General features: G+C 39.9%; 2 protein-coding genes and 1 long non-coding RNA gene across 5 annotated transcripts; 1 reads left to right on the plus strand and 2 right to left on the minus strand.

The window, feature by feature from the left end:
- The first annotated feature begins 1,949 nt into the window (after window positions 1-1,949).
- Window positions 1,950-11,274, plus strand: LOC132341967 (cyclin-dependent kinase 4 inhibitor B-like). 2 transcript variants are annotated; one of them, XM_059874139.1, is made up of 2 exons: window positions 1,950-2,508; window positions 9,946-11,274. In XM_059874139.1, exons 1-2 carry the CDS (start codon window positions 2,245-2,247, stop codon window positions 10,240-10,242), a joined length of 561 nt encoding a protein of 186 aa, XP_059730122.1. In that variant the 5' UTR covers window positions 1,950-2,244; the 3' UTR covers window positions 10,243-11,274. The 2 variants fall into 2 exon arrangements, with proteins under 2 accessions (XP_059730122.1, XP_059730123.1); XM_059874140.1 differs by lacking the exon at window positions 1,950-2,508 and adding an exon at window positions 7,414-7,695.
- A 7,580-nt stretch (window positions 11,275-18,854) lies between these two features.
- On the minus strand, window positions 18,855-51,687 carry MTAP (methylthioadenosine phosphorylase). Its single transcript, XM_059873734.1, has 8 exons — window positions 51,613-51,687; window positions 45,918-46,004; window positions 38,609-38,667; window positions 36,161-36,328; window positions 30,946-31,048; window positions 25,985-26,224; window positions 25,327-25,449; window positions 18,855-19,737 (listed from the first exon to the last, which is right to left on the minus strand). Exons 1-8 carry the CDS (start codon window positions 51,649-51,651, stop codon window positions 19,699-19,701), a joined length of 858 nt encoding a protein of 285 aa, XP_059729717.1. The 5' UTR covers window positions 51,652-51,687; the 3' UTR covers window positions 18,855-19,698.
- A 10,056-nt stretch (window positions 51,688-61,743) lies between these two features.
- LOC132341753 (uncharacterized) lies at window positions 61,744-93,973 on the minus strand. Of its 2 annotated transcripts, none has more exons than XR_009490298.1 (3): window positions 93,836-93,973; window positions 80,567-80,803; window positions 61,744-61,847 (listed from the first exon to the last, which is right to left on the minus strand). It is a non-coding gene; the product is annotated as an uncharacterized LOC132341753 (long non-coding RNA). The 2 variants fall into 2 exon arrangements; XR_009490299.1 differs by lacking the exons at window positions 61,744-61,847; window positions 80,567-80,803 and adding exons at window positions 90,779-91,135; window positions 92,507-92,573.
- Window positions 93,974-103,951: the final 9,978 nt, after the last annotated feature.

A 103,951-nucleotide genomic window follows, 5' to 3' on the forward strand; every position in this document is an offset into this window, starting at 1 on the left:
CAGTAAGGTTCTACTAAACTGCACTTCCGTCCTCAATTGGACCAGTATTCTTGTTTTAAATCGTCATTTTCTCCAAGAACCAGATTCTACTTCAATTTTTTAGTATTTCCATTAAGGCTTATGAAACTACAGCAACAAAAATAGTAATATTATATTACTACAGTTATTGTCTATAAAGTTGGCTGGGAAACGACACAATTTGCTAGGCTGACTGCACCAAATAAGCAGAGTATGCCCTCAAAACTCAGCAAGGTTATATACCTAATTGTTATAAATCTGCCTCACAGAGTAGGTCTGGATCCCCTTCCCAGGACAGACCCATGGTGGGGACTACTCACTCCATGGAAGGATGGGGATCACCAGCACAGTCCCACTTGGCTGCGGGAGCTTCCACAGGCACATTTTCTTCTGGAAGCAGCAGTGGCTCCAGGGCTTGGAGTCCTCCTTGAAAAGAATAATAGTAACAATTAACAACAAACAGCAGCAGTACACTTTATCAAGAAAGCCCTTAAAGCATTATGTTTAAGGTGAGAGATTACTTGCAATTTTTATTTTTAATATTGCCGCTGTAACCGGGTACATGTGTGAGCACATGTGCACCCTTCTGCAGCAGGGTTTGCACCCTGTGCACGACGAGCCCCGGATCGGCCATGCATTCAGCATTGGTGGGTGTTCGGTTTCTATTGCCAAAGCTGTTGGTCCATCCTCTCACCGCTGCTCCGGCACCATAGCCAGGTAGGCATTCATTTCTCTGAATTTTGGCTTGCCGGTGGGGAAGCAGTAGTCAGCGCAGAGGAGAAGAGGAGGAAAAAATAATGGGGGAGAGGAAAAAAAAAAAAGCTTATCTCGAAAGGTACTTTCATTTCGAAATGGCCGATTTTGCTCATCCAGTTTCTAAGGCTTGAAATCGGTCTTGAAAATAAACGATTACAGGCTTTTCTTATCAGCATTTTTCTTAGGGTTACTCTGTGCCGAGGCAGGAGAAACCTTCTGTTGACATTTCGACTTTTTGCCCATCCGAGAGGAGGCGTTTGTTGTGGGAAGGTGTTGCACACGCTTATGTTCACCATCCCTCCCAGGCACTGCCACTCTGCGTCCCCACCCGGCGCCTTTCCCGCCGCTTCCCGCAGTCCCGGAGCTGCCCCCATGCCTCTCCTAGCCCCCTCTAGCCGAGCCGGGCCCCGTCGCGCCTGGGGAGGGGAAGATGCGCCAGCAGAAATGTCGCTCTCCCTGCCCATCGCTCTTCTCACGCCTCGCACGGAGGTACCCCGCACCCGGGAGAGGGGCAGCGCAGGCAGAAGGATTCTTGGGGTGGGAGTGGGACGGGGAGGTAGCAGTAACCCCCTCCACCGCCCAGGGCGGCAGAGCTGACTCAGTATCAGCTGTCGCGGGTCTCGGCTGCTCACCGGTGCTTCCTGGAGCCGGGTGGGCAGGGGAGCGCCAGCAGGTGGACTGGGGCTTCTGGGCGACCCTCCGCTGCTCCCCCGAGCCCCGCTCCAAAACCTCGCCCTTCAAAAGGAAAGGGAAGAGGTCCGACACCGCGGAGCACGGCTGCGGAGAGGACCCGGGGCTGGGCGGGAATCGTTCATTACCCGTTTCGGTGACCGGCGCAGGGAAATAGAGATCCTCTTTTCTTTTCTCTCTCCCCTCCCGGCGGCCCCCCTCCCCCGCTTCGCTACGCAACGCTCCCGCGTCGCGTTCAAATGGCCATGTGACGAGGAAATAGCTACTCGCCCGGGCCAACACTGGCCCGCGCTTTCAAAGCGGCGGTGATCCGCTAGCCGGCTCTCACGAGTGCCAGCGCGGCGCTCCGAGCCGCCGCAGGCCTCCTTTCCCGTCGGGGTTTTCCTGGGGGGAGCGCGGTCCGGGAGCAACTGAACAGCAAGAAAAAATCCCAAACCGAGCGGGAGGCGGTGTGTTTGGAGGGACAGAACGGGGGGAGGGCAAGGAGATGTCGTCAAGGCTTTATTTGAAAGCCTCGGAGCGCCCTGCGATTGGCCGGTCCCCATGCCTGTCTGGTGGCGGTGCTCTTCCCCGGCGATCTTCCCCCTCCCCATCCCCCGCTACCAATCTTCCTTCGCCCGCTTTTCGCCATCATCGTGGGAGGAGTTTAGAGCGGGGTGTAGGGGAGGGGGGGGGAGCGGAGGGGGTGTGAAGTGAAATGGAGAGTCGAAATTAGTTAAACGGAAAAGGAAAAAAAAAAAATGAACAGAAAAAAGAGAGAAATAAAATCTTCTCCAATGAATGGAGGCTGAGAGGGCCGATTCACCAGTGGGGCCCCGCTGGGGAGGTATTTGTAGCGTGACGCGCCCGCGGCTTCCCCGCACCCATGACCCCGCGGATAAGGTGCACCATCCACTTTCGCCGCGCCCGCAGCCTGCCCCGGGCCTGGGCGCTGGGCTGGCGCATCCTCCGCCGCGTTTTCGGGGCGCTGGGGCGGCGCTGGCGGCGGCGCCTTGCCCTGCAGCTGGTCCTGCGGCGGAGGCGCCGCGGGAGCCCCCGGCCCAGGTAGGACACCGGGAGCGGGGGCGGCGCGGGCGGCCCGACGGGGCAGCGGGAGCGGGAGGCGGCGGCCCAGCGCCGGTGGCAGCGCCGAGGGGACCCCTCCGCGCCACATGCTCAGATGGCACCGGGAAACACGTTAGGTTTCCACAGGCCAGGTGCTTCTCTCCGGGTGGGTTTTTTTCGTTTGTTTGTTTGTTTTTTTAACGCAGTAGAAAATGTCTGGTTGAAAAGTTACTCTAACTTATTTCTGCCTTACTTCCCACTTTTTGAGACGTTTTCTGCATGTTTACTACGAAAATATAAACCCACCACCCCTTCCCATCCTTTTCAGACAGTTTCTTGCAAACAAGGAACATAGCTATTGCTCTGAAGAGAGAAAATGGCCACTGTTTTCCGACCGTGTATTACTTTCCACCCTTGTAAGCGACAGTGAAATACAGTGGCCTACTTTTCCTTCCCTTGCTGTTACAAAAATACGGGAAATAAGGGTCAGAGCAGCCGAGCAGCGTCAGAAAGAGTAATTAAAATACACTCGTATGAAGGACCTTAAGAGACATCCGAGGCTCAGGCAGGTTTAGAGACTTTTTCCTTATTGCAGAGTGCAAAATCGGATTGTTATGGCATTGATTATCACACATAAAAACCAACAATAATAATTAGACATACAGTGAAACTAAAGAGAATATTAATTTTGCTGCAAATGTGAGGATTGTTCTGCAAAATCCTCATAAAAAGTTTTTAGAGCATTCCACAACCTTTAATACACAGCACAGCCTGGAAAGAAAAGAGGCGGAAGAGAACTAGAAATATTTGCCTCAAAATTACTTCAAAAATAGACACTATTTATTTTATACATGTATAAATAGATGTTTTAAATTTTTCACCTTTCAAGCTATAGGGTGGAGATAAAATGTGGAGTAGAGATAAAGTAAATCAGAGTTTCCCAGCTCCACTCTCTGTTTAGATTGCTTCCAATGCTATTTGAATTAAAGTGTGGGGCCATACACACAGATACACACACATGACTTATGCATATATTTATAAATATATAAATCAGAAAATACAGACAGTTTTCCTTCTTGCCTTCAAATTGCCTCATTTTTTGCATTTGTAGTAGGCCTAATTTCTTCATTCTACACTAAATGGGGGGAAAAGAAGCTATAAACTCTGTCTGACCTGAAAAGCTTAAATTTCAAATGCAAGCATAAGTATGAGAGTGCTAATCACCTCGAAGTAAACTCTCTGTAGCAAGGACAAAAGCCCCCCTGGATCCGAAAGTGTGGCTATTATTTTCTCACCCTATTTCCACACTTTCCATAAATATTTCTTTTTTTTTTTTTTTTTTTTATTCCCTTCCCCTGAACTTTTAATCAGTGAGAATAAGTTTTTCTAAAATGCCAGTTAGCTCTAAACTGCAAATCACATTTTGAAGGTCCTGGGACAGAGTGAGATACATGTGTGTGTTAAATTTAATTTTAAAAAATGAAACCACAAAATGAAACCAAAAAACCCTACAAAAATACAGTATCTATGGATAGTTTTGTAACTATAAGGGTAACACATAATGGAGTTGTGGCTGCCCCATCTCTGGAAGTGTCTGAGACCAGGCTGGATGAGGCAAGGTGGGTGGGTGGGACTGGAAGTACTATCTCTGAAGTCCTTTTCCACCCTAAATAATCTCTGATTGTAAGATATACTCGGTGAAGTATTTATTCATTATTATCGCAGTTTCTCTGAGTTATGTTTGAGCTTTTGTGTGCAGTTTGGTTCCGGCTTTGTTTGTTCAGGATAATTTTTTGATCATTTTTAAGTTCAATACAAACCCCCACGGCACAGCTTCTGAACGACTAAAATTAAGGTGATAGATTTTCCTAGTTTTAACCAATATGTTCATCAGAATAAATATCTTTACAAATATTCTGACATTTTAAACTGAAGAGAAGAATGATAATGTTAAATTATTTCTGTAAACGGGTATTGCTTCATTTTTAGTGTAACTTGGAACAACTGTTTCCCCCACTCCCCTTAGATATAAAACAGGTTTCTTCCAAGCAACCTCTCCATTGCACCTCCTACCCCTTCCACTCTTGTGCTCTTTTTACCTATTTACAAGCTAGGAAATCCCAATATTATGTTCTTTATAATTTATCTCTTTATAGTATTTAGTTAACCCCTGAATCTATTATCCAAATACTTGTTAGATAAAATGTAAATATTTTGGTTTTTGTTGTTGTTGTTGCTGAAAGGGCGATACTTGCTAAGCCTTAAACAGGGCATAAGATGGCTGCTTTTATAACTGAAAGTTACCTCTTCATTCCTTTATGCTCTTATCAAAACATCTCAGAACAATTTGCAGGATTGATGTACTGTAGTATTAAAATGGATCTGTTTTCAGTGCCAAAGATCTGCACGGTTGAATAATGATTCTAAACTAAAATAAGAGCAGAAATGTAGGATAGCGACACTGCTTAACATGATTCTTTATATATATATTTTTTTTACTCCTTCTCTTAACTCTTTGCTTTTTTTATTCTTAACATTGGGGTGTTTTTTTTTACTTTTATACTGCAAAGATACTATTAATGAAAATGTCTTTGCAGTAAGGTTTGCTGGGGGGGAAAGGTGGATTCCCCTCCCTCCCCCGAGATACAAGTGCAATACAAGGTTCTTTTTCAAAACACACTATCATAGGCTGCATTGTTATTACCCTAACTTCAGATATTACTCTGTATTGTTATGTTTTGATTAATTTGAGGTCCTTTGTTGGTACTAGAATTGTATAATATAAGATTTTTTTTTAGAGGGGGAAGAAATCACATTATTTCAATAATGTAATTTAAAATGTTGCGAGTTAAAAATGTTCTAGTAGTTTGATATGTGATTTGGAGGGTCAATAATGTTGGGACATAATAATGGAACAGTATTTGTTATTTTACACTATTAGCTTTTAGCATAATACAGTGGAGATGGAGATGGAGATGCAGACAGGCCCTCTGACTTGAAGTGATTGGAAAAGACCTTTAAGGTCATTGAGTGCCACTTATTTTTATGCTTATATACTTAGAAAAAGATATGTATTCCTAAATTTATATGTACAGATGCATAAAATCCACTATCAATACTACTGCACAGAAAACAAGCTAGGCAGTGATACCTGCAACCCTGCCATGCATCACTACTGATTTGGAATTTTAAGACACCTGACAGACATAGCCAACGAGGTTTTCTCTTTGGATTTATCTCTATGCGGCTATCATTAATGTCAGAGAGCATAAGAAGAACTGGAAGATACTTTACCTTTTGGGTGGGGGATCATCTTCCTTTCTTAGACTTTACAGACTTCTAAAAATCCACTCTTTAAAACACTATTTATTAATTTTTGATTTTTAAAAATTATTTATTTCTTTTAAACTGCCTATCTGTCCCAAGGGCTGTTTTGCACCGTGCATTGTAGAAAAACACAATGTGGTGGGAGTTCACCACCAGTTCCTGGCAAGCGAGGCTCTTGCCTCAAATTTTGGACCCTGACCTTGCAATGCCACTTGCCCCAGACACTTCGCAAGGGAAGCTCTAAAAGCCACTAAACAAAGACATCTTAGTGAACCTCTGACTTGTCTATTCAGGGATAAATCTGTGTTTATTTCTCCTCATCCGAGGATGTCTCTGCTTTCGGCTAACAGCAAATAGACATAAAATCACCGTTTCTCTTCTAGCTCTGCAGAGCTCTTCGGGGGTTGTATCTGCACAACAGATACTTCTGCGGCGTCGCACCGGTCTCCTGCAAATAAAAAAAAAGGAGATTAGGGAACTGACATTGTGTGTGGGGGGGGGTGGTTGGGGGGGAGGGAAAAAAAAGACAAAAAAAGGGAAAAGAAAACAGCCCTTATTTCCCCTGCCTTCTTCGTAAGAGGTAGGAACTTCGAGGTAGCGGAATAGGGCTTCACGGAGCGGGTCGTGGGTGCCGACCACCCGCTCCCACTCGACGGCCGCGGGAGGGGTCGCTTGGGGCGGGGGTATGTGGTACAGGCTTGTGTCTGGCCCTGCAGCGGGGAGACGCTGGGCGGAAAGCCAAGGCGAGGAGCTAGATGTTTGGATTTTGAGGATTTTTCATAGCTGCAAGGCGAGATTCTTCTGCCTAACCTCCGGCTGCGCGGCTGGAGCTGCACCTTACCTCGGTGAGCTCTCGCCGCGGTCTTCCTGCTCCAGGGAGGTTCTGGCAGGCTGAAGCCATCCTCTTCAATCCGCTGCCAATAGGCTGGTCGCAGGCTTGCTGCGGGCACGGCTCCCTTCCTCATCCGGTCTGCCAGCTCTTGGCAGGCACAGGACGGAAGGATGGACCCCCCGACCCACCGCTCGGATGGGCTCGGGCAGGGCAGGACCCCTTTCGGAGACAGAAACCAGAGGCATCACTCGCACAAAGAGTCCCTCTCTTTGAAAGTTCAGGAAAGTTCAGGTCCCCCGTCCCTTCGTCATGTCGTTGACCCGCCTGCGTTAGAGATTCTCGTGGCGCGTCCCACCTGCCCCGCCCGAGGCAGCTGCCGTGGAAGATGTTTGCCCGTGGGTCTGCGCCCCGCTCCCCTGCCTTCGCAGCCCGCCCCAGTATGGGCAGAGGTTGGGGGCGCAAGGCCGCCGCCCCCATCCCCTCTCCCCGGTGAGAGAAAAACCCCGCTGGACCCGCCCCTGCTTGAGGTCGGGATGAAACCGGGCTGCCTTCCGAGGTGCCGTGCTTGATGAGCAGGCTGCCGCCATCCTGCGGTCCTTCGCCGCCCTGCCGGTGCCCCTCGCCCCGGGCGGGTGCTCGCATTTTTCCTCTGCTGCAGGGAGCCGGGGGAGAGCGAGAGCGGACACGGCAGCCTCCGCTAAGGGAGGAGGAGCCGGAGCGGGGAGGGACGGGAGGGGCAGGAGGGGGAGTGGGTGCCAGGGGCGGCCGCTGCCCCCAGGAAAGAAAAAGCTGAGTGACAGCGACGAGCTGGGTAGAAGCGACGGGCGAGATCGCAGCCAGGGGAGAGGGAAAGCCAGCGGCGGCCGTGAGGCTCAGGTCGGTGGGAGGCAATGGAGGGGTCCCCCCGGAGGGACGGCGACGGCCTGTGCAGCGCCGCCGCCCGCGGGGACCACGAAGAAGTGAGGAGGCTGCTGCAAGCAGGCGTGGATCCCAACGGGACCAACCGCTTTGGGAGAACCCCGCTCCAGGTACGGAGTACGCTGGGTGCGGGGGGGGGCAGGGGGAAGCTGTGCTCTGCCACGCCGGCGGGGAAGGGTGGGCATTTCGTGTTTAGACTGAATTCTTATTGTTATGATCGGAACCGTACTCCAGCAGCAGTGAATAAAAATGTGACCTTTACTTTTTACTAAGTCCAGACGTTCTGTAACACAAGATGGAGACTAGGGGGGAAACCGCTGGCAGAAAACGAATTTTGCTAGGAGATACTATAAAGGAGAAGCTGGACTGCAAAATCCACTTCCAGATAACCTATCCAGATAGGTTTGGGGAATGATCTGCACTTCGAGCAAATTTCTTGATTTTTTAAATATAGCCCGAGCAGGTCTTTTTTTCCCTAAGGAAATCGAAGTGAGGTCCCTTTCTAGCATATTCACGAGCAAAGAACCTAGCAATTGTGCTGATAAAAATTGTAACTTGAAACTAGGTATGTATTAGTACTCACCTATTTTTTTCTTTTAGTAGTAGTAATTTTAACATTCTCTCTCCATCAATAGTGGCAATATTTATTGATAGACGTTAGAAGTGTCAGTATGTAGAGTTGCTTTCCGGGCAATCTGGGAGTTAAAAATCTGTTATATTAATCGACATACTTAAGTAGACACTTTTTAAATGTTCATTGAACAATTAATATTCTTTGATTTAAATTAGATTTGTGTATCTCGTGAAGATTTTTCGAGTTGTTATTTGAAGAGGTATATTTGATGATTCATCAAACAGCTATTTTAGTCCTTGCACTTTAAATGAAAAATGAAATATTTTCTGCATTACCGAGAAAGTCTCTCAGAAAGTTATTCGTTTTACTTCTGTTTTATGTTCAAATTGCAGATTAAAAGAATCTCCTAACTCTTATAAATTATCTCTTTCCTTTCCCTATTTCAGACTAAGTTCTCTTTCTCTTGTCAGCAACTTGCAAAATGGCTGACACTCGAATATGTCGACCCTCGTTTTCTTTCTGGAAACGATTAATAACGGGAATTTAGATATTATGACATTCATAAGTGTTTTCACAAATGTATTATAAAGAAGCCCAATTATTTGAAGTGGACAAACCAAAGTTAAGACATAGAAATTGATCGAAAAACCTATTGTCCTAAGATATTTTTCAAAGTATTAAGTTGCAATTTATGGCAGTTAAAATTCCACTGAAAATGACCAGAACAGTAAGGGAAGTAAAACCCCATGTACAAATTTATTTTGGTTTTTTGTTGATTGGGGGTTTTTGTGGGTTTTGTTCAGTTGTGTATGATCAAATATTGCCAAAAGTTTCTGCAAAAGTTCCTACTGGGAGAAAAGCAGACTGTCATGAGGAATTTGCCATTTAGACACTATCATTTGGAATTTTCCGTCAGTTCAGTTTTGTGCATTGCTTGTGAGAACTCAGCAGCCGCTCTCACACCTCTGAGAAGAAGCCAAAATGAGAGAGAAATAAAAAGAAAAAAAAAAAAAGAAAAAACATCTTGGTCTGAAACTCAGGAGGGGAAAATTTTAAATATCCACACCGAATGCCAAAAGGAGCCACACTCAGCTGCATTTTCCCATTGCTGTGCTGACTGTTGATAAATCGATAATACATTCTAAGTGACAGCAACCTTAATGAAAGATCCCTCAGGTCCTTTGCTGCCACAAAATACATGGTGTGTATATATAGCATAGAAATATTTACAAACTCTTAATGTGTATAAATATATTTAATATATGTTTAATATATGTGTATATCTAAATATGTTTATAATATAGATACATACACTATATAATATAGATATATTTATTATATAATTACATAAACGGTGTTTGTATTGTGTGTATATATCTGTACATACACAGAGCTGGTCTGTATCTGGATATAAACGTGTGTGTACATATATGTGCTTATACACACACCACAGGTACCATTTATACCATGATGTATATAAATTATATAAATGTGAAGCAGAACACACACATGTGTTGTACCTAGTCTGGAAACCACTAGCTAATATTTTTAATTTATCATCTAATCATAGACTATCTCGAGGTTGGAAGGGATCCGTACGGATAATCTCAAACGATTTTCACAATGGATGCAGGTCACGACTACAAGTAGCTGATACAGCAGAATTATCCCCCAAAGGAGAGGCCGGTCCGCCCGCTGCCAGCCCCGGCTGCCCCCCGGGCTCTCAGCGGAGGCGGCCCCCGGCGGTGCTCGGGTGGGCGGGCGCTGATGCTCTCTCTCCCCGCAGGTGATGATGCTGGGCAGCCCGCGGGTGGCCGAGCTGCTGCTGCGGCACGGAGCGGACCCCAACCGCCCCGACCCGCGCACCGGCTGCCTCCCGGTGCACGACGCGGCCCGCGCCGGCTTTCTGGAGACGCTGGCGGCGCTGCACCGGGCCGGAGCGCGCCTCGACCTCCCCGACGGCCGCGGCCGCCTCCCCCTCGACGTGGCGGCGGGGGGCCCACACGGAGCGGTGGGGCGGTACCTGCGCGACCCTCCGCCCCTTCCGGGAGCCGCGGGGGCCGCCGAGAAGGCTGCGCGCTGACCCGCCCCCGGCCGTCCCGCCGAGTCCTTGTCCCCGTGTCCCCTGCAGCCCGCCTCCCCCGGGAGTATCCCCGCCGCCGGGTCATCAGCGAGCCATCGCGGGTGGCGGCGCTCCCGATGTCCGTCTGAGGCTGGGGAGAGTGCTCCTTTGTCCTGTCATCTCCAGGGCTTCTCCTGTGCCGCTTCTTCCTCGAGAAGACACGAGATTTTCTCTGTTTCCTGAGAAAAAGAGGAAAAAAAAATCCAAAACACAATCAAGACTAGAGCTCCTGTTTATCCCTCTCACACTCTTCGGCGGGCAGAGCACAAGCGCCAGACGGTCCTTTTGTGCTCTAGTGGGGGGAAAAAAAAATGTAAATGTTCACCTTTTCCTTTTTTTTTTTTTTTTTTTTTTTTTTTTTAATTTTACAATAAAGCTGGTTAGAGAAGTGGGAACGCTATGTTTCCCTTACTGGCTTGCTCACTGCCCTGCAAAGCTTTGTATTTCAGTTATTCCTTGAGATCCTTTTGTGTTGTTACACTCCAAAATAGTGAACACTTTAGCCATATCCTTTATAAATTTAATTAATCCCCACAGCTTCTCTCCTCACCAACCCACTCAACATACAGTTTTAACATCAAGGTGTAACAGTGATTGAATGGTAAAAATTTTAATGCTGATGAGCATTACAGTTTGGGAACTACAAACATTTTGTGTAGCTGTATTTATCGAAAATCGTGGGAGAAAACAATCGGCAGTCAGTTAGTTACTGCATAGTTTTTCGCATTTGGAGACCCCATTTGCTCAGAAGATATAGACAACAAGCTTCTTATTTTTAAGACAGCTTTCTGGGTCTCTAAACCAGATATTTGGCAATAACAACAAATGACCGAGTTTGGTTATAAATCTGGATTTTTGTACACTTTTTGGTTTCTGTTTTCTGTTTTTCCTGTGTAATTTCTATAATCTACCCGATGTTCATACCCCTTATGTGTGATTAAACACCTGCTATTATTCAGTAATAAAAGACAAAAAAGATTGGCTTAAAAATAATTCACTCCTTGTGTTTGAGTGTTTAATGGCTTGCATGCAGCACTACTAATTTGAGTGGTGTTCAACCTTGTTCCTTGCTTTCAGTTTTTGTGTGTGTGTCTGCATAAATAAATATGGATACACACAGCATAGTCACACAGGTCAGATACCAGGACTTTTTGTAGATATACATTATTAAAGCACATACATGCACAGAGTTTAAAATAGCCAAATTGTTTATTTCTTACCTCTTTGGGGAACAAATGGAGGGCAAGCCCCATCACAGAGGATGTTTGGCGTCTGGGAGCAAACTCATCTGGGGCAGGGCGGGTGGGGCAAGTCGGACCCAATAACGCTGGTGCTTCCCTTTCCAGCTCAGAATAATTCTGAGAAGGAGCTTTTCGTTTTCTCTTCCGACCCTCCAGGCGGGCCAGTTCACTGGAGCCCAGTTCAGCCTCTCGAGCTGGGGCTTGAGGACAGGTGTTTTGTAGAGCTCGGCTGGGGCGGCGGCAGCGCATCCGTTCACACATCATCCATGCCAGTCTCTGGACTCGCTGTCCCGGTCCCTGCCGCCGGCCCTCCGGCTTGCAGGCTGCCCATCCCGCGGGAAGGAGGGCCAGAGCTCCGGGAAGTCCCCTCCGAAACATGGCAGGGGGAGTGGCATTCACACCGGGAAGCCCACGGGGTTTTTGCCAGCCTCTCCCCACTCGGGAAAGCCATGCCAAAAGAGTGTAACCTTCCCAGAGGCTTTGGCCTCAGAGCTGCCAAAGCCCAAAACTTCCTTGGGAAGTTGCCTGAAGAGGATGGAAAGTTCAAGGCATTGAGTTATGTATGGTGATTTCAGAGATGGTGAAAATGTGGCTCATTCTTTGGACAAGGAGCCAGCAGTGCTGTGAGCTACAAAAACCACACCTCAATTGCATGCAAATGCCAGCATCTGAATAACCTGACAATATATTTTTCAATTGTGGTGACCTCTGTCAAACTTTAATAAAATATTTTCAGGTGTAATGGCACTTAGAAAAACAGAGTTTGCTATTATACACTACAAAAAAATTACTCTTTTAGAACATGACTCCCAAGCTTTAAAACAGGCAACATTCCTCCAAATTCACCCAGGTTTATTGTGTCTAAGAGTACACAGGCTTTAAATCCCGTGTTCAGTCTTTTAAAGCTTCGGGGGAAAAAGGTAAAGGTGTGTCATCTCTTCTCTTCTTGAAGGGAAGAGATGGCACACCTAGTCATTCTATTTTTATTATTTTTATATCAGATTTCAACCAATCCTTAACTGACACTCACTGAAGTAATTAAACATTTCTTCATTGTGGTTTTTTTTTTTCCCTCAAACTCACAGGAAAAAAATCAGAAGTAGTTTAAAAGTTCAAAATACAGTATGAACAGAAGACAGAACAATATTTTTCTTTGCGGAAATGTCCCCAGAGGACCAATATCTCCACACTCCTACCTCTTACTACCTGTTTGTAAGCATCTTTATGCTTTTGGTAGAAACACTTGCAAACAAAGTATTTCTGTGCTGGAAAAAGTCTAAGAAGGCGTAGTTAAAGAAGAGGTGGTCTTTAGGAGTTGAAAACTAAGAATCTTGCAACTAAAGGCGTCAGGCTGCCTCCCAGAAAGGTACACCGATGACTGCCGCTGGATCTGGCATTGCTCTTGTTATTGAGTGTTAGCTCAGGATTGAGAATGGGCTGTGAGAAGCCCTGTTTACACCTACAGCTTCAGGCAAATAATAAGGTTTAGCTACACCATCGGCAGAGGTCATCGTATTAGACATACCCTACTTCCTACAACTGAACTAGGGAGCTTTTGCTACCATTGATGTAACAAAAAAAACCAAACCAAACCAACAAACAAACAAAAATCCCAAACCCAACAACAACCAAAAGAGCAAAACCAAACCAACCAATCACCACAAACAACAAACGAAAAACCTCACTAGCCGGAGGAAACCTGCAACCCTGCCTGCTAACCCTGCCTGCGCGAACTGCCGTACAAACTGCCGCGCCATGCCCGTTTGTCCGCTCCGGGTCGCGGCTTCCTTACAGCCCTCCTTTAATCATCCCGCCGCTCGCCGGAGGAAAAAACCCCGCCCTGAGCCTGGGTGGCTAACAAGAACCAGTCACTTCTTTTAGGAAGCAGCCTCCCTCTTGATTTCTAAATAGACAGAAACATTCTTACTTGAGGAGTTGAGTGGCAATCTAGAATATGAGAGTTTGACCTCCCAGGTGGGGAAAGTGCCAGCATCAGCACCTTTTTCTCACCATGGTGCTGGTTGTTGACTAGTAAGAAAACAGGGTATCCAGAGCAGGGGAGAAAAGACGCAGGTCCAGCTCAAGAAAGAGGTGCCTGGGGAAAGCAGACACAAACGTGGCTGCCTGTGCCTGAAAGGATGCACCAGGGACATACAACCCTATCCCACTCCATGTCAGCCTGGGCCAATGGTTTTGACTGGCTTCTTAACACTCATCCTTGCAGAAATCCAATGCATGTGGCTGATGAGGAGTGGCACTTAAAATCAGACAGCAGACCCTGCTTGGTGGCATGGGTGAGAGGGGCATTCCTTGCCTATACAGAACAAGCACTTGAACACTACTGGTTTTATAGGGTTTTGTTTGTTTGTTGTTTTTTACATTTCTTTTCTCTTTAGATGGTGAGCAGCCTAAGGGCCAGAGAAGAAAATGAAAGCCAACCCAAGGTACCAGTAACACCACAGAGTGCAGAATTTGTACTAAACTGATCCAAGGACAGAGATTATTTCACTGTCCTCACATGCAATTAAGGGGAAAGAAACTCCTACCACCACCATCCTCCTTATAACTTATCTTGCTGGTTTACCTTGAGGCAGATGCAGAAGAATGATTTTAATGTTTTACTGTGTTATGAAAACACAAAAAAATGTGTTTCAGAACCTTCTTATACAGTTGATAAAAGCCCATACAAAAGTTTCTCTCTATAAAGCACTAACTATTAAGATTCTAAGGTCAAATTAAAAGACTTCAGATGAAATGTCTTCCTTCTTGTGATAGAGGAACCACATTGTAGGAAACCAAACAATGGGACAGCATATGTTTCACTTACAACAGGCACTATTCTTAGTTCCAGCTGGGTCTAATCTATGACACCCTGATGTTAAGACTGAAAACATACTTTCAAGCATGCCTAATCACACAGGCCTTAGCACAACAAATTGCCTGAGCCAAGCCATAGCAAAGCTGGTGGAGAAATTGACAATAATAATAAAATAAAATAAAAATAAACAACAGCAAATTTCTGCAAAATTGTGATCAAATGTTAATTTCAATTCTTTTGCACTGTCCTGCTTCAGTCAACACTGCAATGACAGTGGGGAAAAGAAGCTGTTGTTAAAACAGTTGAGCCAGAATTTCCGTCTTAGAAGGCTGATCCTGCCCAGCACCTCCTGAATTAATTTCTCCTCTTACTGATACTCAGCTGGTTTCAATAGACAAAATACTCCCTTGCTGGTTCATTCTGGGAACACCAACTGCTCTCAGATCTGTTTTGAATACTAATACAAAAACTCAATTCTGATGTCATATGCCACCTATGCAAATTCTCCAAATGCTTTGGATATTAGCATGAAAGAGTTTTAAGTCTTAGATAAGTGAAAATGAGATATGAGTGGGCAATCTCATGTTAGCAAGATAGATCAATGTTAGGCCACAAAGAATGCTTTACAGAAAACAAAAAAAGGAGAAAATGAGTAAATCTAATGGCTTGCCTCCTGGTCTAGTTTGTGCCATATTTGAACCCACAGTATTGTATTGCCATCAGTACATTATACTGCCAATATGCACACTGGAGGATTCTCTGAGCAAAATAAATGGAGATCTTATCCAAGATAAAAGGACTTCAAAAGCCATGGATAGCTGGGCTAAGCAAAATGCAATATCCAAACAATCAGTGAAGAGTGGGGTAGGAGATAATAGCAGGACAATACACACTCAGAGAGCAAGTGCTCATGATACAAGTAAGTGTGGGCTTGGAATATAGACAGGGAACTGAATCCTTCTGGGTCCAAACAGAGAAGTATCTTCACTCAAAGCAGAAGGAGTTCTGTTGCCTGGGACACCTGTGCCAAGATGAAGCCGAACTCCTAAAGAACATCACTGAAGAATCAGTTGGACAAAAGCTCCTGTGAGTGGGTATATGTCTTCTCTTGCATGTCATTTGCGTGTTGAACTTACCCTGCTGTGACTTTTCTGCCTGTGGTCTGCGTAGATCTGGATGTTTAAAAAGTTCCGATCTTTGCCTTTGGATGCCAGCTGAAAATCCAGTAAGAAATCAGTTGGCTATTTACTGTGTTTCCTGGTCCTTGCCTAATATTGACATGCCTTTTGCTTTGTGTATCTGTGCTATTTGCAAGCACTCAGGTCCACTCAGTCTCCCCTCTACGTAAGTGGGAAAGAAAATTAGGCTTTGAGCATTTATTTCTAACATACCCACTGCTTCCCAGCTGCATTTCTCTATGACCCCAAAGCATATCCTGCAGAGAAGGATATGCTTTGAGGTCATAGAGAGATTGATATGTTCTTCAGCAGTTCCTGCAAGGTCTAGGTGTGTTCTCTTCAACCCAAAGTCGAGGCAGCATTCAGGCCATACAAATTAGTAGATTTAGGACAATTCTGCTGGAGAACAAGAAGCAGACCTGGAAAACTTACAGTAAAGTTCCACTAGCTAATACTTTATTAAGCTTTCCATGGTTCTAATCCATGTAATTTATGCACAGAGAAGCTACTTCATTTGCTTCAGTGCTATTTATGTACCTGTCTTGAAGTGAATGAATTTAGATGAGGTTTTAAGAGGTCTGTGAAACATACACATAGAAAGGAGACAGGTTTCCTGCCAAAAGCTTTGTTAATTTTTCTAGGAGACAGCATTTGGTGTAAGACATGTTAGTGTAAAACCGGAAGTGTCTTACTAAACAACTCAAAACCATGAAGTCTCAGTAAGATGTGCAATAGCAGTCAAGCTTGGAGGCCACACTATGGAAGCTGGGATGTTTGAAAGCTAGGCAACAGTTTACCACCCTATATCCTGATAAGCTATTTACCAGACCAAGATGCAATTTTCTAAGAGCCTCAAAATGGTACTTGCTAATACTGATTCTGATGTTATGATCTAGGAGCAACATCAATACTCTGCACCAGAAGGCAGCAGTCCAAATCCTTCACATCAAAGGGACAGAAAAAGTGGCCAAAAAAAAAAAAAAAAAAGAAAAAAGAAAGAAAAAAAAAAAGAAAAAAAAAAAAAGAAAAAAAAATGTCATGGAGAGACTCTCAAAGTGAAGTGTGGCAACTTTTATCAGTGAAGCCCTCTGCCCATCACTGTCTCATTCTTGTGAAACCAGACACATTCTGAGTCCAAGAAAGGGCCGTGATTCTTTGTTAGAATGTTTACTTGGTTTTAGTAATGCAATACAAACAATTTGTATCTTTGTCCTATTACACCTGCAGATCTGCCTACAATAAACACATTTCTTAAAACTGTTTAGAAAGACAATTAAAATCACTTATATTTGGTCCTATCTTTACATAATTAAATAGTACCCTATGCTTTTCTTGCCAGTTGCCATTTCTGTCTGTAGTCCTATGGATAGGACTGCAACACATTTCAGACTATAAAATGTACACTGATCTTTGCAAAAAACACACCACACACTACTAGAGTTTCATAGACTTTATATACAAATTCTGCATGAGATACCGTTAGGTACCAAGCCTATGTTGACATAGCAAGTAAATATGATGGAAAGGTCTCTTCTAGCCCAAACCATCAATGACATACAGCCCGATCCTCCCACCATGGGCAGGGACACCTTCCACTAGTCTTAGCTGAACTCTGTCTATCTGATTCTGAATACTTCTAAAGAAATCTACAACTTCTCTGAGCAACTTGTTTCATTGTCTCAGTAGCCCTGTCATAAAAACCGTTTTTACATCCAATCTAAAAATACCCACTTAAAACTGCTGCCCTTTGTCCTGTCACTACAGGCTGCGGTGAAATGTCTCCCTCTACCTCATAAGTCCCCTCTATGTTCTGAAGGTCACTCTAAAGTCTCCCTAGAGCCTTTTCCTCTCCAGTCTGAAAAACCCCAACTCTCCCAGCCTGTCCTCTTCAGAGAGGTGCTTCACCCCTCTCATCATCTCTGCGGTGCTCTGCTGGACTTGCTCCAACACATCTTTCTTACAAAGTACCCCAAAACTGGATGCAATACTACAGGTAGGGTCTCATGAGAGCAGAGGGGTAAAATCACCACCCTCAATCTGCTTTTGATGCAGGCCAGGATGCAGTTGGACTTCTGAGGTGTGAGTGCAGACTGTTGGCCCATGTTCAATTTTTCATCCACTAGCACACCAAAGTCCATCTCCACTAGGCTGATCTCAACCATCTTCAACTCAAATGTAGCACCTTCTGCTTGGCCTTGTTGAACTTGGACCCCACACCTTGAGCCATCAAGGTCCCTTAGGATGACATTCCTTCCCTCACTCACCACTCAGCTTAGTGCTTTTGCCTTCCACAAACTCAATTCCACTATCTTACTTAGTTCATGAAAATATTACATAGAACTGGTCCCAGATCTCCGATGGAAACCATCTGTTCCTGGTTTCCACTTGGACACTGAGCTATTGATTCTAACTCCTTGGGTGCAGCCATTCTTATCTATGTTCTCACCAAGCCTCACATATGAACAATATGTAACAGAAATGCATAACAGAACCCACTACCTATGGACCTGCTCTGTGCCACTCTCCTGTGACACTAAGTACCCAGTATATAAACAAAAAGAATTAGCATAACAATTACCATTATATGTCACTACCAAATGCAAAAAGATAAACCCAAGGGGATTGAAAATGGGACACCCAGAAAAAACTTTCTCTTAGAATACTCAGATATGAATTTCCTGGCTCTAATCCATTTCACCAAAAGTGCCAGTGGAAGAAAGATAAAAATGGAAACCATTCTTAAGGCCAGATATATGATTTGGCTTAGTGGAAGGCAATGAAAGGTATGTTCAAGCTCTGGCTCCTGCAATCCGAATTTTTTAAAAACCGACACAAATATAGAAAATTGGTTAAGCTATTTTCCCCAATACCTGAAAAGCACCTCTACTGGTTTTGCTAGAAAGAATGCATCCAGATCTAAAGGCTTTCACAACAGGAGACTGGGTGTCCAACAGAAAAAGACTAGGAAGCTAAAATGCTTGTGCACCTGCTTTCTTCTGTTTTCTTTTGGATTAGTTTTTTTTACAGTACTATGAGGATCCTTACTGTTCATGTTTGATTTTTTTCCCTGCACTCTGAACTACTTCTGCCTCAGCAATCCCTGCTGTTCTGGGACTTAGAAGCTGAAGTTCTGAGCAGCACAGTATTTTCTAAAAAGCGTCTTTCTGAAAGTGTTTTTTACAAGGTATCATCACCAACCTGTTTCATGAATAGCAAAAATCACTGTGATATGTAATGACTAGAAGTAAATAACGCCCCCTGCCCCACCCTGATTTCCACACATCTTGGAGAAGCACACATTTCATTCATTTTATTTACTAGACAAGAAGTAGCAGGTTATTTTATTAAAATAAAACTGTATTAAAAAATTGAAATGCATACATTCAAACCACTCGAGCACATTCATCACTTAATACAGGAACTAAAATTGGGGCTGTTCAATAAAGCAGAAAATGGCTGTGTTTGGGACACTGTCAGCAAAGTATTTTTTCTATATAGTTCTGTAAGTCATGTAAGTACATCTTCAGGCACGAATTTGGTTTAGGCATTACTTCAGTCTCCAACACTAACTCATTACACACCTGCTGCTGTGAAAGAACCACCACAGTTATTGAACCAGGTCTTCTAGCACACAAAACAAATACACTGCTTAAAAAAAAATCACTGGAATAAAAAATATGGATAATGTACAAAAATAGTATAATTTTAATTTGAAATTGTTTGTTCAGTTTTTCTGTTATGTTTCTGAAGTGATTTGTAACCATGTGCTTTGTTGAAGGAAAAGATGGAGGTAGAAACAGCAACACAAATAACCTGTGAATCTGCTTTCTTGGACCTTATTTTATGAAACTGCAACAACAATGTACCTTAGACTTTCCTTTCTACCATCAGTTAAAAGGTATCACTGAATAGAGGATACTGACTTTTTTTTCTCTGTCAGATACAGTTTGTCAGTAGGGCTATTTATAGCTGAAAACATACTCAAAATCTAATTTTAACCATCTTATATGTGATCAAACTGGCAAAGATTTTAACAGCAGCCTTACACATGATCATTGGTCAAGGTTTAGTCCATTCTTTAAAGCTTGTAACAATTTTTGAAGATATTATAACCTCTGAAAGCTTGAAAGTGATCCACTCTTCCTTGAAAGCACTGAAACTTCAAGGTTCATCCAGGTTGTTACTGCTTTGGCAGGATAACCGAACACTGCACCGTTGCCTGAAATACAAAGTCACAGGAGATAAGTGCTTCTTTTGGCAATGCAGAGAGAATTACTTTTCATTGAAAAGGTAGATTATGTAGCTTCCCTTTGGGTACAAATGTGTAAATCCTTTCATATGCATAGGATCTCAATTTTTTTCCAACACCACAGAAGTCAATATTATTACAAGGAGGTCATGCACACACAATAAATTTTCATTACAACTTTTGCAAAGCTACATGATACGATTATTGGTACGGAGAAGAACAACTGTATTGCAAAACCACTAATTTATGAACTTTGGGCTTACAGTCTGCAAATGAAAAATTGTGCAGCATGCTTTCTGTGACTTTTACATGACTATTATCAATTCTGAAGTACAGCTATCAAGAACAGAAACCAGCCAGATGGCACTGACTGTGAGTGAATGCAATACTCAAGTTATGCAGGGACAGGCAATTTTGACATTAGCCACATTCAAGGGCAGGGTCTAAGAAACATTTTAATCTCAGCTTTTGTGAGAAATTCTTGGCCTACAAGTACCCCTGTACCAATTACAGTTGAAGTGAAGCCTTGATGAATTTTCCTCCTCCACTTTACTCACCTGTGCCAATATATTGTGATCACATATGTACATTCACTGACCAGTATCACCGATGAGATTTTGAGGAAGAAAATTACTCAAAGATATTTACAAAATTAGAGTTCTAAATACAGAACTTAGGAATGTAAGTTTCAATTTGAGATAGACTAGAAAAAATTACTGAAAAAATATTAATCTTTATGCCCTTCAACTTGTTACTTGTCAAATCACGTAAATGCCCAAGTGACTCCCTGATGAAGTGTATTGAAATACATCTACAGCTACCTTACCCAATCTAAACTATCCCAGAGTACTCACTTACCACATGTCTCAAAATACAGCATTATTCCTTGTATCAGAGATCTGACAAATACATTTCTCACAGGCTAGTACGGAAGCTCAAGAAAAAGGCAGGTAGTACCAGTAGGTTTCCCCAAACAGTCAAGAAATTTACCTAAGGAGCACTCACAAAAGCTCTGACACCTTACCACAAGCTGATCTTTTTACAGCCACACTGTAAAAAATAATCAGTTCTAACAGACCATTCCTTTTACCATTATAGTACAGATTCTCTTCTGATACTCATGGAGTTGACCCTTATTGTAATGTAATAAAGGTACCGAGTTCAATTCCCAGTTATGATGAGCTAAAATTCTTTTCAACAGAACAGTTTTTTTTCTAACTCATACTTTTCTTAGCAAAGATTAAAAAAAAAGTCTTGAAACATATGAAATTGTCTGCTGCCACCAATTTATTTACTTTATGGACAATGAGCCCATGTTTTACATGATAAGTTTTTGTTATCAGTGCTTTGGCTGCAGTTCTTGCTGCCTTTGACATCTCTTCCAACTTTGACATCTTGTCAACTATAGACAAGATCCCATTGTCCTGAAAGCATCCCTAACATACCTGCACTTCCATCTGGGCTCTCTCTTTGCAGCTTGTTTCTGCTTCCAACCCTTGATTGCTGCATTTTTGCACTAGAGCTGTTTCCTGTTCAGTCAAAGTCTTTCTGTGGGCTGGAATGCTGCCCTTAAAGACCAGCCAACTTTCTGGAACTCCTTGACTCTTCAGAGCAGTCTCCTATGAGATTATACATACTAATTCATTGATTGAAAACAAGTATGCTCGCCTGAACTCCAGCCCTGCTCATCTGAACCTGTACTGTTAATTGCCTTACTTGCTCCTCATAGGATATTGATTGCCACAATTTCATGAAGATTACAGCAACAACTGTCAGTAATTATCACCTCACTAAACAACTCTCCTCAGTTAACAGCATATCCAGCTGTATATCACCCATGACTGAACAGCCTATCCAGAAATTTCTTTGACACCAACCAGAAATCACTTGGACAACTGTCATCAAAAGCATTATCTGTGTTTCCTGACGTGACATAAATAGCACATGGTCATATCCTGTACTGAAAGAGTGAGGGCATAAACCTGACACTGGAAAATTATCTCTTTACAGCAAGAAAGCCATGAAATACTGGCCTAAATTCATCTTAGACAGTTAAAAAATAATAACTTTCAAAGTACCTTACACACACTGACATATCAAAGATTAAATGATACAGTAAACAGAAGGGCTAGCAAGCAGCCTATCCTTTATCCAAAAAACAGTCCTTGGACATTTTGTTTCAACACTGAAGTCTCTCCTTGAAATTACAGTGAGATTCAGAGGTGACACCACTGGCATGTGCGTTGATCTGGGATTAATAATTAATACTTCCAAACAAGGAGACAGAAAAATAACGGTGGGCAGAGACTGACAGCACATTTTCTCCTGCCAGGTAAAGTTCCTCCTGTCAAGCAGACAGATTACAGATCTTGGAGAAGAAAAACTGTGTCTATGTAGAGCTTTACTGTTCCACAAGCTTCCCCAACATTAAACCAGACATTTGCCCATTTGATACACACAGCTATGGCTTGGATATATTCTGTCACTGATAGGAGTGTACAAGCTGCAGTCTTACTAGCTCCTTGTCTTTCTTACTCAGCCTTCTCCTTGTCTGTGCTCCTTAACACATTTCCACAGCGCATACAAGAGCTGCTGCCTTCAAGCTCTAGAAAAAGAGCTCCAAAAGAGTTCAAAAACTTCATCATCTGGCCTTCAAAACTCACACTATAAAATATACTGTAGTACAATACAAGACAATAGATTTTAAAAACTCTTTTTCGTTCAATTACATACTTGTACAGAGGCACATATATGTATCTTTCTCTTTGCTTCCCTGCAAAATTGCCTCTCTCATTCATTAACACAAATCCTTCTTCTGCTTTATCACCACTGAATTCCCCAAATAGGAACATTTGTAGCCTTTCCTGATGTTCCTATGTAAAATTAAAGGAAGCCTCCAAGGCCTTTGGAGCTTCAGAATTTCTCACTATTCCAGAGTTCTGTTCTTTCAAGTCATTAACTCTTGTGGCTCCTACTTTCTTGCTATAAAATTTCAATCCCCACTGCCTGTTTCCAACTCTTCCAGTGCCTTCAGATCAACTCTCTTTCTCAGTACACTATCACTCAAACCTGTCTGCAAAGAACATAAACACCTAAGAATTGTAAGTGAAACTATTTCATTATTCATCACTGATATGAGGCAGTAGATATTTAAGAGAAAAAGAATTAAGAAGTGACATTAGGACCTGATGCATCATGATGCACCTTCCTCTGGGGCATCACATTTTCTTCTTTCAGTATTTAGGGGACTGAGCTGGAAGAAGCACTTGACAATGAACTGGAAGAACAGCTGGCGTTCATTAAAGAAGAATAGTGCAAATGTAGTGCCAGCTCTCTTTCACTCCCAATTCAAGAAGATTCAAGACAATCACAAAAAGGAACACAGGAGGACACTGCTCACCGAAGTATACCGGCCAGAAACCAAGGCAGATTCATCAGTACATAAGCAGCATAATATACTTGGGAACAACTTCCTTTCATGCTGTATGAAAAAAAAGTGCCTGAGGAATATCTAGCACACTTAATATTATTTGTTAAAACTCTTGAGTTTGCTGTATAGCTAGGCATCTGCATTAAAAAATGCAGTCCCACTCTGAAAATGTTTTCAGTGGATTAGAGAAAAGAAGCAATAGTGATTTTGGTGCCTCCCTTATCCATTCAATGATACAATTTCCTAACAAATGCAAAAGGGAAAGGAAAAAGTCAGTTACCTCCCTCATATGTACAGAGGGAATATTAAAATAACTGTTTCAGATAACCAGGTGAGGAAGATTCATAAAGATAATTCAGGCACTCCTAAAGAAAAGTAGGTTTTTCAGTAAAGAATTAGCAAAAGAATAATTTCAAGAATTTGAGTTAGAATTCTACAAACCTGACCCGGTCATTTATGCTTAAGAAGTGGCTGAGGTGCATTTTACTGACTATGCCCTCCCTTCATGACATTGACTAAACTGGAGATGAAAATCACTGATATGACGTATTGGGTTTGCATGGCCTGGATTTGGTAGCAAGGGTCTACGGGGTGGCATGGCAAAAGAAACTCCCCTCCCTAAGCAAACTGAAGATTTTTAGAAGTGACAAACTCTAAAACTAAAACCCCATGTTTTGTCTCTCTTTGCTGTTGGTGGGAAGGAAAGAAAGGCTGGGGGAGAGGAGGAAAGCTTTTCTAAAGGTTTTAGTTCTCGCTATCTTCTTTAATTCTGTTAATAATTTTTTCTTTATACTTTTTAAAGTTTTGAGTCTGTCTTGCCCTTAGAGTGTTTTCTCCCAATCCTTATCTCACCCCATGAGCCTTTTAATTTCTTTTTCTTTCTCCCTTCTCTGCTCAACTATAGCAGAGAAGCATGAGTGAATGATTTTTCATGGGTGCACTGGCATTTGGCCAGTGTCAAAATTGCAACATTTTTGGTGGAGAATGCAGGAAAACATGAGGACTTTGAGATAAGGATATTAATTGGGAGAAATAATAGACAAAACAAGTATTAAATCACAAAATAAAGTAGAATGATAGTGGGAAATTTGTATTGTAATTGTAGTGAAAATCTAGAGGTGGGTTTTTTGTGTAATTTGTCTTTTTGGTTCTGTGTAATGACTGTACCTTAGATTAAGTGTAGAGTTTTTCTTCTGTTTAGTTAAGTAGTTTTTCGTTGTTCTAACTGTTATATGTTGAGTGCATTTTTGATAATAATTCTTAAATATTCATAGAAGCCAGGTGTGGAATTATCCTGCTCTGATTTTGTTAGTAATAAATTCAATTAATATCTCTAAGCTGAGTCTGTTTTGCTCATGACAGTATTTGATGAGTGACTCCTCCTGGCCCTTATCTCAACCCAGCCAAAAAAAGCTTGTTGAGAAGCTGGATAGACTCCCCAGCTGTTTTAACATTGTTTTTCCCCTCTTTGTTATATCTGCAAATGAATCTCAAGTATGCCTGTGAAATACAGATGATAAAAAACATAAGTAAACCTCTTCTAAGAAAAATTATCCTTAAGAACTCCCTCCCCAATATATTTTGAAATATTTTTCTTTTTCCAATTTTTTTCATGCACCTTAGACTTAAAACCTATGGAGAACACAATTCTAGTAATTTCAAGTTGGTTATTACCCATACCTTTTAAGACTCTTCCTGTTCTACATATTAAAGTGAACATAATATTTTTGGTTTGGTTCAGTCTCTTCGACTTGATTCTTCTTTGTGCTAAGATGCAAGATCACGGTTTCATTTGGATACTCCATATATTTGTATCTTATTTTGTATCTCATTTATTTGTATCTTATGAACATCTTATGGTTGATGTCTCACTTCATCAACCATATATAGCTATCTGGTTTTTTCAACCTTTTCCAAGACTTCTTGTAAAACTGAAGCTAGATCTTGGCAACAAAACTTGCAAGAATCGTGTAGAATCCGTCCACCCTTCTTGAATGAATTTGGTTTCTTGAAATATTTACTCTGAAACATTTTGATTCAAACAAAAACATCCTGTAACATACCCCTGTGTTGTGTGTGCACACACATAGACTGTCCCTGGTACTCGTCATCTTCATTTGCGTACTTACTTTCAGAGTGTGCAGGGTGCTGGTCCATTCCATGGAGCCTATCTGAGGTATGGCAGTAAGGAGTATGCTTGTAGCCTTATTTGCATTCCCCTTCAGCGTCTTTAAAACTTTATCCACTGAAACCTAGAAATACAGTACAACTGAGTGGTGTCTCTCAATTTTGATGGCACACATTTTAAACACCCAAATAAATTTAACTCAGAAATGTAAAAGTGAAGCCTTAGAATATCAGTCTTTTTAGATAGTGCAAACGTTTTATCCTCTGTGTGTTTATGGTTTATACTTGTGTATTGTAAACAAATAGGAGAACTAAAGCATATATACTGTTTTGCACAGAGCTGCAAAAGGAAAATCATCAGACCAATCACAGTCACAAAGAAGACAAGTCACACAGAATTCATGAGCCTCATACTCACAGACCCCCTGATTCAGACAACAGGAAACAAAAGGTTTGCTAGTAGTGAGGCAAGTTCATGAAAATGAACGTAATAGCAACAACTGACTCTATTTTTACTTTCACAATAATTCATCAAGAATAACTCAGGGATTCTAATGTAATTAAGAACAGACTTAGTGCAAGATGTCATCTCTGATCAAAACCTACACATTCTCATTCAAATTCCTCAGGGCAACACCAGAGGAAAAAAGTTTCACTCACAGCTTCTTCATGCTCCTTCCAGCAGTCATAATCTGTTGCCATGGCAATACTAGCATAACTCATTCCAGCCTCCTTTGCAAGAATCACTTCAGGCACTGTAGTCATGTTGATAACATCAGCTCCCCAACTGCGAAACATACAGCTTTCTGCTCGAGAGCTGAAACGTGGGCCTTCAATTGTGATCATTGTCCCCTTGGAGTGACACTGGAGGCCCTGCTTCTTGGCAGTCTCAATAAGAACCTGCAAAACATGCCAATATTGAAGAAAGGAAATTATTCCCTTCGTGCACTGCCTTTGCATTCCATCATAAACTTGCACAGAAAATAAGTTAGCTTTATACAGAGCAGTCATATTTCATATGATTACAGCTGTCCAAAACCAAAGATGAGTTTTGTTTTCCTCACCCAACAAGGAAAATTAATAGTCTACCAACAGGGATGAACTTGAACTCATCTGATTTTATTAGTATCAGTTGGATTACTGCTTTCAATTCAGACCAAGAAGACCGGGAAACAGAATTTTTTGCACATTTAGACCATGCCTACATTGCAGGCAGAACTGCAGGTAAAAGCATTCCACTGAGCACTACATTATCACATGGTGGGGCTGAGCCAGTGAAAACAGTAGTAAGAAATTTATATTTTGAAAGTAAAACTTTACAAGCACATACTTCAAAGAGTACCCTGGGAATCTGTGCAGAAATTATTACCGCATTTTCCCACGCCAGTGGCTGAGCTGTATACCGGACATACATCATGTATTCTGTTGGGGGTTAGGTTTCCTTCCTTTTGCTCCTTTTTACTTACAGAATTTTTCTCCTAAGTTGCTAGGAAATTTTAACAACTGAGAACTTAGGGAAAAAACAGGGTACTGAAGAAAAACTAAAGACCTGGCCAGGCTCAGGGGAGTGGGGCAGGTAAAGGAGGCCTGGGGCAGCTGCTAGCTCTCCGGCTCTGCGACTTTGCTCTGCGGCTTCAGAGGAGGACGGTCCGAACTGCTGCTTCGGGAAGGCAATTCACTGCTGCCGTCAGAGCCCAGCTCGGTCCTGCTTCTTCTGCTGTGGGCTCCATGCTCCTGAGAGTCCTGCTGGGGTACCGGGATGGGCTGTCCCAGGGTTGTGAAGTGAAGCCTCTCCCCCATGCCGTGCCGCCCGGTCCGAGCCGCCATCGCGGCGCGCTCCCCGAGCCCGCGCCACAGCGCCCCCTGCAGGCGGGGGGAGTCACCGCACCTGCCCCGCCCGCCGGGAGCAGCAGCGCCCCTGCCGGCCGGGCCCGGAACTGCAGCAGGGGGAAAGCGCCGCGGCCGAGAAGGCCGGGCCTGGGTTCTGTTTGGTGTTAATGCCGTAGGCACTGCGGTTTGTTTGGTGTATTACACATAGCAGGAATGAACTGTTATCCCTATTCCCATACCCTTTTGCCTGAGAGCCCCTTAATTTCAAAATTATAATAATTCAGAGGGAAAGGGTTTACATTCTCCATTCCAAGAGAGGCTCCTGCCTTCCCTAGTCTTTCAAACCAAGACAACTTCCTATCAGCTTTTTTAGTTCTAACAAGAACCTCATATATGTCAGAATAATCCTGAGTTTCTCTCTTGGTAATCACCCTGGATAATGCCAGTTGATACAGTTGGAATAAGTGGATACTGGCCTAGATAAATGGGACTAGGATGCCCATCACTGTCCTGAATAGGAAAGTGAAAGGAACCATGGTGCCACCTATTTAAAATGGCCATCAACAAAAAAATAAAAGACAGAAAAGAAAGCAAAAGCACTTCCAAAAATTGTGGTAGGCCAGGAGAGACCTTCATAACACAGCAGCAGTGAAAAACCTAGTCTGACACCACCAGGAGCAACTTAGTGTCATGACTTATACCCTGTGGAGCAGCTTCCCTGCAAAACACTGTGAGAAGCCTACACTCAACACAAACAGATGCAACAAGCAGCAAGAGCTCAAGTGTGTTACATGACCTTGTAGGGTGCCTTGTCCCTGGCATGTAGATCAGCGGATTGTGTGTGGATTTTGTGGAGCAGCACAACAAAATAGAGCTGGACCACCCGCATCTGCCACCGCAGATGTGTGTAAACAGGTAAGTCTGCACTGTACCTGGGTGGCAACACCTGACACACCTACAGGTTGGATGAAGTGACTGAGAGCAGCCCTGCCGGGAAGGACTTGGGGGTGATGGCTGATGAAAAACTCAACATGACCCAGCCATGAGCACTCCAAGACCAGAAAGGCAATGGGATCCTGGGCTGAATACAAAGCAGGGTGGGTAGCAGGGTGATGGAGGGGATTCTGCCCCTCTGCTCTGCTCTGGTGACCCTACCGAAACACTGCATCCAGCTCTGGGGTCCTTACTGTAAGAAAGACATGGAACTGTTGGAACAAATCCAGAGAAGGGCCTCGAAATTGATAAGAGCAGTGGAGCACCTCCCCTATGAAGACAGGCTGAGAAAGTTGGGGCTGTTCAGCCTGAAGAAGAGAAGGCTATGGGGAAACCTCATAGCAACCTTCCAGTATCTGAAGGGTTCTACAGGGAAGGTGGAGAGGCACTCCTTGTCAGGAACTGTAGTGATAAAACAAGGAATAACAGCCACAAATTGAAAGAGGGGAAATTCAAGTTAGATATTAGGAAGACATTTTTTTAATGTGAGAGTGGTAAGACACTGGGACAGGCTGCCCAAGGAGGCTGTGGATACCTCAACACTAGGAGTGTTCAAGGCATGGTTGGATGAGGCTTTGAGCAACTTGTTCTAGTGGAAGGTACCCTTGCACATGGCAGTGGCAGCTGTAAAGAACATCTTCAAGGCCCTTTACAACCCCTTAATATTCTGTGAATCATTCTTGCTGTAATTTGATCTAGTATTAATCACACTTAATATTTTGGTTTATTGATGCTATTAATTCTGAATATATGTTTAGAAGAATGCCAGTTAATTACATTATTAATAAATCAACAGACCAACTGACATGACATAACCACAGGTGAGCATTATCTTTCTGAAACTCTTTATGAAGTTCCAGCTTTACTGCCTATAGGTTGCTGTGTTGAGCCTCTGTTTCTAAAAGCAGCAACATCCAAGATACTCTATATTACTCAAAACTTCTGTGAGAAAAAGATACAACTCCATTTAGATTATCATCTAACTTACAGTGCATAAACCAACTAAACCAGATAATTTTCATGTATTTGCCCAAGTGCAATATAATATGAAGGTTTCAGATGTTTTGTTGCAAAATTCCTTAAATATGTTACAATCACAATTTTGTTTTTTTAATTATTATTATTATTGCACTTATGTATGAAATTCCTCTGAACTGGGATAAACTGGGTTGAAATTATCCCAACAAGTTTCAGACATAGTTTCAGGAAAAAATTTAAATAACTTTTATCTGGTATTTTCTAATGAAGTGAAATACTCCTTCTCAGTCTCACAAAGAGCTTAAACCCACACATTCTTTAAAACATCTCTCAGGCTGATTAGAATGCACAAACTAATGAGATAATGATCGCATGTGAGACTGGGAAGTACCTAAATGTTTTTTCTCAGTTTGAAAAGGCACATTTCTCTGCTGGCTTTTCAAAAAATGAAAAACTCAAATAACATCTCTAGCTATTTAACAATCAAAAGAAAACTGCCTCCTGCAGTCTCAGGAAATGTCTTATGTATGAGTACTTACTTTTTAAAAAAAAAAGTACTGCCAATCACCAAAGTAATAACACTTTTTAATCCATTTTGTAATAAACTCCTTGCATCTCCTGCGACATGACATCATGCTCACAGTAGAAAGCAACTAAATACCAACTAATCTTTGGTAAGAGCATGCAGCTAGGCTCTTTTTGCAAGAAAAATGCAAAGTATTTGGCATAATTTGCTGCTAATTGAAAGAAGGGCAAAAGCATGCACATGTATAATACGCAATGGTTTGTTTCTTCATAAGACTTAGAATATCTTTAGGTCATTGTAAAACACCCTGATTCCCAATGCAGATATCTCTAAACTACTGTGAGGCCAATTAACAAAAACAGCACATAATGACACTGAAGCGAATTGGTGACAAGAGCAGAATATCTCAGTAGTCCAAATGTTTGTACATGCTCTGGTTATTTGTGCCACCTGCTTCACAATTAGTTTTGTCTTGATTGCAGAGAGCAGATCTCTTAGATGACTATGACTGATTCTGTAAGTACTCCTGTTCCTCTGAAGAATGTACCTCCTTGCAGCTACTGATCAGAGCATTCCAAAACACCACAAAATATGCAGTTCAATCTTCACCTTCCTTTTTCCTCAACTCTAGGAATACTCTAAGGTGACATATTTAATCAGATACATTCCTCCCAGAAGCTTATAAAGGTGCTGAAAAATAGAGAAGTGTTTCACACTCTGCAGTCTGAGAAGCCTGAAAATCTTGAAGAGATGCAAATGAGAGCAACAACTAAAAATAAATGGCAAATATAATTTGGCTTGTTTCAATGCTTAACATCCTAAGCCTTGACTCTCCACCATCACCCACCTTTACAATACACAAAAGGGCAAATGCAATACTGCTATTTTTGTGAATGTGAAAGCACTACTTGTTTAAGTATCTGAGTATGTAGAGTGCCTCTACCATAGGTGCAGCTTTATTCAGAAAAAAATTGAACTAATTTCTAATTCTAACTGCTTTGTTTACTTCATTGCTTTCTTGGCTGGTTACTTGATTAAAATAAAGATTTTTTGTTCTGTTATTAAGATTCTAGGAAAATATGTTGCCAACTGACTTAGGAAGACAGACACAAGATCTTTTACTTTCCATGCTTTCTAAATGTTACATTCGTCCTCAATACCATGATGTATCTGAGAAACAGGATAAAGAGGTGCATATTGCCTCTGTATTCTAAGAATACAGAATTAGACTAATATGTCACCAATAAGTGCCATAAAAACAACATTTATTAATAGTATTACAGAATTCACTAACCTCTCTGGTTTTGGTGCAGAAAGGCTCAGCCATTGGAATATGACATACTCCTGAGAGAGTGGAATGTTGTCCATCATATAAAGTACAATGTCTTTTAGTTGTCCTAGAAAAGCAGAAAACTTGCTTAGAGAAAACAAAAAGAGAAAGCAACAAATTGATACAAACTAAAAAAACCACAGCATTCCTGGGAGCAGAAGAAAAAACGAGGATGATATTATGACCACCTGTAATCCTATTCTGCCTCTGTACAAACCTTTGAGAATTGAGCTGGAGACTATAAAACTGTTACTCCACTAGTCCATTGTCAATTCATTATGAAAATCTTTTGTTAACCAAGACAGTGAAACTCTGATTTGTTCATAAATGACACAAACAGCCCAATTGTGATGTGATTCTACTGCAAAACAACCAGCTAATTTATTAGTCAGGCACGTAACCTCTGGATAAACATATAAGTAATCTTTAAGAAAGGGAAGGAATAAAATCTCAACTACCAGGCTAGTCAAAATAGAACTTGTTTGTATCACTGCATTCCTACATCCCAAAGGATAGGAGTTTACAGAAACAGCTTCTAGCATGAAAGAAGTGTGAATTCAACTAGAAAAAACCTTGGAACAGGATGTTCTGAGAACTTCATGTTCTCAGAATGATCACACACACCTGCAGTGCCAGCTTCCAAGTAAAAGAATCCTTTTTCTCTCTTCTTTTAATGGATGGAAATGGTCAAATGTTGAAATTACCATTCAGCATACCCTTTTGGAACACATGGAACTGCTACCCACTACCACTTTACTCTCAAAAGCACTGCCTCAACCTAATCCACAAAATTGGATGGTGCAAACCATCTGGAATAATGTTCTCAGACACTCCCTTCTTCCCTGAAGTGTGTCACATACTGTGCTTTAGAGGAGAAAATAAAGCAATAGCCAAATTCAAACTGGAGTTGAAATACAAAGTATCTGCTGGTAATACTTTTTATAAGAGCTCCCCAGTAAAGTCACAAGGAAATATTTACAAGAAGGTTTCAAATACAATTTATATGTTAAGAGTAGGTTTGGACAAAAAAAAAAAAAAAGCATCAAAAATGCATCAATAGGATGCATTAAGAATGAGAAGTACTGCCAATCACCAATTCTTAAGAATGAGATTATTAAACAGGAAAGAGATGGACAAATTAAAAACATCTGGAAAATGTACAGCCGTTAAAATCAGTTGAAACACTGAAATTAATTCTTCCTTTATGGGATACTGAAAAGCTGCAAATAGAAAACATGCAAATTTTCCCACTTTTCTATTTTGTCTGCTAATTAATTATTTAGAGTTGGAGGAAATGGTAAAAGCCACAATCCATTTCCTGCATTATGGTATTTCAGATGCTGGTAGCCAGGCACTTTCAGAAGTCAGAAAAGCCCAAGTAAAGATCTCATATGCATAAATATTAATATCTGACTTTCAGATACTCTGTGGTCTTTGAAGAGAATGGCCACATCATTACATGGCCTCATAAAGAAATCACACTACATTTAGCATCATTCATACAAACTGCATGGGACTAAGTAAGAACTTTGCTTTGAGCAATAGACCGCATGTGTTCACACTTAGATAATTTCTCTTCTCCATCTGTTGTAGTTTAAACTGACCTGGAAGTTAAACCCCATTAAGCCCCTGTACCTGCCGCAACAGTTAACACTTTTAATCTGACAATATGGTGGCTTTTGCTCCTTCATTTTGGTTTTATCACAGTAACACAGGACTTTCTGGCAATTTTGACTGTGACTGATACTAGGAAGCAAAACACAACTCAAACAAATGAACAAACCAGTCATTTTCATCTGTGACAAAGAGCCCTCTACCATTTCCATCATCACCTTCATTCTTCTTCCAGTTGTGTTGAATTATCAAACTACTGGTAATTAAAGAACAAAATGTAAATTCAGACTGGCATAAGCATATAAAAAGCAATGTCAGTAGGCTCTGCATCTTCAGGGACACTGAAAGAAAATTCTACAAAATAAATTTACAAGGTGTGACAATATTGCAGCAATTGTAGTTGTGTTTGTGACACAGAGAACTGAAACAATAAAACTGGCAGCTGTTACAGGAAACTATTTTCTGCATGTCCCCAACTGAGCTCAGTCATTCAAGTATTTACTGTCTTGCTCTTCTCTTCCTAGCAAATATCAGCAGCAAACCAAACAGAAAGTATTGTTAAAGCCCTAAATTAGCCTGATGTAGTCAACTGACTAATAGTACTGCAATTAACTAACAGGAGACAAAGGTGGAAAAATATTATCCTATATTTTTAAAGTGCCTTTTTAAAGAAGAAAACAGCTTTTGCAGCCTATGGTAGCAAGTGGTTATTCTTGGATTTGGAAGCAAGGAGAACACAATATATGTATTTTTGTATTTATTTAATGAAATGCATATTTTATTGTTTAAATACATAAAATAATAGCATAAAGAAAGCAGAGATTACATATGGAATCAAACACTAGGTGTGGTAATGACCTGCAGAATTAGGCTCTCAAAAGTTTGGAAATCTTATACAGTTCTAATTACACATATTCAGTGTTTCACGCTGAAAATCAAACCTAGGCTAGGCAGAAGTCCTACACAACTCCTCCTATATTGCAATCCTGTCATTAATTTCACAGTGCACATGCCCAAGGAAAGCAAATTACAATAGCTGCCAACAGTTTTTTGCTGAGTTCTAGCTCTTCTCCAATTCCTATTCACTATTCCTTCTTTTTGCTTCACACCCATAAGGAGAATTGAGAATAGGAATTCTACCTATTGAGAATATATACAGAGAGAGACCAAATATTAAAAGGTACCTGGACACCAGAAAGCACTGTTTTAATGGTGGCCTGAGTAAAGCCTTGCCACCTAGAACACAACTTCTTTCCTATGTACTGCCTGACATGGGAATAACCACTATATAGAAGCCAGAATTCCTTTTAAGAGAATGACTGTTTTTGCAAATTTAACCAGTATCATCCTGCCAAGACTATTAACATTGTTTGGAAGATCATGACCCTAAAAATCCGTTAGAAGGTATTTCAGAAAAATTACATATTTTCAGACTTTGGTGGACAACTAAAATACTCTGTCCCATGAAAATATCTTCCAATCGGTAGCACTGTTGGCATAGTGCCAACATAGTTATATAAAGCAATCACTGTTAGACTGCTGTGAAGGGCTAAATGCAGACCCTATCTCCAAAGACCTGGCAGTCTAACACTCCCTGGCATAGAACATTGTTTTATAGAAATTCAGCTGTCAAAAGAGACAGACTATTACAATGTATCAGTTTTCTGAATTAAAGTGCATGTTAGGGATAATTTAAAAATTCATATTACATAGAAATTTCCGCACTGAAACATTTTCACATGCTTTTCTGAGAAGCTTTTTGGTTTCCTGATGTCATTAAACAAGTCACAACAAGTTTCCACTTGCCTACATCAAAACGGAAACTTACTTGCCCAAACAACACACTGCTCATAAATAGGCTACAGCATTACTACTGGTGACCATCTGAATAAACTCTAAATGAAAACAGAGCTCACAGAACAATTGAAGGTAGAAGTGGCCTCTGGAGGTCCACCTAGAATGGGCTGTCCTGTTCCAGACGGCTTTGAGTATCTCCAAGGGTGGAGACTGCCTTCCCTCTGGGCAACCTGTGCCAGCACTCAGTCACCTTCAGTAAAAAGTGTTCACTGATGCTCAGAGGGAATCTCCTGTGTTTCAGTCTGTTCCTACTGCCTCTCATCCTGGGCACTGCAGAGCTTGGCTTCTTCTATGCACCCTCCCTTCAGGTATTTCTACACATCAGTGATATTCCCCTTGAATAGTCTTCTCCAGGCTGAACAGTCCCACTGCCTCAGCCTCTTCTCTTAGGAGAGATGCTCCAGTCCTTTAGCATTTTCATAGTCTGCTGTTGGGCTCTCTCTACAATGCCCATGTCCAAATTGCATTGTAGAGCCCTGAACTGGATACATTACTCCAGGTGTGGTTCACCAATGGCAAATAGAGGCTCCTGTCACGTACTCAGGAGTCTGCCAGGTGATAATGCAGTCAGAATAACTGGTGCTTGACTCACAATCATCCAAACTATGTCCGCACGTCTGTTTAATATCTTTCCTACATAAATCAGTATCGATACTAAACAAAAAAAAAAAGAGTATTGTCAGCAATATAGCTCATATTCACCCATAAATCAACTCCAGTATAAGAGGAAGCATTTTATATGAGGCTTGCCCCTGCAGGGTACATAGTAATTTAGATACACTGTACCTAAAACCTACTCTTACAAGAAAAAAAGCATTTCAGTTACACATGCAAAAAAAAGCAAGTCAAAATTTTAATAGCACTGCAGTGCAGGGAACAAATCTAGGTTTACATATTCAGTTGGCAATAAAATACTACCAGCAGCACGACAAATGCCCAATGAAGCTGCATAAGCCATTTTAAATACTTAAAATTATGTGGAATACCAAAATAAGACTTCAAGATATAATACTCCTCCAAGTATTAAAAGTAAATTTACCTTTTAAATGTGCAACCAGATATTTGAATTATTGGTGTTGCTGGTGATCTTTACATGTAGCTTTATTTTGCCCCCAGCTTTGCTTGAATTTTTCTAGTCAGATGATCAAGGAGGATAGGACTGGCCGGTGTACAGAGACTTTGGAAACAAATTTACTTCCTTATGTTCCTTAATAAGATACGTAAGCATCTATTCTGGTTTTAAAACAACCTCCTCTCTTTTGCTATTGTGCTGCATTTATCTCTTTTCTGCAGGATCTCACTATTATGACATATATTTACCTAGCTGACTCCTACTATGCTTTCTTGTACCACTCCATCTTATATCTTATTTCAGATCCTTTATAAAGCTTGGAATGGCCTGTGCTTTTATTCATGTTTCTCTCCCACATCTGAGAACGGAAGATTTCGTTTACTTCTGAACAGTCTTCCCATGGAGCTACACTTTAGCTCATTTAAGGCCATTTTTCAAAGCCTAGTACTTCTGTGTCTTTAGAATGGAACTTTTTATATTCACATTCCCATTTCCTATCACATTTTCTTGTACGAATCTTACTTTTTGACAGAAGAACTGAGGCTATCATCTTATTTTACAAAAACTTAATTTAAGATGAACATGCTATTATATGGTGTAACCCCGTTTCTCCTCTTTTTCCTTCTTCTTACTCACCTGTCAATGAATTGGTCAATTATGACAAGGTCACCAGGTTGTATTTCCTCTCGTAATGAACCACAGGCAGTGGTCACTAATACATGGGAACAATTTTCTTCTTTCAATGCCCAGATATTGGCACGGTAATTGACGTTTGATGGCATAATTGTATGATGCCTTCCATGTCTGCAAAGATACATGAAGCAAGAGAGTAAAATAAATCAGACCCAAATTGCCTTCCCTCTCCCAGGTAAGGGGAATTTCAGGAAACATATTTCCCCTAACAATATCGGAATTGGAACAGACCATTTCTGCTACTTCTGCTATATTTTGTTTTCCTAAATGTATTGAGCTTCTCCTGGAATTCAATTTAGGAAGCAGTGATGTAATTTTCTTTTTAAATGCAAAATTTTAAGTTCAAGATTGTAATGAAAAGAATCTTAAAGATACAATTCAAATATATTTCAACAGCCTTAAGATTAAAATGAGCATTTTTCTCTGAATCTTCTAAGTCAGTTCCATAGATTCTGAAACCCCTTTTCCAAACACTACGGAGAAGATTTATTTACACCTCCACGAATTTTCTGCCCAGAAGCATTGCTTGTATTCTCCTACACGAAGAGCGGCACATCACAGAACATCGTGTTCTAATCTGTCATCTTTCCAAAGAAAACAGTAGAATCATCGCATTTTTCTCTTTGATCTTTAAGTGATCTGACAGCTTTCATAAATTAAAAGTATGACTTCACACTGCTGCAGTATTCTTTTTCACCAAGACAGGAAATATTTGGTCTTATAAGCACAAGCTTTTGTGCTATCTCTGTCTTTGGTACAGAAGCACATCATACACATGATTAAACACATTAGAAAATAATTTTCAATCATGTAAGAGAAAAGAAGGGACTTAATTTCTCAACTGATTTTTTTCAGAGGCCAAAAAGCCCTAAGAATTTGATCATTCAGGAACTACACACAACATGATCAAGCACTGTCAGTGAGGATTCCCATGCTGTCATTAGCATTTCTGACAAGCTATTAGGCACACAGATCTACTGCTTTATTGCAGTAGTTGTCATAATCTTTGTATGGAATATACATGCCTTTTCTTTTCCAATCTGATTCAGAAGCCAAAACACAAAGGAAAATTTGCAGGTACCTTAGGCCTAAAAGTAAACTCAGGAGGTTGCAATATGAATGGTCATAAATCCCAGTGAGAAGGTAAACCACAGCCAAGTTGTTCAGACATCTGTCATCCAAGGTCTAACTTGAAACAGTACAGCAATGAGAACTTGACTTAGTTCATTTGAGAAAATGAGAAAAATGTTGTCCAGGTGTAATAAAATACATGAGCAAAATCCATGAAAGATAAGAAAAAAACACAGACAGAAGTGTTGTAGAGATGGTTAGCAGTCAGCAGCTTTAATGGAAAAACAGTGGAATGAAAAGAATCAGGGCCCTGAGTGCACTACTGGGTCCTAAGTGCCCTGGCCAGTCACACCCTGGGCCTCCACAGAAACTCCTGATCCCTGTGAGCTTGGGTGCTCCTGCCTCCAAGTTCAGGCCCCAGTCTTCACCCCTGGCCTGAGCTATGTCACAGTGTGCCAGTCACCAAGTGAGTCTCCCCCAAAGCCTTCAGACCTATCTGTAGTTTGTCTCCAGAGCAGGATGGACTTTAGACACACACTACAGCCTCGTCTCTTACCTCCTAAGGTTCCTGCCTGGATTCCCTGTATGGATTCTGTGCTTGACTAATTACCTTGACTTGGCCTTCTGAGAGATGCTGTCATCAGCACTTGCTCTGTCCATTCTGCTCAGGTGCCACAAACTATGTTAGTATTCTTACATTTAATCCAGTAGTATGTTGGTCCTAGACATCCATGGTTAGTTACACCAGTGGGAAATTTCCACACATTCACCTGCAGATCCTGCTTCCAGAGTATCTTCAAGTATAGTAAAAATATCTGAGTAAAAATTATATAGGGAGGGAGAACTGCAGGGGATGCAGGCCCCTAAGCAATAATTGTAACAGCAAGAGGATTCAATAATCTAAGGGAATGATTTTGAGAGTTTAAAGTGGTACCAGAGACATAGTTCATCTGGAAGCAAATATTTTCTCTATTTCACAAAGGAAATTTGCAAACATAGTGAGCAGATTAATTAATTAGTAAGGTTGTCAGCATCACTCATCCATCATCAGAGCAGGTGGCCCTGCAGGCTGCCATTCTTACTAGGGCAATACATCCCACTAGATTTTTTTACATAACCTAGACAGCATTTTTAATACTCTCAGTCCTTGCAGCATCAAACTTGCTTATGAAAAAACCCAAACTTGTGCTGCACTTTGCTAGCAACAATACAGAGTAAGATCATGCCACAGCAGAAGTTCAGTTCACCTAATGAAAAGAGAAAAAATTCTTAGGAGACTTTAAGATGTTTAATGCAAACCCCCTTAAAATGCTCATTTACCTTGCCAAGAGCACACAGTCCACATTTTTGATCTTTCCCAAAATCAGAGCATCTGATGGCTGCAAAACAAGCACATAAGAACAAGTTACTGTCTGACAATCACATTACAAACCTTTACTACTACCTAAAAATAACCCCAATAGTTACAGAAGAAAATACTGGTTACCATTATACTCTCACATTTTCTTGAGCTCAGCCCTGTATTTTGATTTGGCTGGTTAGTAAAACAGTCTGGAACAGGAAGATCAAACTTGAAACAGGAAGGATTGCTACAAATTTTCTGTGTTCACACAAAAATTAGCATTGCAACTCTTTACTTAGGGGTTTGAAACTGTAATACTTTCTAATATATCACAAGAGTATTTCAAACACAAAAATAGTAGCATGCACATGTTACCATCAAATTGGTTACGTGACTCACTCTTTCCTGTAAACTTCAGTTTCTTTTTGCTAAATAGGTGCCATTCTCTACGAAAGCCCTCTTCCAACATAAAAACCATTTAATCTGTGCTTTTCCATTAACACTCGCCATTCTCTTCTCTGTCCCCTTTCTAACTTGGGCTTGCAGTAAGATTCCTCCAACCCATCCCTCACTCAACCCCAGCTTCCTGAAAAACTCTCTCCCCTGCTGCTGGGAGTCCTGCTTTTGGGAAATGAAATGTGATACAACAGAGAAATTCTGGTACATAAGTGGCAGAAGCAGTGTTGTATTTGCTCAGCCCAGGGATTTCTCTTACAGCTACACAACAAGAAAATACAATCTTCCTGACTACCAACCAGCCAGAACAATAGAGCATTTTGATTTTAGCTGTCCAGCTGGAACGTGTACCTTGCCACAGAGACAGGTCATTGTGCCCATGAGAGGCAGCCTCCAAGGCATCAATCATCATTACAACAAATTAACTGCTCTGTGGGCTGTGTTCTGCTCCTGGCCTTCAGGGATCTGAAATACACTATGCCGTAGCTTTCCTTTTTGTTAAAACAGCTACTAACAAAACTATGGTTTATTTACTGATCACAAGTTTGCAAGTGTCGTGAATCACACATTTGTATTTATAAATGTTCTACTGCCAGCTACTTCATAGAAAAGAATAATAAATAAAATAAAATTCTATTGCTAGATGCAAGATTTCAATTAGTATTTATTTTACAGCTGTTGATTTTATTATACACTTGAAAATTTAATTTGCAGAGGTTGACAGTAAAGTGATATGGGAGCCCCATATTAAAGACACCCATCTCTAAAAAACCATCACCTTTTACTTCCTATTGCACTGCTCTTTTTGGTAATTATTCATTTGAAAGCTCTCTAAAGCACCATAACTTACTCAATCACCAAGGCTGAAATTCTGGCAGACACTTACTACTTCTTTTTAAAAAAACAGAACATTCCAGAAAATTTATGTTTAGAACACTAGTTATTCTGACTTCTTTTTTTTTTTTTTTTCAGGTATCCATTTAATATTAAACTATTGATATTTAAGTGTTTAATCTTTACCTTATATACAGTCTTCTCAAAAAAATATGGCATTAAGAGTGAAATTTCACAAAGGGCAGAAGTCTTGCTGTCTAGTGACCACAGCAACTTGCCATTGAACATTCCATAATAAGGAAGGTTCACAAAAATTAGCACTTGGGATTTTGTTTCTTTTATACACATTTGCTGTGTTAAGTAATAAGCACTTATTAAAATTGGGGACTTAAATCCCCGAAAGACGACAAAAATACTCTTAAAAACTAAAGAGGATTTCCAGCAAAAGTTCTTGCTTCCTAATAAAAAGGTCAACGTTTTGATTTTAGCTGGGCTCTTTGCTTTATAAGTAACAGATTAAAGTTTATTCCACGAGGTAGATTTAAATTTACTATACCCATTTTCAAAAGACTTGGGGTAGTTTGATATTCATTCCCATTACAGAACTCCACTGAATTCTGGCATACATTGACAATGCAGAAAGAACATGACAGCTTTGAAATTCACAGGCTTCAAAATTTAGTTGCTGTAGCCAGGGTTTCCTTCCCTATCTGCTCATTTCCTAGCACTGCAAAAGGCTTCAGGATGGCTGTGTAACAGTCTGGCCAACACATCTGCATGGATTTCCACAAAATGCATTCTGCGCATTTTCCGTGTGATATACTGAGTATCTTTCTGGCACATGATTTCTAGAAAAATGGAAGAGAAAAAGAAAAACTTGGAACAAAGACAGCACTGCTAAATGATGACTGGACAGTTTAAGAAAAGAATTGCAGATGACTGCATCATGCTTCATTAAAAGACATTAAATAAAGACCACACAATCACAGAATTGTTTGGGTTGGAAAAGACCTGTGGAGGTCTGCTAGTCCAGCCTTCTGGTCAAGGCAGGCTTGCCTAGAGCAGATTACACAGGGATACATCCAGGTGTTTTGAGTGTCTTCAGCAAGGGAGGCTCCAGGACCTCATTGGCCAGCCTGTTCCTGTGCTCTGCCACCCTCAATGTAAAGAAATTCTTACTCATATTGTGTTTTAGTTTATGGCCATTACTGCTTATCCTGTCACTGTGCACCACTGAAGTGTCTGGTATCATCTGCTGGGCACCCACCTTTAAAATATTTATATGTACTGACAAGACCCCCATCTCAGTCTTCTCTTTTCTGGACTAAGAAGGCCCAGCTTCCACAGTCTCTCCCTGTAAGAGAGACGGTCCAGACCCTGAATCACCTCTATGGCTCTGCCAGACCCTTTCCAGCAGCTCCTTGTATTTCTTACACTGAGGAGCCCAGAACTCAACACAGCACTGCAGATGTAGCCTCACCAGGGCCAGGTAGAGGGAGAATCACAGCCCTTAACCTGCTGGCCACACTCTAGCTGCTGAACGCCAGGACAGCACTGGCCCTCCTGACTGCAAGGGTGAATTTGTCATCCACCACTCCAGGTTCCTCTCCACACTAAGGTCTCTCTGAGTGGCAGCAAAGCCTTCCGGTGTGTCAGCCACTCCCCCCAGTTTTGTATCATCTGCAAACTGGCTCAGTGTTCATTCTATCCCTTCATCCAGTTTGCTTGTAAAGAGATTGAATAGCTGGACCAACTATTGATATGTGCATAAAGTTACAGAAACAGACATTTCAGACGACGTGTTAACCACGTAACATAGCTAATGTATACTTCCATTCTGCTTTCTTTCTCCCACTACTTTTTTCCAAGTGCTGTACCTCTCTACTACTATCTTAGTCATAGCCAAGAGTGATGATAAAATAATAAAAACTTTCAAGGGTACAATTTGAAATCAAAGCTCTAATACTGTATTTTTAAAGGGTGATTTAATAAAAGGTCCACTAAAAAGTTCTCAAACACAAAAATTAATAAAAGTCTTTAACTACTTCCCTCCTTTCACAAAATACAAGCATGATATATATTACTCATTGTTGCAAAACAGAAAAGAAATACTAGAACCCTGGGCAATTAACCCCAAACTATTACAATAACAAACAATGAGAATAAATCCCCTTTGTCTATAATGTTAATATGCATAAACTACCGTTCATGTGTTGTCTACAGAATTAATTTTTCCTTTGGTCTCACCTCAGAGGCTAGTTGGAACAGAAAACAGAATGAATACGGAAGACTCATGATGAAAAAGTACTTCAGAGGTTCTGCAAGCCTCCATTCAACCTGTGAGCTAGTTTAGGAACCAAACAATGTACATTGTTCTGGGGAGGTAGAAGAGGAGCTTAAGTGTTATGTTACATGGTCAGGTTTTCCTGATGCAAACAAAAACCACTCAACTGAAAGGTGAAACTACCCCCTGCTTTGTTTGCCAGACATATTTATAACCAGAAAAAAACCACAGAGCCTCTAGAATAATTTTCTAGAGTGGGAAGATCTCTTGCCTACCAGGGAAGGTGATTCAGAATCAAGATCCATCTTTCAGAAAGGAAGAGAATCTAACTGAAAATATATTCTGAACAAAGCTTTTTAGGAGCTTCAAAATTCAATGATGAAGATAAAATTGCTTGGAACAGCAACTAATATCCTGTAGGAGACTAATATTTTCCATATCTGAAAATAGAATCTCAAAAGGTTTTGGGATATTTTCCATAGAATATCAAATTTTTGATGTACTGATAATGGTGGAAGCCAAGGAGAAAAGACAGCTTGGATATTAAGAGCTTTAAGTATACTTATTTTTTTTTAAATTATTGTTCCGCATTTTCACTATTACTAATGTAACTTGCTAGATCATAGAGAACCAATGTCAACACAGAGAACAGCAAAAAATTGTCATAATAGTTTCATTAAAAATTTTCCATATTCCCCACATTCCCTAGTGCTAAATTTTGTAGTTAAATGATTCTTAGGATTCAAGAAGGCCAAAGCAGAAGATAATTCAAGGACTCTGTATGAAGAAAAAGTTAGCTATTAGTCATCTTTTAAAGGAAAAGAAAAAAGCATTTTTCATTAAAGAAAAATCTATTTTGCTGCTGTCAAATGTCCAAGGTGCCAAGGAACATTTACCCCAGAAAGCTTTTGAGTCAAAAATCTTTTGACACAAGTTTTCTTGTCTAGAAACTTAAGAATTAAAGATTTAAGTGAAGTGGAATTGTACGCTTTTCATTTTTATATGACAGAAGGAAATGGACATACATTCTAATAACTATGCCTTGCAATTTCCTTTTGACATTCATTTGTTCATTCTCATTCTTCCTAGTTTTGCTTGAACTAAATAGGTTGATGTTTCATCTCTGTTTCTCGCAGGAAATCAAAGACCATAGTGTTCCAAAGGTAATTTAAATTAAGCTGTTTACTTCTTAAAATTTCAGGCAGATTATCTCTCCACTGATTTCACAGCTCTATAAAAAAGTATCTTTATGGCAGAAAAGTCGCAATTTGGTTTTACAGAAACAATCAAGAACAAAATATAACTTTAGGAAAAAATAGTAACAAACCATAAACCTCTAAACTTTCCCAGGCATATTTAAATAAAAATAAAACTGCCCTCTTGCATTCAGCAATAGCTGTTCCTCTCAACTATGTAGCTCTAAAATGAGTGGCAGGTTGTGCAACATTTCCTTCCTGAATACTAAATAGTCTCAGCAGAAAAGTAAGTGAATATTGATCCACCTTCTTATAATTAAAAATACTAATTGAAATGGAGGCTTTTTTCTGCTTCAATCAAAATCCATTGCACTTTGTGCAACTGCAACTTGTGGACTAAGTTCTGCACATCTTACACTAAGGCTGATCCATCAGCTGCTGAACTGGAAATTGCGTTCAGTCACTGAAGTTAATGTGAATTTATACAGGAAGAAATCTACATGAAACAACCATCAGGTCAATGGCCTGATTATCAGAAGTTCAGATGTACAGAGAAAAAGAAGGAAGACAGGCCATTACAGGTAAAAGGATAAAAGCTTCCAGTTTGGCTGTGCTGTCTTTCTTTGATTGTGTCCTGACTCCATTTAGGTCAACTTAACAGTCCCAGTTCAACTCAGGACATTATCTTAAATTCAGGCTTGGATTCATACCATGGTGTCTCAGCTCTATTCTCATCCCCCTCAATCAAAGAAAAAATATTCATGAGCTCTTATTTTTTAAGTTCAGTCAATGCTAAATGTGTAACATGCAGGCTCTGACACAGGCAGTCCATTGATCAAGTCCATCACAATCCACAATAGACACCAACATCAATTTTCTGCTATTTATGTTGCATTCTGTGAAGAACACAATAAAAAAACCAAACCACTAGATAAGCTACTTACTAGTTAAAAAAAAATATATATAGTAAAAAAGCCTTCTGCACTGACCAAAGCTGCATGGCTGATGAAGATTATTTCACTCCTTTGTGCAGGAGCCATCCTGCAAATATTCCTACTCTTCTCAGGAATACAGAACCCTACCGTAGGCCACTTAGTGCACTGCAGAATTTGCATTCCCCAAATCCTCAATGCTGTGACAGAACAGACCTTTCTAATGCTGTGCTGCCATTGTGCCCTTAACTCTGGTCTGAACAGAACCCTGTGAGGCAGAAGCGTTGCATCTGTCCTAGATAGGAAAGCTTCAGTTAATATCTGCTACAAGCACAGTATTACCTCTGCTTTGTAAGCAGTCTCCAAACACATTCACGCTGTGATGAACATCCATGATTCTCAAGAAACAGGGAATGCAATGGCAATTGGTTTGGCTTAGCCAGCAGATTCTCCTTCAGACCAAAGCTGGCTACTTTTGGAAACCAGAGTAAAGAAAACAGAGGAGGTAAGTTCCCCTCATTCTACTACAATCTGTTAACTAATTATGAAAGAGGACAGAAAAGTCAAATGCATTATTCTCATTATGTTTTCACTTCCTTTAATATACTTCCATTTCCTAATGGTGTGGTATAAACTCCTCTTGGTCTTTACACTCCATTTTAAACTATTTTTGAATGGAGGCATGGATTTGGTTTGCAATCACACACCATACCACTGAGTTTTCTGCCAAGCTTCCAGTCACAAAATAGCACTTGCTACCAGATACCAGATTTTTTTGTATGTATACCAGCATACACTGGTAGACTGCATAATATATAATTCCAATGGCAATTATAAAGCATGCAGACTCCCCATGTCCTATGACATGATTACCTATGATCCAATTCTTCTATGAGCTTCACGTGACAACCAGAACCTCCCTTGACTTCCTGCCTATAAAACTCCCTCATCCTCTGTCTTGCCTGTTTGTGCTATAAACGCTTTGTGCCAGGAATTGTCCTTCAAAACATACCCAATGCTGTGTATAGAGTAACAGCCCCAGCCACCACTCCCTTCTGCTGAGGAAAAGGGCCAAAGCAAAGTAAAGGAGAATTGTTCAGGTGTACCAGTCTCACACAGTTTCAGAGCTTAATTTTTAAATAATTTTCAAATTATGTGGCTATAAGCATGAGCTTACATTGGCATGTAAAACATAAATCATTAGTTACTGGGAAAATAGTGCCTCATATATCTCAAAGGAGAGTTTTCTGCAATTCAGAAAGGTTCCTGGACCAATCTGATGGATAATACAGGTCATGTACCAGTACAAAATCGAAAGAGAGGGTTTATCCCTCGATTGCAAATTCAGCAGTGAGTTTCTAGATTCATTCAATCTACAAATGAGAAGAGGTATAGTCTTCTTTGCACATCATCTTTGCACTAATACTTTGTGTTTACAAACTAAGAATCCCACAATACATAGCAACTAAAAACAGTTGTGCACCTCCTTTATACATTCATTTACCAGTCTGAAAATTCTTACAGCATACAAACATCTTGAGAATTGGCAAAAACTTTCATTAATAAATGAAAAGGTTATACAGACCTTGCCATAAGGAGTGTCAACATATTTTTCTGTTCTTCCCTCTAAGATATCCGGATCATCCAGGCCAGTTCCACCGATAATTCCAATCTTACACAGAAAGTACATATTAGTCTTGCAATTCACATTTAACAGCGTGCTTGAAAAACTAACCAAGAAGCTACAAAATGTATCTTCTTCTCAAGATGAGGACAGATAACAGATTAACAAAGCATAATGCCCACCACACTTTCCCAGAACACAAATTTCAAATACCTGATTTTAAACAACTGTATTTAGCTTGCCAATTTCTTACCCCACGGTTCTCCTCTTTAAGATACTAAATTTAAAAAAGCCATGAAAAAAATGCACAAAGATGCGCCATTAAACATTTATTTCCAATATATAAGTTAAGACTATTTGGGAATGCCTGTAATGAGTGAGAAATGCATGTAGAAAGCCCATTAAAACAAAGAGTTTTTGTTTATACAGACAAAAAGTCTTACATATAACCACCATACTGAATATCAGGCTGTCACGGTTTTAAGCCCAGCTGGAAGTTAAGCCCCACACAGCCACTTGCTCAAACCCCCCTTCTTTTCCTTCCACTTTTCCTTCCACTTTCCCCCTTCCACTCTGGTGGAACAGGGAGTGGAATCAAAGTAAAACTTGTAGGCTAATATGAGAAAAGCTTAATAACTGAAAATAAAGTAAAACATTATAATAAGGGTAAATGATAGTAATAATAATAAAAAAGGAAAAACTAGCAATGCACAATACAATTGCTCTGCACTCATTGACTAATGTTAGACCCCACTCCCAAATCCAGAATGGCCACACTATGGGTAACTCCCTCAGTTTATATAGTGGGCATGACGTTCCATGGCATGGAATATCCCTTCAATCAGTTTAGGTCACCTGTCCCAGTTATGCTCCCTCCCAGTTTTGTTTGCATACCCACCCCTCCACTCCCTCCCTGGCACAGCATGATACAGGGAAAAAAGAAGTCCTTGATTTAAGATTAACATGACTCAGCAAAACCCAAAACATCAGTGTGTTATCAACACCAATCTCATTCTGAACCCAAAACACAACATTGGAGCAGCTACTGAGGGGAAATTAACTTTACTACAGCCATAACCAGGACACAGGCATTTCTATTTGGTATTGTACCTCCAACAGAAAGAAAAATTTGTGGGGAAAAAAAAATATAGTTTTTTGTGCTGACTCGAGCACAAAAAATCTAAGAGTTTTCCCAAGTAAAATCTATGCTGTGTTTTGATTTGCCTGTGATTGCATATTTCAGCTGAGAAAAATGCATCTGATTTTTCTTGTTTCTAGTTCATCATTGAAAAGTAACTTGTTTTTTGTCTCTCTAGGGATAATTAGATTTTCAATCAAGTGAAGATTTTTCTGGAGTTCAGAACACTTGTAACTCTTTGGATGGAATTGTTATTGTCAAGCTTTTCACAACTGAAAGCTTAGTAATGGTACTTAAAAATTATGTCACCATTTATCACACATAGAGAAAATGAGTGCCTCTTTCTTGTTGCAAAGTTCGTATCACTTTCAAGCTGAATACATATCATGACTGATTTGCTCCAAAATCTGAACCTTTGTGACTTATTTATCACCATAAAGGCTGAAAACTTCACGAGTAAAACCTCCAGACTCCGACATACAACACCCTCGTTCCACAACACTCAGAGAGCTGCCTCTCACTCCAGCTTTTTCTTACTTTCACATTCATAGAGACCCCATCTGTTCAGCCACTCTATTAGATGGCTCATTAAGCACTTCTTTTCAACAATGAGAGGCTCTGTGGACTTGGTTACAAATAAACACCTCTTTAACAAAGCTTTCCACAGCCACCGATGCAAACACTGATACATTAGATGGTTTCACCCGGCCTCCTACTTCCTTCTGCTACCCCCCTGTGGAGCACGAGAAGAAATGCAAAGGAAAACAGTAGTGCTAACCCACATACTCCGACCCGGAATACACACACGAGCTTTAGGGACAAGCTAGACCACTGTTTGCAGTAATATTGATGTGTCTGTTCCCGTGTTACTCGTGCTGCTTAGCTATCACAAAGGTTCTGACTTGGATTGCTCATGAAAATCCTGAAAACTACGTACACTTTATGATGAATAACAAATTGCCTTAAGAATTGTGAAAGGAACAACCACAAAACTCAAAATCAAGAGAAGACAATCTTTAACATTGTTCGTGCATATATTCAGTAAAAACTGATGATTGCTACATTGCCAGAGGGCAGGACCAAAATGGTGCCTTTTTTATTTTTTCAATCTAGGGAAAAACAAAAAAGGTTCCTTCAGTCACTTTACTGGTTTTAGCTGGATATAACACTAGTGGCCTATGACTTAGGATACAAAAGGGAACTGAACTTTTACATTTAGCAAAGTGAAAGTTGTTGGGACTGAGGAAAAAAGCACAATGCTGGAGACAGCAGCTACAGATGCAGGACATAAAAGTTACTTTGGCACTTTGGAACCGCAGTGTTTTAAGGTTATTATAAACACACAGATCCATCACAGTAACAGACTGTTCCTGTACAGAAAGCAACACGCCTGGCCTGTGGCAGCATACACCTGGTGTGGTTGCTCTCAAATTTGCTCTCAGGCTCCATAACCCAGGGGCTGCAGCAGCATCAATACATACTTTGGCTGCACTGTTCAGTTACTGCACAGGATTTTACACCAATAGCCACGCTGTCAGAAAGAGCTTGCAAAATATTCACAGCTCCCAGGGTGCAGAACCCAAAGCACAGAAGACCTAGACTATGTTGAGTTTGTTCTGCTTTCTTACCCACTGCAAACCTACCACAGTGCCAGTCTGGACAGCCCTCAGGCCACCTGAGGCAACCCTGGCTAGAGAAATGCTGGGCTCACTTATAATTCACTGGAGAGCTACTTCAGTGGAAGGAAATTTAGGCAGCAGAGATTTCTGAACTAGCTACTTCTCCAACCATGTAAGGTCAATTTGGAGCTGGCAGCTCTAATCCTAAAATTAATTTTACCTGACAATTATTTTTCCTCCATGTTATGAGTAAAAAGAGTTACCCCTTTTTTTTAAGAAAAGGGTTGCAGAGTTTAAAGTTCAGCTGGGAACTGATCTCTGGCCAAAAGTTCTTTTGTTGGTTAATGTTGTAATCACCTGTTGAGTATCGTTGTTAATCCTCTATTGTTGAGAATTCTTTTTTTCAGTACCACCCTTGCCTGCTGCCAAGAGGATGACAACCCCCCCAGAGGTGGGAAGGGAGGAGACATGCAAATTTATCTCAAAACCCAGGCTGCAACGGGAGGGGACCGCCACCAAATCCTGGAAAATATCCTAAAAGAGATGAGCCAAAGCAGAATTGAGAGGTCAGGGTGATGTTTGGACAGCAGGGGCGAGGTCCGAAGCCGGCAGAGACGCTGAAAACCTTGGTCGCCCCCAGCCCCGGCTGAAAGTCAGTCGGGTCCAGGACTCCTGGACCGGCAAGCCCAAGTGAACCTGGGGTATTCCCCCACTGCCCTCGCGAGGACGAGACTCCCGGCTCTGCCCCTAGGGGACAGAGCTGCACTTTCCTCCTCCTCCGAGTCACTGCTGGGAGGGGCTGCAGGGAACCGCGGACCTGTCCACCCCCCTATCCTAAGCTGATCACTTTTAATAAAGGCATTACAAGGAGAAAGATCTCCTGCCCTGTTAATTTCACTCCAGGTTATACGATCTCCAGAAATACTATTTGTATCTAGGAACTAGACAGAAAAATCTGATTCTATACTAAATTCTGTTTTCCAAACCTCCGAGTGAATTATCAAAACGAATATAAATACTTTAGGCTCAGTGGGAGAGATACCTTACATCCTGGCTCCAGTCAGGACAGGATTAATCTTTGCAGTAGTCTGGGAGGGCCATGTCTAGGACCTGGAGGTTATTCTACATGACTTCTTATCATTTTCCAAAAACCGGGGAAGGGGCTCGGGGTCAGGGTAGCATGACAATTGGGTATTTTTGGGCTGTGCACAGTGCACAGTGGTGAGCAGTTGCATATTAGCTGCTCACCTCTCTCAATTATACACTTGTTGTTAGTGTTTTTCTTATCTCGTTGTTTCCAGTAAATTGCTCTTATCTCAACCCATGATCTGCACCTTTTGTGCCTCCAACTCTCCTCTCATTCTGCAGCCGGGGATGGGGAGATGTGTGGTTTGGAGTGGCTTCAGTGGGAACACTAAACTGGAGAGCGTCATGTCTAAACCACAACATCCCGGTCAGGGGCACTAACTTCTATTCCCAGCTAAAAGCCCAGGAGCTGAACACATGGGAAAGCAGAGAGGATGTGACCAAGGAAGAACAGTTTCACCTTTTCTCAAAAGCCAGAGAACTGACCTCACACCTAGGAATGACTTCAAGAATGAAAAGATGTAAGACTGTATTCTCCATTTGAGACTTTACATCCTACAAAGGAACAGAAAGGATGTAACTCGTAAAACTTAACAGAGCCTGTATTGAAGGTTATCTGGAATTAAATCTCAAGTAAAATGGCATTACAGTACAGTGAATCTCAAACAGTGGGATGAAGAGCAACAGAAGTGAAACCTAACAAAAAGTTATCACAACAGTAACTAGAAAAATCAAACCCATTTCTCATCAAAGTCCAAGTAACAATCACACTGAAGTGCATGCCTTTCTTCATATGGTGCTTGGTGAACTTCTCCAAGGTTTAAGTGAAAGGCATAGAGGTATCTGTGTAGTAACAGCCTACACTTGTTCATCTGTGGGTCTTAAACACTAGGACATATCATGATCACCTATGGGTCTTTTCGACAATCACACAAAAATCCTTCTGTATTCCTCTCTTCTCTTTTGGGGATACTGAGAAAGGGATGAGGATGGTATTACAAATAGTTTTGCTTAAAAGGAGACAAACATCGAGCTGCATATAAGTTACACTTAAGAGAATAAATCTGTACACTGAAGACAGGTTAAAGGACTGGAATTTTTCACTTCATGGCAGAAAAATATTGCACAGTTTGTGAAAACTCATATTTCAGCCTGAGTAGTGGCCTGCTTGCCCCTGGTGCCATCACCGCTCTAAGCAGCTCTTCAAACACACAAGAAATGAGTCTTAAGAGTTTTACACTCTTACTTCTGCCAAAGCTTAGAGTTCCGTGCACGTTTAAAAACAGAGCCCAGAGCTACAGACCGCCACGATCCCTCCCAGTGACAAATACAACACACCGCACACGGGTCAGATAACCGGAAAAGGAGAATTCTCCGAATTAAAAAAAAAAAAAAAAAAAAAAAAAAAAAAAAAAAAAAAAAAAAAAAATTCCTCTCTTCCGGGCCGGCCGCGGGCGCCCCTGCACGGGCCCCGGCGAGGGGGCTCTCGGGCGGGCGGGCGCCGCCCGCCACAGCGGCACCGCCGCGCTCCCGGGCCCGCTCCCTACAGGCGGCGCAGCCGGAGGGTGGGAAGGCGGCAGGAAGCTGGGAAAGACGCAGCGGGCAGGAGGGAGGGAAGGAGGAAGCAAGCAAGCAAGCAAGCAAAGAAGGCAGCGCCTGTCGGCACGCGCTCAGCAGCGCCGGGAGGGCAGCGGCACGGCCCCCGCCATCTGGCTCCCGCAGCCGCCCCGAGACGGCGGCGGGGAGGGTTTGCCGGCCACGATGGACGCCACTCCCTCCCGCTTGAGGCGTCGCTGGGCGGAAGCACGCTTACCTTCACAGGCACGGAGGCGGCAGCGGCGGCGGCAGCCATGCTGGAGGGAGGGCGGGGCGGTGCCGCGGGCGCCGCGCTCAGCCCGCCGCGGAAGGGCGCTCCCGCCGCCAGGGGGCAGCACCCGCCCGCGCGGCGGCTCGCGGGGGGCGCGGCGGGCTCGGGAGTGCCGGGCCGTGAGGGGAGCGGGAGCCCCGCCGTGCCTAACGCCGCCAGCCCGTCTTCTTTGCTCCTCAATCCTTCCCACCTGCACGCTCCAAGGCGACGCCGCCAGCCCGTCTTCTTTGCTCCTCAATCCTTCCCACCTGCACGCTCCAAGGCGACTCTGGGAGCCTCCGCTGCGTGGAGCCGGAGTGGTGCTGCGGGGGGTGTGGTGGAAATAGTTTGTCGACTTTAAGGTGCAACTGTGTGCTCAGATTGCCAAGCTCGGTCTCTCTGAAAACGTAGTTAGCAGAGGGTCTGTATTTCAGTCGGACCAACTTTCCATGTTCCTGGAAACACGGCGGTTTGTTTGACTTCGCCCCCCCCCAATTAAAATTATTGAATTTGCTAAGAGAGGTGGAGCTAAACAGAGCCACAAAATCCCTGAAGTAAAAAAATCCAGTATCACGAAGCGAAAAAGTGCTAATTAGCCGTGGAGTGCCAGAACGGCAAAATGACGCCTAAATTCTAGCTCTAACCTACATGAAAATAACTAATTTAGAATATTTTTAATTAAGTAAAAGAGGTTTGTTTTAAATAAAAAAATCGAATCAATTTAGAGTTTTAATGTACTCCGAATTAAGGGTTGTCTTTTCAATATCCAAAAAGATGTCTGAGAACAAACTGGAGCATATTTTGCAAAAAAGAAAAATAGTTATTTTTGAAGAACAGACAGAAAATTTACACATGTTTAGCTCTCCAAGCTAAAAAGAGCTTCAAGTGATAGAAAAAAGGAAACACTCTTATTTTGTATTAATAATTAAGATTTTCCTGTCTGTGGTATTTTTCTTGTTGCTACCAGTCCATACATTTAGGAGGAACATTTGTTTTACCATACCATAATCCTACATTTTGAGACGCATCAGTAATTTTTATGTATTTATGCATTTTATTTCTATAGGTATTACAAATTTTTATATATATATTTTTATTAAATGTATACCTTTCAAAAATAGCCACCGTCTTGTTAATTGGAAGTACGGGCTTGTAAAAGTGTTTAAGATTTTCTTTGAAGCAACTTTGTTGACCGGAGACGCCTTGGCCCCCCAGGCATGCTATTCTCACACGCCACTTAACCTGCCTGTTAAAAAACTGTCACACATCTGCTAGTAAACAAACGCAGGCTCATGTTCGTCACTGGACATATGTCCTACCTTTTAACTGCTAAGATCTTGGGGTAGTTCCTTGTATACTGAAAGAAATGGATACTCCCAATAACTTAAGGCAGAGGGAGCTAGTGCTGAACTCACGCTTCGGCTGGAATGCGCCCTCTGTGCAGCTTTAAACACTTTTAAGCACTTTTTTTGTATAAAAAACTTTTTTTTTTTTTTTTTTTAAACACAGTCTCCGGTGTGTGCTAGCGATCTTCGTACACTGCTGGGATGTTTGTTACAAAGGCTGAAACTTTCTTACTGCAGGTCAAAATGTATACCAGCATACTGGTAACAAATTTACTTTGGAAAATTGTGTCGTAAAGAGAGAAAGAAGGACATGAGTGATGCTACATCTTAACTTCTTAAATTGAAGTTGCAGTTTTTCAGGTGAATTTGTAGCTAACTTCTTTTATGGCTTCAGTGTGTAGCCATAATGCCACAATATCACTGAAATTTACCATGTCTTTCTTGTTCTGTTGAAGGCATATATTCTGCTTTTAGTGTACAGAATCTTTTAATGAATAATTCTTGGCAATTCTTTCTGTTTAATCCTACAATTCTCCTCTGCTGAATTGCTTATAAAAAGCTTGTTACAGGATTACAAGAGAGGTTGCAATTTCAGTTTACAATTCCATTTATGGCATTACAGAAAAGAGCACCTAAAAATAAAGTGATAGCTTTGTATTTTCCCTGAGATTGCATTTTGTACTTCATATTCTAAATGATGAACTGTAAATCCATTTATCTGAATAAAAAGGAACAGTTAAATGATGTTTCATTTTTTCAAAAATAAAATAAATGCACAATTACTTGGAATCTCTCTGCTTTGGTTTTGCAGTATTTCTGTTGGCTTTATCTCATGGACAGTGTTTCTTTAGCTGAAGTTAAAACAATGTGTAAAAATAATTTACACATTACACCATACAAAAAATACTAAAGAACCTTTAGATGAAAATAGGTAGTTAATATATCAGATTAATGCCTTTCAAACTTATATGTAAAGTAATTTTTCTATGTCTCAAGAAAATTTTTGTGGAAGTCTACATGTAGTCAATACCTGAAAACTCTGAAAGTCCTTAAAAGTCTGGGAAGACCTGACAATATAAGTCCCCCACAACTATTCTAACAGTTTTGGTCATAGGGCTGACAGAGCTTGGAAACCTTGATCACATGAACAGAAACATGACTGTTAGTGTAAGAAACACCTTAATTACAAAAAAATAGTACATTACTTAGGTAAATATAGAAAGCAGTTTGTTAATAAGAAAATAGTTCTTCACCATACAAATCAAAGCTGAAAAAATGTCTGTTGTGGGCAATTAGGATGTAGTGACCCTTGAGTTTTAATCCCTCTTCAGACATCAAATACTTTCATCCATATAAGTAATTTAAACCCTGTCCCTCCTGAAGTCAGAATTGTGATAGTTATCAACCTCAGCTGTGTTAAGGGGTGTTCAGATTAGCTAGAATGTATCCGTGAGAATGCTTTGAAGATTAAAAGCTCTGTATCAAGGTAAAAGGTCTAACTTTTTTTATTACAACAAGTTTCTGTAAAGAAATAACAGTGCTGTGTACACATAGCTGAGCTTTGAATTGCTTTTGCTAATGTTACTTCAAAGAAACAGTATTTGCATGGAAGAAGGGAAAATAAAGCCTCAGTCAAGTCCAGTTTACCTTCTCCATTCATTCTTGTAGATCTCTCTGTCAAGAGTTCCCATTATGCTGTACTGCTTGTAGACTTTGTTGTTTCTGTCCTAAAAGTTCACAGAAAGTTTTAAATAGTGATGGAATATTGCACACCTTAAAAGAAGAGTATTCTGTGTCAGACAAAATTTGACCCAAAAGGGAAGCCCACATTTGCCGTTTGCTCTTACTATGAAACTGGCTTTCTCTTTCACATTCCATGTTGCTTTCATCTTTGCTCCTGTATACTGGAAACAATTTTCTGGCCCCTGTCCCCAAAATACTGATTTATGATTTCAACTGACTTCAAAGAAAAAATAATTTCTGTGTTTGGTGTTAGGAAAAATAACTTTTAAAGCATAAATAAGCTTAAGGACTAGTGTATGTAAGCATCTGAGTCAGGTTCAGGAATATTTGAAAACTTAAGATTCCAACTCTTTATTGTGACCCACTCCCTAAACTGCTTGCTATTGTTTCTACAGATGTCATGTGGAGCAGAGGGGTTTGTGAACCCTCAAAAGCATGCCAGCAAAAGGCTAACTGAGGAAGTTCAATAGACCTTTAGCAGGAGCTGAAAACATGTCTTTACACTGACTCTGCTATGGGACTGTAACACTTTACATCCATCCATTCATTTGTAAAATGAGCAGGTGGGTTTTCCCTAATTTGAAACAAGTGGAAGTGTCTTGAAGGGACCATTTTAGCAAAACAAACACCAGAAAATTCCTTCTCTAGCATGATTTTTTTCACAAGGAGGAACCATGAAGAAGATGACCTCTTCATCTTCAAAGAGAGAGATGTGCTTCTTGTGCTCTAAATAACCCTAATTCAATGAAGATTTCACAGTCCACAGACAGAGCAACTCTGGCATTTACAAAAGAGAATTTTTCATCTTACAGATAATTTACTTATGTAATAATTCTGAAAGCGTCCATGCAAAGAAACACGCAGTGTGAGCCCAGGTATGTCAAATCCACAAGATAAGATAGTGGAGTTCAGAAACTTGACTTTTGACATTACTGACATAAGCTAGTTCAAAAAATAAAATCCAAGCTGCAATTATATGGACATACTTTTCTTCCTGATTATAAGGACTCAAAATCCCCATTATCTTCAGTGATGCTACAGAGAAAAGGGAACTTCAGATCGTGTAGGAAATGGTTACAGAATACGAGCATTTTTTAAATTAATAGCTGCATTGGTCTGTTAGTGTTAAGATGTGAGTGATTCTCTCTAATTTTGTCCACATGCCAGTTAATTAGTTTTTGTTCATGAAATGTGTGAGTGCATCCATGTCACCTGTGCATAGAAGTGCTTATAAAACTAATGTAGGTAGCTACAGTAAAAGCTGCCTTCCCATGTGGCTTAGCTGGAACTTGCTCCTCTACCACATGCTTCTACTTTCAGTGTTTTTTTTAACATACATATCAGCTTAGCTCTCACCACATGGGTATTAAAAGGAGAAGAGTGAAAAAGAGTGGCCTAAGAATTTCATTGGTTAATGCTGAGGTATGGTTATTCAAATCCCAGCTAGATTTTGCTTTCCCATAACCCTCTTTGACTGCATCTTGACTTCAGGTGCCTTCCTTGGCTCTGCTCAGGCATCACTTCTGAATGGTCTTGATGACTAAAATTTAGGTCCTGGCCCAGGAGGCACAGTGACTCAGAGGCTGCTTCCCTGCTTCTTCCTGGCTGTGGGCATGTGAGTACTCACTGCTGACCTAATGAATCCTTCTGTTATTGCATGCCCATCCCACACAGCTGTGCTCTGGATGGGACCAGATCTTCACCTTTTTGATGCCTCTGCCTGCTTCCATTTAGTGGGCTTGCAGTACCATTTCCCTGTGGTTAGATCCCTGGTCCAGCAGGTCCTTTGTGGGGGTGAATAGGTTCTGAGCATTTAATGCTTTGTTCTGAGGCTTGCCAGTGCTTCTAGCCAACATGTAGTGGTTCTGTGCCAAATAAAACCCACAAGACTCATACATGTGTGTCCATTGTAGGTACAGATTATGTCCTTCAGCAGCATGATTTACATCTACCAGCAGAATAGCTCCTTCTTATTGTGTGGGTGGCTTCTTTGCTAATGTAGCCTGTGTAGCAATGCTAGCTAAACCATGGTGTAAGCCACCTTCTAGCTCATCATTAAGGATAAATAGCAATTAAATATTAGTTCTATGAATGTAAAATGAAAAAAGAGGCTTTTTAAATGTCTACTTTATATTGCCATCTTCAAAGGAAGCTTGAGATGAGAAAGTGTCAACTTAAAATACAATTTAATTCACTAACTATTGTAAAATATTTGGAGGGAAGCTAAAAAGGTATTTAAAATTTTATACCTAGTATTTTAGTTGATCTATGTTGATCTAGTGTCATAAGAGGAATAACATAAATCCCCTGATCAGAGAACATATGCTTTCTAGCTGAGTAAAGGGGTAATGCTTTGAATAATGAGTTGGTGTCTCCTGGTATCTATTGTATATGGCATTCATCTTATTGTATAGAAATATACAATATTTTAAAAACTCATATCCTAACAACACCCAAATGAGGTGGTAAAACTACTTATGAATGATAGGCTAAAGGGTTGATAAAAAAAAAATAGGTCAGTGTGTCAAAATACTGAAGATCTCAGCTGGTGCTCATGTCTCTGAATAGGTGATCAGTTAATGGAGAGAGCTGCATGCCTTGTAGTGAGATCAAAGTACCCCAGGTGTCAAGAGAGACATCAGGAGTAACTTTCATGCTGTCCCTCTTATAGTGTGAGTTTTGCAATCCTGAGCAGGAGAGCTGTGGTATCACACCAAGTAGTTCTGGCATGGCCTGCACATCTGTGAAGACAAGGGAAAGAATTTACCAAGATTGCTTTTCAGGAGAATTCTCTGATTCTCAATCAATCACCGAGGTGCATCCTGAGACGTCACTGCCCAGGCATGAGTCTCATTCAGTTTCAGGGCTCAAGGAAAAAACTCTTTGACTGTAACAAGAAATCTCTATGCTAAGGAAGCTTCCCTGTCAAACCACCCAGGAACCACTCTGGCAGTCACATTTGCACCACCTGAGCTGGGACTCTTTTGCAGCTACATACCCCCACTCACAGTCAGACCAGGACTCCTCACCGGCTCAACCCCAAGTTTCCTATAACAGAGTCTCACATGTCAAAATCTTTAAAATAGTTTAATCTTGGTGTGATAACTAAATAACAAGGTAACAGCCTGAACTGGAGCCTCTGAGGAGGGGCCCTGACCAAAGGAACCCCTGGGCTTTTGTACCTTCATAGTCTAAGCACGCCAAAGTCTCCTTTTTCATCCAGAGCCCTCGGCTCCTGCTGTGTCTCAGTGTCCCATCACCTGGCCAGGCCACAGGTCCCTGTGCCCTCTGACATGCAAAGGGTGGGCAGTCCACGGCCTCTTGCCTCGTGCTTAGGCCCAGGCTCATGTCCTGGAAGAGCTCAGTCTGCAGCCTGCACTGCAGCTTGCACACTGAGCTGTCTGCACTGAGTATATTTAATATCCAGTCAGATGCTCATGTGACAGTAGTTTTCAGCAGATAAAATTTTGTCTATGAAGAAAATCCACCTAATTTTCACTATTTGACTTTGAGCAAGTTTTAAGAGACAGATATAAGGTAAAAGTCAGGGTTTTGGCATCAACATTTTCTGTTTCTGTTTTAGCTGCTAAACAAATTGAACATGATTAACAAGAGTATTGATGTGCATGATGTTTCTCTTCTGAAAGTATGCTGTGCTGTAGCCCCTAGTGTACGTTTGAAAGGGAAAATCTTCACTGTAGATGAGCAGAAGTGTTAAGACAGTGATTTGTAACTGCACAGAATGTGTTGAGATGATCTCTGCTTCAAAGAGCTTGCTGTTTATGGCGATACAAATGGGCAGGGAGGAGAGACAGAAGGAATTGAAGATACTTGAGCAATGAAAATGTGGAAACAAAATCCCATGTCTCATCTCTCCCAATCCCATAATTCTTCCACTGAGCCAGACTAAGTTACAGACTCTGAGCTTCCTTAAGCAATGACAAGTAGTAGTCATCCAAATCCTAGTTTTGAACTAATTTTAAATTTAGGATTCACCCTGATGCTGCTGTGCACTCATTACACTCCTCTCCCCCCCACCCCAACCAGCTCAACCATCCGCACTCCTCCCTTCGTAAGAGAATTTTGCCAAACCTTCCCTAACTGTCCCTGGGACAATGTATAAGACAAATTTAAATTTCAATTACTTCAGAGAATTGCCAAACAACTCTGGAAAGCAGAAGGGAAGCAGCAGAAGACTGGTTATCTCTAGAGCTGATCTGCTTGAATGAAACAGGAGCCTAAAAACCCCCATGATGAATTGTTTAACAGGTTAACAGGTTTCTGAGCCCTGTGGAATTACCACCATGCTTCTAAAAATGTCTTTTTACCTATTTTCTCGTTTAATACGAGTAGATTTATTTAAGAAGATCAATTTGCTTTTCTAAGCACTCAATTGAAATCTTTAGGTATAGAAAGGGGCAGAGTTATGCTGTGGTGATTGATGTGTCTTGTTCCTGTAATGAATGACCATTTGAGTTTAACAAGCTTTAGCAAACTGAATAGCTGTTACCTGTGTACAACTCAGCAGCTGTAAAGAAGATTTGTGCGTTAAGTCCTGTCATGAGGAAAAAGCAGAGTTCTAGAAGGAAACAATGCAGAAACATGTTGCAGACCTCTTTAGGTATGTTCACAGGAGGCCTGTGATTAGAATTTGTGCAAAATTAAATTTGTGGTGGGTTGACCCTGGCTGGATGCTAGGTGCCTACCAAGGCAATTTGTTACTTCCTTCCTTGGGAGGACTGGAGGATGAGAGAAAGTAAGATGGAAAAAACACGTGGGTCAAGAATAAGGCAGTTTAATAAAGTAAAAATAATGGCTGCATGTGGAAACAGAGGAAAACAATAGATTTATTCTCTACTTCCTATCAGCGGGTAATGTCCAGCCACCTCTTGGAAAGTAAAGCTTCTGTATGTGCAATTGCTCTGGAAGATAAACATCATAACAACAAATCTTCTCCCCCCACCCCGCACTTTCTCCTCCTTTCCCTTAGCTTGTATTACTGTATTGCTGACCAGACATATTATGATATGAAATATTCTTTCAGCTAGTTTGGGTCAGCTGTCCTGTCTCTGTCCCCTCCCAAGATCTTACTCATCCCAGCCTAATGGTGAAAAGAGAGGCTGGTGCTATGCCAGCACTGCTCAGCAGCAGCCAAGGCGCTCTGTTTTCAGCACCTTTCCAGCTAATAATACAAAACATGGCACTGTGAGGACTGCTGTGGCAAAATTAACTCCATCTCAGCCAGACCAAGTAGAGAGCTTTACAGTCTAAGGGACCACAGTTGAAAAGCATTTGTCCCAGACCTGAAATAGGATATGCCATATTTTATCAATTGAGGTAGGAGCTAAAATTCCCAAAAAATATTGTTGGGGAATATATTACGGAGCTAGGGTACTTCAGCTGCTAAATGAAGACATATTTACAGAAATAATTTTCAAGATCTTATTTAGAAAGCACCTAAAGTCACTGCTTGTATTGAGGCTCTCAGGAAACCATTTTCAACAAGAATGTAGGAAAACTTCTTATGCTACAACAGGTTGAAGGATTCCATGACTCATTTGAATTGCAAAAAGGAAGGATGACTGGTAGAATTAAGAAAGGTTGGCAGAATAACAAAGTAAATGTAAATTGATGTATGAGCAGGACATGGTGTGTGGGTGTACATACTGAGGGTCTGAATGTGCTGCTTACTATTGTGAAAAAGGCACAAGTTCAAATGGCAAAGTGGAAGATTTCAAAAGCTCTTGGCAAAGAGCTCCTGACTCAGTGGGAACAGAATAACTTAAAACCCAGCAGTAAGTGCTCCTTTATCTTTAGTATTATTAATAGCTGAGTCAGACTTTTGAGTGACGTTAGCCTAATAATTATAGCTTGTTATATAAGACAAAAGGTATTGGCTACGGAAGGGAAGAAAACCAACAAATTAGAATACACAGCAAATATGATGAGCTACTTTGAGCTAATTGTCTAATTACTTTTTTCAGCTGATCTTCTTGTTAGGGGAAACTTCTGCTATCTCTCTAAGCCAGTAAGAAATTGAAAAAGAAGCAAAGTGTTCTTGCTATGAATTCATGCTCTGCATCGCATGTGCTCTGATGTCCTGGACCATAAGTAAGATGACAAGACATATGGAAACAAAGCACATGCTCACTTCATGTGAAAGGATCTTTGCATTTTGTGCAGAAAGAGGAAAGAGTCTTGTGATCTTTACAGACAAATGTAGCTATGCAATAATTTTTTGTCTCTACATTTCTCTACAAAGTAGAGCAAGAAGGCTTATGGCAATAGGAAACTATTGCTCCACGTATTTATTTTAGGGGATTTTCCTGGAGACAACTGGACATATTGGACAATTATGCCTCTTTGTTTCTACACCCATCTTTCTCACCTCCTCCTATTGACTTTTTACATTACTGTTCAATGCTATTCCAATCCAAATGGACAGAAGTCTCAAAGAAAACATGTGAAAAAGTGGCTGAGTAGAATAGGGAGAGACAGTTAATAAACAATTCTTTCCAACATCTTCTTTCAAAGGAGAAGGCTAAAGCACTGTCATTTTATCGTTAAAGAAAAAAAAAAATGTACTGAAAACCAGTCTTCAGGTTTCTTTTCATTAGTTATATTCTGGCCAAAGAAGCAACTGGTACCCTTTCTGAACAGTGATAATATTTTTCATCTCTGCGGGATGTAATGACTGGACAACATAAAATAAAATGCTAAGTCTGGAAAAAAATTTCTTATTGATTTAACCCACAAGATAAAAGGAGGAAAAATGTATCCTTGGGCAGTAGGAGTACAAATTTACCACACTACTTTTTTATCTTCTGTTAGCACATATCATTACTTTTTGTACTTTTTCCCTTCACTTTCATTGTAAAGCTCAGATCATATATTCCTGTCTTACAAAATCGTATCATCATTAGGATTGAAAAAGACCTTTGATATCATCAAGTCCAACCATCAACATAGCATCGTCATGGTATGATGACCATCAAACACTGCCACCATTAAGCCATTCTTCCCATTTTCCTTTATTTTAGTCTTCTGTTTCGCTCATCTCATTTTGTCTTTCCAGCTTGCCTCGTGAATTCTTCCACATGTATTTTGGGTTTTCTGGAAAAACAACAATAACAACAACAAGAAAGTAAATTCCAAAGAAAACTGGAAAACACCCAGATTTCCTGATAATAATTTGATGCACAATGCCTTACTCTGTTTCCAGTACTGTGGCAAATACATTTGTGCAACAAGATTTTTCCAAGAAATTATGCACTGGAATAAATTTTAATTTGTAGAGCTTCTGTGACTTCATGATTCTGTGTTAACATTGTGCAGGTATTTGATCATACTGACTCCAAATACACTACTTGCTGCCTGACAAATTTTCCGCAAATTTATCTGGCAATCATTTCATAATTGCAGAGCAACTTTTCTGAAAAAGTTCTTCAGCAACTAGGCTGAAGAAATGTATTTGATATTTAAATATTCTGTCCATCTCTCCAATTAGCTGTCAGCTGCATGCCAACACCATAATAATGCAAAACAGAATGAGTAGTTGCTGTTTGGTTGATTAATTAGTATTTCCTGATAAAAGATTGTAAAATGTAAGACATTACTATTATTCATAAATGTGTGTAATTTCACTTTGTGCATGAGGAGAAAAACAATTTTTAAGGAAAACTTTTTTTAAAGTAAACTGTTCCATAAAAGGAAATTGAATTAGATATTTTGATTTTGGTCAGTTCATCACCCAAGGCTTCTCCCACTGCTCAGGAAGAGGAGTTGTTCCCCTGCTGCACAACGGGGACTCTCCCATAGGAGACAGTTTTCCATCAACTTCTCCAACGTGGTTCCATCTCAGGAGCAACAACTCCCTGTGAACTGCTGTAATGTGAGTCCATCTCATGGGCACCAGTCCCCCTCAAACTGCTGCAGCGTGGGTCACTCTTCCACAGGGTGCAGTCCTTCAAGGACAGGCTGCTCCAGCCTGGGGGCAGGGCCCCTCTCTCCACAGGTCTCCCACAGGATCACAGCCTCCTCCAGACATTCACTTGTTCCAGCATGGGCCCCTCCGTGGGCTGTGGGTGGATCTCTGCATCCCCCATGGATCCCCATGGGCTGCAGGGGCACAGCTGCATCACCATGGGCTGCACCACAGGCTGCAGAGGAATCTCATCTCCAGTGCCTGGAGCAGCTCCTGCCCCTCCTTTACCACTGACCTTGGTGTCTGCAGAGTTGTTCTTCTCACATGTTCCCTCTCTGATCTTCTCTAGTCAAAATTACAACTCTGCAATCCCTTTTGGTTTTGAATTCTTCTTAAATATATTATCACAGAAGTGTTATCATCATTTCTAATTAGACTAGCAGCATGTCCATCTTTGGAGTCACCAGGGATTTTCCAGGCACATGGAAGAAGCTTCCAGCAGTTTCTCATAGAAGACATCTCTGTAGCCCCTCTGCTACCAAAAACCAGACTGTGCAAACCTAATAAATTTACTTAATACATTCACCTCATAATTGCCAGTTGATACTCTGATTACTTTTGTATACAAATCTGGAATGACATTTCTGGGCAGAAAATATTTCATTTCATTGATGGAGCTTGAGAACTGTGAAGGAAGAATATAATCATAATTGAATGGTAAGACTACTACAAGCAAAATGTTAAATTAATATAAGCTACCTCCATATTAATGCATAAAGCTCAAGAAAATGTGGAGGATCTGGAACTCTTCCTACATGACTCAGATATATGGTTGTTACAAGATTTGTTAGCAAGACTTCAATGATTAAATGTTGAAATTCTTGGTGGAGACCTATTCACAAACTGGTAAAAGAAGATTAGTAATGGTATAATGCTGATTTTAGCCAGTTTGTTGACAGCTTAGTTATTGAGGTTATTGAGTCTTGTAAATGATAAAGTACTGGATATAATTTTTAAAAAATAAAACCCAAACAAATAAATTCAGATTTAAGAGCCAGTGCATTGAAGGGTCTAGAGTACAAGGGTTATGAGGAACAGCTAAGTGAGCTGAAGTTGTTTAGCCTGGAGAAAAAGAGGCTCAGGGGACAGCTTATCTCTCTCTACAACAACATGAAAGGAGGTTGTAGGGAGATGAGTGCTGGTCTATTCTCACAAGTAACAAATGACAGGATGAGAGGAAATGGCCCCAGGTTTTACCTGGGGATGTTTAGGTTAAATATTAGGAAAAATCTCTCTGCTTACGGGTGGTCAGGCACTTGAACAGGCTAGAGCAGGGAAAGTGGTTGAGTCACCATCCCTTGAGGTATTTGAAAGACGTGTAGGCCCGCCACCACTGCTAATAGAGGTTTGGATAGTTCCCAGAAGCTCTACTTCCTCGGTCACCAATGTAAGGCAAAAAAAAATGACTAATGCTGTGTGACAGCTCATTCTAGTAAGGCTGGCATAAATTCAATCACCAAACTAGCAGTAAATGTACGCAAATGATTAACGATCTGCTAATGTCTTCTCTGAAAATTGTGCACATACATACCTTAATGAATGTACTCAATAATATGCAAATGCCAGTGTTCCCAAGAAGAAATTATCATTGTAGGGAGATATTTCTACAAAAGTGTAATTTAAACACAGTAAAGCCACAATACTCTGTAACTGAAAATTGGAAAAAAAAAAGTTCAAAATCCTCATACTGAAAAAATGACTCCTTCCATCATATGTACCTTATTAAGCCAACAAGTGTTTGAAGCATATGTGTGGTTTAAAATCTAATCAAGAATACAGGGGTAGGGGATAGGCCTTTCCACTCTGCTGTATGTTAACATACCTTACCATTTTAACTAAATTTATGTTTAATTTGATGATTTTTTGGACCAAAATTTTTTAGAGTCAGGGAATTTTTTTTTTTCCCCAGGGAAAAAAGAGTTTTTTGCGATGTGGGATAAGAGACAACATTACTTAAAAGACAGCTAGGCAATAGCAGGAGTCAATCATGCAAGCTGTAGTACCCTCTGGGAATGTGACTCAAAGGTGATGGGAGCCATGGAACAGCTAAGTTACAGGTTCTGCCTGGACTAAACATTAGATTTCTGCAGAAACGGAAAAGAAAAAAAAAGGTTTGGGGAAAATTTTCTGTTCTTTATTTTACAGTTTTGTTAAAAATACTAGCAAGAAAAACTCCAAATGTCTTTATAAACACACACCTGGAAAAAGATACCATGTATTATATTAAGTGCAATATATTGTACAATACAATATATGATACAATATATTGTAGTAAGTACAATATATTGTATGGTACAACATAATGCATAATGCATAATGCACAATTAGATTGTATTATATAATGCAATGTGTTAGATATAAGATATGGCATATGTTTTACTAGGCAGTAGATATTCAACTGCTCTTCTAGAAATTGTATTTAGCTTCACAGAGGGATCATTACTAATTACAGCTTGGAATGTAACTCATTCCCAGAGCCTTGGAAGAACAAGAAAATCAATATGTGAATGCTGAAAGGTCATATAAAGGGAAACTGTTGTTTAAGTATTGTCTCCTGGTAAGATCATCTGGAGGATATTTTCCATTCAAATAAGGGTGAGGTTTTTTGTTAGAAAATATCGAAAAGTTCATACAAAGCACAACCTAAAAGTAGGTGAAATCAGCCTTAAAGTGTTCTTGGCCTCACTGGGTTCTGGTTGGGTGAGAGGAAAACCATTTTTGAACTCAGTCAGCTGTGTCCTGTAGGAGTGACAGGGATAGAGGTCCTGCATCCTGAGTCCACCTTCTCAGAACCTTCAACAATAACCATCTCCTGTCCTAGCAAAACCAACCTGATGAGTTATACACTCTGTTGTAGCTGTCTTGCCCTGCTCAGCCCCAGCTCTGCAACCACTTAAATAGGATAAGATTTCTTATCAATACTTAGTAAAAAAAAAACAACTTGGCCCACTTTAAATGGTCCATGCTGTGTCACATAGCTCAAAAGGTGACATACTTTGTAAATTGCAAAGGATATCAGGAAGAATCAAAAAAAGAAAAAATCTTTCTATAAATATGGAAGAGAAAACACAATGTCTATAGGGGTCTAACAGGGGAGAGCACCACTGACACACTATAAAATCTTAATGTAACTTCATGTTAACGTAAGAAACAGATTTAGAATTGCCTGTGATGAAAGACTAGTATACTAATGTATCATTGTCCCAGCCTAACCATAAAGCCTTAACATTGATACAGAAATTGGCCAGATAAAAACTTTCTAGCACATGTTTGAGTATTAAAAAGCAGCATTCTTTATTGCAGTGTGCTGGTCACTCAGAGTATCCTTCCTCTAACTGAGTGCCCTGAGCATTGCAAATGCTCAGTAATGAGAGTAAATGCTCAAAACTGAGAGTTTTATCATACACACTGATGACATAACTCTTAGGCTACCCCTGATTACTTGATGGACATGTATTTCTTTATTTTACGTAGTCACACCCTCTTTTTGGAAGTCCTTATATGGTTCTTTGGGGTTTGTCTTCCATGTCCAGCGTCATTTTTAGGTGCCTGTTCCTCAGCTCTAATTTTGAGTAAGTGCAATATCATTGCTTTGCATACCTTCTGCTTTGTCAACCTTGCAAAGCTAAGCTGGCATCCTGTTGTGTTTTGCATGACTTCTGTTTGCATAAGTTACATGCTTTGTTTCTCCAAAGCTGTGCTATTTTGTTCTGTCCTCGTCAGAGTAAAATTTTTTCTGTTCTACTGTTCTTATCACTGTATTTGTAAGACAACAATTAAACTGTTGATATTGCCATGAAAAGATTTGTTCTCTTGCTCATTTAACATGATTTGTAGAACTTAGGACAGAAAGTGCAAAAATGGCATGTTTAGGATGCATAGAGCAATGAAAGCAGAGATCACATCTGACCTCTGAGTGGTTTCAGGGAATGGTCTCCCCTGGGGAAGAGTTGCAAGATGAAGACATAGTAATAGGAAGATGTTATGATTTGTCACTTTTGGATCAGCTCAGCAAGTGACTCAGTAATGATGAATCTGTCCAGAAAATGGAGTGAATGAAGGCCAGAGAGCCATAGGTCATGTTGTCTAAGCAGCTAAATGGCAAAATCAAGGATGACAAGGGTGGGGTCAGCAGAATAGGGCCAGCATTGTTACCACCAGGTCGTAAGCATCAGCTGCTATGGTGGCTGTGCCTTTTAGCAGATTACCCTGGCCATATGCAACATCCTGAGGCCTTAAGCCATCAACAGGGATGCTCAGGAACAAAAGCAGACTTTTTAGCACTAAGAAAAGTCCAGGAATTTGGGTGCAGCAATCATAACCATAGTGGGGTACTGCTAACTCTTCCATGAGTGCATGCTGCAAAGGCTGTTGTAGACACCCACTGCCATCATCAAAGTAATCTCTTAGTTATCTTAGAATTGAACAGGGCTACACCATAACTGTAAACACTGTTGTCATGCTTGCATTATAGTCATATATTGCAGTTGCACAAACTGTCACACTGCACCTGCTATTAAACATCATCATACAGACCTGGCATATTAATAGCTCCTTTTTCCTTTTCTGGGCAATACCTCTTCATGCTCATGCCTCCCCATCTCCAGAGCTTATCTTGCTACCTCTGCATGAGTTCTCTAAAAATTTCTGCCTGTTCTCCCTCCACCCATCCCCAGAGGCACCTGTAATTATACCTCTAATACCGTGTTAGCACACACAGTGACATTCAACATGCTAGAATGGGCAAACAGTTTGTAGCAAGGTCCACCTCTCTAAAATGCTCCAGGTGGCCTAAAAATAGAGATGTAAATTAATAGAATTAAATATTTTTTTTAAATTATGAAGCAAAAGGAGTAATAGAAGATGTGCTGTGATTACTAGTGATGGTTCTACTGTTCTGTCTTGTGGCATGCTAAATTTAGCAACTAATTATAAGTAACTAAAGAAACCTGTTCTGATGGAGGAATTGCAATTAGTGGCATGAACACAATATTCAAATGCTTCTTCTCTGGACTAGTGTGTTATTTTCTCTAGCCCATAAAGAAGGACTTGATGCACAAAGACAATAAAAATTTGCAATAACATGGAAAATTTTCTCCTTGTCAAGTAGAAGTTTCAACAGCCATTTAATTAAATGACTCTTGGCCCAACTATTTTCTGGCATAGCAGTCTGGGGGCAAATACATTGGTCGTGTAGCACAGCTCACTGAGTAGCAAACTGAGATTTTTAAGCAAATATACAGTTCTTAGTCTAGGAACAAAGTGGTCTTCACTGAGTTCCTGCTGTCTGAGAGAGACAATAAAACCCAAGGACATGTGGATGAAATTTCTATTCCAGTACTGACACAGATCAGATGGCAGGGATGAGGAAAGGTAACCACAGACTGTTTCATGAGGTAAGGCCAATGTTTGAGTTGTTCCCCAGCCAAATCTCTGACCCTTGTCATGAAATCTTGGCTTCATCATGATAATGGAGCAATAAGGTGCTGAAAATATGAGAAACTCCACATTCTCTGCCTTTCATAGACAAGAGACAAGTAAATGGTTGGGGATGCTCTCTTCAATGACAAAATAAAGGGGAACAAAATTTCCTGACAGTTTTGAGTGCTTGTGAAAGTTCATCTCATGACAAACATGCAAAAGTCTTGACCTAGAAAATGTTCATTTGCAATTCTCCTGGATATATAAGGTGTCCTATTAACAGTTAAGCAGTTTCTCCATTGTGTCAGAGAACACCACGAGTTGTTAATATTGAGTTTATCTCTTCAGTGTTCAAACTATTAGACAGTGTACTCTTCACAAAACATACATGACATAAAATGCAATACATGACTTCACATTTACCAAGTGTTTAGTTCAATTTATATCTGAATTTTTGTGATCTTTATTTTTGCAGCTGTTGAACACAGAATATCAGAAATTAAAAGCACCACTAGTTGGGGTTATCAGCTGGACCAGATGTAGTAAGTGGAATAAACCAAAATTCCCTATCCTGCTAACCTGTGTTTCCATTTCAGAGAAAGCATTTGGGCTGTATTGGAGTGAATTAATAGCATGATGACTACACATAAGTAGAGTTGGTATCTGCAGCAGACCCCAAAATACACACCTTAGTTTGTTTGGTAAATTTGCCCCACGGCCATTGTAAAAGTACCCGATGGTCACATGTAAGCACACATCATTGTATGTGTTTGTGTCAATGCATACACACCAAAAGGATCATCTGTAACTGGGGGATTATCATGGGTTCAAAAATATCATGTCATGATCTGTTGGATTGCAATATCATACATGTCACATTGTCTTGACTTGGCACAGCCTGGTTTTCAGTAGCCCGGGAGGGCCTGTGAGAAGGCCCTCTGTGAGAAGCTGCTGGAAGCTTCCTCCATGTCCGACAGAGCCAAACCCTGATGGCCCTGAAGATGGACATGCTTCTGAGCCAAATAGAGAGGTTGGTAATGCCTCTGTTTTGACATTTAAGAAGAAAATCAAAACAGTGCAAGCACAGTTTTTTCCAGGGATGGTGAGGCGCCACTGCCAGCACCACCCTGGCACAGCCTGAGGCAATGTACCACTGTGGCTGCCACTATCTTGGCACAGCCTCTGGCAGGCCTGGCCTGCCTGGCCACTCCTGGACAGCAGTGCCGCAGGTGGTAGGGCAGGGGTGGCGGCTGTGGCTTCTCCTTCCTGACACCCCGTGTGAAGAGAGGCATTGCATAGCGCCAGCACCGCTCTGGCTGCCACTGCACGGGCAGCAGGGACACATGGCCGATAGTGTAAAGGTGGCAGACAACTCCCTAGGGCAGAGCCTAGATGAGATGGACCTCTTGGCTCTGCAGGATTCTGCAGGAATCTTTGAATTGGTGAAACTTGTTGGCAATGGTACCTACGAGCAGCAGTTTTTCTTCTGGTCAGAGAAAAGGAGGAAGTTAAGACATGTGAGAGAAAACATGGTGACACTGAGGTCAGTGGGGAAAAAAAGAGAGGGAGAAGGTGCTCCAGGCAGAGTCAAGATTCCTCTGCAAGCTGTAGTGAGGACTATGACAAAACAAATTGTCCCTTTGTAATACATGAAGTTCATGCAGAGATCCACTTGCAGTCCATAGGAAAAGTGCTCATGCTGGAGCAGGTGGATGCTCGAGAAAGCTGTGAGCCAGTGGGAGACCTGAATAGAGAGAGAAAGGCCCCTGCTTCCAGAGATAAGGAGAGGGCCCTTGCTTCCCAACTAGAGCAGCCTATCCTCAAAAGACTGAATCCAGTGGACAAGTGACTCATGGCACAACAGTTGTGGCATGACTGTTTGGTCCTGTCCCTGTGGAAGGGACCCCTTGGCATAGCAGAGGAAAGATTCCTCTCCTGAGCGAGCAGAAAAAGATCTTGAATAACAAACTGACCAAAACCCCCATGCCCTGTCTCTCTGCACTCTTGGTGGGATGGGAAGAAGGGAGGAGTTGGGGGGAAAAAAGGTGTTTTAAAGGCCTCTTTTACTTCTCATTATTCTCATCTGACTCTGTTAATAATATATTTACCTTGTACCTTCAAATCTGAAACTTTTTTTGCCCTTAGAGTGTTTTTCTCACAGTACTTATTGTGGCCTTTGTTTTTTTTTCCCCCCCTCTCCTCTGTACAACTGTAGCAGAAGAGGGTGAGTGAATGGCTTTCACAGATGCCTGGTGTTTGGCCATTATTAAACCACAAAACACACCTTTGGGTATTTTTTCCTGTAAACCACATGTTCCCCAGTAACCCATGCCTCACCTATGGCATAGCCTAGGGCATGAGCCAGAAATTGAAGTATATTGCTTTCCTTTTCTTCTCTAATACTGGACCTTCTTAACACTATCTTATCAGAAAGAAAGGGCTAGACACCCTTCTTGAAGCTGCCCATGCTACAGGCGTGCAGCTTGTGCTGTGTTTTACTGTCTACTAAAAACTCTGCTGATGTCATCTGACTTCTCCAGCTTGTGAAAGGCAGTCCTTCTCTGCCTTCTTGCCTGCCTGTGTTTACGAGCTGTCTTGAGAGAAAGTCCTTCCTGAAAGAGAAGGAGAAGTGTTAGATTTTCTGTTCTGAAGAACGACTATTACAAGCTCATGTACGGACTCCCATTGCTTCTGCCTCTCTTTATTTACCTTTCTCATCACCAGCTGTGTATCGGTATGTGTCTATTAAAAAACAGGTACAAGATGCAATTTAGTGAGTGTGAAGGGGGCATGGCTTTCCAGAGGGACACTGGACACAGGGCTGACCTTTAAAATCTGTGTGAATTTGATCAATAATTATGTTTAAATTTTTAAAAAGTTGTATCAGTTTCCCCATGGCTTTTTGTCTGAGGTAAAAAAACCTGAATTCTCCAGCTGGAGGGTGGAGGGGAGAGCAGGAGCCAGAAGTAAACACCACTTTCTGAACCAAAGGAGTTGTGCTCAGCATGGAGCTTGGCTTAGACTTCTGAGCCAGTCTCTCCTGCGTTTCTGGTGCCAATAATCTAAAAATACTCCATCTTCCAAAGCCACAAGCAACCATGACATGAGCACAGCTGCTACACAGAGCAAAAAAACGGGAGGCACTAATGAGCTGAAAATGTCCACTTTCCAAGCATGTGTTTGTAAGCCAAGCTGATGCATGTTTGACTGCAAAAATTTTTTGTACATTTCACTAGTGATTTCAACATCATGATGATTGCAGAGAAAGCGAAGCTGATGACAGGAATTAAGTCTGGGACAAAGATGTGTATCTGTTTAAGAGGGAACACTTGGCAGAACATAAAGGTGTGCAAATGGAGAGGGTGAAAGATGAAAAGATTGTAAGAAAACTGTTCCTCCTCTTCCAGAAGCACTGGATACTGTGTGGCTATTTTTTCTGAGAGCTAACTGAAGACCCCACAGACGGAGTCATAGCTCTGAAGCTGAGCCCCTGGAGATCCTTGCCCTGAGCTGTAAAGCTGCAGCTGTGGAGCAGTTGCCCTGTGAGGGGCACAGCTAATAAAAGCCAGTTTTATGTGGTGCAATGGTGCTACATCCCCTTTGCCCCTTCCCATCAGATCACATCCTCTTCCAGAGAGGAAACCCCTAGCCCTGATGGAAGCTCTGCTCTCAGCTTGGGCAGAGGACAATGCACGGCCAGGAGGTCTCCTGAGCATTACGTTCATGACTGCAAGTGATGGCTGGTGCCCCTCTCTGCAGCCTCACTGTCAGCCTGCATGAAACACATCTCTGAACTCTGCTGCATTGACTCAGATTTCATAACAGGTTATTAAGGAATGGGAAAAGAGAGGAACTAACACCATTGTTACACTTGAAACAGTATGGTTTCAGTTCAGTTTCCCAAGGGAAACCAGGCTATGTATACAGAAGCAGTGCCTGTGCAGCTAAAATGAGAGGCTGTGCAAGGAGAGGTCAGAGAGCTGTCATGTCCCTGTGAGGCTATCCACTGCTCACAGGGCAGGCATGGCCCCCTGTGAGCAGGACAGAATGTAATTCTCCATCTCCACTACCATTTTGACCATGTCTTTTGTTAAGTGTTTTTGCTTCCAGTAACATTCAGGTTAATTTTCTCCTGGTTAAAATATCACTGAGCACTTGACACTTGTCATCACTGGTTTCTTGTATTCACACACTTTCACACACTTTTCACATGAGTAAAAAAATTACTTTGTCTGATTAGCTGATAGAGGAGTATAAATTCACTTACCAGATAGAAATCTGTGATTTCTTTTTAATGTTATATGAGATATTCCTATTTAATCCTCAAAGTTACAAGAAGATAAGGCTACATGAGAGAAACAAGGCAACCACAGACTGCTCTAGGCAAATTTTATTCTCAAAAAAAAAAAAAAAAAAAAAAAAAAAAAAAATCTTGTCCTGTTTCTCTTACATCTCTTCAGGAGGTTTTGAGCCTCTGTTTTGGCAGACTTTCCCTACTTTCCCTTCTTTATACTTACCTGCCTCGCAGATACTTGATCTGTAATATTGAACTGATCATCTTATTGTCTGTTTTCTCTTTCTTGGGGATGTGGCTGTTCCAAACAACACATTTGATTTTTTCAGCTCTTAAAATCCCACATGTTCATCACAACATTATTATCTGTGACTGGTAAGCAGGAATTTAGAGCATTCCGGCTTTGCTGCTGCAAAATACTATGTTCTCATATTGTAGCTTAGATGAGTTCAGGTTTTGTGATATCACACCTCTTCTTTCTTTCCCCGTCTTTCTTACCAAATATAGGTAACTTCTTGTCACTGTCAAGGTTTTTCACATACCAGTCTCTACTTCTCCCTTATCAATAAGGTGATTGATACTGCAGAGGAGTTCACAGTGCCAGAATTTCCTCCACCTCATTTTCAGGTGAACATCTTCAGACTTTCTTTCTGGTTGCCCCTTACACTCAGAGGAGAACAATAAATTACATTAGTGAGATTTACTATCAGCTGGTTCACACAACAGATGCATCTCTGTCACTGCCTTATTGTGTTCTCTATCAGGTCTCAAAAAAACCTCCATGTTTGCATGGAGTACAGCATAACTAAGCACTCTTGGACTTCCCAACAATACAAATGTAGCTCGAAACAGAAGGAAATTACACGTCCTGAAGCCACTGGTGCCCACAAACACTGGTGCTTTCATGTTTACTGTGGGAAGAACAAAACTGAGCATTTTCAACTTCTGGGTGTGAATTATTATCTCATGAATTCAGGTCTGCACTGAGACAGCACATTACTCAAATCATTAATCTTCAGGTTCTAAGGCATTTGACGCAGGCTTAAAGCTGAGTGTCTTTTTAAAAGGTTTCAGGAATGTGCCTGTGGTCTTTAAAATTGTCATTTTACTTCAGTGTTCATTAAACTTGTGCACACCGAAAAAACTCTCACTTCCTAGACTTAATTCCAACAGTAGATGATGTCTTTTCAAATATTACTGCAAATAATATTAGGACCAGTGAAAATTGAACCAAGAGTATATGTGAAAAGGAAGCAAGTTACTTTTTTCAACAAGAGAAAAGAAAAGGTTTTTTTCATCTGGTTGAGCTTTTACATAGTTTTGTTTTAATAAAAGCCTTTATGTGCATGTCGTCTCTTCATTGGGGAAAAAAAGCATGAGGATTCCTTGTGATGTAAGTTAGGAGGGGGCAATGAATATAAAAATGAATCTGCTCTATATAAGCAGATAAAGCTGAATCTGCTCTACTGAATCTGCTCTACTTCTCTAGATGTCAACTTCTCCCATCAGAAAAATTCAACACTTTTGGGGCACCATGGTCAAGAAAGAATGACCTGCTGCAGGAGCACCAGGTAGTATTACTGTTAAGAAGTTTCTGACAAATCAGAACCTCTAAGGGGGCATTAAAAAAAAAGGTGAACATACCACCATTACATTCATAACAAAGCTATGATTTAATGGACAGCCCTGTGGGAGGAAAGAGAGACTACCAGATAACTGGCAAAGGGGGTAAAGAAAATAAGGAAAAACAATGCATATGTACTTTTTGCATGTGTTGCCATTGGAACACTTAGCAACAAACTCCAAACAATCTTTTGGACTTTTCAACAACATTATGTCAACTTTTCCATCTCCCACCACACGGTGCCTCTTGCTCCTATGTGGTGTCTTTCCTCCTCCATAATGCATCAGAAACACATATTCACCATCAGTATAATCTTTTGTCAACTATGGTATTAGATCAGTTCAATCAAATGCAGATAGTGACGTCAGCATGAAGCATTCAAATGATGACAGAAGCATTTTGCTATGCATAAAGGGGTTGGTTATTATATCACTTTTAAATTTGTAGGTTCAGTTCATCTTAAGCTAAATACCTAGTTATTTAACAGCTGTTATGAGTCAGCCAGAGAGAGGATTACTTTAAAAAATGTTGCAACAAATGCTTTAATCTTGAGCTACAATAGAAGAACAAGTCTGGTCAGGTCATGTCTAATAAAGGTTGTGCTCCAGTAGTACTTAGGAGTATATCACTGTTCATACAAAACAGGAGATAGTTTGATATCGTAAATCTTGCCACTTCATATTAACCCCAGAAATTTCAGAGATAGATGGGATAGATTTTTTTTCAGGGCATAGGACCATGCTTAGACAGTTTCAGACAAGAAAATTTTACAAACGGATACTTAAGTAGTTTATCCTATGCAGAAGCCATGTATACTTATAATTCTGTTGTGACTCAAAGTTCTTGGGATTTTCCATGATGGTAATATGTTTTTGTGCCTTCATGTCACCTCTCTTGTAAAAGTAATAGAGACATTGAGATATAAAGTCAGTAGGTTTTGTCTGTGTCTTTACATCTAACTAAGAAGAATAAAGAGAATGCAAAGCTGTAAAGCAGTCAGAATGTCAGTTTGGGAGATATTCCAGTTCCATGGATTTCTAGTCTAATACACTGTCCTAGGGTATGCTTAATTCAGCTTCACAAAGACCTGTGTAGACTGCCAGAAGAATAGGCATGGAGGAGAGGCATATCCAGGCATCATTATCCTATTACTCCCAATCTTCAGGAGGTTACTGATGTCACCAAGACATGATAGAGCAGTCAGAGAAGAGTAGCCACAGCACACAAAAACACAGGTACAAAAATGGTGATTTTAGCTACTCTCCAGGCAAGGATTAATAACAGAGGCTGAACAAAGTTGTGATGGGTAGGTGCTAAATGTCTCTGAGTTATGGTGCAGCATGTGAAATCAGCATGCCACCCAAACTGCTGCAAGGCTGAGTATTGGTCATGAATATGTGAATATCTGCAGCCCATGGCAGTATTGCCTCTGGAAAACTTTTCCGAAAACTGGAAAATCCACAGAACCCTCCTCACATGGAATTGAAGCTCCGCTGCTAGGAAATGGTTAACTCACTGATACCAGCTGGAAGCTAGATAACTACAACTGAATTACTAGTCACATTTCTAAGAATGAGCTAATCTCAAGCTGTGGCTACCTAAGCAATTTCTGAAACTAATAGTGTACAACTAGTAAATCACAAATCAGAAAAAGTAAATATTAATACAGGCCACTAAAACAAAGAGAAAGTTTCTGGGAAAGTACAGAAACTGCAGTCTCTGTGCTACTTGTTCTTAGCTTTTCCATTTGACGACTGAGAAACAGGGTGGTAGGAACTGGATAAATGGAAAAATGGTTTGCATTTGGGCAATTTGTAAAAAAATTCTATAATAAAGATTCAACTTTAGTTAAATAGGAGTGCAATTGATTTTTTCCCCCCTCTTCTTATTAGTATCCCAGTGGTGTCATAAAGACATTTCACATCAGACCTGTCAGATTTCTGTAATGACAGTAATGCTAGAAACATGAAAAAAAAAAAAACAAAGCAAACCAGACAAGCAGAAGAACAGTGAATGGACTGCAGGAAACATATACTCCTTAAGCAAGAAATCTAGGTCTGTTATTGAGTGAACTAGAAAACCTTCTTGAATAAATCAGAAATTTTATGTATGCCCCTTAAAAATTTATAATAATAGGATTGTGGGATTTTTTTACCAGAATGGATGATTTCTAATGATTTCTTATCATTAAGAATTATGCACTGCATTCAGCCTTATTTGCAGTTTTGAAGAAAAATTGTATCCGTCTATGAAAAGATGTTAAACATTCTGAATTTTTAAAAAATCAAGTTATCATCTTGATGATGGAGCTTCTCAAAGATAGACAGTAGTTGCTTCCATTCACAGCAGCATGCAATACAAAATAATATTTAATTCTTTACATGGTCGCAGAAATTATCTGCATCAGGAAGGAGCAGTGAAAACATCTAAACTGAACCTTCACTAATTTTTAAAACATTAGTTTGCACATAAAAGCAAGGAGGAAAGAGGAGGAAAACAAAATTTAAGTAGTTGTGCAAAATTGCAGATACACCCTTCACAGAGAATATGTGTTTTTGTCCTTCCATGGACAGGGACAGAAATGAGTGTGCAGTTAAGTCTATTGCAGCACTTAAACTAAAGACCCACTTACTCCTGAAAGAATCTCACACATACAAAACTTTAAGCACATCCAATCTCTATATACTCCAAATTCTAAGTCTTTCCTGCTTTTAGTCAGTTCTTTTTTAAGACAGTACAGAAAAAGACATTATCAACATTTAAAATGAGAAGATAGTTTAAAGAATTAATAAAAAAAATTAATAAAAATTGAGGTACATCCTCAATTCTCATGGAAATTTCCATGATTTCTTCAAGAAGAGAAAAACACCATGCAATTACGTGCCTGAAACATTGATTTGGATCATACGATTTAATTAGCAAATTGCACCTTTGTAGAACTTTTCACAGAATGATAGAGGAAAAGAAAGTAGGTCTTCAATTCGTCATTCTTAATTATCTCTTTATCAGAATTGTTATTTAATGAATGCCTCTGATTAAGTTTGTTTCATTAAATTATGAGATCTGAATCATACTATAAGACCTGTATAGACTTATGAATTTAAAGAGGAAAGGAAGCTGGTCCAGTATGTGTCAGCTTGACATCTAAATTATTCATATTTTTTCTAATGTGCTTATGAGTTGCTGGTTTGCTACCTTAATAAGAACTGTACAATTGTACTATTGCAGTCTTGTCTTTGTCTTTAGCCTGGCATTATGAAATAACAGTTATTCATACGACCCTAATTTTTAATTACTTAGGTTTACTAACGACCCTTAAGACCAAGTGATTTTCATGAAGAAGGGTTTGAAATATTTACTCTGCTTTAATTGGCGTAGTGTTTGGGGTGATTTTTTGTTGTTGTTATTTTTCTGCATTCTTGTTTTGTTTTGGTTTTGATCGCATCTGTTTTGAAAGAGGTTGCAAGTTATAGAAAAACAGAAGAATAAACTAAAATCGTTAGATAGTATGAACTTTTACTGTTGTGATAAGCATAATGAGATAAAGACGGTGGTTTTGCCTTTCATTACTAGAATATTTTGGCAATTTAATCTTTATCTTGGTGGAATTCTAGTCACAGTCACATTTCTTTATCTTCCCCATTAAGCATTTAGACACTTTATAAGTTCTTTAAAGATCAACCTTAGGCAATTTATGTCTAAGAAAAGAGACGAGAAATGTTGCTGCACGGAAAATTAAGGATTTATCACACTTCACCGTAAGGCTTAGGATAAAAGTCATAAAGCCAAGGCATTCACAATAAATGTGCATCTTGAAGAGCAATTTTTAACAAGGCCCTTGATTCATTATCATCCCGATAGCTGTTCCTTTATTGATGGTGTTCATGTTAATGTTCCTTTATTTCATCAATTCAGGTACTTCTACTGTAATCCAATGTACCTATAAGTAGGGGTAAAGGAAGGAGTTCCTACTGATGAAGTTATTAAAAGAATTATGCTTTTTCTTTCTTGAAAAGAGTTAAAATTTAATTTTCATATTGTTCTTTTGCTGCAATAGATATGTCTTAGAATCACTAGAGTTGACATATTGTATTACTGGAGTTACTAGAATAACTAGGATTTACTAGAATTCCTAGAATTTACATTATCTCTAGAATATGACCCAATAAGAGAACAATGAAAATTAATTACAAAATAAAATGTCTAAAATATTCCAAGTTAGTTTCAAAAAGTGCAAGCTTGGAAAGTAAAAAATGTCAAATATTAGAAATACCTTTCTGAATACCTCTTTTTTAACTTAAAAATAATTTTCTTGCCCAAGCAAAAATATATCCCTAAATACAAGCAAACCAGATAATTCTTCATTTATAACAAGACACTGAATCAGGTTTGTTTATAAGGTGAATTCATTTCCAGTACGGTCACTGTCAGCTACTAACAGAATATATCCCGAATTTCCTGTATGAACAAATAGATTTGTGTTGTGCTTCTAAATGCCTTTGAATCATTCATACAACATTTAATAGTACTAGCTCCAAGGGTAGACAAAGAAGTTACAGTGACAAGGAAATTTCTTCATTGCAAATTACCAGAAGAAACTCCTTTCCAGTCGAAGTTACTAGCTTAATCCAGCTAGTATCTGTAGAGACGTTTTAATGGCTGGTAAAGTGTTTTCTATTCCACCTTGAAAATAGGCAGATTCTGGCTGAAATTATATTCCCAAAAGGTTTTGTGACATATTTTTATGTTATATAAGCCATTAAGATTTCCTATTTATGATTTATAGTGGTTGCGTGTTTTCTTCCTCAGTTTAAAAGCAAAAAACACAGGAATTCATGTCTAGTTCTAGATAGAATCAGTAATAAAATATATAAGAAACAATTCAAGTTTAATGTCTATTCTGACAAAGATTAATCCATAAGAAATTACAATTTTATATTAATGTATTTCACAAAACAGCTGAAACTAAAGCTTTCTTCAAAATTATATTGGCCCACTCAAATAGTTTGCTTGAGTTCACTATATCCCCGGATTCATAAACTCCATAGTTTCACAATACCACATGGGGTGAAGTTTTACTTCTGCTAAGCAGGAATTTAAACCTTCTGGGTAATGCCTCCCAAACTACTCAGAACAGGCAGGAAATTTCCCCCATTTTTCACCGTGGATTTATTATTGTAGCTCCACAACATGGAACTGAATGACCTAAAAGCATGTTAATGCTGCTGCAGGACACATTAGAGTCATACAACAGCATTTTCCCTGAGTGGGTGTATTCAGCTAATTTAATAAAGATTATGAGTGACTGCACCCTTTTTTTGGCTATGACACAACTCAAGGATAGAGAAATTTAATAGCATACTTTACCTCTGGGCATATTAGTCATCTGCCCAGAGGTGAAGTATTTCATAATGAACTGAAAAGCCAGAAAACTGTGTCTATGTGTGTGTTTTAATATTACTCTGTTCATACTAATGAAATTTATGCAAAGCACCACAAAAACTGATGAGTGTATATCCATAACATGACTGAAAGACACTGCAGGTTGCGTTAGGGTGAGGTGTTAAATTATTTATTACATGTCAAGTTTGTTTTTTTCTTTTAAGTGCTTTCCTGGTATTTTGAAATTGTTTCTGCTGATTAGTATGAAAATAGTAGCATAAAGATCAAGAAAAAAAAATCACATTTTTATTCCTGCTGCACTGTGTGCCTTGCCCAATGAAGATGACAAAGGCAGGAGTGTCCCAAAACACCTGTAGGCAGAAAACTTTGTGCTTTTTTCATCTTTTAAAATACATAAGCAAGTAAGATGTGAGTACAAGTGAGGGGGAAGCAGGGAAAGGACACCGTGATTCAGAGGACTGGCAGTGGAACAAAGAATATATGGAAAAAGAGTTTTGCTTGTAGGCATAAGGATGAGTGCTGGCACGGCCAAACTGCTTGCTCACCTTTGGAGCCCAGAGCCCTGAGGTTTGCCCCACGCTCCTTATGGGTGTTGGGCTTGGCTACGTGTGATGTGGGGACGCCATGACCACAGCTGAGCCTGCCCTGATCTTTGCCCACGGAACACCAAGGTGACGTTGCTGGTGAGCACCAAGGTGACATTGCTGGTGAGCACCAGAAACCTGAGTTTCTCAGCTTCTTTGTCTTAGCACATCTGTCTACACTTCTGTACTGTCAGCCTGGTGCCAAGGAGGAATGGGTACCTGCCTTTTACCTCCAGCTGGGGTTGGAAATCAGCTGGGGGTCCAAAAAGCCAAGAGTGGCCTGGAGATCTGCTATCCTGGCTCCTTCACATGACAGGAAGATCTCCCATTCTACCTAAGCATATGTGATACCCGTGCTCCACAAAATCCTCTGAAGAACAGATCTTGGGAGCCCCATGTGCCTGGTGAGCCCTTAATTCTTCCTATGGAAACAGAAGCTCGTTTGGGGTTTTTGCTGGGGCTTGAGGAATGGGAGATGGCTCCCTTCATCTGGAATGCCTCCCCCACTGGAGGATTACTCACAGGGTCTGGGTGCCAGCCAGGAGCCGGATGGCAGGGTGCTGCCTCACAGGTCTAGGTCTCCTCCTGCAAGTACAGATCTGTGAAAGCTGGCACATTCCCTTCTCTTGCAAACAGAAATCTCCAAGCTGGGCTGCCAAGCGTGCTGGAGAATCTCCACCACTTCACCCCACCTTTGGCTGAGGCCATCTGATACATGGTCGGGGACAAGCTCACAGGATGTCTTGTGCCATCTGTTGGCTGTGACCAGGGAAAGAGAAAAATGGAGAAAAGACAAAAATCCATCATTTTATGTTTTTAACTAGCAGCTTTTAAAAACCTGTTGGAGTGACTTGGGAACTAGACAATAAATTGGTGTCTTTGGATTTAATTTGCTGATTTCTATTGAGTAGCTTTTAATAGGATTTTTATGAATAGCTGTGTTATTGCATGAGAACCAAGTGACTATTGAGTATTTTAAAACCTACAGTGATTATCTTTTCTCCAATCACCTTCAGCAAAAATTTTATTCTTGTTGGCAGCATGCACCCAAGAGGAGGTTAAGAAAGCCTGGAAGATCCTCTTGTTCATCTTAGAGCACAACGGTTTGTGATGAGCAGCTGCAAATTGTTTTAAGGAAAGAGCAGTAAAAGCAACAGACCCAAGCAAATAGGCAAGGGCTGCAGGCAACTCTGCTTAGATCAAAGGTGTGCTTAAATGCTTTACTGGACTGAGGTAGGACAGTAAAAATTATCTCCCTAAAACCAAAATCAAGATTCCTAAATCAGCTCGCATGTGTTTGGTGTCTTAAACCCGATGCCATGGTGATTGTGAAAATTAAGTATAAAAATTAAGTCTAAAATGTAGGTAATGTAACTATATTTATGTCTTTCATCAATTTAATAAAATGGGTGATATACAAACAAAAATACCTTTGCTCTCAATCACTACCACCGTACAGCAGAGCTATCTAGTTTTCTATTGTCCAAAATGCACGGTTTGGTAGAACCATGCTGGATAACCCCAAAAAGCTCTTTTCAGCTGATTCTGTTTGTTTTTTTTTTTATTAAATCAGTCCCCCACATCTTTATTTTCTTTTGAGTCATGCTTAACATTAATAACACTGCAAAGGATTTGTTTTCTTCAGCTTTTAAAGTTTGTAGAAAATCGGCAAAGATGGTAATTGCTCTTGAGAAAGTCTCATGAATGAAATTTCAGAGTGCATGAAATTTTTTTCTTTTCCTAGTGAGGGCAAAGCATATTCACTCATGAGAGAGAGGACAGAATCCTCTGGTTGTTGAAAATCACCTTTTTGGATGCATGCCTGGGCAAATGAACACTATAAAATTCTCTTTCCAAAAACCAGTGCAAAAATCTGTAACACTATAAAAAATTTATTTATTTTCATGATAGTCTGATAGTTATGGAATTCTAATGCAGTTGTTGCTGTTTTAGGACAAGCATATACAGTACATTTTACCTTATTGTAAGGAAGTTTCCTTTTCTGATTTTTAATTATAGAAAATACTTAATTTTCCTTTTCTGAATTTTAATTATAGAAACAGCCTCAAAAACAGATCTGTGCAGCATCAAAGCATCTGGCTACAAAGGGCCTGAGGTTATTATGTATTGACTAACATCAGAAAGAAACCCCTCTGAATTCAGACAGAATTGATACTTGCCTGTGCTTCTCTTATTGCTTACTAATAAACATTGTTTAAAAGTTATGCACTCCTACTTATGTAACCTGCTTTCATGTCATGTTATTGATTATTTTGCAAAATCTCTCAGTTGATTTGGCTGGCAGGATGTTATTTGGAAACTCAAAGTTAAAATACAATTCTCTAAGTGTTTTTCTTCAGAAATTAAATAATTATTTTCTTTACATTGCTAAAAAAAAGTTTAATTTCTGGTGCTCAGACTTAGCATGTCAAAACCCAGCTTTCCTGTAATGTTCCTCCTGATTTATGGTTTTAAGAATGACTAAATAAAAACCACCTTTTTTTTTTCTCCAAGCACACATACAAATATGTAGTTCACAATTTTTTCCATCATGTTTTTTTAAATTTCCTTCATGTCGGTTTTGTTCTGTCCCAAAATAGATCATGAATACAATAGTCAATATACCCATGTTCCTTATATAAGCATTATTTCAATGCCTAATAAAAAAAGTAATAATTGGGAAAGAGAAACCAATCCATTTGTAAAGAAATTTTCAAAAGCTGTGTGAGATAACAACCACGCATGATAAAAGTTATTTATATTAAAGAACACCTCTTTCACTCTTCCACAGAATTCCACTGAAAAAGTGAAAGCAGCTGGTGGTGCCAGAATGGGCAATGTAAGCATGATTATGTGGATAGGTCACGGTATATTCACACACACAGACTACTCAGAAAATATTAACAAGCTCCCCAAAAAAGGCCAGAGATTTTGTAGAGACTTTTGTATCTCACTCTACCAATAATTTATAAAGAGGAGGGAAGAAAAAGACTTAAGCAAGTTATGTAACCCAGTCTCATACAGTCCCAGACATTACATACCATGACTGCTTTTATAAAGGATCCCATAGCAACTTGAATTATTTCTGAAATGTCTGTTAATGTCTGTTATAAATTAGGTTAAATGTAATGTCAAGTGTTTTAACCATCAGCATGCTCTCGTGAGTCATTCTTACTCATTCAAACAACCTGTTTTTAGTGCAAAGGGATGGTAGAGAGATGCACTGCAATTGTACCTCTTTTGATTTTTTAAAAATAAAATTACTACCTTGTTTACTGTGTGCTATTTATTAGCTGAGAAGGAATATGTCCTAAAATGTTATAAAAAGCAGGAATATGAAGTTCAACTGCAGTATTACATAGCCTTACAGACAATTATGGAGATCTATCAAATTAAAAAATAACCAGGGATTTTTCATCAGACCTACACAGAAACACTCTCACTGCAACAGAGCATGTAAAATAATAAAGAATTCCACTTGTAATATTGGAAAAGTGGGAAATAAGGAAGACCTAAAGTGCAAATGAAAAAATATGCCAAGTTTGTCAGAAAAGAAGAATGTACATTTACTTTTTGCCAAGCCTTTGACCTCCCCCATAAGACCATTCACAAGTCTACATTGCTGTGTGTGATTCTGAATGGTCTATACAGAAAAAGGAATCAAATAATAACTAACTAACTAACTAACTAACTAACTAACTAACTAACTAACTAACTAACTAACTAACTAACTAACTACCCAACAAAAATACTATCTAAACAAACTTCTTCCAGAACCTGGTGTCCTGAATTTGGGATAAGAAAAATAATCTGCTTCAAATACGTTAAGTTTGGAAGAGCATTGGCATAAATGGAAGAAACAGAAGAAGAACAGCTGTGATGCTTCAGAGAAAACACCACAACCTATTATTTGGTAAAAAACACAGGCTCCATCCTACAGCTCTTTGGGACACAAAATGTGGGCCAGAATCAGGAAAGTGTCTGGGAGCAGAACTAGGCTTCCAAAGACCTGCAGGAGCAATTTTATCTTGAATGCTGCTTTTCCAAACCTAACAGCCCCTGGTGGCTCTGAGACGTGCAGAGCAGTAATTTTACATAAACAGCTGTAGATAACATCTGTACCAGACATTACTGAGGAGGGTCCCACACTGCCACTGTCTGGCCCTGAGGATCACTCTGTTCAAGTTATGGTTTACTCTGCCACTCCAGATTCTATCCATGCCTCTGAAGATTTATATGCTGCCTTTTTCTTTGCCAAGTGCTTCTCAGCACTGTTTAAGACCTGAGAACCAAGAGGAAAGACAACAAGTGAATCTAATCTTACCAACGTTATGACATGGGAAGACTTAAAAATGACGAAAAGTGGTTTTGCAGCCCACAAAGTCTCATTTCAAGGAAAAGACGCATCTGCTTTCAGATTTTTAGCTTTACAGTCAAGCCTTTACTTTTTCCTATTTTACATATGCTTATATGTAAATACATATGCTTTCATGTGCATATTTCTGTGTTTGGTACATATAGATCAACACAGAAACATATTGGCTTCCTCCCCTTTCCTCATTCACAAAATGCTGATATAATAGCTTATAAAGCTATTAAAGCCTCTTATCATAAGTCTGGTTTTAGTTCTCTCATTTAAATTGGTATCTAGAAAGAAATACCCATACAGATATATACATACATGTGCATGCACATGTGCATGTGCTTAGATAAAGGAGAGGCAGCATTCTCATCCTTATAACTCCATCTTTAGGGGAAATTTGACCTGGGAGCAAGGGTCAGCAGACCCACTCTTCTTACCAAACATTAATATCAGTTTTGATTTTTGATTACTTACAAAAGTCTTAGATGATCACATATTTTTCTGCTCTTCTATCCATCATAATTAACAAGTAAAGTGAAAGTCCCATAAATTACTGTGACACTGCACATGTAGAAGACCTAATTTTCAGTGATGGATATCTTTGGCCATTCACATCTCCCAGTTTTGTTCTCAAGGTAGACAGGTCATGCAATGATGCCTGGTTTCAGAGTTATTTTTTGGACTAATGCCTGCTCTTTTAAAAACAGCAGAAGCTTCATCTTTAATGATGTAAAATGCTTTGAATTTTTCTTTGACATTAAAAAGAATGTGAAAAGTGCAGCTATTTTTGCACCACACTGAGAACCTAATATAATAAAGTCACACAAATAAAAAATTCACAAGTCACACAAATAAAAAATTATTCTTTTGCTCTTCAACGGATGTCTTGCCTGCCAATATTTAAGGAAATATTTTCATTTTCTACAGTAAAAATTACCAAAACTCAAATAAACATTCTGTTATCATTCCAAAATTAAGCCATAAATAGAATGCCTGTGCACCTTTTGTCTACTCTGGCACATTGTATAAGCACTGTAAATGCAAATATTGCAGCTGTATACAGCTTTCCCACATGTTAATATTTACATCTGGAATTAGTCAATTTTTGTCATTGATTGTGTTCTAGTTTGTCTGAATTACGAGTACAGCATCAGATTGGTAAGACTGGAAAATGAAGAAGAATAAGTCAGATGAACATGCAGTTAATTTATGTAAAGGCTAATCAACTAAACAGCAATATTATTGCAACTGTTGAATTTATAGTCTATTTTGCTGTTAACACTTGAATTATCCCATCCTTTTGGGAAATATTGAGCTCTGCAGGCTGGAATTCTCTATCCAAACAACCTGTCCTTTGCAGACAACAAAGTGAAACTCTTCACCAGCACCAAGTGCACAGGTAACCTTGGAGTTAAAAGGGATCACTGTAAGGAAGTGAGAATATGGCCAGTCTCTCTCACTGCCCAGTTGGTTCCACTCCTCAGGGCAAGAGAAGTCTCAGCAGACAAATCTAACATATTCATATTGCAGAAGGGTTTTCATGCAGTAAGCATAACTTTTGGGGTAAGCAAGGAATTCTCTGCATTAAACATTTCAGTACAAACTTTATAAAAGCATGGGCAAAGTAAACTAGGACTGCTGAAAAGATGTCCAGATTTCCTCTGGGAAAAAGTGAGGGTATATGAAGATGACTTTTTGCTTAATTTTTCTTTTCTGTCCTATTATGTACAGCAACTGAAATTTCCCATCAAGTGCATCTAAATGCTATATTTCAGTTACCTGTGTAATCCCCCCAATTATTTTTTTTTTTTAGAGTATGTACTTCAAAGTGCAAACTGCACCTGGGAAGAAGGCATAAAACACCAGGAATCCAGGAGCATAATTGAAGGAAATCATATAAGGATTACAGTGTATGGCAATCTGAAAATTAGCCAGCAGGTCAAAGTTTTGACAATGAGCAAACAAATGGCCAAACTCAAATTCAAAATAAAACAAACAAAAAAATTCCCTCTAAATTGCTGTCAGTGGTGGAACCAATGAAATATTGACTTGTATTTAGCCTCTTCCAGATCAACACCTGCAGCTATTTCTTCCTAAATGTCAACTTCCCTCAAAAATATTTGCAATATACTCTCACTCTTATCAAATTCCTCTCTCTCTCAAATCCCCTTTTTTTCCCTTACGCGCCAGATGAAGAGGAAGCTGGATGTGGATTTCAGTGACAGAATGGTCAGGGCATACATGCCAACCACCCAGCCTGTCAGGTGTCTGTATCTAGGAAGGTAGCTGAGCTCTCTGTTACCTGTTCAGACACAGATTTTCACAAAATTGATAAGAACTATGCATCCTCATGTATTCTTCAATCAAATTTGCTTGAAATTGACAAATTTATATTATAAGAAATTGCTCAGAAAAAAAAAAATGGCACATATAAAATGAGATGGAGCACAGCATAGAATCCTTAGAAAGAATGAGAAAAAGGAATCTATCCTGAGATGTTGTTCAGAGGAGTGGTATATAGCAGATTTGGAAGCTAATTACTCTAATGTGCGCTACAGATTTAGTCCTGTATCCTTTCTTGGACCTGATTTTGAAAGAGAGATTAATTGCACTGCACTCCAAAATTACGAAGGGTAACAGACTGGGAAAACAAGCCCTATAGAATAAGAGGTGAGATGAATGGATATGTTTAACTTGGATATAAAAGTACAGTCATGGGAGATTATGTATAGAAGTGTTTAATGAAGTGATCAATTGCTCTCTGTGCCGGGAAAGAAGAGATTGGCTTCATTAGCAGCAAAACAATCTGTATGAAATCAATCAAGCTCTCCAAAGCAGTGTGTGATAAGCTGCCATGGAGGCTTTTAACAGAAATTTACAGAAGCATAGACTCTTGTAAAGACTTTCAGCTTTACGTTTCTGTCACTGCATCTTAAACCTCTTTGTCTGGGGAGATTCTGGGGACGCAATAAGGATCGCTACAGTTACAGCAACACTGATTGGGCTCCATTTGCATAATTTGCTAGACTTCTAAAAATGTCCTCCACTCATAAATCTGAGAAAAATCCAGTCAAGAAAATGTGAATCTTGATGTAGGCTTCAGTTAATTTTGGCTCAAGATCTGAATGCATGAAAAGACTGTGCTTGTGTATTTTAACATCTAACAGGGAAAAATGCTTCTTGTTCATGGTCTCGGTTTTTTCAAGCCAGTGAAACAAATTCAATTCAAAGAAAGTAAAAAATATATATTTCTAATTTTTTTCCATTCTGAGTCCTCCAGTCTAAAGATTAAAACAACAAAAATTAAGCTGTATGTATGTATGCAATAATTTCCCAATAAATATAAATAGTGAATTTTGTTTAGCAGTTATTCCCCTCTTCAACCTCTCCCCAAACATTTTTTCTAAAAACTAGTTAGTGACTAGGGAAGCATCTCTTCATTTATGGAAAAGTGATTTTAACCAGTCATTCTCTGTAGGGAAATTGGTCTCAAACACTTTTTTTTAAACAGTTGTTTTATTTTAGTTTTTTTTGTTTTGTTTTTTGCCTGGGACATAGTAAAATTTCACTTCTGCAAATCTGATCTCATGTGGACAATCCTCAATTACCTAAACATTTACTAGTTTCAAGTGAGACTTTTGCATGAGTAAAATTCATGAGCAAATAAATTCAAAGTTCAGGACCTAGAATCACATTCCAAATATAAGAGTAGAAAAGCAGATTCTTTCTTTCTTGTTACAGGCAAAGGGGGTTCAACGACAAGATGCTATACAAGATTATTTAAATGGAGAAATTGGGATGCAGCTGACAGCATTGTAAAAAATTGTATTGCAATAAAATAATGGTAAATTAGCTAATAAATATGTATTTCATTCATGTTAATTCATCCATTCATTGTTATACATTAATGTGTATGAAATTTGGGGGTTGGGTTTTGGAAAAAAGAGAAGACCAGAATTGTGCCCCCTTTTACTTATAAACTTCGTATTTTATGAACACATCCATTTCTTATCCTTAATATATTGTCTGACAATAGTTATTTTATGACTACAGTCCTGAAAACCAAGGTACAAATTGAACAGTCATTCCAAACTTTGAAATAACAAAGGAATAAATAGGAGATCTCTCATATTAGTGTTCAGCATAAATTGTATTTAACATGGCATTTGGAAGGTGGATCAAAGGATCAACCAAAATGCGTAATACCCCAGTTGTGTAGTGAAGTCTGCCCACATTATTCTCTTTAATCTGTTTATTCTTTTTTATCTATCTAATTTTCCAGGAAGAAACCTTTCTGAATCCAATGCTTTGAAAATCTGAATAGTGGTACATCAGCCACACTCTATGGCAGCTCTCAAGTTGTTCAGATTGGTAAGGTTATGTAGCCAGCCTTGTAAGAAGATTTTGGGGACTCAGAGCCCTTATTACATGCATTTCCCTAAGTATACATGAATAGACCAATGGGAACAAACACAATAACTCCCATGCAAAATGTGTGGATAGATCTGAGACCAAGAATCACATCTCTAATACGGAGGAAAGGGACGAGAGGAAATTTCACAATAATGACTGGAGCACTGTCAGAGGAAAAGTAGAGATGCCAAGGCAGCAGCAGCTTCCTGAATGTCAACCCTGAGCAGCACTATTTAAAGTTACCGTGTTTGGTTCCAAATTCATTACACATGGGGTCAAAGGATGAAGAAGAACACCTCTAAGATGACTGTACAAAAATTGCCCCATCACACTAAGCCAAAATTATGTTTGTGACCCTAAAACATCATGCATTACTTGCGTGTTCAAAAGATCTCGAAATCAGCAAATGCTAAAAATCTGTCTGCTAAAAATTTCAGTGCCAAAAGCCATACAATTAACTCAAAGTAAAAAGCATTTCAAGTGAATCACTCGTCCGGGCAAGCCCAGACAGGACACTGTTAAGTATCAGTTTGCCATCATAAGGGTTATCTCTCTTTAGGAACTTCAGTGTCAACAGAACCAACACAGACCAATCTCACATGCTGGGCCCAGACCTGTTCTCTTCCTGTGGTAAAATTCCCACAGGTAGCAATGGAAATTTCACCTTTAAGATCTGTGCAGCTCTGCCATTTGTGTGAAGAGCTGAGTCTTCTGTGGACAACAGATAGCTACACACATATCCTGATATTTCTCTACATTTTACTCTAGAGAGACTCTAATGGACTGTCTGGAGATCAAAGGGTAAAAGAAAATGAAAAAATGTGTCCTCCCTCCCTTGATGCAGTTTATGCACCAACTTACCAATCCTTCCTCTATCCTCATGGTCAAGTTACTCAACAGAAGTTTTGCCCAATGCTCAACATTTTATTTCTGCCATTCCTAAACTTCAAGCAGGTAATTCCTGAAAGGCATCAGGAAAAAAGTGCTGATTGGCGATAAGAATTGGAGGTGACAGTTCTGTCATCAGCAGCTTGCAGATGACCTCTCTTGTCTACAATAAGTCAAAAGTGACATTATGAGCTGGTGCACCTTCAGTTAAGCAACACTAATTTTAGCTTATGGGCATATATCAGTTGACCAGTTGTTAGCTAAAACTCTCTCCAGTTCTCCAATAAGTCAGGATCTTCCACTAAATTCAGCCATAGGCTCCCTTAAAATGGAAATCAGCTGATGATAAGGCAGTTTCAGGAGCACTAGTAAAAAAACTTCACCAATAACAACGGTGTTGAAAATACCTTCAGGGAGCTGAAGCTGAAGAGGGGGAATTTTATCTGTTAGCATGTTTTTCTGTAGTTCCCACTACTGAATTTCTAATATTGTATTCAATCTAGAAAGCCAAGTATCCTCCAGCTTCAGGATTGTCATACTTCTTCAACCAGAACTCAGAGATTTACCTTCTAGCTCTGTTAAATGACCCACTCGGAGGCAGTTGTCCTCACTGAAGGCAATTGTATCTGGTGGGACAATGCTTTGCAAAACTTATATAAACTATATAGCACAAGTTGTAAAGCTTACCCATAAACATTTCAAAAACTTACCCATAAGTATTTCAGAGACCATCTGATGTAATACAAAATCAAAGTGCTGCTTACAAATAATCATTGAAATCTTGCAGCTTGGAACACCTCTGTTATTTTGTTGGCCCAACTATCCTGCATTTATTTTCAGCATAAAACACTGCTTTGTACTCCTAAAAATTACCATGGGTGCCAAAACCCTCCTATTTTCCATCCCCCAGATAGCTGAAGCAGATAGATATGGCAATGGCAAAATACTTCCTTGCCTCTGTGAAATTATGTGGATAATGGCATTGTTTTCCATGAAGTTCTTCTGAACATTCATTGAAGAAAATGCTGTCCAAAATCAACAGAAAAAACTCAGACTCTTATCCAATGTAATTAGTGAATAACCTATATTTTAATATTTTAAAATATTTAATTTCATTAATAAAATAAAAGTAAAATGCAAGTTGGCATTTAAAATAAACAAATAAGGAATAATTAATACAAAGTGTCTTCCATGTCATGAAAGTAGTTTTATAATGCAATTGCACCACAGGTGTGAACAAAGTTAAGCCCAGTCTTGGCTGCCACCAAGATATCAGAAGGACTCCCTTGCTACAATCAAACAGTGATAAGTTTCATCTTGGGCTTCAGTGATTAGCCAATACTAGCCAGTATGCTGACTTCTGCAGAGTTATTCTGATTGGAAGATGAAAAAATACAGAGGCACACAAAGGGCTTTTTTCCTGGAATCTAGCAGAAAGAGAATAACAACATTAAGTCAGTCAACAGTGTGCTCAGAGAACTCTAATGATTCCCTTCTCCCTGTGCTATTACAATCAGTTAATTCCCTGACACCACACAGCTTAGCTTTGCTGTAACTTCCCAGCCACCACTGTTCAAGACTGCATTTAATGCCCCCTTCCACGCAGACTTTTGGCAGAAAGGATGCCAAACATAGCTACAGGGCCAAATCAAGTCTCCAGCTGTCTCTAGTTCACAGTGTGATAGATCCTCCAGTATAGCAATTCCATCCTTACAACTGCTTTTTCTTCCACTGAACCTGGCAAAACATCACTGGGACTAATGCTAGAAGTGCAGACATTCACAACAGGTTCAGGCAACTACCTTTTATAGACAGGGATGAAAAGAAAAACAATCAGGAGGTATGATATAATTACAGGGTAATAAAACTATAAACATTGTTAATACATTAATTTAACATTTGGATTTCACATCTAGGTGTACAAATCCACAGATGTCCAATTGTTACCATTTTAGGTTGGAGAAAGTAATTTTTTTGACTGATGCCTATCAACAGACATGGTTTTTTTCAGCAGTGACATAGGAGAAAAGATATCAGAAATATTACCAAGGGAAGCTCATCTGAGTTACACAGGAAGCAACACAGAAAAAATAAAACCTCCCATTGAGTCATAAAGATTTAATTTATCTCGTTATGAAAAACACTTTACTGGAGAAAAGTTGTTTATATAAAACATAGGAAGGGCAAAATGTTACTGCTACCATAAGATGTGTCCCTGACATCCTATTTTCTGATTTCTTTCTGAATATTTGTGCTGAAATTCTGAAACTCTTGAAAAACATTTTTTCAGATGAGGCCCATAAAAAGCACGATTCTCACAATTCTCCTGGCTAAAACCTTGGTATTCTTACAACAATTCTCCATGGACAGCAGAGGGAAGATCATTCTGGCCTTAACTTTGAAAGAAGCAAGGAAGTCAGCTAATGACAGTGTGAAGAGATGACGCTTGCAGGAAGGGACAGTGTGACACAGAAGGTCTGTAAAGGGCTGGGTGGGAGGGAACAAAGGTGAAGGGACAGAAAAAGGGGAGTGATGCTGAGTTTGTTTCAGGGAACAACTGTTGAGTGCAAGAGGAAGACTGCAGGAGTCAGAGATATCTGTGTTATTTGGAGATGTGACAGCTAATCATTCACCAAATTCAGAGCAGGACGAAATTTTACAGCCAACAGAAAACTCACTGGGGTTTGCCAGTTGCTGGTTTGAATAAAGTGAAAAGCATAAGTCTCTGAGAATACCTGACATTTTTATATCCAGAATAAGACGGTGAAACTTTTTTTTATCTGTCTAGTTTAAGCTACCTCTTTGAGGAAGAAGCTCTGACACTCCATGGGAACTGGACACGCAGTTGTTCTTCTTTACTTTGTACTTGAAAAATACAAGGAAAAAGTGCTTTAAATGAAGGAAGGAAAGCATTAGTGTTTAAATGGCTGATCCTGTGTGTTGAAGAGAGAGCTTTGTTTCTTTTTCTTGTTACAACAAATGCAAAGCTGCCATAAAGCACTCCACCCCTTATTTAAAGTGAAAGTTTCTGGATATGAAAATCACCAGACCAAAAGCCATTTATACCGCCTACAGAAGACTGAGACGTTCCAACTATGCCCTATTTCACTGATCAACAGTAATAACTGTAATTAACTCATGGTTCTGCTGAAGTCTGAAAAGTCTGTTGCCGTTTAAAAAAAACAACAAACCAACACCAAAAATCCAAACCCCAACTAACAAACCTCCTGCAAAGTGATATTAAAAAAAATTGATACCTGCACAGTACTGTTGGGAATCCTGTAGAAACTTGTTAGGAATAATCCTGAATGTCTGAGAGGTAGGAGAGAAACCTCTGAGTGACAGCAATAAGGAGAAAATAAGTAGGGTATAAAGATAGCCATTAGAGGAACGAGGTTTAGAGATTACCCTGTGAGGTTTAGGGATGTAATCTCTTTTTGTCTTGTGGAATGAATAAATGTATGCTGCTGTGAACTTCACTGTATTTTCCAGAGTTTATATGTTGTTTTTCTGCATAACTGTGTGTACAAGTTTACTAGAAGCGCTATATTTTTCGACTGATCAAATTACCCTTTGCAGATGATCACTTTGAAAGCTCATTATTGAAGAATAAATAATCAGGGTGTCTGATCAGAGGACACATTATACAACCCTTCAATGCAGGCAACGATCTTTTCAAAAGCCATTTTACCCCCAATTTCCTTTGGGGAGAACACAGTACTTACTTACTTTTCTCGCAACAACAAAATGCCAGTTTCGAACAATATTTGAAAAGAATATTAAAAACAGGGAAAAAGTGGAAACAGTTGAAAAACTGCAGGTTTTTTACATAAAATTTTATCTTGTCAGCTTTTTCAAAAGTTACTATGCAAAGGATAACAGTGCCCTTTGCTAAAATGAAGTCACAGAAAAAATATTGCCACAGTTACTTATAAAGATTGTTATGATTTTTTACCACACTACCTTAAAAGTAAACACAAACTAATTTTAAAAAAAAATCTATAGAGCACTCAATAATATATTCTTATAAAAATTCCTCTGCGTGTATATAAATATATATATATATATATATATACACACTTAGATATATAAATGTATTTGTATAAAATAGTAAACCCCAGCCTTACCTACAGTGAAAAATCTTGCAGTCATATAAGAATGAAGAGCGATGAAGCCCTTACTCACAAAGAGAATCAGATCACAAGAGGGAAGAAGGTGAAATCAGGAAGCTAGTTCTTACTTGAAAAACCACAGCTGTGAGGAAGGCTCCAAGCTTGTCTGTGAATCAGCCAAACATCTGATCTCTGGTGGTAATTAAGTGCTGGAAAATAAATTCATCTGGAATCTTTTTGGGGAATAGGAGGTAGGGATAAAATAGAAGCCACATAAAATAGCAAAGCTCAGGAGCTTTTGGTAGATAACTTCTGTAAATGACTTAATAATTCCTTGCTAAAAATTAAGGACTATTGAACACAAAGGAAAGAAAGTTTTAATTTTAGCAACACACAGTGCTTTTTGATCTCCATAAGTAAAGGGAAAAAAATGCAGAATTACTGAAATGGTAGTGTTACATTTTTTAAAAAGACAGTGCTCCAATTGAAAATGTTTATGTGCATTTTTACCATAGACAGAATGAGCAGCTGAAGTGTGGGCTTTCTGCAGTGCTCAGATAACACAGATTTCTTCACAAAGTGACAAGAAATACAAAATACAAATCAAAGCTGAGAAACTTCTGATTTTCAGAAATGCAATGGAAAGGTAAGTCCAGGCAAATCCAGTTGCCTTGCTCTCCAAGTGCTCTGTAAATAAAGTCTAAGTGATGATGACTGTGACTCTTCTATGCAAAAGAAGCAGGAAATATACATGTACTTGCCCCATTTTGTACACAATATTTATATATTATACCTTTACCTTCTGTAGTGTATCTAAAATTGCTTTAACTGGTTTTAAATACGAAAATTACTTAGAGATCTTTAGCTATTTTAACATCTTTTGGATACATATTACAGGCAGAGGTTAAAAAAATCACAGAAGGAAAAAGTCCTTTTATTGCAAGTCATTTAATTAATTCAAAGTAAATAGAAGAACCAGCGCTGCACCATCCCAATGGTGTATTTTTCTCTAAAATCAAAAGTGTATAGAACTGGGCTGTTTTATTGGCCCACTTCAGCCTGTGTATGTTCAAATGCTACTCTCAGATTGGGAGGACATTTGTGTCCTTTAAAATTTCAGATTCCCAGCTGTGAAGTGGCAATTCTGTGACTTTGTAACATCCAATAAAGTCCTAAGGTACCAAAAGCAACTGATAGTTGCGATCACCATATTATTACTTTTCTTTCAGTCAGCAAGTTCCTCTAAGAAGCATTACAAAACCAAAAAGAAATATTACAAGGTACTGAATTGTAATCAGTACATTAACAATTGTACAAAAAGAAAATTTTGATCTATTCTGACCTGCTGAGAATGTAAATGATACATTCTGGGTTTGTTCTTCTGGTAATAGATTTTAAGGGAAAGGCAGCGCCAAAAGGCTGAGCAGCTACCTGTCCTTATCACAGAAATGTATTATTAGAACAGACAGCAATCACAGGGAAACATAACACAAACTGTCACAGTTTCCAAAAAACCTTGCAATAGGTGACTCTAAGAAGAAAGAATACAAAAAGTACTTACTGTGTAGAGAATAAAATGACACATGAGGAAAATCAGACTTTCAAGAGGAGGTAATAAACCTTCTCGACAGCAGGGAAGAAGAAGAGCTTGTCACAGAACTTTGCAGAGGGAACAATAATTTCAACAAGACAGGCCAAAAGATAGTGCAAATATTTTATTGCTCAAAAAAACTGTGCACATTTAAGAAAGAAAGCAGACTTGATGGAAACAAGCTAAAATCAGTTTTTGGGGCACTTTTCCCTTGAGTAGCATAGCTGGAGGCTTGACCATGTTGAAGAGCAGCCGAGACTGGCTCAGTTGGTAAGAGCAGGGTGTCAGTAAGACGAAGTTGTGCTTTCAATCCCTGATAAGCCCTTTGCTTAAGAGTTGGGGTTGATGATCATTGTATGCTCCTCTCAACTCAGGATATTCTGAGAATCTGTGGTGCCAAGTGGAAGTGCAGGACGGTAAGGCCACAGGAGTTTTGCTTTTGAGGACTTAGGACAGTCATGACTCCTTTCGTGGCCTCCTTATGGACAGTACCACCTCCTGAATATGATCCCACCCTAAGGCATAGTCCAGTTCACTTTCCATTCATGAAAAAATTATTTTCTTTCAGTTCTAATTTAGATCTTAGATGAAGCAGATGCTTGCTCTCCCCTGCTTCAACCTACAGCTAAGCTCAAGGTCTGTTCATGTTTCTGACATTCTCATCAGTAGCCTGTTAGCTTGATTATAGGTCCAGTAGAATAATCTGTTTAAGACATGAAATAAAACCTTCCATTCATCATCTCCAACTGCAGGTCTTCAGTCTGAACATGCAGAGACCCAGACTCAACTGCATGCAAATCATGTAATCTATTATATATATATTATATATATTATATATATCCTCCTTCCCACACAGAGGCCCCAGGTAGAGCCATCAATCAGAGGAGGAGGTCTCTAAGGGATGTGAGTGGGGAATAACAATTCCTTGGTCCCCACAACTGAGAGTAAGGCAGTCCATCAGAGCAGGTCTGCCAAACACAGACCTTTCCCTTCAAACATACAAAGCAGAAGTACTGGTTATTGGGGGATATATTCCTGTGCTTCAGTCATACAGCAGCTCATAACTTGAGAAGAGCCTCCCATGGTCCCTGCTGCCTACTCTGAGCGGCCCATCCATTCCTCAGGTACCCCTCATGCATCCCAGCATGGTGCTTTGCTGTCACCGGTCCCTCTTCGGTAATGAGGTTTGCTCTAACCCCACCCAGTTTCAATTACAGCTAGGCTGTGTTTTTATTCCTCATCGTGGTTGTGTGTAGGTGGATTATGAAAGGCCCTGGGCTCCTCTCTGTTTTGAACAAACTTCAATGCTGTACACTGGGCCTTGGAAGTGCTCCTGGAACTGATGGCAAAGCCAGTGCACTGTGACAGGACACCTTACAGATGTCCTTGGCAGAAGGGCTGGATTTTTTTTATGTTTTACTAATAAATCCTTGCACATCTTCTCCCCCCTCCATTTTTAATATATTCCATGGGCTAAGATTCCATTCTGCAATGTTTGCAATGTGAGAATCAACTGAAGTTTCCATGGGAGAATCAACAGAGCCTTCCACGTAATTCTACAGAAGATAGTAAACCACATTTTTTCTGCTGCTTTTTCTAGACCTAACTTACCAGCTTGTACTGTCTCCTAATCTATATACCATCATATCTATTTTCCTGTAGAGATGCAAAATGTCATTGGTGGCAGGAAGTCTGCATGTAGATAATTATTTCACCTATTTATGAATTTTCTCTCTCTTATGGCCTTCACTCCTTAGTACCATGATGATTTCCTTTCCTCCCTTAAAAAGTTTTTAATGATGACGTGACAAAAATTTTGTCATTCCAGTTGCAGAGAAAACTCAACATCTGTTCCATTTGTCCTCTTTTTTTTTCCTCAAAATTGTCCAGTCTTTGCAATTGTGTTACTGGCACCTTGTTGTTGTTGTTGTTGTTGTTTGGTTGGGGTTTTTTTTGCTTTTTTCATAAGGGCTAGCCGTGACTAAATTATGACAGGGACATGAGTCCAAATATACTTTATATTAATTTTTATTCCCCTCATCTGATTAGCGGCCATTCAGGGAAGAAAATAAGGAGGACATTTTGCATGTGCTGGAATATTCAGAAGCATATTTATTGTATTAAATTGCTTTTGGAGATTTCTAACTTAGCTGAAGAGCAAATTGCCTCTCTGATAATCTGTTGTTTAAAAAGAAATACATGTGAGATATATAGTGTTATATATGGATACAAACCACATTTGGGCTAGATTCTGCTCAAAAGGCGCATGGCTCAACCCAAAGAACACCATGGCACACATCCACCATTCTGGAGATGCTTCCACGTACCTGAACCCACATCTCGTGTGAAGAGACAAACCAGTGCACAAAGGTGGAGGTGAGTGTTTCATAGTGTGATAGCATCAGGGATTCCTTCTGTCACTAAGAGCATGTAATCTATTCTTTCTGAGTTGCAAGTACCAAAAGCAGCCCTGGGTAGCTCCCAGACTCCTCCTCCAGGGAAGGAGCAGCACAAATCCTGATTTGAACGTGGTGAATATCTGTGGGCCATCTCCTCAAGAGCACTGCAAGGCCACTCAGAGGGCCAGAGCATCTGTGTATGCAGGCAACAAACTCAGAGGGCCAGATCAGCTGTGTATGCTAGCAACAAACCTGAGAGTGCAGTCCCAAACCCAGGCAAGGACTGCTTTCCATGAGTCTGCCTGGTATGTGACAGATGGACTTTAGCTGTCTGGAGGTCATTAGGTGCACTTTTACATGCTGCACAGAGGCTGACTTCAAAACTCCTATGTGGAGTGGAAGATCTGAAAAACTTGCTTATTTTCAGGCATTTCTCCAACACCTCAGAGTACTGTAACAGCAAAAAAAAAGAAAATCTTTCTTACTTGCAGCTGAATCTCTTTTGCAGTAAATACTTTGGATACTTCTTGTTTTCAGACAAGGCAGTCATACAATTCTATTTGTAAAAAGCCTAGCAAGCCAGAAATCAGCCTCTGATGCCCCTTAAAACACTCTATCAACATCCATTAACAAAAAACATTTAGTAGATAGTGGGGCTTTCTATAAGATTGCATCTATTATCCTAGGCTTTTTGTTTCATGCTTTAGGCTCTCACATAACTTGTTCATTGTGTTACCAAAAATTTGGTAAAATTTAAAAAAAAAATACTCCTTAACACCAATGTAGCATTAAGAAGCAGGCATTCTATATTTGGCCAGAGGTGTGGGGGAATAGCTCCTCCCAAATCCGTGCATACTGTGTACCTGAAAGTTGCTGGTTTTATGTATTCTACATACATATTCATTGATTGTCCCAGACCAAACATGCATATCATAATAATTTCCCTGAAATCATTAACATATTTTCCCTCCCCTTTACACATGCATTCTTCTGTCCTCAGGGTCACTCTGGTGGTCCCTAGTGGTTGGAGACCCCAATGTTCCAGTTGACCTGGCTGAGTTGGCAGGGCACTGGGGTTGGTGAACTTCCAGTTCTCCTTCTTACACAATGGGTATTGTGCAGTTCATAGGTCAGTAGTTTTAGAGAAGAAGGATTGTATTAGCTCACCAGGTGCAGACAATTTATCATCTGGTAACAATTGCAAAATGGGATGATTTTCTTCTTATATATCCCAGTATATCTTGGTAGTTAAATACTGCCAAGAGACACAAGTGTTCTTGATGTGATTTGCTTTTCAATGGCAGAGACTTAACAAACTCATCCCCTTTCCACCACTGGTATCCAACTGTTACTGGCTGCCAACACACAACATATGAACTGCTCCAGTGCAATTGTCAGCATTCTTTGAGGACAGAAATTACATAAAAAGAAGAAACAGCAGCTTCTCAGCTGTGAATATTTGAAAGAGGTAAAAAAGTTAGTCCAAGATTGGGAAAGTGACCATGAATACCAGTTTGAAATCTAAATCTAAAGAGCTGGGTGAGCTTCAAGACTTCTTTTGTCCCAGGCCATCTACTCATTATTGACAAATCACTGACCCAGTAACTACAAGATTTCCTGTGACTCATATCCATGAAAATCCCTGGCATGCAGCATCTAACAAGTAAATCCTCAAATGGGCTTAGTCGCTGTGCCACCAAGGGAGGCTGAGAGCCTTGCAAAAGCGTGTTTAAGAGACAAGAATTTTACATGCATTGCAGCATGAGGACATGGGAAAGTACATTCTATTTTACTAAAATCCTTTCACGGGACATTGAAAAATCTATGGCTTTTCTTGATTTTGTTATATAGACCACCTGTGTGAGGAAAAACAGCTTTGCAGGAAACCATAAACCTGTTGGAGTTCAGATAGGAAAACCATCATCTTTAAAAAAGAGGGGGAGGGCCATAGAAATGGCCCAAGTATAAAAGTGTCAGCCTTATAATGTGTTATGGTATGAGATGAAATCTCAAGGGCAGAGGTGTTATAATATGGATACAATAGCTTGTTGCCTATTGACTACACAAAGGGGAATTTGGAGTTCTCTGTTATTAAGGGATGGTTTCAAAAATACACAGGTTACATGTAATTGTGAGGCAGGTTGATCAAGAAAGCATCAAGCTGGGAATTTTTCAAAATGCTTCTGTTTCATCAGAAAATGAGAATTCAATAAAGACAAATATTTGCCAGGAAAATGATGTCTCTTCATGTAGTTTTCACCCAGCTTTCCAGAACATTTGGTTTAAAAGTTTGAACCTAAGATTACTTAATTTGGAGAAAAATCTATATTGTAAGTAAAACTAAACTGAATTTCTTTAAACTTCAAAATCTTTTGTGTCCAAGTTGTCAAACCTGATGGAGAGTTCCAGTCCCGTGAAAACATCTCTAATGATATAAATAATTTTTGCTTTTCAATGTTTATTTGTAAAAACAACCCATATGTTTCTTTTTGGGAGAAGTTAAGTGCTACTTAGTTCATTTGCAAGGTGTACTCCTGATCCTCTGATTAGAAAATACTATGAGGTGAGGTAGGTTCGTTTATTCAAAGACAAAGACAAATACAACTTCTTTGTCATTGCAAGGTGAAGGTTAGAAATCTTCTAAAAAAGAGGCCAGACATAAGTCTTTTAATTTCACTAGTACATGTCCACCCTAACTCAGCACCAACACGCTGTTTAGACACCTGCATAGAAAAACAGAAATAAAAATTAAATAAAAATCTAAAGCATATAAAGCGTAGCCTGAAATGGCTCAATGCAAGCAATTGGGGTTTGGTAAATAAATAAAAATACAGAGTACAATTTTTTTAAGCAGATGGAGGGAGGAGGAGGAGAAAAACCTCATCTGCAAGGAGTATTACCTGAGTCATCATGCAATTAAAGTCTGTGGGCTAATTTTGGGTCTGTTCCACATGCTTTGCACCAGCTCCAGTGGTATTACACATTTCAAAACCTACCTCAGCGACCCATCATATTTTGCCTTTGGCATAAGGAAATTTTTAAACATTCCCTCCTGAGCTTTTGTGTAAGGGGCAGGGTCAGTGAAAGTGAATGTGCTTTGAGACACTCACAGCATCCAACTAGTCTCACTTCTGGGGTGGTCCCTTGGGGACAAAGGCAGTGGATGTTAATTTCACTATCTCATGGCTACTTTAATTTACACTGGCAATTGTTATCAGGTAGCATCAAAATATAGCACATAAATATTATGAACCAGAGAATAAACACAGGAAGAAAGCAAGCTTCACTTCGTGCCTGCAGATAAGACTGTTCATGAATGCAAAACTAATAGACTGATTCTTTTAAAACAAGTCTCTTCCTTAGATTGCAAGGTGATATACAAAAGGAGCTGAGTTTCAACTGAATCCACTTAACTCGTGCTGGGTTAAGTAAGCCAACACTTGACCAAGGAATGTGAAAGGAGGAGACAGAAAACAAAAAGGATGATGTTGATTCAACAGAATCTTTTCTTGAAGATAAGTGATGCTATGCAAAGGGCCTTGCTTCTGTAAAAAAGTTTGCAACAGCATGAATGAGTTGTAACAGGGAAGGAAACAAGGAGGGCAGTTCTGCTCTGCCACCTTGAGCACATTCTTGCAAACCCAAATTTGCATCCTGTCAAGAGCCTTGAGTGATGTGCCAGAAGCTGTACAATAGCATACAGTATTGTCACAGTACCACAAAAACCTTCAGACCATAGGATATCTTATAGATTCCTAGCAAGCCAGAAATCTCACTGAAGTCAAAACTTTGCATATTCCTTTGTCCTTCCTGACCCTACCCACAGTGCAAAAATTCCCAAAGCCCACTGTCAGCAGGTACCAAACTGTGCATTTTAGAAGGAAACAAAGTTCCTAGCTCCTAGGATTGAAAATTTTACCCAAATAATGAGTGGGAAAGGTTATCTAGAGGGAAACAAAAAATAAAAGAATTTCTGTAATGAAGGCTGTGTTCCAGTTTGCAGCATTTTCAGGTAGTATAACATGTAAGACCCTGCATCATAAAAATCATGATGGATATTGATCAGTTATGGCCATTTCTCACCAGATATCCTTATTAAGTAATAATTACTAATTTAAAAATATTAGTGACTACATAATATATGTGTAGTATATGAATGGCATATATCAGCAATCTCTCTGAAACAACAACATGTTTTTTTAACTGCTCAATTTATCCTGAATATCTGCACCAGTTACCTTAGACAAGGAAATACAAAAAGCTTTAACATAATGGAGGGGTAAATACATGTACAGGAGTATATATATAATATTTTTATGTATATATTCACACATGCACAGACACACACCCAAAAATACTTCAGTGGAGTGTACTGAGTTTTCAAGAGAACTTGGCACTACTGAAAGTTTCTTACAAACAAACCTGCAAAATGGTTGTCAAATAATGCAAACCAAAGCAAAGAACAACATACACAATATTAAATACTTTGAGCTTACTGAGTTGCTTGCTTGGACTTGCAGGAGAAACCTGAAAACTGAGATACAGCCAGTATGAAACAGCACTTAAGAGTTTTGTCTCCTACTAATGCATATTTTATCATTTATGTTAATTATGACTCTTCATGCTGGGCAATCTTCAAAGAGGTATAGAAAAGTCTCAGAGAGAGAGAGGTTGAGTATGAGGAATAGATTGGGTACAGTCACAAAACAAGGGGTGGGGTGAGGAAACAACCTTGGCTCTGTGGGACAAACAACAACATGAGGGGGCTAAACATGGCAGTGAGTCAGAGACAAGGCAGATTTTCTCCTAGGGGAAAGGGAGGGGAACATCAAGGACTGGTACAGGGAGCAATCTGAAAGTAAGAATTTGTCTGACATGGAGAAGAAAGTTCTAGGAGATGTGTGAGTGGCAGAGCAGGGAAGCAATGACACTGTCAAAATGACTGAAAATTCAGATTTTGTGATCTCCAAGTCTAAGTCATCCCCTAGAAATATGTATCCCTCACTGTTGGCTGTAGGTAGTGTACTAAATAACACTTACTTCAAGGTTTCAGAGCCCAAAGACAACTTGAAAACAAAGAGTTTCCAGAAAATCAACATATAAAACAGGCTCAGAAAAAATGTAGAATTTTTCCTGGTATTCATGGGTACAATGTATCTCCAAGCTTGACCACTACTGCCTTAAGAGAAAGGAAGAGAAAAATGCTATTACAGGTCATTACAAAAAGTCCTGATGTTTTATAACCTTATAGTCTCCATAATGGTACAACCACTTGCCCAGTTTCCAACAAACAGACGTGAACAAACTGAAGAGGTATGAGATGACCTCAATCAAGAGGAAAAGTCACTGTTCACATCCATCGATAGCTTGGTTAAAGAATAGAACAAACCTAGACCTTATTAAAGGACAGACTGGCTGTAGGTCAAAAAACAAGGGGCTACAAAGCAATCTCTTTGTCTGAGCATGTATTGGTCTTCTGAAGATACCACGGAATGGTGACTGCAGCACGGCCCTGCTGCATGAGCTGCTGAAGTTGCATTCAAAGAGAAGCAGGACAGAGAAAGGAATTGGATCTCCTTCGTCTCCTTTGCTGTTAGAAAAGCTGCTTTTAGTCTGAATCTGTGGGAGTTCTTGTTAGGTATCACCTCCTGCTTCTCCGGCTAAATGTATGAATACTAAGGCAGATGGGTGTGAACCAGAAACAGTAGACAAATTCCCTTCTCACACTTTGGAATGACAATGTGAGACAACTCCATCTCATTTTATGGAACCTAATTCAAAGCTGAATTTTATTGAACACTTAAGTTTGGCTATTCCTCATCTGCTAAAATGAGGTATATGGTGGCTTTCAATTTCATTGACAATTGTATTCAAGCCCTATTAGTTGACCATTTAATGAAAAAGAGCAGCAAATAGGTAACTTGATGATTAGTTCTTCAAAGTTCTTGTTATTTTCTATCAATATCAGAAAACCTTCTCATCCTTCTATCTCCAGGAAATTTGGGATTCAGAGTGAGATAAATAAATCATCATTGCTATGATGTATCTTATTTAAAATAACCAAGAACCCACTGCCGTGAGTTCCTTAGCAAAGGAGGCTTGGTGTTGTTCCATGTGAAGGCAAAAACATCCATGGGGTTT

This window comes from Haemorhous mexicanus, chromosome Z (genome assembly GCF_027477595.1).
Source record: "Haemorhous mexicanus isolate bHaeMex1 chromosome Z, bHaeMex1.pri, whole genome shotgun sequence".
NCBI lineage: Eukaryota > Metazoa > Chordata > Aves > Passeriformes > Fringillidae > Haemorhous > Haemorhous mexicanus.

What these genes read in the sequence shown, in the direction of transcription:
- MTAP (XM_059873734.1), bottom strand. Translation starts at nt 51,651, where the DNA reads ATGGCTGCCGCCGCCGCTGCCGCCTCCGTGCCTGTGAAG. An exon ending in CCGCCTCCGTGCCTGTGAAG is followed by an intron (nt 46,005 to 51,612) that starts GTAAGCGTGCTT and finishes TTTCTGTGTAAG; the next exon opens with ATTGGAATTATCGGTGGAAC. An exon ending in GACTGTGTGCTCTTGGCAAG is followed by an intron (nt 36,329 to 38,608) that starts GTAAATGAGCAT and finishes GTATCTTTGCAG; the next exon opens with ACATGGAAGGCATCATACAA.
- LOC132341967 (XM_059874139.1), top strand. Translation starts at nt 2,245, where the DNA reads ATGGAGGCTGAGAGGGCCGATTCACCAGTGGGGCCCCGCTGGGGAGGT. An exon ending in CGCGGGAGCCCCCGGCCCAG is followed by an intron (nt 2,509 to 9,945) that starts GTAGGACACCGG and finishes CTCTCCCCGCAG; the next exon opens with GTGATGATGCTGGGCAGCCC.